Source organism: Aythya ferina (genome assembly GCF_964211825.1).
Source record: "Aythya ferina genome assembly, chromosome: Z".
Classification (NCBI taxonomy): Eukaryota; Metazoa; Chordata; class Aves; order Anseriformes; family Anatidae; genus Aythya; species Aythya ferina.
This window is the reverse complement of record NC_140299.1, coordinates 14599072-14742297: the sequence shown is the minus strand read 5'-3', so window position 1 is coordinate 14742297 and position 143226 is coordinate 14599072. Positions and strand designations below refer to the sequence as shown.

Below are 143226 nucleotides of genomic sequence, written 5' to 3'. Positions count from 1 at the left end.
ATGCATATGCACACAACTTTGGAAAGCAAAACATTTTGTTTGTGCAAACCAATAGATGCTTTACAAGGAAAATTCTCTTTGAAATGTTGCTTTATAGGATAAGACTAATGTCAAGTTTCCATTGATAATACTAGAACTTTCCACTGAGTAAGAAGAGAGAATGGCTTCATGGGGTCTTTTGTTATTTTCTGTCAGATGGTAAGGGCTGCAATGTACCATCAGATTTTTTTATTTTTTTTAAATGGTCTCATCAAACAGGTGGGTTATGGGGTGTTTGTTGGTTGGTTATGTTTATGTTTATGTTTTTATTTTTATTTTTGGTTTTGTTTTAATTTATTTTTAAAAAGTGGAATAAAATGAACACTTGCTGCTATTTTGTACTGAGAGGGTGCCTTGGAAAAAGTGTGTGTGTGTGTATTGTAGAGAAACATTTAAGTGCATCTGTACTATAAAGACACGTTTTAAATGTATGTATATGATACAAAGACATCCATGCACACTTGCACAGTGGTGATCTGGCTTCTGGACAGGAGTGTTACAAATTTGCCTGAAGAAATCTGCAGGTGTTACGAAGTTATGATGCCTCCTTCTGTAGCAGATTTTTCTGTATGGATTATGACTGTAAAACTCATCCTTAGTAAAATCTGTGATCTAAGCCAGTTAGTACTTCTATAGCATTAAAATTTAACCCAAACTGATCCAAAAATCTACCAAGAGCCACAGCCCGTCTTTGCATTGAACAAGGAAGGGGTAGGACTTGGTGCTTTCACCCATGACTAAGCATGATGTGGGGGTGGGTAGATGCACTTTGTTTTCAATCTTCACAGGCTTGCCAAACAAAATTAATGTAATGGACACATAAAATGAAACAAGTGCATGTGTTCTTGAACCCTGTGCAATCTTAAATCTTGTGGATTTTGCACAGTTTATGAAGCAGTACATTTTCTTCTATGTGGGATGAAAATGTTAGCTAATTTATTGGAGATGTGATGTGAAACGCTCTTTTCATTCTTCTGTTTCACTGGATTATTTGCTTCCAGATTCTTTCTGTTATTCTTTAGCTACTTAAAGTATAGTTGAAGCATTTAAACTATCCTTTTAATATGTTAAAATAATCTGAATCTTTAGGTGGAACAAAAAATAATAGGTTTCATCTTCTGGATACTGACTCAAATTCTATTAGATTGAGAGCACCAACACTGAGTTCCTCCTGGGACCCCTGGCTCAAACATGCCAGACACACCAGGCTTTTTGCTGACACAAAGGTGTACTCAAAGCAAATGTTCTGCTTATTGAAGAAAAAGTGTGTGTATGTGTGTGTGCGTGCCTGTATATAAGAATAAATATAGAGCTGTATCACATCTTGAGCTTACTAGCATTGTTATGAGATATTTGCGTAGCATCAGTTGTATTCTAATTGTCATTTGGGTGCTGGAAAATAAAAGCAAAGCAAAAAAAAAAAAAAAAAAAACAATCCTCTGACAAGAAGGATAATAGACAAATCACATAGTTTCTCCATTAATGGGGGAAAATGTTAAATTTTGGTCAAAAATTGTTTTCATTTAGCTGTCCATCTCCTTTATATTGGAGAAGCACAGCACTTTACGAAAGGGGACAGGTAAACAAGCTTGCCTTAATTACTAAAATAAAATAAAAAAGGGGAGCATGCTATCCACACTTTTCTGGTGATTTCATATGTGAGGCACCAAAACTTTATTTGGACTGTCCTGATGGGGATACACTCCCAGTTGATAACAATTTGGGAGATTTCACCAGAAAAGAACAAGCCAGAAAGGACTATGCAACACAACTGGACCACTGTAGAGCCCCGTGTTGCCATTCATATGCAGCTAGAACTTTTTGATTTCAACCACAAAATGCTTGCAGAAGGACTGCAGGGTTGGTTCAGACTAATTGTCTGACCTGATTCATTTGGGAGGCTTCTACCCAAACCCGTGCATTCTGGGCACTCCTGCATGGGAAGTCAGATGACTGTAATCAGCCAATCAGAAGAAAAATACCTGTCTACACTATTGATCTTCATGAACATCTGTTTATTCAAACTGTAATGTCATTCTCTGTCAAAACACGTTTCTCTTCCTGTGTACCTTTTTCCTCTCACTACGTTCATGTTGCACACATGAAGCAGTATTGCTTTTCGGCCTTTTCATGGGATTACTCACCCTCTTGTTCAGTTTTGCTTAAAAAATTACTCCTGCCTTGCACAACACGAGCTGAAAGGAGCCGTTTCTTAGCTGGTGTAAATCTAGGCAGCTCCTTCTTTCAGTTTGTGGAAGCTGAGGATCTCTTTGTCCAGTGCTGACCCAGCTCATGTTGATGTGAACCTGTATAGCAGCTGGTTCATGAGCCTGAGTCCTGCCTTGTGCAAAGAGATGTAAGGTCAGAACCAGACCAAAGGAGCCTAGTTTTAAAATCAGTGGGCTATCCACATTTATTTGCTGTTGGTTAACATCAAATGTTACAACAGGTTATGTTACTAGTTTTGTAAGTTCTGCCATTTCAAGCCATTCTTTTAAACATATATATGTGTGTATATATATATGCATATGTGTGTGAGAGAATGTACAATTCTGTATGCTGGGCTAAGTCCTTCTGTCATACTGATACAAACCCAGACCATTTCTAGTAACTTCAAAGCATTTACTAGCATTTTGCCCTGGGATGAGAGGGAACAGATAGTCAGTGTGTAGTAAGTATATGCTGTGTTGCAAAGGAAATTAAAAATGTGGAGGTCAATTCCACAATATCAAAAAAGTGGAGCGCCCTGAAAACATAGCTCCAGTGCTGTTTATGCTGAATATAGTATATGGAGCACTAGGTATTAGCAGCTGAGTAGACTATTTGGTGATTTCAAGAGTTCAGTTAACACCATTTTAAACTTCTAAACTCCTTTTCAGTGAAGTAAAAGCTAATAGTGTATATGATGTATTTGCCATATCTCAGTGGTAGCTTCTGTGTTACATACAGTCAACATTGTTCTGAATCGTATATGTTTACCCAATGATGAGGTTAAAATATGCTGTATAGTATGTGCAATGTATTGATTACAAGTATGTTGGAGTTCAGTGATCTATTTAGTTCTTACTGTGCTGCTGTTTTGTAGGTATGTGTGTATATGGGAGTATGGATTGTCTACAGTGTACAAGGAAATAATTAATCCTAAAGGAAAAGGGCAGTTATGTAACCTGCCTTAATGCATTCACATAATCTTGTTTAAGTCCCATAATTACAAGTCCTGATTTCAGATGTTAGTGAGGATTGTCTGTAGGGCTGACTCCCTCACTTCTCTGCATTAAGGAGTTAAACTTGAAGTTACCTGGAGCTCACTTACATATTGAGAAATAAAAGAATAGCATGCTTGCATGACCTTGATTGTACATGCTGTCAACGATCTGGTTTCCTATGTGATACGGAGCAAATCACTTCTGTGCACACACAGCTCCTGTTGATGCCAGCAGGAATTGTGTTTAAGCAACTGAAGGGCCTAAAATTCCTCTTCTGGTATACAGTCATGATGCTGAGGTCGTGGTACCCTGGCTCTGTGGAATTGCCTGAATGCTATGCAATACTGCTCATGTCCCGTGTTGGAACGTAGCTCTGAGTTTGCAGTAAGAGTTCTGAACTCTGCTCCAACCCAGGTTGGATTGTATAAGTCCTTACATAAAAAGGATGAATGTCTGAGGCTGAGCAGCCTGGCCTGGCATGCCCACATACAGCATTCTGCTTTCAGGAGCCTTGGCAGCTTAAATTAAGAAGGTTCTAATAATTTCCTGGAGACTGGCAGGACCTACTACTCTTCTTGGGAAGGGGAATATAAATCTGTCCATTGCCCACAGGTACGACTCCCTTACCATTCCCACAGCTAGATCTAGCTCTCCTTTCATGTTTTCTTATGATGGATGCATCTGCTTGATGTTAAGGGTGGTGCTGAAAGACATGCAGAACAGAGAGAGAGTCTGCCTTGTGCTCAGCTGGTTGGTCAGGAGAAGGCAGAGCGCTTTTGTTTGGTGTGAAGTCAGCTTCAGAAAGACCCACATACATGGTGACTGAGGGAAGGCAGAAGTCTGGCTGGAGACCCTCTTCTGTTATCTCTGTCTAGCTATAATGCAACATCTTCCCACTTCTCTTTGTCTCAGCTCAGCACTCTTTATGCACTTACGCATCCTCATCCCTGTAACCACCAGCTGTCAGCAGCGCTGTGCACTGAGTGTTACAGGTTTGTCATGCTCACGATGCCATCACAATTCACACGTTCTTACAAGGTGTTGAGTGTGGGGCTAAGAGGTGGCAGCATCCCACATCTTGTGGTCTATCTCCACACTCCAGGTGATGCACACATCTCCACTTAGATGGACCTCACTTTGGCTGATAAGTCAGTTGTAAGCTTTCTCTCTCCAAAATAAAAACAGACTAGAAGATAAGCCAATGAGTACCTCCTAAGATGGGGATGCAGTTAGGCTTTTTTTCTGCAGTGGAATGACCAAGACTAGTCTCTTCCCTTGGTTTTTGGTCCTGCAAAAGATCAGAAGAGATTCCTATAACAGGTGAAATGCTTGGCACTGGCAAAGTGCACATCACTTTTGATGTGAAGCTGGGATCCTTAAAGCAGAATCCTGGGCTTTATGTGTAATTATCATTACTAAAAATAAGAATACACACTTAAAAATACAACTTTAAAAGAAATAGCTGGGCGTGTCAGGACAGGTTAAGTTTTTTCCTTACTCAGTCATGAGTATCTTTACGATCATGCAAGGTGATGATTAGGATGTTATTGCCACACTGCCTCCTGACGATGTTCAGGGTCTCTGTACAGAAGCCTTATTATTCCAAATGAGCATTAATGCATTTGAGAGACTTTCTCCATTTCTGTGGGAAGGATGAATGTGTAACACTGAGGACATGGAGCTCCCTGTGTGTTGTGCCCACAAAGGTTCACAGAGCTGCACCTTCTCTTTTTAGGATCTATTTAATGGTACTTTAATAAATGTTGTGTAAAAAATGCCTACAGTTCTGAATAGCAAATGTGAATTTTTATGAGACGAATGTGTATTTAATGTAAAAAATAAAAATAATAAAAAAAATACTACTATAAAATCCAGTTTCTTTGTATCCAGTGAAACATCTAATAAAGCTCTGGTACCTGTATTATTGGTTTATGGGTTCTTTGCTCCCTTCGAGATGTTACAAGTTGGAGGCTTCTTAAATGCTGTTTCTAAGGCAGGCTGAAGTCAGACACTGAGCTTGGACTGTGCGACCATGGCAGAGGTGTGCATGGATGGACTGTCCCGTGAGGGCACCAAAGTGGGAGGACTGATTCCACCCCGTTCAGGGGTCCCAAACGGGGTCTGGGATGGGTTTGTGCCGTGGGGACATGGCAGGCTCTCCAGCATCTCTCCCACCCAGCAGGGCTCTCCAGCTCAGGTTTGCCTCAACCACCAAACCTGCAAATGTTCCTCCCACAGCCCCCCTGGGGAGGGTGCCAGCCACCAAGGCAAGCCTGGACATCCTGGAGGTGCAGGTGGAGCAGGCACTGCCTCATGCCTGGCTGCAGGTCGTGCCTGCCAGCAGGTGAGCTGCCTCCACTTTTCCTCGGTGACCTCTGTGGGGTTTGGGAACCTGCTCCATGGAGGGGGACTCAGGTGGCCCTACACCAAGAGCTCCCTGTGCCCAGGAACACAGAGAACGTGGCTGGGCTTTGTGATGTCCTGCTGTGGTGGCACTGTTTTTGTCCACTGTATCCTGCTGTTGCAATAGCTACTTTACCCCCAAAACAGGGTGTCTCTGTCCTGGCTTGTGCAGTGGTATGATGATACACAGAACACAGCCAGCTGAGATGCTGGTGCCTTTAAGGAGCCGTTTGCAATGCTAAGTGAAGCAGGTATTTACTAAATGATTCCAATTCCAAAATGTAATTGTGCGTTGTGCCACTGGATCTGGGAAAAAAAAAATATAGAAAAGAAAAAGAAAAGAAAAATGGGCTACCTGTAGATGTTTTTAACATGATAAGCGAGTTCAATTAAAATGCAACTATTCTCTTGGAAGATCAATTTTAAATAGATTTTATGGAAATAAGCAGTATGTGGGCACAGTGCACAGTGTATGTGAAAAATAGGACCTCCAAATTTTTGGCCTATCTTCTTGCTTCTTAGTGACCTAGCTGCAGTTTCTCACGTTTTTTATTTATTTCTGTTTTTCTCGCAGCAACTGGGAGATTTCTGGGGAAAAAATAATTACAACGTAAGTGTATTGATTGAAATAAAAGTAACTTAAATAACTGGTCTTAACCAAGTGTAAATTTTCAAGTACAAGACACTGATTTGAACAGTGAATTTTAGTCTTTTTTTGCCTTTTTGGTCAATTTTTGATGACTGGTTAATCCTTATGTATAGCCAATAAGACCTGATTTAACAAGTGCAATAACACATTAGACTCAGTATGTCTTTGCTAAACGGGAAGCTAAGCTATGCATGAGCATAGTTAAGCTATGCATGAACAAGTTTCTCTTATACATGAATTTATTCATTTTTGAGGTGTTTTTTTCATGCTGCCTCCTAATGATGACTACAATGAGTTATCATTTATGAAGTCTGTATACCACCAATAAAACAAATAAAACAGAGCTAAATATTCTGGATACCAAGGAAATCTGTATCAATACTGATATCTATGAAAAGTAATTAAAAAAAAAAAAAAAAAAAAAAAAAGGATAAAGAAGTTTTGTCTATACTTAATGATTGAAATGTTATTTTTTAATAATTACCAGATTATTATTTATTTATTTATTTATTTTTTAGGGCTAAAAAGCCCTCCAAACTTGCATGTACATTTTGTTCATAGATTAGCAGAAAAGGGAAACTTTCTGGCTTTTAAGTCAGTTTAAGAAAGCTAATTATTGAATTAAAGTGAAGAGAAGAATGCTTACTGATTTGTGCTGCAGAGATCCCACAAGACAAAAAGAATTTGTCACTCCAGGAGGCTTTATTCCCGGGCACATAGCTGGGGGGCTCATTCATCTATGTTTCAGTGTTAGCAAAGTGCCAGTAATTTTACATTTATTAACTAGTAAATGTAAGCTTTAACTTGGATCAACATAGATCAGCACTTCTGTAGATTTTTGTTTTTTAAAACTCTTTTTAAGGCTATCCTTTTTATTTTTAGAAGTCATTTGTGTTAGTGAAACTGGGGTACAACACTCTGTACAAGGCAGATGCATTTTCTTAGATGGGGTGGAATCTTAATGCTGCACAAAGCTTCCATTTCTCCTATAAAATGGTGGAAAGGGAAACCCATTTTTCATATAACCACTAGTAGCTAGCAAACTTGCCCAGGGCACCTGGACTAAAACCTGGAGCTCTTGGGAGACAGGGAGAATTTGGCTTCTGGGGCTGGCAAACCTGCAGAAGAATTCAATCAGCTTGAAGGGACCCCAACACAGGAATGAAGGGTATAGGGTGGTTCCCCATGGGACATCCCAGGGGGCTGTGCTTATAATGAAATGGGTTTTGGGGAAATATATTTGGGGGACAGTCAGTGAGAAGGTGGGAAAAACTAAGAGCAGGGGGAAGAGCATCTGTAGGCTTTGCATGGGAAGGGACTTGGTTTGCCTCTTGGTAAAACGCAACAGTAAATGCTGCAGGTGGTTGGTCTAGCTGGGAAACGCAGATATAAATGTGGTATCTATACATACATATCCTATTTTCTTGTTCCTTTGCAGTTTGAGATGTCACGAAATTGTCTTCCTTATTATCTAAACTATTGTCTGACCAAACCGCTTCCCATTGCTGAGCTGAACTGTCACATTTCTGAAACTTCTAAACAGCTGATAATGAAATCTGTGTAATTTGCAAAGAAGAACTGGAAATCACAAGCCAATGTGCATTTCAGATATGTCCAGCACAAGGAGGCTGAGACAGACAGAATAGGTCTCACCTTGAAGTACTAAAGCCTGTGATGAGCCAGTTATGTGTCCTCTGGCTGTGCTCTTCTTGTAACTTAGGGAAAAATAAAAATTAAAAAAAAAATGAAGACCATCTCTCTGCTCACGTTGAAATCCAGGAGAAAGGTGTGTTTTGTTATATCATCCCAGTGTGGGCTTAGCTGTGGCAAGCTGGGACAGGGGCTGATGGCTCTGGAGGCGCTGAGGTGGGGTCCTGGGCTCATGGGAGGTGTCACTGGGACATGAGCAGGTCTGTCCATGTTGTTGGTATATAGAAATAATTGAATAAATAATCTTCACAGTAAAGTGAAGGATGCCCCTGTTATTTAAACACTTCACATAACACAAAATCTAAGCAGACTCCTTTTCCCTTGTCTGTTGATACCTCACATATCTACTACCCCATAAAATTCACCTCTGCTCTTCCTCCAGTTACAGCACTCAAATGCACAAAGTGCAAGAAGTCAGAAAGAAAACAGTGTGATGGTTTCACTCTGCTGGGCAGCTGAGCAACACCACAACTGCTCTCACACCCCCCCACCTTGAAGGGAAAGGGGGAGAAAATATGGAAATCATATTTTGGGTAGAGGAAAGGACAGGGAAATCACTCAACAACTATTGTCATGGACAAAACAGACTGCACAGGGAGATTAATGTAATTTATTGCCTATTACTAAAAAGATAGAGCAGTAAGAACTAAAAGTAAACCAAAACCACCTTCCTCCCACTCTCTTCCACCCTCCCCTACCTCCTTCCCCCAGGTGGCACAGGGAAACAGGCAATGGGGGCTGTAGTCAGTCTCTGACACTTCGTCTCCGCCGCTCCTTCACAGTCACCCTCTGCCCCTGCTCCCCGTGGGGTCCCTCCCACAGGATGCTGTCCTTCCCAAACTGAGCCTGCGGGGGCTGCCCACAGGCAGCAGCTCTTCAAGACCTGCCCCACATGGCTCCGTACCACGGGGTCCATCCATCCCCCAGGAGCAAACTGCTCCAGCACGGGTCCCCCACGGGTGGGTGGCAGCTCCACCCAGACCCCCTGCTCCTGCGTGGGCTCCTCTCCACGGGCTGCAGCTCCAGCCCGGGGCCTGCTCCTGTGGGGGCTCTCCATGGGTCGCAGCCTCCTCCAGGCCACATCCACCTGCTCCACCAGGGCTCCTCCATGGGCTGCAGCGTGGAGATCTGCTCCATGTGGGACCCATGGGCTGCAGGGAGACAGCCTGCTCCACCAGGGGCCTCTCCCTGCACAGGGCACAGGAGAACTGCTGCTGCCTGCCTGGAGCACCTCCTGCCCTCCTGCTGCACTCACTTGGGGGTTTCTACCAAGCTGGTTCTCACTCCTCACTCTCCCAGCTGCTGTTGCACAGCATTTTTTTTTTTTTTCCCCTCTCTTTGATCTGTTATCCCTGAGGCCCAACCAGTATCACTTGCTAGCTCAAATCTGGCCAGCAGCGGGTCACGTAGTGGAGCTGGCTCTGACCTGACATGGGGCAGCTGCTGGGCTCTGCTCACAGAGGCCACCCCTGCAACTCCCCTCCTACTGAAACCTTGCCATGTAAACCCAATGCAAGCATACTGGGTATACTTCTGCATGCTCAAGTCTTGTAATCATAGAATGGCTTGGGTTGGAAGGGACCTTAAAGATCACCCGCTTCTAACCTCCATGCCATAGGCAGAGATGCCACCCACTAGATCAGGTTGGCCAAGGCCCCATACAGCCTGGCCCTGAACACCTCTAGGGGTGGGGCAGACACAGCTTCTCTGGGCAGCCTGTGCCAATGCCTTACCAGCCTCCTAACATCTAAACTAAATCTACACTCTTTCAGTGTAAGACCATTCTCCCTCATCTTATCATTATCTACTTGAGTAAAGTCCCTCTCCATCCTTTTTATAAGCCCCATTTAAGTACTGAAAGGCTGCGATGAGGTATCCCTGGAGCCTTCTCTTCTCCAGACTGAAAATCCCCAGCTCTCTCAGCCTGTCTTCACAGGAGAGGTGCTCCAGCCCACTGATCACTTTTGTCGCCCTCCTCTGGGCTCACTCTGACAACCCCACATCCTTCTTGTGCTGGGGGCCCCAGCCCAGGACGCAGCACTCCACGTGGGGCCTCACCAGGGCAGAGCAGAGGGGCACAATCCCCTCCCTCCACCTGCTGCCCACCCCTCTGTTGCTGCAGCCCAGGACGCAGTTGGCCTTCTGGGCTGCAGGCACACACTGCTGGCTCGTGTCGAGCTTTTTGTCCACCAGAGCCCCCAAGTCCTTCTCTGCAGGGCTGCTCTCAATGGGTTCTTCTGCCAGTCTGTGCTCATGTCTGGGGTTGCCCTGACCCAGGTGCAGCACCTTGCACCTGGATTTGTTGAACCTCGTTAGGTTCACATGGGCCCACTTCTCCAACCTGTCCAGGTCCCTCTGGATTGCATCCCTTCATTCTGTTGTATCAACTGCACCACTCAGCTTGGTGTCATCTGCAAACTTGCTGAGGGTGCACTGTATCCCACTGTCTGTGTCATTGATGAAGATACCGAAAAGCACTGGTCCCAAGACATAGTACAGAGTGACAGGAGTGACGGCAAGCTCCAAACTAGCCAATGAATTTTAATTAGTCCATTGCCATTGGCATGTTTGCCAGAATAAGTGTCTGGCTTTATATTTGAACTGAAATATTTGCTATAATGCAACTAGCATTGAGGGCAGTGAATGGCTGTAGTTTATTCTCCAGGCTGTTGAGAAACATGTGTTTGTTATCTGTCTACCTTTCAGCCTTCTAATGACTGTTAGCATCAGCACTGAAACAAACTGGAAATAATGGAGCAATAAAATTAATTTACTTAGGTGGTTGAAAAAGAAAATCACAGTAGGGATCATGAGGATACAAATAGGAACAAACCGGAACACATCATTGTGCACTGTATTCATGAAAATCTCTCAAGTACTGAGTGCTGTTTGGTTACCCCAACTTAAGGAGGATGTGGTAGTTCTTCAGAAGACTTGGAGAAAGACAACAAGGATGAACAAAGTTGTGGCTAGCTTCCACATTAGGAAAGACTAAATCAGAACACTTCAGACTAGAAAAGAAGCTGATATGAGGACAGCAGAGACCTCTGAATATGGTTTAGTGAAGGGACTCAGTAGGTCAGGGTGACAGTTGGACTTGGTAATCTTGAAGGTCTTTTCCAGCCTGGATGATTCTAAGATTCTATTATTCTATGAAACCATGAATGGCATGGAAAGTGCAGATTGCAGCTGGTGACCCAGAAGAAGCAGGAGACATCACTTGAATCTTGCCAAAGTCATGTTCAGAGCAAACAAAAAGAGGTGGGCTCTCACCTGCTGTGTAGTTACACTGTGGAGCTCCTTGCCCAATGCAGCTGGGGTGCTGGGGTGCTTCTGTTTTCAGAAGCCCAAAAGGAGACTAGACAGGTTCATGAAAAATATATTGAAAGTTACTAAATACACAGAAACTGGATTCACCTCAGGAAGCCCCTAATCTGTAAATGGCTAGGAGCAGGGAGAGTGCTTAGGAGCTGTTGTTTCATAACAGAAAGGAAAGTTATTATTTTTGACTGGTAAAATCAGTGTAATCTTTCACACAAATCAAAATCTAATAGCACCTGAAGTTTGATAAACAGGAAAAAGTTAATTTATGTTATACTAATGTGCAGGTAAACTCTTGCCTGGATAGCTCACCCTTGAGAACCACACTGATTTGTTATCACAAAATGATTCAGGTTCCCCTATTTCCATGTTTAATCCTTCCTAATACCCTTGGCTAGACAGGATGATCAGATGCTAAAAACATTATCTCAGGGGAAAAGATCCTGTTATGCCTTCATACATCTATTTGATGTACTGATTTTCATAAAGCTGTCTCTGGCTATTCACCCAACATGCATTTGGGTAATAGTATTCTGTGGGCTAAAAATTTCTGCATATGATTTACAGCAGACTGGAGCACCAGGAGTAGTTTATTAGCTGTAGTCACGGTTTGTCACAGGGTCTGGTATCCAACTGGCTTGCATGTCTCATCTCCGTAGTCCAATCTAACAAGCTATAGTGTCTTCATGGTGTGTGTTCAATGAAATAAAGACCACAGCAGCCTTTTCCAGATGAAAAGCAAGCTAGCACATTGAATGCTTTGGGATGATTAACTACACAGTTACACAAATAGGTAATCATACCCACAATTCATGGACTAGCACAGAATAGCAGTGCCCCGATTAATCAAACCTTTTAGAGAGGAGTTTGTCATCTGCTTGAATTACTGCATTACTGACGCCCTAATATGGTCAAATCAGGTGCTTTTTTGTAATATGAGGATTATTACTCAGTACATCTGTTTGTGCAGACAACGTACTCTGCAAGAAAATCAGGTAATCTGTATTCTCCTTACTGGAGCAGTAAAATGTGCAAGCTAAACTTGGCTGAACCTTGTTGTCTGTGTGCATAATCAGCCTGTGGGAAAGGGGGCAGGAGGTGGAACGTCTTCAGCAGTCGCTTGCAAAAGCTGGCAGCACCACCACAAGCACAGACTACACAGCCTGAGGGCTGGGATCTTTGCCTGGGTCTGGCAAACTCAAAGTTGAGAGTGTGAGTGAAGGGTTGGGGTATTTAGCAGCCTTCTCCTTGAAATACAGCAAGGCAAACCTGGTGTGGCTCAAGGCTGGTGAGAATAGGGTGTGTGTGGGGGGAAGGTGGCATGTTCATATCACACATCTGAACCTGATCTCCTTCTATGACAGAGTGACGCGCTGGGTGGATGAGGGAAAGGCTGTGGATGTGGTCTACCTTGACTTCAGCAAGGCTTTTGACACCGTCTCCCACAGCATTCTCCTCAAGAAACTGGCTGCTCTTGGCTTGGACTGGCGCACGCTTCGTTGGGTTAGAAACTGGCTGGATAGCCGGGCCCAAAGAGTCGTGGTGAATGGAGCCAAGTCCAGTTGGAGGCCAGTCACTAGTGGCGTCCCCCAGGGCTCGGTGCTGGGGCCGGTCCTCTTTAATATCTTCATCGATGATCTGGACGAGGGCATCGAGTGCACCCTCAGTAAGTTCGCAGATGACACCAAGTTAGGTGCGTGTGTCGATCTGCTTGAGGGTAGGAAAGCTCTGCAGGAGGATCTGGATAGGCTGCACCGATGGGCTGAGGTCAACTGCATGAAGTTCAACAAGGCCAAGTGCCGGGTCCTGCACCTGGGGCGCAATAACCCCAAGCAGAGCTACAGGCTGGGAGAGGAATGGTTGGAAAGCTGCCAGGCAGAGAAGGACCTGGGAGTGATGGTGGACAGTCGGCTGAATATGAGCCAGCAGTGTGCTCAGGTGGCCAAGAAGGCCAATGGCATCCTGGCTTGTATCAGGAATAGTGTGACCAGCAGGGCTAGGGAGGTGATCGTCCCCCTGTACTCAGCTCTGGTGAGGCCGCACCTCGAGTACTGTGTTCAGTTTTGGGCCCCTCGCTACAAGAAGGACATCGAGGTGCTTGAGCGGGTGCAGAGAAGGGCGACGAAGCTGGTGAGGGGCCTGGAGAACAAGTCCTACGAGGAGCGGCTGAGGGAGCTGGGCTTGTTCAGCCTGGAGAAGAGGAGGCTCAGGGGCGACCTTATCGCTCTCTATAGGTACCTCAAGGGAGGCTGTAGCGAGGTGGGGGTTGGCCTGTTCTCCCACGTGCCTGGTGACAGGACGAGGGGGAATGGGTTTAAGTTGAGCCAGGGGAGTTTTAGGCTAGATGTTAGGAAGAACTTCTTCACTGAAAGGGTTGTGAGGCACTGGAACAGGCTGCCCAGGGAAGTGGTGGAGTCACCATCCTTGGATGTCTTCAAAAGACGTTTAGATGTAGAGCTTAGGGATATGGTTTAGTGGAGGGCTGTTAGCGTTAGGTTGGAGGTTGGACTCGATGACCTTGAGGTCTCTTCCAACCTAGAAATTCTGTGATTCTGTGATTCTGTGATCTCCATCCACTGCTGCAAGTGCTTCTGCTTTCTTAGCGACAGCAAAGCCTCAGAATCACAGATGGAAGTCCTGCTGTGCTTCCACAGATTAAGGTAGAATAGAGAGCTATAAGGACAACCCTGAGCCTTCTCTTCGCCAGACTAAACAACCCCAGTTCCCTCAGCCGCTCCTCACAGGACTTGTGTTCCAGGCCCTTCATCAGCTTCATAGCCCTTCTCTGGACTCTCTTGAGCACCTCCATGTCCTTCTTGTAGCGAGGGGCCCAAAACTTAACACAGTACTCGAGGTGCGGCCTCACCAAAGCAGAGTACATGGGGACGATCACCTCCCTGGTCCTGCTGGCTGCACTATTCCTGATACAAGTCAGGATGACATTGGCTTTTTTGGCCACCTGGGCACACTGCCAGCTCATGTTCAGGTGAGCATCGACCAACACCCCCAGATCATTTTCCTCTGCACAGCTTTCCAGCCACTGTGCCCCAAGTCTGTAGAGCTGCATGGGGTTGTTGTGACCAAAGTGCAGTACCCATCACTTAGCCATGTGAGCCTCATCCCAATGGCCTCTGGCCATCAATCCAACCTGTCCAAGTCCCTCTGCAGGGCTTTCCTACCCTCCAGCAAGTCAACACTTCCCCAAAACTTGGTGTCCTCTGCAGATTTACTGAGGGTGCACTCAATTCCCTCACCCAAATCATCAGTAAAGATATTAAAGAGGATGGGCCCCAACACTGACCCCTGGGGAACACCACTGGTGACCAGTTGCTAGCTGGATTTCACTCCATTCACCACCACTCTCTGGGTCCAGCCACCCAGCCAATTTTTAAGCCAGCCAAGAGTGTACCTGTTCAAGCTGTGGGCTGCCAGCTTCTCCAGGAGAATTCTGGGGGAGGCCGTGTCACAGGCCTTGCTGAAGTCTAGGTGACTACATCAACAGCCTCTCCCTCATCCGCCAGGCGGGTCCCCCGGTCATAGAAGGAGATGAGGTTGGTCAGGCAGGACTTGCATTTCATGAACCCATGGTGACTGGGCCTGATCCCCCGGCTGTCCCACATATGTTGTGTGTTTGCACTCAAAATGATTTTTTCCATCACCTTCCCCGTCACCAAGGTCAGGCTGAGAGGCTTGCATTTACTGCAGGAAGAGAGCACAGACCACCTACACAACCATTACGGAGTACTTAAGATATGGGAAATTCATGTATTTATTTGTAATAAGTCATTAAGAGCTGGTGCCCTGGGCACCCTGCTGCTCTGTCCAGGAGCAAGCATGTCAAGTAGGACCTCAGCTTCCTAAGAGCTCAAATAAATACTTTTACCTATGTAAAATTTGGCCATAATTTATCCTGATGTTGACAAATTGTCACTTAAAAACAGGAAAAGAAACAGTTGAAAACAAATGCAGCCCCAGTTTTCCTGGAGCTACACAAGAGGGGTAAGTTTGCTGGTGAAAGGAGCTGTTCCTGCTCTCAAATGTTTGTCATCTTCCCTTGTCGTTCTTTTTAATAAAGCTTGAGTCCTAAATTAGAGATTACTAAAATGACTTGACAAAGAGAAATGTAAATTAATAATTTATGATGAAGCTGTTTTTCCATCTTTCAGAGCTGCTTTTTCTGAATGCTGAAAGTGTCAGTTGTGCAAAGGCTGCAGTTAACAAATACGTGTAAAGTGTGTTAATTTGCCTGTAATCATAATGTTGAACACAATAGAGCTCCGAGGAGCTTTTCCCCTGATGTTCTCTCTCCTCTACTTTCTTTGTGCAGCTATGATTAGATTTTGGATTAAATAAATACAACTTTTAAAGTAAAAAAAAAAAAAAAAAAAAAAACATAACTCAGTTTAAATGACCAAGTTGCCGATGTGAGAATTTTAGTATGTTATTAAATTAAGTGCTCACTGAACCCCTTGAAATTTTAAGAAAGTAAAAGGAACTTCTGGAAAAAAAAAAAAATTAAATAACTTGGAGAACTGTTGTGCTGTAACTCTTAGTCACCTGGTGTTGTGCAGATGCTAGAGACTTGGATAGGAAAGACTCGTGTCTCACCTCAAACCTAAGGTGGTCAATGTTTTTTTTGGAGGGAAGAAGGAAGGGGGTGCTTGGGTGGTGTCTGAGGGTGGTTGGCTGAGTTTTGCCTGTGAACTGAAACTGGTGTTATCTAAATGCGGTGTTATCCAAAGCCTGTAGTCTGTGGAAACTGGGACCAGAGTTTAACGCCTGCTCCTACCAGACCATCTCTTCCAGAGACCTGCTGCTGGCATAAGGTGCTCTTTTTTATTTTTTGTAAATATTTTTATTTTTTTTTCCTTAGGCATAGTAGAAGGTATTGGGATGGGGACGGGGATGGGAACAGGACATAAAGCTGTTAACTACTACTCTTACCCAGTGTTGTTTAATGCCAATGTCCTGCTGCTCCTCTTAAAACCTTCGCTGCATCAATCGGATCAGCAAAGCTGAACCTTTACGGGAGCAGAACATTCATGTAACTTCTGGTCTTGTGCATCTTGTGGGACCCAGTGCATGCACAGAAATAATTTGTTAATAAATATAAATGGGATCTGTTTACAGGTCTGCACAGGCTCTCTTTTACTTCAAAGCAAGTGGATTCAAGTGTTGTATGTGGTAAATATTGCAGCATTGATGCTGAGTACTATCCTGATGCGTTGAGAATTTGTAATACTGAGTGCAAAACTCTTGCCAGTCTTTCTCAAAGGCCATTTAATTGACTTGGGCCAAACTACATTTGCAAATAGTTGCCAGTAAATCTGAATCTTTTTCTCCTCAAAGAAAAAAAGAAAGAGTGATTGCACCTATTGCACCTTGTAAAATCACGTGTGTGTGCATGTGTGAGCACTTGCATGTGAGCATGCATTTATGTGGGACAAAGGATGACTTTCAAAGAATTGTCCAATGCTTTCATATCTTACAAGCTTGCCTACTGGTTTTGTTTGTTTGTTTATTTGTTTCCTTTTTGAATAGTTTGCTTCCTGCAAAGTGCTGTTTTGCAGCACATAACTGTTAGTCTCTGCTTTGTTAGCCAAATATTTTGGGCAGGATTTGTAAATCAGCTACGCGTGGTGATGCACAGAGAGCTGGTGTGCAGCTCTTCTGTTCTCTTCTCTTGGAGCCCTTTTACATTGCATTGAGTACTTCAGTACCAATGGATGTGCAAAACAGAGTATCTGATTCGAGTCCGTATCCATACCCACCAAAAAAATAGCCAAGATGGAAGGGAATAAAAGGGCTTGGGGGCCTTTCTGACTTTATTTTTGTGACTATAAGGAGGATGGTTAGATTTGAAAGAGTAAAGAAGACAAAAAGTGTACATCCTGCTGTTCCTCATGTATCTTTTTTCTCAAATTACTGCACAAACCCTGTGTGGGGGGCAGTTCAGAGCACTTTGGCCTTACAAATAGAAAGCACTTTTCCTTTCTGAGGAAAAAGTGATGCTAGTTCTCCCTGTCTGTTACATGCATTTCAATCAGTGCAGCTGTTTGTTTGAGGGTCAGGTGCCATCTTTTCACATGGGATTGGCTCGTGCTTTGCCTCTCACAGCACCTCTGGTGTGAGGACGTGTCCAGGTTTTGCTCTGTTGTGCCTGCTCTGAGTTTAATTGCTGCCCTCAGGGCTGGCCTGACATTCATACCTCTGCAAAGAGAGGGTAAAAAAAATATTGGTGCTCTAATCCGCTAGCTTTCACTTGGCAAAAATGTAAAGCTTTGGGGAAGGGAAATTTCTCTGGATTTTGCAGCAGTGGGGGACAGCAGTGGTGGGAGGCTTAGAGTCCAGCACAGACCTGGCTGCCCACAGTAAGGAGATACAGGGGTCCCACATGCTGGGCAAAATAACCTCTGCTACACCAAAATGAGGTGCAAAAGGATTATTTTTTAACTGCATTGTGACTGCCAGTTTCTATACCTTCAAGCTATTCTTAAACAGCAGCATTTTCTTTGGCTGGCTGGCACTGGGGATTTTGCTTTTGCATCTAAGCTTTGTCATTCAAAATCACATTAATTGCTTTTTTTTTTTTTCCTGAGAAAGAGAAAGGTGGAAATGGCTCTTACATTTCCTTGCTATATATTAAAATTTTCCTTTCTGAGGTGCAGCAGGCTCTGCCATATGGGTAACACCTCCCTTATGATCCCAGGCACAGCAGGATGCAGCCAGGGCTCCCCGAGATGTCCCAGTGCCTCTGTGCTGCAGCTGTGTCTAGACAGCAGGCAGAGCTCTTTTCTGCAAAAACCCGTCTGCAAGCTCCACTCATCCTGCTGCTTTCAAGGTGATGAACTGTGTGATGCTGAGCGTGTTTGTGTATTGCTGAAAGAAATTAAGAATTGTCAGGAAACTCAGGAGAGAGATCTGGCTCTGAAATGAGTTCCTTCAGCCTGAACCTGGGGTTTGGGTCAGTCTCAGCCATCAAAGACCCATTTCTTGGCTGCTGTAAACCTGTATGGTCCCATTGCAGTCGCTAAAGCAGCATGTGTACCTGCTTAATGCATGGCTCTCCTCTCTGTTATTGCCTCAGCTGTGTTTAATCACACTGAATCCATCCCTCTGGGAACCAACAGGGGTTCAAAATACTCAAGCTGACCTGCAAGTCAGATACAAAGAGTGTCTCACTGGTGCTGGGGATTTTACAGCAACCTTGCGATGGCTAATTACCAGCTAGGCTGTCCCAAGCACTTGTCAGTACTGGTCTGTCTGTTTTCAAACCCGAAAGCCTAGTATGGACTTCCCCAACACCACCACCTTGTTGGGAGGCTGAAAGAAAACATGACTTTCACAACAATGTATTTTTCCTCTCCTCTCCCCCCTTACATATACATAGGGTGATGAAGCAGCTGCAATTCCCTCATCTGGATACAGATAGAGAGGTTCTGCTGTGACTTAATTAATAAAGATTCAGTTTTCTTGGTTATCCCTGAGGACTGGAAAAAGATCAGTTATTGCTGACATTTGTAAATTCCCAAGTGAATAGTACAATTAGGCTTCAAATAATATTTGAAATATTAGAGCAATGTTTCAGTAGTACCTCTTCAGCATTCCTGCCTTGTGTCAGGCAGAAAACAGCAAGCCCAGCTACAATGAACACACGTGTACATATGTACATGCACATATGCACCAAGCAGTGCTTTTATTTGATCTGTTGTGATGTCTCTTGGGGGAACACTCATAACAAGCTCCCTGTTGTACTGCACTGCTTTTCTCCTGCTTCACCTGTAGCTGAATATGCCCCAGTAACCCATAGGGTATAATTTCAGTGCTATTTTGATTTATTTAATATCATAGCCCTAAAAATTGCCTCTGGATCGCATCATCTTTCATTTCAGTCAGACTGTGAGGATTCTAGAAATTAGAAGTGTTTATGCACAGCAGCTGTAAGATATCAGCTGGGTTAAGTGTAATTAGATGGCTCACACTCTGGATAACACTATGGATAATTGTTTTTATTTATTTATTTATTTATTTTGGTAATTGATCCTTCTTTTTCTTCGTTGCTCTAATTCTTCCGGGAGACTTTTACAGTAAAACAATAAAACCAAATTCCTCAAAATAAAGCTGAAACTCACCTCACTTACTTGTAAGAAAAATAAAACTGAGTTAATGTGTTGTCTTCAAAATTATTATTTTTTTAATTCATGTATCTTGTTCAAAATCGAAATTCCTTCATTGGTTTGTTCATACAGATCATGATCCACCTTGCTATCATCTTCTCCAAACTTCCAGCTCTAATCACTGTACTCATCCCTCCCGTGCAAGTTCACCTTCTGTTGAACTTGCTGAGACTCCCTGACATTTATTCTGAGAGAAGCTTCTTACCTGACTTGCCCTTAATGATTTTTTTATTAAAAAAAGCTCCGGCCACTATCATCACAAATATCAAAAGAATTTCAAAATGAAGAGTCCTTTGCTGTTCTTCCTAGCGCTCTGTTTGTGACCTTGCTTTTAAGTTTGACCTTTTCTTAATTTTTGTCTGAAGGAATGGCCTGATTATGCCTAGAGATGGAGCTAGCTGTGGCTGCAGCAGCATAATTGCACTGTGTTGTTTCTACGCAGATTAGAAAATTCGTGTCACTGGCCATTTTCTCACCTCTGCAGAGCAGAATTAACACCACAGTGTCAGCCGGACATTAATGACTTAAATTGCCTTTAATGAAATGAAAGGTGTTTTGTGTGACCTTCTTGTCTGGGGTGAATAGAAGAAAAAAAGAAGGCAAATCTCTGATATATGTTGCTTAATTTGTTTCTACAGATTCCTTTGGGCTAAATTACTGCAGCAGTACACTCAGCTTTCTTCTCAATGCCCACCATCATCAGCAGTGCTGAAAGACTTCTTTAGGACTTCTTCACATGGTGAAGCTGGTGTTAGGCAAATGTTACAAGTAGGGTACAGTGGGTTTGTCAATTGCAATATGCACTCTTAAACTCCTTCCAGGTTCTTCCAACAGGTCTGACTCAAAACATCCAGGTGGGAAATTATATAGCCAAAAAGATGAGCCTGGGATATCTCTTTCTTGGACACTAACCATGCTTGTGCAGCTTGTGCTGCCTGACGGCAGAGTGATGCTCTTGTATGCTGTAGCATCCTCTGGAGGAGAAACCATGACCAGGGCATCCTGAAGTGCTGCCAGGCTTAGAGGAAGAGAGGGTAGGTGGATGGGAGGAATGGGACCCATGGTGAACAGCAGCAACACCAGGTCATAGCTACACTGCAAATGGGACAAGCAAAAATGCGAGTCACAGCTGGGCTGGTTACGCACTGTAAATGTACACAGAAGCTGTGAGCCAAGTGCTGGGAATAGGAGGGCTTAGTGGGGAAAGTGTGGGCAGGAAAGCAAGCCTGCCAAGAACAGTTGTGACATGCCAGAGGCCCATGTGTGGTGAGTTAGTCATGAGACCTCCATCCTGTGGAGTTAAGTCCTGGAGGGCAGTGTGAGCTTGCATCTTCACCAGCTTCCTCCATCAGCTTCCTCCATCAGCATTCTGCCTCCTTGCTCACAGGTGCAGAACAAAACCCACCTTGCTTAGCTCCTCCCTCCTGTTTAGAGCTGAAAAACTCTTTTTTTTTTTTTTCCCAAAATAGGTGAAACCACTGAGTACAGAAATAGATGATGAAAAAAGCCAGAAAAGTAAGCAACTTGGCAAAATCCACAGAAGAGAAGTCATGGGACTGGGTGTTGTAATTTCTAGTTCCCAACCTTCTGTTTGGTTGTCTGGGTTACACCTCCCTCTGGTGCCCTATCTTGAATTTCATTAATTTAATTACTTCAATGGGAGAAGGAGCAAGACCTTAGGCTAGGATTTTCAAGGACAATTGAGGGAGTCAGAGACTCACTGCTGTGTTCTAGAGGGATTTTGTTGTCTTTGAAACCTATTCAAAACCCAAGATCTTTTAAATTGTGGCCTAGGGAATGTGGAGTTTTCCCCTCCTTCTTTCTGCAGATCAGGAGTTCAGAAGAATTATGTGGACCCTGGCAGAGCTAACAGTTAATTGCTGTATTTGTTGGCTATTGCATGTAGCCATTGGCTTTCCTGACAGGTAGGTATACAGACATGCTTTGTACTGCAAGTGTTTAGGAAAATTCCAAGGAAATGTAAAACTAAGGGTGGTGTGACAGATGGTCTTGCAACAACAAAATTATAGCATGATGCTCTGGACCCACCTCTCGGATGCCTCCATGATGTATTAATACACATGTTTTGGTGGAAAGGCTGAAGATCATAAACTCCTCCAAAAAGGGTGTTTTTCTCTGTCTAAATCATTGAATTTTACGGCTCTCACTGTCAAAGTGTCTCTGTCTCTGAAATACCAGTGACCCTGCTCTTGGCAGCACTGCTGGCTGTGGGGAGGGACGTGATGGGATGTTATTTCACAGAGCAGCTTCGACTTACTGAGGGCCTGGAGCAGGGGCTGGGACTGCCTGGGACTGCATGGACATCCACGGTGGAGAGCATGGGAGCAGTGGGTTCCCCTCATCAACAGTGTCTGTGTGGGTTTCCAGCCACCTCTGCTGCAGAGGATCGAGCAGCGTGAGTAGGTCGTGCAGCCATCACAGAGATCCCCCTGCACTTCCCTGGGTCTGCCAGGATTTACCATGCAGCTCAGGAGATGCAGCCACACTGGAAGCGGGGTCAGTTGGAGCAGCCCCAAATCTGTAGGAAGGGTGAGGAGGAGGGTGTATAGCAGCATGACTGCCTGAGCCGTATTGCACATCTCACCTTCATGCAGATGCTCCAGGAGTCACGCACACACCATTATCCTTGGATGCAGAGGCACACACATTACATTTGCACAGCCAGCAGTGCTCTGCATGCAGATCACATGCTGGTAAATGCACATGCAGCGTGTCTGGCATGCGACTTTCCTTCACATGCACAAATGTCAAGGTAAGGTGTGAGAAATAAGGACCCACAGCCAAACTCCCAGCTATTAGCATGCAGAGCAGCTTTGGTACCATCAGAGTCCCCTGTGCTCTGCCTTACCATAAATGGGTGATGAATAAAACACTCTGAGTCATGGAGAAGAGCACAGTTCTCATAATTGCAGGTGAGGGATGTAGAGATGGCATGGCAACACCATCAGCTCCATCCCACTGTGGGACACAGGGAGTGACAGAGAAATAGTCATCTCGGTTCCCTCAGCAGGACCATCTCTGGTGCCTGCCACAGGCATGCGTTCACCTGCAAAGCATCATTTTATATATATTTATATATATATATATATGTATATATACACTGCCACATCTCCTCTCAGTGTCTGTCCCAAGGCTTGGTGGAGAGCTGAGATCATGCCTTTCTGATGCAGCTCCTCCGTTGACTTTTGTCCAAACAATTTCACTAGTAAATGATGTCTAGCATCAGGACTGTATCATCACAAAAAGACATGAAGGTAAATGTTCGTTCCTGTTTGCAGAACTGTAGCTAAAAGGGGTTTACAGCTGCGTTTGAGAAAAAAAATCCTTTCAGGATGTGTGAAAAGCTGTGGTACTGCACCACCCATGACAAGGAAGTTACTGCCCAGCAGGAGCTGTGGTGCACCCTGATGTCTCTGAAGCTTTTCTGTGGGGTTAGGGGCACTAACAGCATAAGACAGAGGTGATGTTTAGTGACACAGGGAAAGGAAAGCAAAGCACTGTTTCCAGACTTGCCCTTTTTCTGGGAACACTTTGTGCAGGGTTCTCCATGTGAAGAAGGACCAGCTACTTGTTCCTCCACTGCTGTGGTGGTGACCTGTGAAACCAGCACACCGATGCGCACACACACGCCTGCCATTCCAGCTGCAGCTTTGATTACAAAGATCTAACCATGTACTTATTCAAGTTACTTTCTAAATCCATCGTGATGGGTGGCATGTCATGTTTCTTGGAAGCAGCCTGTTTCGGGTCACAGAGTGTAATTAAAGGCAATTAATGCAATTGCTCACAACTGCGCTGCTGATAATGCTCCAGATGCCATTGCGGCACCACGCTTCTGCCACTGGCCCTGCAGGCTGTGCCTTTATGTTCCCCTAATGCCGTCCTTGTGGTTGAACCAGGGGGCTGGAAATGGGAGAAAAGTATGTTTTATTGTTCTCAACTCCCCTTTGCCTGGCAGGCTTGAGATTTCCAGACTGACCCTAAATTCATTTTTCTATTCTTTTGTCTGTTTACTGACTGGCGGAGAATAAGGAGGAGACAGGGAGGAGACATCGGGTGACGAGTGCCCTGGAAAATGGGCATAGCTAGAATCCGATACAGCACTTATACATAAAAAAGTGTATTTTACAGTAGTCTGTTCTACAATTAAGTATGTAGTAAATGTGCCAATTTTCACTAATGAGTTTTATAATTATGGGCTAACTATTCAAAGGGACTATAACTTGAGGCAGTAAAATCTGAAAGACTTGAATTAGCTGTGAACTTCAAACTTTTCCTTTGGCATCCAGCCCTGTCTTTCCCTTCTTTGTCAGCCACTGCCAAGTAATTTACAGTTCAAGAAAGGCTAATGGAGCTATAAACAAAGCACAGATGCCTCTCACATTTCCCTTATTGGGCTGTGGTATGAAAATAGCCACTGTTTGCAGAGGAGGCAACAGGAGTAATTACAGAAGTTCCTCAAGTCTCCTGTTTATCTGCAGTTCAGGTAGACCATAAATCTTCTTTTGTCTTCAGTGGGCCGGCCTTAAGGGGCTAAAACCTACTTTGTTTCACTCTCTGTCCTCCAGATTTATTTTTGTAAAGGGAGCATTGGCCTACTGGGATGATTGTTAAACTCATTGAGTTTCTGAAGAAGGACTGACTACAGCAAGCTTGGTTTTAAGAGCTGTCTTAGGCAGATAGTGGGATATCTTCAGATCACCTTGCGAGCCTGTCAATCACTGCGCACACATTAAAGTTCAGCATTTCCCACTTGCATCAGCATTAATCAAAAATAACTCCGCTGAACTGAATGGTGTTAAAACCCTTCCATAGCGATGCAGTCGTGACTGAGTTCATTAGCACCAGGACAAGGCTGCCTCACGCCCTCTCTTGCCTTTCCAGAAATGCAGCTTCTGCAGTGCTGCAGCCCAGGCAGATGTCAGCATCCTGCTGCAGCTGATGTCCCCTTGTAGGGACATCTCTGAGCACTGTGTGCCACCAGGACCAACTCCTGCTCCTGCTCCGGCAGGGAGGGCTGAGCCCATCTCCCTGCTTCCCGTGGGAGTGGTTGCAGGAAAGGGGAGTCTGTGTCCTCAGAAAGATCAGGCTTGATTTTTGGGTCTGCACAGAAATACCACTGCTCAAAGCACAGCAGTGGCAGCATGGACCCCTGGGTCACTCACAGCTCAGCTCTTCCACTGACCACATGGCTTGCAGACTGTTTTGGAGAGCCAACGTTTAGAAGAGTGGTATGACTACAAGGGGAGGAGAGAAACAGGGTCTCTGAGCTATTGTATTTAGAATAGTTGTTCTGATACTAAAGGGAAAGCAGCTTCTACCTGTATAAAATATAAGGTATTATTTCTGTACTATATTGTACAGCCCATGCAATGCCCCTGAAAGCTTTTGCCCTCTGTATGACTTCTCTTATCCAGTGTTGTGGAGCACACCAAGCATATCTCAGGTATCTCCTGCTTGTCTGAGCTGCCCCACTTCTGCTTCCATCCCCGTTGGCCTCAAACACACAGTGCCAGGGTATGCCACAGAAGTTGTCCCTCTGCACGTGGTCAGGAATGTCATCTTCATTGCCAGGGCAATGCAAAGGTTAGCAGGAGCTTTCCTGCTGAATTCAGTTGCACCTTTTATTCATATTTATAGCACATTACTGCAGTAATATGATTACTGGCAAAAACAAGATGTGAGGTGACACACCATTGGTTGGGGAGGGCTTAATCCAACTGGAATCAGATCACCACGGTTTAATTTCCATACAATAACCAAAAGGCTATTCTTAAGACATTATGAAAGTCTTATGAAATATATACCACCATCCACTGAATCAGTCTGTAGAGCTTTGCGTCTTGTTTCTTCTGATGGCTAGTGCATGTGGATGTTTGCTTTGAGAACTTTCCTGCAGCAGCAGCTCCACCCATGGAGGAGCCCTGTGAGCCAGGGTCATAGACTGGTCTCCAGTTAAAACTCCTCTGCATTGTGAGGATCACCGTGAGGTATGCAAGGACTGCTTTATTGGAATGGGTTGCCTGGGGAAGTGGTGGAGTCACCATCCCTGAGGGTGTTTAAGGAAAGGTTGGACCTGGTGCTTAGGGACATGGTTTAGTGGGTGACATTGGTGGTAGGGGGATGGTTGGACCAGAAGATTTTAGAGGTCTTTTCCAAACTTAATGATTCTATGACTGCCTGTCATCATATGGCACTATAAAGCCATCATGAGTGCATGTCCTATTCATGGGGGAAAATGAAGAATGGGAAGAGCAGAGACTTGAGTTGCTTCCTGCTTCACTGGGTAATCAAGGCTAATCCCATTTTCTAGCGTTAGGAGCGGAAGATGAGATGTGAAATCTTACATTAATGATCAGTTTGTTATAAATGCTGCTCTGTACCCACAAAGCCATTTAGGAGCCGAGGCTGTATTGACTTGAGCCTTACATTCATTCCAAAGCCTTGAGGCGTCTGAACATCCACGTGGAGCCTGGCTGGTGACGTACAGCTAAAACCAGGACTACCAGAGAGTTTCACAGCACAGCCTGACACTGCCATTAACATCTCTGTGCACAGATGTGACAGCAATGCAGGTGTTTTTTCTCCACTTTGGGCAGAAGGAGGAAGAAGAACTGAAGGTGTATGGGGCAAAGGGTTAGCAGCCATGCCTGGTCAGACAGTCCTGCTGTATATTCCAACGTCTGAGCTGCAGCTCTGAATGTTACCTGTCTGCCTCTGAGTCACTGCCAAGTGCTGTCAGGAGCATCTGATCCTGATTTGCTAAAGAAAAACAAGCTGTTTGTTCTCCCAGCTCTGCAATGTACTTCAGATTTGACCTAGCAGTTTTGTAGCTGATGGAGAAAAACTCATTCAGCACCTGTCATTTGTCTCTTTTTGTCGTGATAAAGATACCAATCATACAGAAACTGGGGAAAAATAGCCACCAGTTGCAGAGATGAATCAGCAGGGAGCTTGATGGGTATCAACTTACCGACCTTGACCAGTGGTCAAATAAATTAAAATATCTTGCCCCATTACTCCTGATTTATCTATTTTCTTAATGGGCAGTTAAAAAAATAAAAGACTTTTAAAATGTTTAGTGTCAGTGTCAGTGTTAAATGCAATCTGTATTTTATGGTTGTAGTGAAAAGCTCTAAAATACTTTGTCTGCTGGTGCTCCCTGCTGGTGAGGTTTGCCTGCAGTAAAACTACAGAAATTTTGCTAATGATCATGCAATTCCATATCTTAATTGCTTTAAATAAAAGTCCTGCAAAAAGCCTGTTTGGGGTTGCAAGGTCATTCATGCATACAGTGCTTGAAGGACTGAGCATTTATGCAGCACAGTGCTGCATAAAAATTGGAAAAATGCTCACACCAGCTAGGAAAATCTTTTTTCCTTCTAAACCTTTGTTCCTTTCTATCCTTAGTAGTGACATGACCCAGAAAGCTTTCCCAATGAGATAAGAGACTCTTGTTTCTTTCCCCTTTCTGTATCAGACAAAAGCCAGGTGCTAACACAGCTGGGCAGACTCACAAGCACGGAGGCACAAGGAGTATTTCTGCTCTTAAAACACCCCCTGGGTCGGACCCCTGCAGCAAGTGGAGGAGTTGCCAATGGGGAGGTCACTCCTGCAGTGGGCTTGGTGACTCCTGGCCCATTAACGTTCCAGGCTGGGGACAGGCCATTGCTCAAAAGGACCTTGATGCCTTTCTCTTGGGGTGAACTATCCCAAAATGAGAAATGCCTGAGAGAGGAGAGACAACAGCCACAAGTCTACTCCTGCCTGCAAAATACCCATGTGCAGCCCAGCATTACAGGTCCTAAGTGCAGATACACACATGTACCTGGAGCCAAACATGACCACACTGCCCCTGAGCAAGAGATGTTAAGCCAAAAAAGAGTTTCTTCTGCCCTCATCCACTGCCAGCTGTGCTGCAGGAATTGTTCTGACCCTGAGCCCATGGACAAAGCCTGGCTGAACTGGTAAATCCAGACTATCTACATCTCCTCCAGCATGAAAACCCTAAAGCCTTTGGGTTTCCCCAGCACACGCTGGGATTTACACCCACACAAAGCAATGAACGAATGAAAGAGGAAGTTGGTACAATCTGTAAATCAAGATTTCGTACCTTTTAAATAGATGTACATTATATATATATATATAAAGACATACATACCTTTTAAATTACACCAAATAGCACTACTCTCAAACACTAAAGCACAGTGCAATGGTATTGGTGATGGTCCATTAGTCTCCCTTTTTGCAAAAGGCTGATAGCACCCCTGTTATCCTAGAAACTGATGCACCACAAGAAGCCTTCCTGTCCCAGACTGACTTCTGGGTTTGTGGGCGATGCTGCCCTGTCAGCACGGCCTCATGCCTGAGCACAAGTAGGCACATAGGTCTGATAGTGCAGTATTACTTAAGCCAAACTGCATTTCTGAGCCTCTTTGGAAGGATCCTGTTTTCTGCTGTGACTCCTTCATCTATCCACAGATGCAGACCAAGTTTCCCAGGAATGCCTCAGCTCTATTCTGGAACACACAGCAATCTAGCAAATTAGCTCTCAGCCTGCAGGACAGACACTAGGGCAGATGTACTTCTGTTGCAAAGCTGATGTGACTGTTTAGATTGTAGTTTTCTTGTTGTTCAGACAGGGCTGGAATGGAAAGCTACCTCTTAGAAGTTCAGTATTGCTGCTGCTCAGCTGTGGGTAACACTACAACAGTTTCCATTTCATGCTGCCTTCCAGAGACATTTCCTGGTCTTAAAACTGCAGTGACACCTGTCCCATTGCTCCCAACTAATGCAGCTGCACCAGTTCTGAAGCAGCCTAAGAAAAGAAAGGTTGCATTAAACATGATAGCAGATAAAAGTTCTGCTTGGGAATGCTTGGCAAAAGTAATGAAGATTTATCAAAGGGAGATTCATAAGAATCACTTTTAATTAACTGTACTGTAACTAATTTATTTATAATATAATTTAAAGTAATCTCAGCCATATTCTCTCTCTGCTCTCCTGCCTTTCCAGGCAGGATGGCTTTCTCTCCTGCAGCACTCCATATTTCCTGTCCAAATGGATGGAATAATAGGCCAGCAGTTGAGTTCCTTCTTTTGCCTCATTTCAAGTGAAACTCAATTTATGATACGGTAAGCACAAAAACATATTTCTATCCCATCAATTGCTGCAAAAGCCCACAGACATCTCTCCGCCCATGTAATCACATTGCATTTAGACTTCTTGATAGTGCAGCTCTGTACTGACTTGTCTTGCAGAGCTCAAGCTAGAAAATTTTATTACTGGATCTTAACTATATAGGAGCTCAGCTGAAATCAAATCAAAACTCAGCACACAAATGATCTGCCTGCATCTCAAATGCATAGCACATGTGTAGGGCGCTTTCAAGTGAAGCACATGCACACGTCATGCCGTCAGCATTATAAGCTGTGAAATGCTCACCAGCCCCTGGTGCTCCCACTGCAGTGCACCATGTCTGCGGGAAAGTGCCACTCTCTTTCACACATACTGCTGAGTTTTCCTCTAAAGAAATAAAATTCACCTTCTTTTCATTACTGTGAAGTGATGGTATCAGGGGATAGAGGCAGCACCAGAGATGAAAGACAGGCTTGTACTGTGGGAGCACCCTGCCAGTCACTGTGACTGCCAGGCTGAAAGGAGCTTTGTGGTGCGGGTTGTTCACAGACATCTTCTGTGGAAACACTGCTGGAGGAAAGGCACTGAACGGGTGGGGGATGTTCCGCAGCCTCCACATCACCACCAGGGCCAGGGGGCTGGCCCTCCTGTCTCTCAGGAAGGAAGAAAGGTGGCGGTTCAAACATCACTCCCACCACAACAGCAGCTTGTGAGACAGAGGCCCTGCCACTGACCCTGTGAGCAGCTGAACTGTTCCTAGAGCAGCTGAACTGTTCCTAGTGCTGACCATATTTTAATCTTTTCTTGCCGTATTCTCTGGTGGAATCAGTGCCAGGCCCCCCACATCCTCCACCTTATTCTGTGTTTCAGAGGTGATGGATGACTCCATGTTAAAATTTCTAAAAAGAAAAAAAAAAAGAAAAAAAAAAAAAAAAAGAAAAGAGAAAAAAAAAAAAAAAACAGCAAGACATCTGGAAGGACAAGTTTAATTTTGCAGCTCTGACTCTCAACATCTAAATCTGCCCAGAGTTTCTGGTCATGCAGGGAGGCCCTACTGGGGTTCGCTTCCTACAACTACCTCAAAGGAGGTTGTTGTAGCGGGTTGGGGGTCATCTCTTCCAAGTGACAAGTGATAGGACAGGAGGCAATGGCCTCAAGTTGCACCAGGGGAGGTTTAGGTTGGATATTAGGAAAAATGTCTTCAGTGAAAGGGTTGTGAGACATTGAAACAGGCTGGCCAGGGAAGTGCTTGAGTCACCATCCCTGGAGGTACTCAAAAGACATATAGGGGCATAGGTGCTTAGGAACATGGTTTAGTGGTAGACTTGGCAGTGCCAGGTTAATGGTTGGACTTGATCTTAGAGGTCTTTTCCAACCTAAATGATGTCGTGATTCTATTATGAGCTTTTGTCTGAGGGTAAACATCTGTGTCTCCCCTGATCTTGGGGCTCCAGAGAAGAGAGAAATGTGGTGCTTCACTTCATGGCAGATGAGCTAGAAGCACAAGGAAACCATGGAAAAGACTTCTGGTTTATTTGGAAAGCAAGTCAATGAAGAAGTTAGAATTTACTGGTGACAGATCTGGAAAGTTTCTGGCCACCTCTATTTAGACTAGAAATAATGCAAAGGGAAGAGTGGAGGATGGGCATGAGAGTGAACCAGCTTAGCTTGTGCAAAACAGAGGGAGCTGTGCCATTTCTTCTCAATTTGAAGTACTTGGTTAAAAAAAAAAAAAAAAAAAAAAAAAAAAAAAAAAAGTTTAATTTTGGCATAGAAACACATGGAACCAAGGAAACCAAGACTCATGGAGATGCAGGGAGCTACCTTCTGTGTGCTTAACCACACTTGGCAGAACTTCTCTGGTTAAATAAGGGTGTACCATGGCAAAGCTGTGGGGCTGTCATTCCAGTGGCTATGTTGGAGTGGATTCGTGGTGAAGGAGAGCACAAGTGACGGGTGCCCATCCACTGGCAATGCCGCATGCCGCACCATGCCGCAGGGAATGCCACACTTGTCATCGGGAGGCCGGCGACGGACAGAATAAATGAGATATTTTACAGTTCACTTTCCTTATTGCCAGAGGATCTGTCAAAACAGCTCAGTATTGAAGCTGTTCAGATGGCCTTTTCTGCTTAAAGGTACCTTCATTTTTCTGTTTGTTTCTTTCAGTGTCCCTTCTCATGGGGGACATACAGGGTGATAAAAGTTTAAAGAGGAGGAAAAATACCTACCTGAATTATTGAATGAACTACTAGGTGTGTTTTTGTCCAAGTCCAGACGGATATAAATCTTTAATTTGCCACATAGGGATGAGAGATTTCTTTTGTTTTTCATTTTCAGGAAGATTTTGATTTTTGTCCAGTGAAGTGCCAGTTTATTCTCTTAAAACTCCAGGCTTTGTCAACAGTGAAGGTGAGGGTAGAGAGCTGCAAACACATCTACAATGTCTGTGTGAGATGATGTGTGCTGCTCAGTAAACTGTGGTTCATCACCCAAGGAGCTGGAGGTATGTGGTAACCACCTGCAGTTGTGAATTTTATGGGACAAAATAGTTTTTCCTGTCTCTGCATCTGAGATATCTGGAGAACACAAGGAGATGACATTTAAATTTGTGAGGTTTTGACTTCTGCTTTGCTTACCTCCCAGAAGCTCCTGTGGTGCTTTCTTCCTTCCTTCTGCTTTTTCCCCTTTACAGTTTCAGGTTTTCTCCCTTCAGCAGATCTTTAGGGTAAGCCTGTAAGCTGCTCTTGCTCAAGTTAGAGGTTAACTTGGGTGGATAATGTTTTATTTTTTGGAGCAGGAGGAATTAGATAGAGGAAGAAATAGATGAGGTGTGACCCTGTGAAACCCAGCTAGAAACACGACAACCTCAGGCAGAATATTCACTGGCTTTCTCAGCTCCATTTAGGAAACATTTCCCCTTTCTTTGAAAAATGATCTTTTGTAAACACACTGGCAGAGATGAAGGAGTGCTATCTTTGTTTTGCATGAGAAGTATTTCTTGTAGGAATAATGAAATTGAGGTCATTGATAAGTGCATAGGCTACTGTACACTCCCAAAGTCTGTATGCTGTAAAATGTCATGGATCTATACACTGACCTCTCTGGGTACTCCCTGCTTTCTTCCAGTTACAGTACTTTGGTCTTCAGGGACTGCTACATCAGCACTCAAGACCAGAGACTTGGTAAGGAGCAGCATCAGATGGATGTGAAAATTGTGAGACTGCAGTCCAGGGGGAAAGTACCTTTGGTGGTGATATATTTCCCCATGAAACTCAGCTCCAGAAGCTGAGTTTCAGCTCACAGTTAGCTTTTTTTCTGTAAGGCTGGAGAAGCCAGACAGCTCCTGTTGGGGGAGCCCACCAGTGCTGCAGGAGCTGCCCTCAGAAAGCTGGAGGTGCTGGGTGTTAGAGGATGCTTTCTGGGAGGCAGAAGCCAGTATTTTTCACACAGCTTTACAAATTCCACCCTGTAGCATCCATGGAGCCAGTGACTATTATTTATTTTGATTTCTTATGACAAGTTTACTTGATGTAATAAGGATCTGGCTGAACATAAGTTCACTAGTTGTCCTCAAGTTGTGCAACAACACTTTCTTGGCCAGAATCAAAAAATGCAACGGCATCTGGAAGCCATCGTGCAGCAGGCAGGCTACGACTTGGTTGCCATCACGGAGACGTGATGGGACCAGTCTCATGACTGGAGTACTGCAATGCCTGGCTATAAGCTCTTTAGAAGGGACAGGCAGCACAGAAGGGGTGGTGGTGTGGCTCTCTATATTAGAGAGTCTTTCAAGGTTGTAGAACTCGAGGCTGGGAATAACAAGGTCGAGTTCCTTTGGGTTAGGATCGGTAGGGACAACAAGGCTAGTGTCCTGGTCGGGGTCTGCTATAGACCGCCGAACCAGGATGAGGAGACGGATGAGGAATTCTACAGGCAGCTGACAGAAGTTGCAAAATCATCAGCTCTTGTACTCGTGGGGGACTTCAACTTCCCTGACATATCCTGGAAGCACAACACAGCCCTGAGAAAGCAGTCTAGGAGGTTTCTGGAGAGTGTGGAAGATAGCTTCCTGATGCAGCTGGTTAGTGAACCTACCAGGGGTGGTGCCCCGCTAGACCTTCTCTTCACAAACAGAGAAGGACTGGTGGAGGATGTGATTGTCGGGAGCTGTCTTGGGCAGAGTGACCACAAAATGGTGGAGTTCACTATTCTTGGCGAGGCCAGGAAGGGGACCAGTAAAACCGCTGTATTGGACTTTCGGAGGGCTGACTTTGTGCTGCTGAGGACACTGGTTGGTGGAGTCCCTTGGGAGGCGGTTCTGAAGGGCAGAGGGGTCCAGGAAGGCTGGGCGCTCTTCAAGAGGGAAATCTTAATGGCGCAGGAACGGTCTGTCCCCACGTGCCCAAAGACGAGCTGGCGGGGAAGAAGACCAGCCTGGCTCAACAGAGAATTGTGGCTTGATCTTAGGAGAAAAAAGAGGGTTTATAATCTTTGGAAAAGTGGGCAGGCCACTAGGGAGGACTTTAAGGATGTAGCGAGGCTGTGCAGGGACAAAATTAGGAAGGCCAAAGCTCATCTGGAGCTCAATCTGGCTACTGCCGTTAAAGATAACAAAAAACGTTTCTATAAATACATCTACACAAAAAGGAGGACTAAGGAGAATCTCCATCCTTTACTGGATGCGGGGGGAAACTTAGTTACAAGAGATGAGGAAAAGGCGGAGGTGCTCAATGCCTTCTTTGCCTCAGTCTTTAGCGGCAATACTGGTTGTGCTCTGGATACCCAGTACCCTGAGCTGGTGGAAGGGGATGGGGAGCAGGATGTGGCCCTCACTATCCACGAAGAACTGGTTGGTGACCTGCTATGGCACTTGGATGTGCACAAGTCGATGGGGCCGGATGGGATCCACCCAAGGGTACTGAGAGAACTGGCAGAGGAGCTGGCCAAGCCACTGTCCATCATTTATCAGCAGTCCTGGCGATCGGGGGAGGTCCCAGTTGACTGGCAGCTAGCAAATGTGACGCCCATCTACAAGAAGGGCCGGAGGGCAGACCCGGGAAACTACAGGCCTGTCAGTTTGACTTCAGTACCAGGGAAGCTCATGGAGCAGATCCTCCTGAGAGTCATCATGCAGCACTTGCAGGGCAAGCAGGTGATCAGGCCCAGTCAGCATGGGTTTATGAAAGGCAGGTCCTGCTTGATGAACCTGATCTCCTTCTATGACAAAGTGACGTGCTGGGTGGACGAGGGAAAGGCTGTGGATGTGGTCTACCTTGACTTCAGCAAGGCTTTTGACACCGTCTCCCACAGCATTCTCCTCAAGAAACTGGCTGCTCTTGGCTTGGACTGGCGCACGCTTCGTTGGGTTAGAAACTGGCTGGATAGCCGGGCCCAAAGAGTCGTGGTGAATGGAGCCAAGTCCAGTTGGAGGCCAGTCACTAGTGGTGTCCCCCAGGGCTCGGTGCTGGGGCCGGTCCTCTTTAATATCTTCATCGATGATCTGGACGAGGGCATCGAGTGCACCCTCAGTAAGTTCGCAGATGACACCAAGTTAGGTGCGTGTGTCGATCTGCTTGAGGGTAGGAAAGCTCTGCAGGAGGATCTGGATAGGCTGCACCGATGGGCTGAGGTCAACTGCATGAAGTTCAACAAGGCCAAGTGCTGGGTCCTGCACCTGGGGTGCAATAACCCCAAGCAGAGCTACAGGCTGGGAGATGAGTGGTTGGAGAGCTGCCAGGCAGAGAAGGACCTGGGAGTGATGGTGGATAGTCGGCTGAATATGAGCCAGCAGTGTGCTCAGGTGGCCAAGAAGGCCAATGGCATCCTGGCTTGTATCAGAAACAGTGTGACCAGCAGGGCGTGGGAGGTGATCGTCCCCCTGTACTCAGCTCTGGTGAGGCTGCACCTCGAGTACTGTGTTCAGTTTTGGGTCCCTCGCTACAAGAAGGACATCGAGGTGCTTGAGCGGGTGCAGAGAAGGGCGACGAAGCTGGTGAGGGGCCTGGAGAACAAGTCCTACGAGGAGCGGCTGAGGGAGCTGGGCTTGTTCAGCCTGGAGAAGAGGAGGCTCAGGGGCGACCTTATCGCTCTCTATAGGTACCTCAAGGGAGGCTGTAGCGAGGTGGGGGTTGGTCTGTTCTCCCACGTGCCTGGTGACAGGACGAGGGGGAATGGGCTTAAGTTGAGCCAGGGGAGTTTTAGGTTAGATGTTAGGAAGAACTTCTTTACTGAAAGGGTTGTGAGGCATTGGAACAGGCTGCCCAGGGAAGTGGTGGAGTCACCATCCCTGGAAGTCTTCAAAAGACGTTTAGATGTAGAGCTTAGGGAAATGGTTTAGTGGGGACTGCTAGCGTTAGGTCAGAGGTTGGACTCGATGATCTTGAGGTCTCTTCCAACCTAGACAATTCTGTGATTCTGTGATTCTGTGATCTGGAAAAACAGCTTGACTGTTTCTCCTTTTCAAGGATATATATGATGTTGGGTCCCAGAAAATGAACATTGGGTTCCATCCCACGAAGATGATCAGAGAGCTGGAGCTCCTCTCATGTTAAGGAAGGCTGAGAGAGGTGGGGGTATTCAGCTGCAGAAGAGAAGGCTCCTGGGAGATCTCTCTGCAGTCTTTCAATACTTAAAGGGGGTCTTATAAAAAAGATGGAGAGCATCTTTTTTCTTGGGCAGATAATGATAGGACAAGGGGGAATAATTTTAAACAAAAAGAGGGGAGATTTAGATTAGACATTAAGAAGAAATTCTTCACTCAAAGGGAGGTGAGGCACTGGCACAGTCTGTCCAGAGAAGCTGTGGATGCCCCATCCCTGGGGGTGCTCAAGGCCAGGCTGGATGGGGCTTTAGGCAACCTGGTCTGGTGGGAGGTGTCCCTGCCCATGGCAGGGGGGTTGGAACCAGTTATCTTTAAGGCCCCTTCCAACCCAAGCTATTTTGTGATTCTGTGAAACAGCAGAATGTGTTTTGAGGACTCTGACTTCTTGACACGTTTCTGCCAGCCTGCTGAGATGAAGCAGGATTCAGTACACTGCTCCCCAGGTGGGTCACATGTCAGTTATCTGGGAGCCTTTGGGTTCTGTTCCAGGCTTTACTTGTTTCTTCAAGGCACACGGCATCCTCTGTGCTGGTCACGGCTGTGTCTGCTCTCTATGGGTCTCAGGCTGGTGCCCATGTGGCCAAGCAGAAGCACTCAACACAGAGCTAACTGTGGGTGGCAAAAGACAAGGAGGCATAAATGACCACAAATGTATTTGGATTTTTGCTTTCTCTCAGAAACCAGCTTTCTCCCCCTAAGAGAGGGTGCAGCGTCAGACAGGTATTTTTACCCTGGCCTATTCAGGCTCTCGTTTCCTAGTGAAAGCAATAATGAATTACCAGCATGTGCCAGCTTAACAGATTCTCACTCTTTTGCCTTCAAACTAAGAGCAGAGAGGTGGTACACCTCTATCAGGCTCTGCAAGGAGACTGCAGTGCACTGAGCCATTGTGGCCTAATGCAAACATTTGTATTTCTTCTCATGTTGGGTAGCTAGGAGTGTGGAGAGATGTTCCTGAAATTCTCCAGAAAACACCTGCTGCTGAGGGTCTCGCTGATGGAGAGGCTACTTTGTGCCAACCATTCTCATCACCAGGCTGGATCCGCCCTCAACACCTGCTGCTGAGGGTCTCGCTGATGGAGAGGCTGCTTTGTGCCAACCATTCCCATCACCAGGGTGGATCTGCCCTCATTAACGAGTAACCAAATCAAACAAAACCTCCAACCTTTCATTTTAGAGCCTGCAGCAAACCACACCAAAGTTGTGCCAGTCTGCAAAGTTGTCTGGCTTTGCAGCCAGCAGTCTTACAGTAAGTTGATAAGGAAACTTTTAAATAGCTTCAATGCATGCAATTTAAAGTATGGAGAAGCTTCTGAGGTTTTGATTTGTTTTGTTTATTTGTTTGTTTTCATTAAAAAGTTGAATTTATCTCTACATGCACTTACTTTTATATAGTTGCTGACAGATTTCTCATGTACTGTTTGGCTGGAGCTTTGCTAACAGATGTGAATAAACAGTTTTTTTTTTTTTTTTTTTTTTTTTTTTTTTTTTTTATGTAAAGCACAGTGAAGGAATGAACACAGTACTGGAGAGAGTGTTGTAGGGCTTCTTCATCTCTCTTCTAAGTTGGCACTGTTGGTGTGAGGAGCCAGGAACCCAGGTAAGGAAAAAGATCTTCTACCTGCTCTCCTCTTGGTTCATTGGAAAGATTGTTGATTTCTCTGTATTCAGTTCTATTATACTCTGCTGATTATACTTAAATCTCTGAGAAGCTTTTTAATTGAATGACTGCATAAAAAGTGCAGAGTTCTCACTGCTACAGCTGCGTGGAGTTTTACTGTCTTTCTTTACTAAAGGAGGAAGCTATGTCTTTACTTCACAAAATTTATTTTTCTTAGCAAGATATAAAAGCCATAAGAGCATGTATTACACAGTTAAAAAAAAAAAAAAAAGAAAAGAAACACTAAAGTAGAAAATGACTGCATGTTTCTTTTCAACATTTTCAAAATGCAATCTTTTAGAATATTGCTTTAAAATAAATAATTTTGTTTTTATATTTCTATTTTTGTTTGTTTGTTTTGAGACAAAACAATGTTATTATGTTCTGCTGTAACATCCTATAAAATATGGTATTGATTCAGTAACAGGATGAGGGGAAAAAGCTTTTGCATTTTTCAGCAAATAAACGGTTTGACTGGAAAACTATTTTCCAAGTCTACTAAATGTTATTCCTTCCCAGAGACTGTCTATAACCTTCTGTCTCTTCAAATAAATTTTGATTGACCACTGGAGTGAGAAATAGGCTAGCTGGTCTCTCTTCAGCTGTTGGTGAAGAATCTGGATGAGGTTTGAAAAGTGATGGTTTGCAGTTTCGACAGGCTATTCTAAACTAAGAACAATAAAAAAGATGAAGGAAGGATTCACTGCAGCAAAGCAGTTAGGCAAAGGGGGATCATAGACACATGAAAACAAATTGTTTATTGGCAATAGGTTGGGGCTAGTTAGTTTTAAGTTTCTGTTGTTTTACATGCTCTGTAGGAAAAATGGTCTCATGCTTTTATTTGAATTCCTAGAAAATATTTTTGAGAACACTCAAAAAAAAAAAAAAAAAAGAGCAGTAGCAGATCTTTGTCACATTCAATATGATTGATAAACAACTTCTTAAATAGAATTACCATGCAGTCGTGATTTGTATTCAATAAGTGAAAAACCCTTGATGAATAGCCTTTGACATCTTGTCTCTTCACGTACCACTAATTTATTTCATACCTTCTCATGTGTTATCACCAAATTCCTCGTACACTGCTTAGTAACTTTTTACTGTGAAAATGATTTATAGACCCTGCAAGTCAGAAGAGGCATGTCACTAAGATACACGCATAGCTGTGAGTGCTACAGCTTACTGAGCTCTTGTTACCTGTCCGTGTGCTGTAGATGAACACCTCCACTATGGACAAGACTTTGCTATTGCATCTGATCCTCCTGAGCCTGGTGGTTGGCAGCAGCCAAGGGTGCTACTGTGAACATTACCCATGGGGGCCATGGTCCAGCTGTTCAAAAACCTGCAATTATGGCACACAGACAAGGCACAGGTAGGGCCAAATTGTCTTACTAGTTTTATGGTTCTACTTCTTGTCTTAAAAAAAATAAAATAAAATAAATCACTTTGGGGGAGAATGGACTGTGCCTGAAGCTCCAGCTTCTGTAATATGTTGGGAAAGAAAAGTTGTTTTATCTAAATGTTTAGCAGATTAGTGGATTTTAACTGCAAGGCTTAAAAATTACAAAACTGCCTGTAGAATCCTACAGGGCCTCCAAATGTACCTACTTCTGCCAAGATGCATAGTGAGGAAAGATCAGCCAGGTCCTACGATGGCCTTGCCAGCAATGGGCATTGAGCAACCAGACCCTGTGAACAAACAGGGCAGGTGTCCAGTGCACTGCAATGCTGTGGGAGGAGAGAGCTCCAGCATGGCGAGCCTACAGAAAGCTGCTCCTTGTACAAACAATTTTGCAATGACCACTAAATGTTCAGCAGCACCAAACTAGATGCAGTACAGGGGTATACTCTACACTTGCTGGAAATCCCTTCTTCAATCCTGGCTTTTTCTGTTGCCATTCTCTTGATGGGATGAAGTGAAATTTTCTGCTCTGTATATTCAAGGCATTGTTGAATTTTTTATTTCAATCAGCATTCCACAACTACCTATTGTCATTCAAGTTTTTATTGGGTTCAAAGCATTATCAGCCTTCATCCACAGTTTGAGAACATCTACATTCTGTTTCCTTCCTCTTTCAATTACATTTTTTAGGCAAATAAGAATGGATGAATATTATAACCAAAACTTCTGTGACCGGTTGTGCACAAAGATGGAATCTCGTGCTTGTAACCAGCAAACATGTCCTATCAACTGTCAACTTGGAGACTTTGGACCTTGGTCAGAATGTGACCCATGCATTAAAAAACAAGTAGGTAGAAAATGCGTTATGTGGACTAATTACAATAAATTATACCTAAGAACCTTCTTTCTTTCAGATATTCAACTTCAAGAAAATTTGATCTGCAAAATGACAGTTTAAGTTAATATGGGCAACTGGTTATAAATTATAATAGTAGGAGCTGGAAGGAACAAGTTAAAATAAGTAAATCAAAACAGAAAGGAGCAATTCAGTAGTGTAAATCCATTCATGAGAAATTCCTTCAAAAGTGCCATTGTCATTATTAAAGATGAGTGAGTTTCCTACATAAAGGATAAATTAAGATAAAGGTTACGTGTCTGTTTAAGCAGGACCAAATCATGTGATCTTTAAAATAGCATAGCATTTTATATGTTCTGAAGATGAAAAATAACTGGATCAAATTATGCATTGAAAAGAGTTAATTGGCAAATCCTAACCAGTACTGGCTAGAAATGCTATATCTTACACTGATGGTCAGGACCTGTCTGAGATTGCTGTCAAGAAATCCAGAGTACCATTTCTCCAAGCCTTTAGCCTACACAAAACTGGTGTGCTTAATATCTATAGAACAAAATGCTCCAGTGACCAAGTCCCTGGGCCTGCATTTATTCCCTGATGGTAGAGTTAGGAATTAAGTGTATCTTCCCTGGCAGAGAGGGAAAGGGTGAAAGGGCAGGTTCAAGTAGGTTTCACCTAAAGAAACCAAGCCCTGTCAAATATAAGATTATAGGGAGTGGAGCACATTTTGTTTGGGGTAGTTATGTGGCTGGTGGATCTGAGCTTGAGGTTTACCATAAGAGTAGCTTTGAGTGTTCGCGCAGACATAGCCTACAGCTCTTCTGAAGCTTCGGAAATCCACACCTGAAGAGCAATAACAAAATGCCTGTTAGGTATCATAAGTATATCTTTACACATATACATGTATATACGTACCTTGATGCCAGTGCAGGACAAGAAAGACATGGTGTTGGGTGCTCATGAAGAAGCAGTTCTAGATTTGAGATGTGGATCACCCTGTGGGGTTCCCATCCTGCAGTCAGGATGGGGAGTGAGGACAGAATGGGTAGAAATGGTGGGAAACAGCAATTAAACTGCAAGCGTTGAAAATGCATATTGCTCTCATTCAAACTGATTTTTGTGATCAGTATCCTCTTGTTAAATTGTAGAGTTTCTTACCTACACATATGAGAAAGAATTGTTCATTTTTATTAACTTTAAATATTGACGCAAAGTATTAGTTGCTTTTTTTTTTTCTAAAAAAAAAAAAAAAGTGCTTTTATGAGCTAATCTGTTTTTTTCATCCAAATTATAAAGATCACTGCTTCTGACCTTTATAAATATAAACAGCCATCAGAATAGAGAATGTGACCTCAAGATGAGTATGAAGACTAGTGTAAGCAGGCTCCCAGTGAATGGGAGGGGTAAAGAGGTTAAAGCGCACACAAAGAATATAATGAGTGCTATAGATCCCAAATGGAGTGCATGGAGTGGTTATCTTGTTTTTAGATGGTCTGGTGCTGCTCCATGCACCCTCCATTCATAGTCACTGAGTTACTGCTATTTCTTGAAGGTCATTCTGCATTGATTAGTTCAGGGTCCTTCCACAGAAACAGTAATTAAGTCTGGTTATCAAATGGGAAAAAAAGGAACTGGTTATCAAATGGGGAATAAATCCTACCTTTTTTTAGGGAAACAACAGTTCAGTCAGATGCAGATCAGTTTCACTAGCAGGCCACTGAAGTGGAATGAAAATCTGGCATTATTTTTCTAGCAGCCTTCAGCATCATTATTCTGCAAGTGGGGTTCTAATTTGGGGACAGAAAACCAAATGAGCTTGAGATTTTGCTCCCATATAAAAACTATAGAAACTCAAGAACAGTTTCTGTCCTGTCCAGTTCTCCCCAGAAAAGAGGTCCCATGAGTGGGGACCAAACCAGCTAGTTTTGGGATAAGGATACATGCTGTTGTCATGGTATTTCTATTTCAACAGAGGTGATAAAAACATGAAAAAAAACTCCACTAGCCTGTTCATACACAACTTCCTACCATACCTCCTTGACTGAATGTGCTGGAATTGTACTTTTCATTCCTGCTGTGATGTAGCTCATGTTGTCAAATGTTTCATTATTTGTGCTCTGCCATTGAGGCTCTCAATGTATTGGATTTCAGGTGCCTACGTGCCTTACCTGGGATGAGGATGTGGTAGGATGTAAGGGAAAAATCAACCAATGAATTTCGCCAGGTCTCTGATTTCAACGAAGTTTTAGCATCACAGAGACATGTGGCTCTGCCTGAGGGGCAAATCAGCTACAAAAGAGCTCAAACATTTAAAAAAAAAAAAAAAAAAAAAAGTTTAATTTCTTCTGCCTTCCAAAAACGTTTTATTTTCTTCTGCCATCCAGTTTCGTGTTCGAACACTCTTGCGACCATCTCAGTTTGGGGGTCAGGCCTGCTCTGAGCAACTGGTGGATTCCCGCCCCTGCTTTCCAGCGAAAATCTGCAACATAGTGGAGGTCAACTGCAAGAATAAATTCCAGTGTGAAAGTGGTAATGATGGCTTCACAGATTAACTGCTGCATTATTCAATAGTAAATAAACTCTACTTGAGGGGAAAAAGAAAAAAGAAAAAAAATAATAATAAAATGATTTTCCTGCACAAATTCCAGGGAAAGAGGAAGGGAGAAATCTTTATTTGAGGATTTACATTTGTTAGTAGGAGCTTATGTTTGCAGTTTCTCCTGTAGCTAAAGGGAATGATTCACGGTAGTGCAATCTTTAGCTTGGGTTGTCAGCACAATCATGGCAGCTAGAAAGTATCACTGTTCCAATGACATATTTTTTTTGCACATTTTTTTTCCAACACAAACATATCCATACAGTTTGTCTGAACCCAAAATTGCACTATTTTTATTGAAACTGCAAAACGTTGATATTTCTTACTTGCTTTGGTTTAAGTATACCTGACTAGGTTCTATAACTTTATCCTCATAACCTTTTGCTAAAACTTAACCTAAGCCTTGTGGCTTCAAGCAAGTCAAACTGGTAGAATAGAAACAACTACATTTATTGTAGTAATCTAGACTTTATACTGCTTTACTGTTAATTTCTGCTGCAAGCTTACACCTTTACTAGGGAAAGAAACTGCCTTTCTTTGAAATTCTTTGCATTCAGATGCAATGAATTTTCGCATAAGGATTATTGCTGCTGTTTGTTCTCTGATGCAGGTCGCTGCATTGCAAAAAAACTGGAATGCAATGGAGAAAATGACTGTGGGGACAACTCTGATGAAAGAAATTGTGGGAGGAAAAAGACAGTGTGTGGCAGAAGGTTTGAAAGCATCCCCAGCGTGCAATTAATAGGCAATGGGTAAGCCAGCTTTGCTTTTCATAAACATGAAATTGTTGCTGAGTAATTTACATAAACTAGATAATACCCAAATTCTCATGTGAGAGTATCTCCAAACACATAATGTCTCAGATTAAAACTAGCAAGAGATTACAAGAATGCAACCAAACTGTCAGGCTAGAATTTGTCTGCTGCATTTGTCAGTCCTATTCTGCACTGCTGCTGAGGAGCCATCAGAGAACGTTGCTGTCTGAGGGACCTTGCCTGCCCTCACAGCAACGGCAACATCACATGTTGGCAAATTCCAGCTCAGTTATGTTAAAGGACTTCAGAAATGTGAATGTTCCTCTGCAGATGTGTGACTGTGTGTGACACACCTCTCACAACACTAACCGTAATATCTTCCAGCCTACTAACAAAAGCAGTTGGACACTTAAACAAAGAATCACAGAATGGCTTGGGTTGGAAGAGACCTTAAAGATCATCTATTTCCAACCCCCTGCCATGGGCAGGGATGCCATGGACCATGTCCTAGGTCTTCTGGTTTTGAATGAACTTAGTGCACTCTGGAAATATCACTTGTGCTAGAAATGGAGAACTGCTTATTCATTTTTCTAGGCCATTTTTGACCTCTTTATTTGAGTAAAAGCAATTGTCTAGGGAAGTCTTACACTGACATTGCCTAACCTTCCAGATAACACCAATACTGGAAATTATAAAACAGAATTGCTACTATAGCCTGGATGTGTGTTTTTTCAGGTGAAATCAATGTGAATTAGAAATTCTTTTAGATAAATTTCTTTCAAAACAGTAACATTATCTTTATACTCATATTCTCTCATTCAAGCATACAGTATCTTCAACACAGCTGTATTCCAATGAACAATCCAAGTTTATGTCTTCCTGACATTGTTTAATTGTTGTTTTTGTTTGTTTGTTTTTGTTTTTAAGATTTCACATTCTGTCAGGAGAGAGCCGAGGGGAAGTCCTTGGCAATTCATTCTATGGAGGAGAATGCAGAACTGTGAAGCGTAACGAGACAAGGATATTATATCGTATTCCTGCAAACCTGAAGGGTGTCAGCTTTCAGGTACTTTCTAGCAACAAATACTAGCTGAAAAACCCTTGTCACAATTGTAGTCCAAGTTAAGTGCTGAAGTCTTAAGAAGTACTGCATGTTTTAAGGCAAGATTTCTCAATGTGGTAGGGCCTGAACATGCTTCTGGTGATGTGTAAAAATGGGATGAATTGAATGGTGTTGGGTGGCTTACTTGTGCCTTTCTGGTCTGCTTTTACCTACTGTGCCAGATATTTGACTCAATGTGATGGATTTAGGCTTTTCTCCTGCTTCTCATGACAAGCCTCTGTTGTGACTTGATACCAAGGGTCTTGATCCCAACCTGGACATAATCTAGCCAGAGGTTTGATCAAGTCCAAAACTCATTTCAGCATCACTGCTGTGTCCTTCTTGTACCAACAGCTCTCCGAGCTGCAGCTTCCCTTTCAGTCATCTGCAGCCTTGGGACAAGCTCCTCCTTGAGCAATTTCAGCCCCTCCATCCTGCTTGTTCCCCTTTCAGCCCTTCCAACAAGCAGTGAGAAGAGGAGGCAGATACTAAATTTGGCAGGCAGAAAGACAAGAAACACATGGTCTGGGAAGGGGTTTTGCAGGAAAAGCCAAGGACAAAGAGGTGCTGGCTTATATTTTTTCCAAAATCCCTGAATCTGATTTTTAAATAATATATTTTAGATTTTTAGACACTGTTATTTAGAAAATAGTATGAATAATGTGGTTAGTGCACAACATCTGGCTGCATACATATGACAGGCTCTCTGAAGCAAGTAGCTACTGCGCTGAGAAGTAAGATATGCAGGACACAAAAAAAGGCTCAAGTAATGTGTGAAATCTGAACTGCTAATGTTTGTCACAACTGCTGTCAGATTTTATTATTAGTTTAAAAGAAGCAATTTAACAAAGGAGATCCGTTTCATTCTTTTTCTTCATCAGAAACTTTAATGGGTTTGGCTATTCTTCTGTTTTGCTCAGTGATGAAAAATTACTACATGTAGAAATATTCAGTTGAGAAAACAAGTCTTCTTTTGCTGTGGTGGTTTCACACAGATGTTCAATTAAACTTTACCACATGGCTCTCTTACTCCTCCTCCTCAAAAGACGGTGGAAAATATGATGGAAAAAAAAAAAATAAATCATGGGTTGAGATAAGGATAATTTAAATAAAGTGAAAAGAAAGAGGGAAAAAGAGAGAAGAAAAAAAAAAGAAGAAAAAAAAAAGAAGGAAGAAGAAGAAAAGTCCATGTGGAAGCAAAGAGAGTGAAAACAATTATTTGATGTTCAACTATGTCCCAGGAAGCAGGGTTTCAATACACGTAGTGGTTGTTCATGAGGACAGATGTTTTCTTAACGAGAGTCCACTCTTCTCCTTTCCCAGCTTTTATTGATTTTTCTACAGCTTTTAGTGCTGAATGTGTCATCACACACTATGAAATATCCCTTGGTCCGTTCAGGTCATCTGTCCTGGTGATGTCCCCTCCCCACCTCTTGCCCACCCCCAGCCTGCTGGCTCTGGGGTTTTGAGGAGAGTCTTCTCAGCAATAGACACAACACTGGTGTGATACCAGTGCTGTTCTAGCTACAGGTGCAGAGCACAGCGCTGTATGGGCTGCTGTAGGCAAACTGAAGTCCACTGCAGCCAGATCTGCCCACACCTCCTTAAAGTTGTGTGGTTAATGTTGTTATTAATGTCCATCAGCAAAAATGTTCAGTGTTTGTGACTCTCACTAGGTTTGCACCTCTATTTTTGAACATTTAGAACTGCCTTTGGTATAGAAAGGTCACGGGATCAGGCTTTCAACTCAGATGCATTTTCATGCAAAAGCATGTGACTTGTTGGAGAACAGAACTGGATCAGGGGGATGAACATCAGTGCTCAGGGTCCTTTGCAGCCCTGTTGGGTGAGCCTAAAAGGAAAAACTTGAATCCTTCTAACACCTGGAGATCCTGGGAGGGGTTTGCCCAAGTTTTGGGAAATTAGTTACTTCTGAACTGATGCTGAAGTCATCTTTGTGATACTGCTTTGCACAACATTACCACTGAGACTTACCAAGCTTATCTGGCAGGTTCATCCCCTGCTCCCCTTCCGCTATCCCTAGTTCATCGTGCAATATGGGTGCTCACACTGCAGGTGTGCTCTAAGACTCCCCCCTGGATTAAATGTTTTCATTCTTCTAGCAGACAATGAAGAAGAAACAAAAAAAAAAAGGCACCAAGTTCTTTGTGATGTACATCATAAAAGCCATGGGAATGGGACTTACTCCTAGTATCGAAGTAATATGTAGCTCTGAAAGTCTTTGAAAAGTGTGATGAAATATTTGTTGAAAATTATTCCTAAACTTCAGATAACTTCAGATCAGGGGAGCTAGGGAATTTTGTGAAAAATTTTTTGAAAGAAAGTGATACATGCTTTTTTTTTTTTTTTTTTTTTTTTTTTTTCTTGTAATGTACATAATTCTACTTATCCTTTATGTATCTCACCTATTAACTCAATTTATTATTATTAGTAGTAGTAGTAGTAGTAGTATTTTCCTTTAAGGACAGCTTTTAGCTTATTGGCAAGTCTAAAAAACATCAGGCTTGTTTCTTCCAGAAAATGTCAAGAATTCATTGTTTAATAGGTTGGCTTGTTTCAAGTTATTTGGGCAAATCCAGTTTGCTTTACTGAATCTCCAGGTAACAAATGAAGAGGATGATGTAAAATCACATTTCTACAAAGATTTAACTCAGCTGAGTGACAATGATCAGCAAAGTAGTTCATCCGCTCATGATTCTCGAAAAGGATTTAGCATCCCAATACTATTCTCAAGAAAGAAACGGGTTCAAGTCACATCATCCTCTTCCTTCAAGAAAGCCATAAAAGCCTCACAAGAAAAGGTAATTGAATGTTGCCTTCAATTTCTTCCTTTCCTTGAGTTTCCACCTGCGTGTTTTGGAGAACTGAGCTATCAAAGGTCACTGTCCATTATCAAGGCACTGGCATTACATTTTACAAAACCGCTAGAATAACACATAAGGAAGGTCAGAAAACAAAATAGGTCAAAAAATAATATCTGAAATAATATACCAAGATAAAAGTTTCTGGGAATAGACAACCCTCTCCCATAAAATTCTACCCCTTTAGTGCAGAGGAATACTGTGGCATATTAGATGCACGTACTTCTAGAATTTAATGTCAGTAAAGGATCAAGTATTGCTTTGTTTACAATTCTGCCTGGCAGAGGCCATAGAACAGACTACAATTAAGGCTTGTTGAAACCCAAGAGTTGTAATAAAATTAGAATGCGTCTTTTACAAAAATACGAGTCTAAATTTTCTTCCTATGACAGAAACTTTATTGTGAACCTTGCTAACTTGTCCTAATTAGTAAGTAACCTGACTGCTTAAAAAGTTCAATATTTCTAGTCTGAATTAATCTGTACTAAAGTTCTGGCTACTGGAAACCTGTTTGCTTTCATTCCCATGTAGATACGTATATACAGATCAGGCTGCTCTTTTATAGAATTGGTAAGTTTATTTTGGTAGAGTAGTGTCTTCTTATTGAAGAACCCATCAGAACTAGATTAATTCAGAAATTATCAGATGTTCCTTTGAATAAAACTGTCATGAGGAAGGTTTCTTGGACTTACATTGGTTTTGACCATTGCAATTTCAGAAACCCACATATCTGATATCTTAGAGCTGTTGGCTCTAGATGTAACAGGTTAAAATCCCACCTTAGTATGTCCATGGCAAGAGTTCAGACCTTGCCATGAATTTAGACCTATATTTTAAACTGTGTGCACATGGGCTTCATATAACCATCCCAGGATCTCAAGCTCAAGTGACTTGAAAGGTCTTGAACTTTTCCCTGTTAGAATAGATGAAATATGAAAACAATGCTTTAAAGTTTATATTTGTTTGCCATAATTCTTTTGCTAACCTGACCTTTAGGTCCTCCAGTATGCCACTTTGTCATGATCTCTCTGAGGTCTTCTGCTTATGTTAAGGTAACCATCTAGGGTGGTTCATCTTGCATATCTGTAGACAACAGCAGTTCTACAGAGATCTGCCTCTCAGATAGTTTCCTGCCTTTTGTATCAATGAAGAGAAACTGTGTGGATTTCTACATGAATGTGTGTTCACTGAATAGTGTCTTAATGGAGCTGTGGAGGGAGCCCAGGTGAACAGCTCCCACTCTTCTCTACTTCCTACCATACAGAAAGACCCTTACGGTGAGGCTGGAACATTATATTACATGCTTCACTATGAACTACTTTATTAATCTTGCCCTTCCTGCTGCATGCTGTTATTTTTATACATTGTTTTCTTCACTTTTTTTGTTACCAAATTCCTATGCTGTCTAATTTGTTGAACTCCATGTTGCTTCAAGATTGGGAAGAGAGTTCAGAAACTGGAACATCAGCACCTGCCTGATAGCATGTGCTCTGCAGTCAGTCAAAGTCACATGGGCCTTGAACCAGGCTTTGTGCCCATCCCCTTAGCTCAAGTTCCTAGTATTCTTGGCTGCAGTTAATTGAGTTTGATGGCTTGAACCACAATTCAAAAACTGAGGGCTGAAAGGTGCGAAGTCTTCCCTATCCTTGGAGATGTCAGGCATCATGGATGGGCATAATTCCATGGCAGCTGTGCTTAAAATGCTTGGAATTAAACATCACTTAATTAGCCAGTATATTCTGGTGAAACTCTACTTTGTTAGAAATTGTCCAATTAATTAAAACTACCAGTTTCAACATCAGCCCATCTCAGCTTGTGTTTGGCTGCTTTTTTTTTTTTTTTTTAATTGGAGTAGTTTTTATAGAATAAATTAACTATCTGAGTGTTTACACTTGATTTTGATCATTTCTTTTGGCTGAACATCTCTGGGAATTATACAGCACTATAGTTTGTATTAATAGCTGGTATTAATGGGTCAAGATAGCCACAGACACCAGGGGGTACCAGTATGTTTAGATGTGTGCCCAGAAATAACTGAAGACTTTGAAATCCAGTTTCCTGAATTTCTTCTATAATAGCTTCCAAGTTTGTTCAAGTCTCAGCGATTTAATACAGAAATCATGGAATAAGGTGAATTGCTAGTAAGAAAAGCACTTAAGATACTTTTAGTAGCAGAAAATGTAAATGTGAGATGTACACTAAGCAAAAATTCTCATTTGGTATGTGGAAGCATCTTATCCAACTGAGCATTTAGACTCAGTATTTGCCAAAATGGCCTGTAATTTTGTGCATAACTGAAATGTTAGCCACCACGGCTGAAAATTCAGGACCAGAACCCAAAGGAAGTCCTTTTCCTATAAATGGCATTACCACAAGGTATTTTAGGAGCTGAGTACAGTCTGGAAACTGTTACATACCCTATTTCTTCCATTCATGCAGCAGAAAGCTGAGCACCCTTAGCTTATCTTCCAGTGTGCAAATGAGATCACTGAAACGAATAGTGTAGAGGTGTGCATAGCTGAGAGCTGAGCTCCAGTTCATGTGTTTTGTTGATGAGTCCTGGCTGGATAAACTCGCTGTTTAGATGCAGCCTTGTGTCTTCTAAGCCAAGTGAGCTTGAAGACTGAAAGGGAGCAGAAAAAATGTACCAGAAGCAAAATTCAGCAGAAGAACCCATGTATCATTTTTTTATAATGATTTTTTCTATCTGTGTTACTCATTTGCTCCAGTTTCCCATCACTCCTTTTGCTCTTGATCTCTTTGCTCCAGCTTTTTATTATTATTATTATTATTATTATTATTGGTTCTCTTTGCCACTTTATAAATTTCTTCATTCAGTATTCTATTTCTCTCCTCTCTTTTTAGTTAAACTCCCACATTAACAACTTCTAGCATTGGGAAAAAAAAAAAAAAAAAAAAGGAATTAGCTGTCTCTAAACATGAGATTGCTCAATGTAAGAGGTGACATTTCCAGTTTCTGAACTTTTGCTTTTGCTTTTTTTTCTCCTCATATCATTCTCCAGCCCTTGCCTATTAACAGCCTGACACTTAAACTGAACGAGATCTTTATTCCTGTGGTTGTAGTTTTATCAGACTGATAAATAGTGTCTGAGATTTCATGGCAGTGAGGCACTACACAAAATACCCACTCAGGATTAGTTTCAAACAGCCCACAGATGTTTATAAACTGCAGCCTTTCCTCCTAGCTTTATGGGTGTCTTACCAATTTCAGGTTTATTTGTTACAGCAGGAATCATTTTACTGTTTTTCTAGTGCTTAGGAATTCTTATGTTGGAAAGTTATGTTTTCTAGTGCTTAAGAATTCTTATGTATACTCCCACACTGTAAAGCAGTAACGAGCATTGTCTTCAAGAACTTCACAGGGCTCTTGGGAACTCTATGGCTAGCTTGTGTTCATTTACTCATGGTTAAAGCAGCACAACAGACAGGATGAAATAATTCTTTCAGTGCAGTTCAGGACATACTCTTGGCCACTCTACTTTCTGCAGTTAACTGCCTATTAAGACTCTCCTTTTTTGTTTGTTTGTTTGTTTTTATTTCTAGAATTCCAACTTTGTTAGAGTCCATAAAGTCATCTCTGTTGCAAGCTTCACAATGAAAGAGTCAGATCTGCAGCTTTCAGATGTCTTTCTAAAAGCACTTAACCACCTGCCCCTGGAGTACAACTATGCTTTATACAGCAGAATATTTGATGACTTTGGCACTCATTACTACACAGCTGGGAAGATGGGTGGTTCCTATGACATTCTTTACCAGTACAGTTCAGATGAATTGAAGAACTCAGGTATGTAATCCTCAACAAGAAAATACAGTGATATATGTTTGCCAGCTTTTCTTATCACTGTTTGGTTTTAGGACTTACACCACATAGCAAACTCAACAAAAATCCTTTAGGCTTTCACAGACACAGGAATTATCCACTCTGCCCAAATATAAGGCAAGAAAATTTTTTCCATGTTTTATTTTGAAAAGTCCAAGATTTTCCTTCCTCGGTAAACATCACTGTGTTCAGGGACGCCTCTTAAGACCTTCAGATCAAGGTCCTGTGACACTAGGAAGAGAGATTCCAACATACCCCAGTGTGGGACAGAGGTCCAAGAGACATAAGTACTATTTTCTGAGCTGCAGTCATTAAAGCTATAGATATTGATTAAAAATGAGTCTGAAACTGTTCCCATGTCAAAATGAAAAAACAACACTATAGAAGTGGAAATCTAAGGTTAAAAGCTGTGAAACCTAACACCATCACTGTAACTTGTATAGATACAGGAGGATACCTGAATGATGTGGTATAACTCAGTGCAATGTTGTTTGCACCTAGGAAGTGGGCACCTGCAGCAGTGATGACCGATTAGTGCCCTATGCCCAAAGTGCTGCAGGAACAGGGACAGCCTTTTGCCACGACCTCAGAGAAAGGTTTGTTGTTCCCACCACCTCTAACTTCTGCAAAGCAGCACCTTGGGAGAGTGTGGTTGGGCTGTGAACAACAAAGGATTGTTCTGCAGTGTACCAGTAGCAAGAAGGAGTGTCAGATACCACAAAAGAGGTGACATGGGAGAAATACCCAGACAGGAATGGGAGAAGGACTTTGGAAGAGGGTGAACATGGCCTGATGGGACTAGGGAGATGAGGAGCAGAAGAGCCACTGGCAGTGGGGTCAGTGGTGCATGAGGAGCTTGAGTGAAGAACAGAAGTCAGAAAGAAACTAGTGAGCAGGGAGACCTGTGGTGACTCAACTTGATGGTGAGACTTAGGGCATGATGTGGTCATGTAACACAGTTAGGGTCATACAGCTGCTGCTCTGGTATTTCTAGGTCTGTCAGAGGATGAATCAATGGACTGTATCCGAACAGAAACATCGTGGCGTGTGCTCTTCATAAAGAAGAAGAAAGTCAGTAACAGATGCATCACAAACAAGATGACTGTGAAACATGAAGGTGACTGTGCTGATAACAGGGCTGTTATCCTGTTAGTTACTTTGAGAGATACCACCCCCCTCAACAAGGCACCCCAGGTGACCTCCCAGCTTTGAATTAGCAATGCTCTTCTACAACTGTCAGAGAAACCAGTGTTTCACTGTTTTCCTGAAGCAAGCATCAGAAACATCTTGCTAGCAAAAGAAATTATGATGTAGGAGTGCTCATCCTCTGCTCTGGAGCACTGTCACTTGAGATCCAGTGTCACTGGCTCTTCCCAGCAGTCATGGATCTGACAAACATCTCCCATGAGAGGGATCTGACAAACATTCCCCATGGCCCCAGAGCCAGGTGTGCCAAAGTGGGAAGTGGGCACAACTAGAAACATGATCGCAGCCAAGTCCCTGATCTTCTCTAGGGGTTGTTCAGGGTTGCGGAGATAGTTGGGCAATAATAATGTTCCTTGCCCTTCCCCTCCCACCTTCCTCATGCAAGGCAGACACCTAGATGTGGGAATGTGTCTCAAACTGCAGACAGCTGGTGCAATTTCTGCAAGAATGGAAAGAGTCACATTCTGCATCACTAAAAAGGATTTCCTAACCTCCACAGTTTTTGCACTCTTTCTATGATCAATCCAGTTACCCAGACATTTACTTCTGGGACTAAAGAGCCTGCCTAGAGAAGCCTGCTGTATCCCATGCAATTTACACAAGTCTTCTGTATGGTTATATCTCTGTGGTGAGAGTCTTGCACATCCTTCTCTGGCAAAATATGACACACCACTGAACAGAACAAGGATTTTTATGAGTTTAGACTCCTTTCTTCCAAGGATAACTTTGTAAAATTAAAGACAATATATTCCTTTCTATCCTTTCTAACACTTTTTGTTGTAATGTTGATGTTACATCCACTTTCTCTGAAAGCCTTTTTCTGACAGTTCTGTGCTGAAATCTCCTTTCAGGTTCCATTCTGCAGTCAGCTGAACAGTCGATCTCTCTGGTCAAAGGTGGCAGGTCAGAATTTGCTGCAGCTCTGGCCTGGGAGAAAAAGGGATCTTTTCCAGGGCACCCAGTCTTCACAACATGGCTGGAATCAACAAAGGACAATCCCATAGTGATTGACTTTGAGGTAAGAAAAACACTGATTTTTCAAAGAGCTATGCAGATGTTTCCTGCCTTTTAAATCAGGATGATGCTGTGTGTGATATGAATTATATGTTCACACACTTCTGGGCATGATATAAAAAATAGTGTGTGCTTTCCTTTGTCATGTATGACAAAGGAAATGTATGACAAGGTATGGCACATAGCTAAACTGAAGGTAAATGCTAACTGGCTAGCTGTTTTACAGGTGTCATCCATTGTGGACCTGGTGAAGAACGTGCCGTGTGCCGTGACCAGGCGCCACAACCTCAGGAGAGCCCTGAGGGACTATGCAGCCAGGTTTGACCCGTGCCAGTGTGCCCCATGCCCCAACAACGGCAAGCCCGTGCTTTCTGGGACGGAGTGCCTCTGTGTGTGCCAGGCTGGCACCTACGGCAAGAACTGTGAGATCCGTGCTCCGGGTTATGATTCAGGTGTGTGGAGAGATACTGTCATTGATACATGTCTGGCCAGGCCCAGAGAGAGGTGGTGAATGAAGTGAAATCCAGCTGGCTGGCTGGATCCAGCTGGTCACCGGTGGTGTTCCCCAGGGACCAGTGTTGGGGCCCATCCTCTTTAATACCTTTATTGATGATTTGGGCGAGGGAATCGAGTGCACTCTCAGTAAGTTTGCAGACAACTCCAAACTGGGGGGTAGTGTTGATCTGCCAGGGGGCAGGAAGGCCCTGCAGAGGAACCTGGACAGGTTGGATCAATGGGCAGAGGCCAGTGGGATGAGGTTCACATGGCTAAGTGCTGGGTTATGCACTTTGGTCACAACAACCCCGTGCAACGTTACAGGCTTGGGGCAGAGTGGCTGGAAAGCTGTGCAGAGGAAAAGGCTCTGGGGGTATTGGTTGATGTTCACCTGAACATGAGCCAGCAGTGTGCCCAGGTGGCCAAAAAGGCCCATGGCATCCTGACTTGTATCAGGAATAGTGCAGCCAGCAGGACCAGGGAGGTGATCAAAACCTGAATGATTTTAGAAATGTGTTTATAAATTTATACATGCAATTATTTGCAAAATAATAAATGCATCTATTGATGCACAACTCAAATGTAGCATATAAGTGTTTCATGCAATTGCCATCTAATACCTGAACCTTTCTGTCCCATGTTATTTCAAAATCATGTTTCCAATGCCTATCAAAAATTATTTTTCTTAATACAATGTTATGTAGGCCTGAATTTAGAATAACTGAGAAGCTCTTGCCACCAGAGCTGAGACCATTGCAGAAATGTTGAAGGATTCACCCTAAAACAGCCTGTCCTGCTTCTCTCTGGGCTGCTCTTTTCATGGTTCTCAGACTCTGTAGGCAGGACATGACAACCTAAAACCTCAGTGATGTTATCTGTTGGATAGCACACACAGAAGACAGCTGGAGTTTAGCAAGATATTAGGATAAGCATTGGTTTGTTCATTTTCCCTCTAAAACTCCAGGAAGTCTTTGGCCAGGGAAGCATCAGCCAGGTGGGGGAAGAACTGGTCACAGCTGCACTCTGTGACAGGTCTTTGATGTTGTTAACTTTTTTTATCCTTATCATATTTTTCCAAAACACACATGATATCATGAATTCCCATCATACCTTTTACCTGAAAATCCCTTGGCTATTTTGTCAAAGATAAATCTGATATAACCTTCCCTTACTAAATCCATGGCACTTCTTATCCTATGGTGATGGTCAGAAAGTATAAAAATATAGGGAGGATTAAAAATAGAAGAAAAAAAAATCATAATGAATAGGCAGAGCTCATCGAAGAAATTGCAAGACATGTTAAAATATTCCTTAGCTACATTAATAAGATAATAGGAAATTAGTTGTTTAGCAATAAGACTGAAAATGAGATCAAAGATAATTGATGGACACATTAATAAACTCATTCGTTAGTTTTCCTATAGCCTATTATGCTTAAGACAAAATAGCTGATGGATATAAGATTTTTTTTATTACAGTGTGGGAGGAAAAATCAGTTTAAAATGTCTTAAGGATAGGGATCATAATCATTATTCTCAAAAATAATAAAGAACAATTTCACACAAAAGCAGTTTTTGAATGATTTTGACACTAATGGCATACATATAGAAAAAAGAAGAGACTTTCAGTATATTATTATTACTATTGTTACTGTTATTATTATTATTGTAATACAGAACCAAAAGAGGACAGAAGGAAAAGAAAGTGATACAGGCAACTATAGACCTCAGAAAGAAAAGAACAATTTAAGGTATGCAGTTATAGATATGAATGTAGATAATATATATTATGCAGAAAAGATATAATGTGTAAATAAAAATCCTTATATAATCCTTCATGATGGCACAGACAAAATACCCTGGTGGGTAAAAAAAGACAGTAGTGTTTTAATTTAGCTTGTGTGGGAGGTAGACTTGGGGTTTAGACTTGGTGTTAGAACTCATATCTAATTTGATAGCTCATCATTTCATGGGTTATCTGAAATGGTAGTTGGTACCATGAAAACTCAAATATCTCTGTGTGCAATAGAAGTAGAAAATAAGCTGCTTCTGGGTTTAAATGTGATTTGCAAACAAAACTGAAAGGGAAGGTGTGTTTTAGGCTCTTATGAAACACCTGGAATTTAGCTGAGTCCCCTGGAAATGGCTATCATGAATTTATCCTCATATGTGAACTAAGTATGATACAGATTTATCAAAAGACGGGATTTTCTTTTATTTCTTGCAGATGCTGTAGATGGCCGCTGGAGTTGCTGGTCTGAATGGAGCCCATGTGACACTTCCTTCAAGAGAAGAAGGACCCGGGAGTGTAATAACCCATCCCCGATGAATGGTGGAAAGCCCTGCAAGGGTGAACAGGAAGAAGAGGAGGACTGTCATGTCTCTGTGTTCATGGACAAGTAAGGAGATGGTAGATCAAAAGACCTCTGTAGTCGTAAGGCAGAGTTACAGAGCCCTCCAGGGCAATTTTGTGACTACTAGGGAGAAAAGAGACAGGCAGATCTCCTGTGTGAACATCTGTGGGAGGAGCTGAGAGAAGGAAATATTTGAAAATCGTTACAGTTTGCTTCAGGTTTGGATTTATTCATTGTTTATTCATAGAAAATGGCTGATCGGTTACATACTAAAGTATGACTGTAGCTCTCTTAAGCTGTTTTGTATGACTTCCTGTCCAAAGTCATTGAGAATTCATCTACTTCCACTCATGGGAGTTTGCAGTTTTTTTGTTTTTTGTTTTTGTTTTTTTAAATACCACATTCTCTTCTCTTAGAAGTTTAGGTCTGAGCTCAATGCCTCAGAGAATTCCACTGAAACTACCAAATTTTTCATATTCCTGCTTTGATTGTGCCCGATATACCAGTTTTGCAAGTTCTCTATTTGAAATCATAACTCTAGCCTCAAAAGTTGCTGTATTTCTTACCTCTTCAAGAACAAGACTTTGTACGGGTTCATTTTCTCTCTTGGAAAAAAATTTAAAAAAAAAGGCAGAATGAGAAAATGAGTCAGGTTTTTCATCATCCTTGCTGTAATGACTACAGAGGAGATTCTGGAGCAGACAGGAGAGGATGAAAAGCAATGGACTGTGTGATTCTTTTTTACTCATCTCAGACACCAAGCTTTACAGCTCTACACTGATAGAAACCAGCCTCCTTTAACCATTGTCTGATAGCACCAGTTGGGTTATGACCATGCTATCTGCTCTGTAGTTGCTGTTGTTTTTACAGGGAAAATACTCTGAGCATTCCTGTCCAAAGCTTCTGACATTCTGCCATTTTTTCTAGGTGACTGCTTAAAATGTATCCTTAACAGCATTTTTTTACTTTTTAGAGGGGCTCCCTGTATTAATGATGATGAGGCAAGAAGAGAAGAGGATATCATAACTGGTGAACCTGAGTCTGGATGCTCCAGGCCAGACCCACCAGAAAATGGATTTATAAGGGTGAGAATAAAAGATGGAAGGAAAATGCAGTAGTTGCAGAGCTGTCAAATTTTACAGTTTTAATTTAATTTAATTTATTATAGTTTTACTTAGTTAGTTAGTTGTTTGTTTTTTGTTTGTTTGTTTTGTTTTGTTTTTGTTTTGTTTTTTTTTTACATAGTGTGCTAGTGAGCATGTTGTATACATACTGTGTTGTGGGACTGCAGTTCACCAGGGTCCACTATCAACTGAACCAAAGGCAACGTGAAATCCATTTCAAACAGTGGTCTAAGAATACTTCTTTTGTAACCATGGCATTAATTAGTGTAGCCAGACAAACATTCTTTAGGTGAATGGATGACTCCTGTTTCAGAGAAGGAAAAGCAAGCACATATTGTCATTGTTTCTTTTGGCAATGTCTATTTTTATTACTGCAGATTATATATTTTTTTTAAAATTTTTAAATACTGTGGGCTTTTTACTTTGTTTGTTTGTTCTGGTAGAATGAAAAGAACCTGTATGATGTTGGGGAAGAAGCTGAAATTGCCTGTGTGAGTGGTCATGTTCTCAGTGGCTATCAGTTCCTTCGGTGTCTGCCTGATCAAACCTGGACACAACAAGTAGTTGAATGCCAACGTAAGAAATAGAAAAGTAACTTGTCCCTGCAACAAAACAGGTGGAAGAAATATATACAACATTTGTTTTAACAAGAGAATCTGTAATGATATCTGAAGAGGTAGCATTTTAAGAAGGTATTTTAATCATTCACACTAGACTTGGCAAAAACCTGCTGAGTCACTACATCATTCCTCTTCAATTCAAAAGTGTTGCTGTTATGTGCGTTGTAAGAATATTGCAACGTTAACTGCTTCAGAAAACACTCAGATGTTGCAAGGTCCTTCTCTCATCTAGATTTAAGTATCTTTGAGAGGACTCATCTCCTGTTTCCAGACTTTCATAGATAATCTTTAAATTTGACAGTTATGCTGAAGAAAGTGTTCTTGAAGGAACCTTACTATCACTTTTTATATTACATGGATGATGTTTCTAAATCACCTTTACACTGCCTTTAAAATCCCCACAATAAATCAAGGCCTTGAAGTATTTACAGTCCAGTCAACAGTTATGGGTCAGAACTGAGCTGATCTTGTTAAATGGAGAGGTTCCAACAGCTTGCTGGAACTCAGTGTAATTTGATTATTTAGTGTTCATTTTATCAAAATAATTTCCCTGAATATACTTATGAGTTTTCTAATGCCATTCATTTTAATTATTTTGTTTATAACTTCATTTATTAAAAAAAAAGAAAAAAAAATGCTGTAAATGTCAGCCTTATTTTTAACAAACTTTAAAATTAAATTACTCTTACTGGCATATATTAGAAATTCATTGTAATTATTCAGTTATTGATTGAAAAGTATTTTTACAAAATACACTGACATGACAGTGCACTGAAAATTTCTAGACTTAATTATGATAAATATTAGTTTGGAATGTCAGTCAGCTGTTAAGTGTTATTGTGAGTGCCTTCATGGCTCTTCAACTGAGGCATTATGACTTGCTGTAAATATCCCTACACCATGAAAACAACAAGATTTTTTTTTCTTGTTTATTACAGCCGCATTATGCCTCAGGCCACCAATATCTGACAGTGTCACAATTTCCCCATTTAAGCAACACTATGACATTGGTGAAACCATGAGGCTAAGCTGCCAAGCTGGGTTTATAGTCACTGGTCAACAACAGTACACTTGTGGAAAAGACCTGTCGTGGATCCCACCTGTTTTGAGACATATTACATGTGAAAAAGGTTAGTATCTCTGCAAATGCATTATCCACAGCATGGTTTATTATAACTAGCTAGAACTAGGAAGTAACTGGCTGTTTTTTTTTAAAGTATAGCAACTCTTCGTTAATTTTGCTTTTACTTTTTTTCAAAATAACACTAAATTATTACAACACTGAATTGTTATTTGCAGTGTACTGTACACTTTAATCATGAAGCTGAGATGTTGACACTATTATTGGAAAAAAAAAAAAAAAACAGTTGTATTAACATGGCTTTGTGAAAGTAAAGTAGGAGAATTCATTCTGTTGAAACATCTTGTTCAAGTTTTTGCAGCGATTCTTGCAAAGAGCTTTGTTTCACTTTGCTGCTAGTTACAAGAATTCTCCCTTGTTTCAGACGAACAAACTAAGATTAGAGGGTTTTGCGATCCAGGTCAAAAACAGGTTGGATCTGAGTGTGTTTGTATGTCTCCAGAAGAGGACTGTGGGTAAGTTAAGTGCTTTCATTAGAAATATAAAAGTCACCGTTTCCCCAGTGACAGACAGAGTCCATTGTGAGCACAAAACAAAAAGTAGCAAAAGGCAACAGCAAACTCAAGGTTACTGGTCTCTGTTCAGATACTAGCCAGTTATGCCTCTATATTCAAATTACAGCCCTCTTTATAGGTCTGTGAAATAAATGCACAGTGACATTAACCTAATGTCACACCATGGTGTGTCCTTTTACTCTGTTGCCACTGTCACCTGCTACTGGAAATTCCCACTCTTTCTTTTCTTCCTTTTTTTTCCTTCAACTTCCTAGGCACTGTCATCACCTCCCTGTAATGGGTCTTACTCCTTGTGCTTTAAATTCACACTTTTCAGATGAACATGCTGCAAAATACATTGCATATTTCAGACTTCAAAATCATATAAAACACGTAAAACTTGGATTTACTGTCTCTCACAGAACACAATCTGCACAGACCTTTGAGCCTTTAAGTTAATAGAGGGTTATCCTGGAGGATTTTTAGTAAATGACTGGCCAGAGTGGAGGTCATGTGGGGCTGGAGATGGAAAGAAGAACATGTATTGAATATGAGCTGGGCTACTATCAGGCTGAGAACACAGGGTCTGTGGAAGTATCCCGTGCCTTGAGGAGGCAACAGCAACTCCTGTTTTCTTGTGCAGGAATGTCTTTCACTTCCTATCTCTTGGATGGGATCAAAACTTCCCCACCTCACAGCACTATGCTGTATCAGGGGCTTCCCAAGGTCCACATACTGCAGTAGCTGGGATAGCCTTAAGTCTTTAGACAGATACCCAGCTTGGCCATGTTTTTTCTGTGTTTCATCATATGCTGGTGGAGTGTTTAGAAGCATGGACTTGTTCTACAGCCTGCTAAAATAATTTTTCTTTTTTCTTGGGGTAGCCACTACTCAGAAGACATCTGTGTACTACATGCTGTTTCTGAACAGAACGTGACAAAGTCCAGCTGTCAATATTCAGCTGAAATGTGCCTCGGAGAGCAGTCATTTCATTTCTTGCATGCTGGCCCTTGCCTTGGTAATACCAACATACGCTGGGCTATTGAAAGGGCAAAGCTCTCCACAAACAGCATGAAGAAAGTGCCCTGCGGCTATGACACCTGCTATGACTGGGAGTACTGTCCAGGTATGGCTTCTGAATGATGGCATTTATCCCAGCCCTTAGGCACTGAAAATAAAACATGCTGGCTCCTTCACTGCTCTAAGGAGAGAATTTACAGGCATTGCAGTCTATTTCACCAGTTTATGGTGAGAAGAGTATGGAAGTGTGGTCAGTCCCATGTCCCTGCTAATGTGTTACAATTGGGTATGTGCCTTTTCCCTTAGGCACAAGTGGTGTAGTGTTGCCACTTTCCATTAGTAAGGGACAAAAGGAACTTGAAGATTAAGGGAACTTAATCTGTAATCACAGAGATGTAATCAGCAATTTTATCACCTATTCCCTGTGAGGCTACTAAAATCATCGTTTTGTGCTTCAGGAGTAAACCTGAGCCACACCCTCTATACCATATAATTAGATTATAAAATTAAATAATAAAACTACTTAGCAAGACAGGGGCCATCAGTCTTAATGGGTTTTTAATGGTAAAAATTGCAAATACCCATACATGAAAGCTGTGTTTATTAGGAGTTTTAATGAACTAGCTAAGCTGTTTGGTGAAACTCCTAAAAGGATTATTTTATAAACACTGTTGTGCAACTTGGCTATTTACTTTGTAACTGGGTGATAAGAGCAGTGGGTTTTCCTGTAAATGTCTGAGGTGCTGGCTGGCTCCACGCATATCACATGCCTGCCAGGAAAAGTCTGAGTGGCAGCCACGCTCATTCCTCCACTTGCTTCCAGAGACAAACACGATCTCTATCACACCTTGACTGCTCACAAAAAAACAAACAAACAAACAAAAAAAAACAACAACAAAAAAATCAGCAGTGAGAAGCAATCTTAAAACCCCATTTTGCAAAATTATTTATGCAGCACAGGATTTGAAGTAGGTGGCTTAAAAGTACTGCACAAAATATTGCTCCTTGTGGGGCTGAAGCTGTGGTCAGGACCAGGTGTGCCCCTCAAGGGGCACAGTGTTGTGGAGCCTCCAGGCACTTCAGGCTCCTGGGTAGGTGGCTATAATTTAAAAAAGCATTGGTTTTATTTCTTCCAGAACCTGTAAGAAGTCTAGATCTGTTCCCACTGTGAAATTGGCTTAAGGCTGGATCCTGTAGCATTACCTCAGTGGTTTTGTTGTTTGTTTTGTTGTTTGTTTTTTTCAAAGACTCACATAGAAGTGCTGTTCAGCAAGCAAAAATGATGGTGAGCAAGAGTACCAGGAGAAAAAATACATTTAGTATTTTATATAAGCTTTCATTGGGGTACTCATGAGGTTGGAACTGGACTCTCCTCCTCACTGTCTTCACGAAAGTCTTCTTTCCCATGAATATGCACAAACATTTAGGAAAAAGAAGTTTTGATGTTCCTGAGAATGAGTAGTTGGTATCAACACAGAGGCAGAAAATACTTCAGTATCATATGAAAGCAGCTAAACTGAGGAAAATGCATGTTTTTCATGTTTTAAAGTAGGAAAGGCAGAAACTTGGTTTCCTGCCTAGGGAATTTCTGGGAAAGAATATAAAGAGTCAGAATCTGATTAGATCAGAAATGGGTAATGAAATAACCGGCAGGACTGAGTTTACCACAGGCCAGCAGCAGGTAGCTTAACATTCATAAAGGGAGCTGTAATGAAATAGGAGCTGACACAATACGGACCTTAAGACTCCATTTCACAGCAACATTGTGTGCAAAGATAATTGGGAACAGAAAGTAAACTTAATATCTTTTTGTTTAGAATAAAGGTCAGGGAAAACCAGTGGATAAAAATAGTTAGATAGTTCATTTCTGCTCCTGTATAGGCCACTGCTGCAAAACCTGGTATTTAAAACTTCTTTTTACTCTACTCCTGATACCCTATCACCTAGTGCATGCACTATAGGCCCTTCAGCTAAGGTATCAATCTGCAATAGCATTGTTCCCTGTTGGTTTCTGAAATGTTGTCACAGTATAAAATGTTTTCAGTTATGACGTTTGCAGCTAAATCTCCAACACATTCATTCCTAGAGACGCAGATCCAGTGCTCCTGCCTGATGCCTTACCAGTGTCCCAAAGAAGACAGACGGCTTCACTGCATCCAGATGGAGTCAACAGGGAGAAGGAGGACAGTTGGTTATTGCATGCTGGCAGCCATGAAGTGTTCTGGCATCAAACTGGAGGTGCTGGAGGAGGGGAGCTGCCGGGGGTAAACTGACAGTTCTCCTGGTGGCCACCACCACCATCCCACTATGCATGGGCTAAACCACATTGGGGAAAACTTGACTAGTTATGAAAGGACAAATAGATCTAAAAGGATGCAAAAAAAGATAGAGCTCATTTAGTGGGAAAATGGTGGCAGTGGGTTTTTTATTTCATGAAGATGATGTGGGGTTTGAGATATGGGGATACTGCTCTCACTGTCATTAACTCTGCATGGGCAGAGGGAGGCAAGTGAGAGATGGGCACAGAAGAAGGGGAATGCTGCCTCTCATTTCCCTGGTGCTGGATTAGACTTCCTTTCCGCAGCCATTTGTTGCTCCCTCTCTGCACTGGTGACTGCTCTGCACCCTGGTCATCTTGCTGGCTGAGTGCCCGCTGGGCAAATCAAGCACTTCAGCATCATTGCACATTCCCTCTGACACCTAACAGGTCCATGACAGAGGCTACACGTATGGGCACTCACCATGCAAATTCAGGGAGCAGTACAAAATACTGAAAACCACAAATACACAGTGATTGAGCGAAGTCTTCTTCAAAAGTATGAGATTATTTTTTTTTAATTGGTGTAACTGAAGGGAGGAAGGGTTTGCTTTCTGGGTTTGTTTGTTGGTTTTGAGCCCTAGGCTCAGGATTTTACAAAACAGAGGATTAGAAACCTGCCTTCCAAGCAGGGGAAAGCTGGCTGACAGTTTTTTTCCACCAGCAGTCAGCAAAACAATGAAAATCGGAGTGGGGGGAGGGAAGGGGGGAGCATCCAAACAGCGTCCATCCATGAATAATGTGCCTTATGCATAACTGTCACACCTATCCAGAATCTGGGCAGAGTCACCTGCAAGCAGGGAGTGGGCTGAATGTGAAACGATTATTTCCCCTTCAAGAAGGTATTATACCTCTGCATCTGGGATGCTGCCAATCTCTCTCAATTTACAGTAGCTAATTTCAACTGGATGGAGCTCAAGGAAGAGAAGCAATGAATCCTTCAGCTAAAAACAATGAAGCATTATATTTTCTTGCTTAAAATGTACTAAAAATGACTTTAATAAAAAGATAGGTTTGCTCTTGTAGTTCTGTATTTTCTATTTATTTTTTTTTTATTTTATTTTTTTCCAATGGAAGATTTATACTAATATGATGGCAATGGTCTGGGGGAGGGTTGCAAATTTGATTGTCCCTGGCTTCTGCTTTTTGTACCCTTATTTCATATTGCTGTTCACATCTTGTAGGGGAATAAACATTCAGAATGACTTCCTCACCCTCAATAAGCACTGAAGATTTCTTGCTCATGGCCTTCTAACCTCAGTACTGGCTTTTCATTACAGGACTCTGACTTCAGTGTAACTGTCTAGCAGTGTTTGCTGCAATGGGGGGGGGGGGGGGGGGGGGGGGGAGTGTTCCCTGATGCTCCCTGACTGCCCCTGTTTCTTTGACACCTCTAAGTCTCAGAGAAGTTCTGTGCTTCACATTAAGACTTGCATTGTTATCTCTTGCTGATGGGGATAACTCCCACAGTTTCTGTTTTACAGCTGAGCATTATTGCACAGAGTGGAGACATCATCTGCTGATCACTAATAAGGTGGTGATTCAGCCATAACCTGAATCCAAAGGAAATTTTCAGCTTGCTGAAATTAGTGGGAGTTTTGCTGTTGGTTTCAGTGGGGTCAGGATGGCACTTGCAATGACTTGAGACTCATTGCTACGTTCTGTGACAGGGGTCCCCAACCTTCACATCAGAGACTGCAGCTTTTGAATGTTTCCTGTAACATCCATCTTTTTTATTGGAAAAAGCCTTCTGCTGCTGCTGCTGTGGTAATGTGTTCAGTAATGATAGAGCTTTCCTGTTCACTGGTGGTAGGAAATGCCTACCCTCTTCTGCCATTTTAAGCTCCAAGTAACATTATCTGGTTTGATGGATCGTTGCCTTGGGTCATAAATTATAATTGGGGAAGATGAAGCAACACCTGAACTGAATCTGTCAGGGTAACCAGGGTCACATGGACCTTACCAATTCTCAAAGGACAGCTGTTTCAGTAATACAGCTTCTCCACTGCACAGAAAAATCTTGTCTGTTTGTTCTTAATGTCAGAGAGGGAGGCATTATCCAAAATGAATATAATGAGCCTTTTCACTGACGCAAGAAGTTCCATACAACGTCCCAGCATATCTAATTTTTCTCTAGCACAACAGTATGTGAAGTGTACATAGAATACACTTATCACAGCCCAACAGCTGAGGCATGATTCAATGGCTGGACAATTAGCAGCTGCTGTTCTGGGCTTTTGTATAAATAGTCATTGCAATTGTAATGTAGAATGCAAAATTTGACCAAATATAGAATAGAACTGAATATATATATATATACATATATATATATATAGAGAGAGAGAGAGAGAGAGTTTGTTCAAGTTTGTCCTTATGCATCTTCAGAAAGGGATAATCCAGAGTTTGCTTCCATGGAGTTGAAGGTGGGGTAGGTGCAGGTTTCAGTTGGAAAATACCTGGATAACTTTTAAGAGTGGAACTTTGCATAGTTATTGCAGTTCCTGTTTCCTATTACAGCTACAAGAGAAAAATAAATAAATAAATAAATAAAGTACTAAATGTTTGTGTCTTGCTGTCTTTATTTCAGCTGTTATATGAGAGGTAAGTATCTCTTAAGAATTTGGTATAAAACAAATGATGACTATTAAACACATATGCAAGATACATGTGCATGGAAAGTTAAGTGCATTAAGCCAGCACAGTAGATTGAGTAACAATGCTTTTCCTAGTGCCATTTCCTAGTGCATCTCTGAGTGATAAACAGGAGGTGACATTAGGTGCTTTTTCCTGCTGGGTTCCTGCAGACCTCGCTGCCATCCAACATGCTCCTCAGCTGACACTCAGGGATGCACCTCCTACGGCAGCATAAGGTATGGTGTTCATGATAGCTACAGTTCAACATATTTGGGAGAAAAGGTCCATCATATATTCTGCTCAGAGAGCCCTGAGTAGTAGGCTTTTGGTAGCTGTTTCAGAAAACAGCCTCTTTGGGTGCATCTGTGACAGAACTGATTCAGCTCTGATGACATTTTATGGGATAAAGATGCTACTAATAACATTGTTTGTCACTTAAAACTTAACTGTATTTAACAAACTCTCTGCTCAGAGGGGTGAGTTTGAATGTAAAGGGTCTTTCAGACAGCTCTAATGGCTCTGAGGGTTTGTGTGTGGGTAGGTCTGAAGACTTCTGTTGTTGAGGGGTTTGGGTAAGCTGATCTTCCTTGATTTCTGGGAGTGAGGTGCCTCTTAAGGTGTATGTCAGATTCTATGGTAGTCATCTTTGGCCATCCTTTTAATCAGGGAGATTGAGAAACCAATCCTTAGAAGGCATGATTTCTGTTGTCTTAAGCAGACTCCTAAAAACAGACCAGGTAAGTCATGCCCTAAAGGTGCCTGTCTTCCTGAGTTGACTGTAAAGAAGTGGGAATTGACTGGGCCAGATACAATTTTTTTTGGTTGTTGCTGCTATACTTGTCTAAAAGCAGGTTAAATTAAACCTACCTCTTCTATTTTTAAAATTCTGCATGTGTGTATATTTAATATATATATATAAATAAAATCCTAATATTTAATTTCTAGCACTGCACTGTTTGATTTTGTAGATCCGAACCATCCATATTGACACTTTTCAGGAATAATGGAAAATGCTTTGGGTTCGATCCAAAAAGAACATTACTTTTGACATAAAGCTTGACTGCCTTTACTTTTTTCTTCCTAGAGGCCAGTTACTAAGTTGAGGGTGAAGAAGTCTTTAATGGGACACAAATGCGCTCATAGGAAACCAAGAAAATATTGTACAGAGTTAGTGTAACATTCCCATTTTGATTTTAGAAATTGTTGCTTCCATAACTTCCAGGCTTTCATCTAGAATAATATTCAGGTGACAAATTAAATCCTCAAAGTGGGCTTAAAGGACATCTCAGGTGTCAGGGCCTGAGAGCACCAACAACACTTACATCCCAGGCCAGCCCCACACAGGCCTCCCCCACCCTGCACTTGTCCCAGGAGCCCATTTTGGCCTTCACGGGGCTACCATCAGTGCCTGCTCTGCCTGGCCACATCCCTTGCTGACTGGGACCCTCACCCTTGGGCTGACAACTTGTTCTTGGCCATCCCTGTCCCCATGGAGGTGCCCAGGGCCTGGGCGGTGGGAGGCCATGCCCGGCTATGCCACGGAGCCTCAGCAGGCCCCAGGGAGCCCCTGGCCCACTCTGCACCCTGGCACCAAGGTGTATAAGGACACATTTAGCTCAAAGTCATAAACATGTTAGCAAGTGCAAAATTCTGGTGCTGTTTTCTGTGTGGGGGATCAAAACCTAGTTTCTGGGGACTTTCTCCCTTTACTGCTCTGTGCTGTCAAGAGCTTGCCAAAAAATAATAAAAATTCTTACGCTTTTAGTAGATCCTTTTGTAAGCATGGTGTAAATAGTGCAGCTGATATGAGAGATTTGTTTTCTGTTGTGATATGTTACTCTTCACAAATCGAAAACAAAAGCTATCACACACACGTGATTGCTGGTAATGGGGCATCAATCAGGAATTTCAGACCTTTAATAAACAAGTGGGTCTGTCAAATGCCTTCTTGGAGACCTCAGGCCCTGGTCAACATGTCCCTTTCTTAAAAAAACACTGAGGGAAAAAATAAAACCGATTATCTGTTGTTTTCTCAGCCCACCCACTGTTTACTAGTATCTCAGAAAGGCTTTTTGAAACAGCACTGCAAAGCAGCCAAGCTGTAGCTTCAGGTCGTTGGTCTATAGTGACAGAGCTGCAAATAACAGCAGAAATTACAAGATCTGTTCCTGGAAATCAGTTCATCTGGAGAGAAATTCAATGTATAGTGGAACAAGCTATGGTTTTTTTTATGTAAATATAAGCTGGTTAAAACCATTTGATATTTCCCCCCAGTTTCCATGTTTAACACTGATGTTGCAATATAATCAGGTTATAAGTATAGGTAAGTACATAGGTGCCATTGTCACGGTCTCTCCAGAAATTAGTCCCTGAATGTGCCACTAGACACTGTGGGGATTGCAAGACTGGCCTCACTGGATCCTATCGATGATCCACACCCATGAGAGCAGCAGATACTATGTTTGTTGCCTCCCACATCCTTATGCCTTGCAGGTATGCTCAAGGGATATGTGTAAATTTGGAAAAGGAGGTTGGATCTCAATGTATCTGCATGACTACAGCTGAAGACCGGTGGTAGGAACACAAGGGGAAATTAAAGTTTTTCCATTCACTTAGATTATTACTGCATGAGATAAATAAAATAAAAATAATAATATAAAATAAATTAATTAAAATTAAATAAATAATAAAATTAAACAAAATAAAATAATCAGAATCCCTGCTGGTGATGATGCAAAATAAAAATTACATTAAAAGTGAACCATTTTTGCAGGGGGGTGACATGATTTCAGACGCGAACGTGTGCTGGGTAGTGCTAATTGCATTACAGAAAATTATACAGAATGATGAAGTTGGTTCACCAGGGCCATGCACCAGAAAAAAAAAAAAAAATCTTTGCTAAAAAATACATCCAAGGACTGAAACAGGAACAGGGACAAGAACCATGACACACAGTAGATGGGCTGCTGATTTTGATGAGCATGCTTTAGATTTCAGGAGGGAGATGAGAACTCACCTTTTATGATTGATTGTGGAGTGAGGATTTTTCCTCTTCATTTTAGGTTTTTCTCTTTTCACTGTTACAGCTCTGGAGATATTTGCATTACTTGCATCAAAGTCCCATAATGGAAGAGAATGAAGCCACTTTGCCAGCATTTAGCTGAAAACAGCTAGATCACTGGTAACTCTGCTTTCCGTGTGCTGATGCCTGTAATTGAGACATTGACACGAATTGGGCTATGACAAAAAGATAAAATCTTCATTGAGGTTTGGAAGGAAACAACCCTGCAGGTATGACACCTGCTACAACTGGGAAATATGTTAGATATAACTTTCAAATGTCTTGATTTAGTTCTGATATTTTCAAAGCTAAATTTGATGGCCCATCTTTGTATTTACCAAAGTTGTCATTAACTGTGGACATCCAAGAAATAAAAATGACCTAGCAAATGGCACTCCAGATTTGGACCTTAGCAACAAGCTATTTTTCTGGAACTATTTCAGAACTGTTGCTTTATAAAGCAGTTAAGATTTTATTACTCATGTAATGTTTGTTAACTTTAATTGCTCAGGATGTTTTGCAGGTGGAGGATTTTTAATCCTAGGCCCTTAGAAGCAGCAGTGTAGGGTCACTGTAATATGCTGCATCTGACTGAGCATGCTTCTGTCCTCTGTCAAACAGCTTAGTTGTGTCTCTGCTGCTAAACTAAAGACCACCAGGTCATGGGATTCAGGAAAGGGCACATCATTATCCTTCTTGTTGAATTATTTAATGTGTTTTTGGCCTGTGCTAGCTATCTCTCCCTCAAACTGCACTTGGGCTCAGTGCAATAACTCAGATGGACCAAGGGCTCGTTCCAGCAGGACAACTGTTTTTGTGGCAGAAGGTTAGCTGACTGGATGTGAACTGACCCATACCCCTTTGCCTCTGGGGCTATAAAATGAAACCTGATCTGTTTTATTTACTGGTATAAACACTGGTTATTTGCTCTTTCCCAGGAATTCCTAGACTTGATTTACTTTATTTGCACGCCTGTATCTGTTTTGAAACTCTCTATCGTGCACCAGGGATAGACAACAGTCCAAAGGGTCAGTGTTCAGGGCCAGAGAAATATTCCAGGTTTTGAAATATAAATGAAACCTAACAGTAGTGTTTCAGTCATCTGGGATCTCTCAATGAGGTTGGGAAATTTTGAGAAACTGAGATCTCTTTCAAGTATTGGCTGAAACCTCAAGCAATGTTTTATGTGTTCCTTCAGCCTTTCTTAACTTAAATCTGCAAAGGGCAATGTGGGGTGGTATACATGTAAGACGATTTATGATAATTATCTCATATACTTGGTTTATTTTGTTAGGCCAAAATTTCTGCATAAATACATGTGAAATCCCAGTTTATTTTGTTATCATCTCTGAATACAGGGTTGTTTTGTCTGTGAAATTCCTTTGCAAGTTGCTGTGTCAACATTCATTGTGCAACACTGCTATTTACTCTGTAACGGGGTGAGAACAGCAGTGGGTTTTCCTGTAAATGTGAAGTTTTTCTTGGCTGACATGATGTGCAGAGCTCTGCCAAGAAATAGCTGGGTAGCAGCTTCATTTCTTCTTGGCTTAATGGTTGTGCTTGGTGTGTACAGGCATGTATCTTCACACATGCATAAAAACATAAGCTTTTAGGAGAGACTAGAAGTGCTTTAGCAGTGGCCAACACCACCATGTGCTCCCACCACTGTTCTAGCCATGAAAATTGCAGTCCCGTTTTAGGTTGTAGTTAGTCTCTGTTTGTGGGCAGGCACAACAGAGCAATTCTATCAAAGTACTCATAGAATCGCAGAACAGCTCGGGTTGGAAGGGACCTTAAAGATCATCCAGTTCCAACTCCCCTGCCGTGGGCACGGACACCACCCACTAGATCAGGTTGGCCAAGGCTCCATCCAGCCTGGCCTTGAGCACCTCCAGGGAAGAGGCATCTACAACCTCTCTGGGCAACCTGTGCCAGTGCCTCACCACCCTCTGAGTGACAAATCCATTGTTCTTGCCCCTGTGTGTAAGAATTCAGGGTAGGATTTTGGCTTGTTTTTTAGCATTACGATACATGTTCTCAATTTCTAAAATTATCAAGACTTGTAAATAGTGAGCAATGTCTTGAGTGCAGGAGCAATTTTGTACAATTTTGTACAAGCAATCAGTCCTTGCTTGATACAGTACTGGCTGTTACTCTGGCTTTTTTTTTTTTTTTTTTTTTTTGAGCTACCTCTTTCCTCCTGAATGCTGGCTTAAGTCTCAAAACACTGCCCTGTGCTCAGGTTAATCCATCCTGATCTCCCCAGCACTTATTTGGTCAGCCACTGTATTACCCTAGCAAAGCTACATGGTCCCCAGATCAGGCTATCTTCTGTCTAGACAGCTTAAAGAGCAGGGAGAGTAGGTATGCACAGCCTGAAGCCATCTTTGTGACTTCTGGGGATTTGGGCTTCTTGGAAAAGGCTTTTATTGATGAGCCGCCATAAAATCTAGTAAAAAAAAATAAAAAATAAAAAGGAGGAAAAAGAAAGAATAATAAAACTCCAGCTACTCTGTAGATTATGTCCCCAAAGTTTTCCATTGAGAGTCACAATGCCTATTCCTCATGCTCAGCCAGTATCTGAAGGATTAGAAGCAGCATTATTGCATCTTGGTGGGAGCTTCATGCTGAAACACAATATCCAGCATTTGTGTGCTAGGAGCATTGGCATGTACTGAAATAAAGGTAGCAAACCTGTTTTGGGGGAGAAGTCAACTTCTACATGTCCTGGGAGATGATCCAAATTAATTCATTGTCGGTCAAGAAATCACAGCATTTGGTGTCTTTTTCTGTTAGTGGAAGGTTTGCAGAAGCCTTTCCTGCTACATGTGCCTAGACTAATTGCACAAGTAGAGTGCTTGTGTGTTGGTTACCTGCATACCAATAAAGGCAGTTTTATGAGTAAGGTCAGCTGGTGTCACACATTGGGTGCATATTCAGGGAGTGAATACTGCAATCACTTTAAGAGTATCAGTGTAATTACTGTCAACAGTAAGATAGAAAAGTAGGATTTTGCTTTACCAGAAGCTAGTGATCCAGTCAGTTTAAATTATCACCCTGCTCAAAAGCAGTAGTTGCAGACCGGCAGGGTGAGCCCAGAGCAGCTAACACATCCCCCGAGTTTAGCTGGAAGAGCGGTGGTGCCAGCACCACTTCTGCTGGTGAGAGACATCTCCTCTGTGTTTTGCAGTACAGAGAGAAAGAAATCAATTGCAGTTTATATTTCTGAATATTCCGCTGTATACATTAATGCCTCTGCTGTTACAGTGGTGGCTTGTCATGGTGAGTAATGCAGTAGAGCCACAGTGCAATGGAAACAGATCTGATCTGCAATAACATCATGAATATGACAATGCGATGGGTTTAGGTGGTAACAAGACCAGCGCAGGAGGTTAATGATTAAGCTTCTGTTGGGGCTGGAGAAACAAAGAAGAAATGCAACAGCTCCCAGGTTGGAGATCGATGGGTAAAATCATCGGGTTTAGAGATCTGTCCACAAAGAAATTGCAAATGTTTCTCCTCAACTTATGAACTTATAAGAGTTAATTTGCAAGTTAAGCCCTTTGGAAAAAGGAGTAGAATAGTGGAAGTGCACTTGACCAAAGCTGTCTAGGGAAGACATAAATGGAACAGGAGAGAAGAGGGGCTTTTTAGAGGCAATCTGAAAAGTTTCTCAGTGGTGGGAAATAGTATAACTCACACAAGCTATTAACAACAGCTTTTTAATGCTTTCACGTTATGTTTTTCTTCAAAATGTTTCTTTGTTTTATTTTGTTTTGTTTTAATTAGTGATGTTTTGCTTTATTCAGGCATTAAACTGCTTATCCATTGTCACGCAGGCAGTTCCTGGCCAGGCTGCAGTGCAGGGAAGTGCTCTGGAAACAGCAGCTTCCTGCTCCATTCACCTCACCCTGAGAGCTAGAGGAGACCTATAGCTGCAAGGGGCGAGCTCTGGGAGCTGTAAGAGCACTCTGGGGATATACAGTCTCCAGTGAAAAAGGGTTTTGCAAGTGGTAGCACTTACATTTAGTGCCACCATTATTATTTCAGCAACAGCAGGTTGTTGGACATAACTTGCTTTCCTTTGGTTCATCTCCAGGTGCACATTCATCCCATTCATGCAGACAGGCTGGAATATGAGGGAGAATGTGGAAGCACCCCCAGTGTCACTATATAGGAAGGCAAAGTATTTGTCACTCTTCAGACATTAATTTTCTACTCCTAGATTAAAAACAGAAAAGCATATCAGAAGAGCTTTATTACAGAATCACAGAATCACAGAATTTCTAGGTTGGAAGAGACCTCAAGATCATCGAGTCCAACCTCTGACCTAATGCTAACAGTCCCCACTAAACCATATCCCTAAGCTCTACATCTAAACGTCTTTTAAAGACTTCCAGGGATGGTGACTCCACCACTTCCCTGGGCAGCCTGTTCCAATGCCTCACAACCCTTTCGGTAAAGAAGTTCTTCCTAACATCCAACCTAAAACTCCCCTGGTGCAACTTAAGCCCATTCCCCCTCGTCCTGTCACCAGGCACATGGGAGAAAAGAACAACCCCCTGGAGCTCAATCTGGCTACTGCCGTTAAAGATAACAAAAAACGTTTCTATAAATACATCTACACAAAAAGGAGGACTAAGGAGAATCTCCATCCTTTACTGGATGCGGGGGGAAACTTAGTTACAAGAGATTAGGAAAAGGCGGAGGTGCTCAATGCCTTCTTTGCCTCAGTCTTTAGCAGCAATACCGGTTGTTCTCTGGATACCCAGTACCCTGAGCTGGTGGAAGGGGATGGGGAGCAGGATGTGGCCCTCACTATCCATGAAGAACTGGTTGGTGACCTGCTATGGCACTTGGATGTGCACAAGTCGATGGGGCCGGATGGGATCCACCCAAGGGTACTGAGAGAACTGGCAGAGGAGCTGGCCAAGCCACTATCCATCATTTATCAGCAGTCCTGGCTATTGGGGGAGGTCCCAGTTGACTGGCGGCTAGCAAATGTGACGCCCATCTACAAGAAGGGCCGGAGGGCAGACCCGGGAAACTACAGGCCTGTCAGTTTGACTTCAGTACCAGGGAAGCTCATGGAGCAGATCCTCTTGAGAGTCATCACGCAGCACTTGCAGGGCAAGCAGGCGATCAGGCCTAGTCAGCATGGGTGTATGAAAGGCAGGTCATGCCTGACGAACCTGATCTCCTTCTATGACAAAGTGACGTGCTGGGTGGATGAGGGAAAGGCTGTGGATGTGGTCTACCTTGACTTCAGCAAGGCTTTTGACACTGTTTCCCACAGCATTCTCCTCAAGAAACTGGCTGCTCTTGGCTTGGACTGGCACACGCTTCGTTGGGTTAGAAACTGGCTGGATAGCCGGGCCCAAAGAGTTGTGGTAAATGGAGTCAAGTCCAGTTGGAGGCCAGTCACTAGTGGCGTCCCCCAGGGCTCGGTGCTGGGGCCAGTCCTCTTTAATATCTTCATCGATGATCTGGACAAGGACATTCTTTTCTAAAGGAATGCTAAATACTTCTCTGTCCTGAAGGAAATACTCAATTTCCTGCTTGGAAATACACCTGCATGATGTTACACCAGCTGAGGTTAAAAAACAAACGGAGTTTTCCCACTGAATTCCCTCCTCACCTTAAAACATCAACTCCTCTTATGCTTAACCTATCTCAAGGGCCACTACTGCTCTGTGCAGTCCCACTGTAGCCTTCCCACCTCTGCTTCTGGGGCATTTTATTCCTCCTTTTCCAGCTTCTCATTTCTCAGAAAGGGAGCCTGTCACAAGGCCATTTGGGCAGTGGTCTGCCTACCAGTGTTATCCTTTCAACAGTGCTTGAATCCCTTGTCTACCTTTTAGCAATGTGTAACTGAAGGCTAGAGGTCTCAGAGGTTTTGGCTCTTTAATAACTTTAATGAAAATGGACAGCTGGACAGAGCAAGAATTCTCCTGTGTATTTCCCAAGGGAAAGGATGCACTGCAGAATAGTTTTTATTTATCTGTGAACCTAAGCAAAGAAACAAATTCCTAGAAAACTCGGATTTGGTATCATTGCTGCTCAGGGGACTGGTTCTTTGCAATGAGGCTACCAAAGCTGATTTTCACTCTGCATGCTGGTCCTGTTTTTCAAATATCATCAGCTAGGAGGAAATTTTCAGTGTTACTGTTTAGTAAAAGTCCCTCTACTGCAGCTCTGCATCAGGCAAACATTTTTACTGAGCACCTTCTAACAATATCTTCCAAATCACTGGCCTCAGACAGACCTGTGTGTATGACTCATCAGTATGGGTAAGTTCACCTCACCTAAATCTCAGTTACATCTGCCACAGCACTGATGAGTCTCCCCATAGATTTCTGTCTCTCAACAGCTTGTTATAGGTGTTCTTTTCTTTGTTGAATAATATCTGCAAAAATTTGCCAGCTTGCTGTGAATTTTTTCCATCAGAACCTTCACACAATGTATGAAACTGTTGGTCCCTCTATGCATCCCTGGAGGAGCTCATGTCATTGACAACAGGGGCAGATATTTACTCTGCTGCATGAACACTGACATCAAGATGTTCCCCCTTGGGATATCTGTGCAATGTAGCTCTCACCGAATCTGGCCTCATAGACTGGGAAATGTGAGAGTGAGATAGAACGATGCTGCCAGCAGATAAAAGAGCCCAGGTCCCATAAAGGCCTGTTGACAGCCACTGAAGTACCCTGCAGCTCTCTATTTCTGCTCACAGCCCAGCTACCCAAAGCTTGGGTGTTCTACACCAGATTCCTATACCAATTCCAAAGGCTTGCCCCAGAGAAGCATGTGGCCATTTAGCCTAGGTGTTAGCAATCTCTCTCGGGTAATTTTACAAAGCTGGCTGTCTCACTGTCCCCTCTTTACTTATTCTTCTTGCCTGACACTAATTCATGTGACTCTGCTCTCTCAGCCAGAGAAAACATCCTGCAGCTGCTTGTTAGTTTAATGCAGCATCACGATGATGAAGAGGGGAACATTGACTGGGGATGCTTCTGTACTGACAGGGCCAAAGTGTTGCCAGCAGATGTGCGTGCACACCATGGGGATGAACAAACAAACAATTAGATAGATAGTCCTCCCAGACACTGGTCCGACATGAAATCAGTTTTCCTCTTTAAATAGTCATGTTTCTTTGAGGAAAACTTCTACCTACTTACCTTACTTCTTCTTCCCTTTCAAGCAGTATTAGGCAGTCAGCTGAATTTTGTTGTTGTTTTGTTCTGTTTTTTTAAAAGGACATTTTAATTGTCCTTTTAAATGTCCTTTATGTCTGTTCTAAAATGCTGTAAGGCATTCTCAGATTTTCAGGAGGGATGAAGTATTTTCTGACCTGGGCAAATACAAGACTTAGAGCAGGATGTGATGGAAGCCCAGGGGAAGAGGACTGTGGGGTCATGGCACAAAGGGGGGCAGAGCTGTGCTGGACACCTGTGGACATGAGGCTCAGAGGGAAAGGGTCTACAAGGTGGCTACAGTGAAGGAGCTGGGTGTGAGGAGCAGGAGGGGAAGAGGCAGAGTGAGTAATTATCTTAGGGATATGGTTTAGTGGGGCTGCTAGCGTTAGGTCAGAGGTTGGACTCGATGATCTTGAGGTCTCTTCCAACCTAGAAATTCTGTGATTCTGTGATTCTGTGATTCTGTGATTAGAAAAAGAGAGGAGGTGCAAAAGAGCCCTGTAAAGATTTGGATGTGTCAGGTAAACAGTGAGATGTAAAGGACTAGATGAAGCTTTTGAAATGCAGTTGTCATCAATATTTTGTCTATCTTGTCTTGGACTACATCATTTCATGGATGTGAAGAATTGTTCCTGCTGGTTGTGTCAAGATGAATATCAGGTAACCTTACTTTTTTTTTTTTTTAACTGTTTCTTAATCAGGAATTCTGAGGCACTGGCACAGGCTGCCCAGAAAAGCTGTGGATACCCCTTCTGGGGGTGTTCAAGGCCAGGCTGGATGGGGCCTTGGGAAACCTGATCTGATGGGAGGTGTCCCTGCCCATGGCAGGGGGTTGGAACTAGATGAGCCTTAAGGTCCCTTCCAACCCAAACCATTCTGTGATTCTCAAAATTCCTTGATGCTCTATACCTTGACAGGCTTTCTACATTTTCCTCTTTGAAGAAATGAATCACCAAGTCACTTTTCTTTCAGTGCTCTCTGTCCAGAATTTTCCAGATGATTTTCTCTTGCCTGCAGCAGATATGTAGGCCATTGCCACCTAGTGGGCTCGTTGTCAAATCATGTGCTGTGCCTGCTGCCCAAGGAAAAAGGCTAGAAACTGTGAAGAAAGTTGGGAGTAAACAGGGGGGCAAATATTCAGCAGCTCCCCCAAAATCCTTCTCCTTCATATTCAACAAGTAATTCGGAGAAAATAACTGATTAACTTGGCTTTTATTCTACTTATTTTCATCTATAAGCTGTCTGCAAAATGTATAGTTTTCTAAAAAAATAAAAAGAAAAGAAAAGAAAAAAAAAAAGAAAAAAGAAAAAAAAGAGCCATTAAGTTCCAGAGAGCATAAAATACAGCAGGTCCTCTTGATCACTGCTGTGAAAGCCTTGTCCTCCACCAAAACTGCCCTTGGAAGCAGAAGTCTCCACAGAAAAGCAGACCATTTTTGCTCTGGCTTAATTCTCATTACCACAGAAAGCAAGCTTTTATGATTCAGCATAGGGTTTATGTGAGAAAGCTCATAAAAAAGCTCATAAAGGGCCGGAGGGCAGACCCGGGAAACTACAGGCCTGTCAGTTTGACCTCAGTGCCAGGAAAGCTCATGGAGCAGATCCTCCTGAGAGTCATCACGCAGCACTTGCAGGGCAAGCAGGCGATCAGGCCCAGTCAGCATGGCTTTATGAAAGGCAGGTCATGCCTGACGAACCTGATCTCCTTCTATGACAGAGTGACGCGCTGGGTGGATGAGGGAAAGGCTGTGGATGTGGTCTACCTTGACTTCAGCAAGGCTTTTGACACTGTTTCCCACAGCATTCTCCTCAAGAAACTGGCTGCTCTTGGCTTGGACTGGCGCACGCTTCGTTGGGTTAGAAACTGGCTGGATAGCCGGGCCCAAAGAGTCGTGGTGAATGGAGCCAAGTCCAGTTGGAGGCCGGTCACTAGTGGCGTCCCCCAGGGCTCGGTGCTGGGGCCGGTCCTCTTTAATATCTTCATCGATGATCTGGATGAGGGCATCGAGTGCACCCTCAGTAAGTTCGCAGATGACACCAAGTTAGGTGCGTGTGTCGATCTGCTCCAGGGTAGGAAGGCTCTGCAGGAGGATCTGGATAGGCTGCACCGATGGGCTGAGGTCAACTGCATGAAGTTCAACAAGGCCAAGTGCCGGGTCCTGCACCTGGGGCACAATAACCCCAAGCAGAGCTACAGGCTGGGAGAGGAATGGTTGGAAAGCTGCCAGGCAGAGAAGGACCTGGGAGTGATGGTTGATAGTCGGCTGAATATGAGCCAGCAGTGTGCTCAGGTGGCCAAGAAGGCCAACGGCATTCTGGCTTGTATCAGAAACAGCGTGACCAGCAGGGCTAGGGAGGTGATCGTCCCCCTGTACTCAGCTCTGGTGAGGCCGCACCTCGAGTACTGTGTTCAGTTTTGGGTCCCTCGCTACAAGAAGGACATGGAGGTGCTTGAGCGGGTGCAGAGAAGGGCGACGAAGCTGGTGAGGGGCCTGGAGAACAAGTCCTACGAGGAGTGGCTGAGGGAGCTGGGCTTGTTCAGCCTGGAGAAGAGGAGGCTCAGGGGCGACCTTATCGCTCTTTTTAGGTACCTCAAGGGAGGCTGTAGCGAGGTGGGGGTTGGCCTGTTCTCCCACGTGCCTGGTGACAGGACGAGGGGGAATGGGTTTAAGTTGAGCCAGGGGAGTTTTAGGTTAGATGTTAGGAAGAACTTCTTCACTGAAAGGGTTGTGAGGCACTGGAACAGGCTGCCCAGGGAAGTGGTGGAGTCACCATCCCTGGAAGTCTTCAAAAGACGTTTAGATGTAGAGCTTAGGGATATGGTTTAGTGGAGGGCTGTTAGCGTTAGGTTGGAGGTTGGACTCGATGACCTTGAGGTCTCTTACACCCTAGGAAATTCTGTGATTCTGTGATTCTGTGAGCTACAGGTACAAACATAAAAACTGAGAGAGATGTTTCATCTGGTAGGCATTTATTAACAGTAAGAAGTAAAATCTGTTAATTACAAAGCATAAAATCTTCTTGGTGGTAGTACTGCACTGGCTTGATCACTTGCTATCCAGCCCTTGTCATTATTTGCATCTGAGAATAGTCAGGAGGAGATCATACTGCCAGGATGGGCACCTCAGCTTGCAAGATACATCCTATGTGAGCCAAGAAGTTGTTGCCTCATTATACTAGACAGTGTGCTTAGGTGTATAAGGAAAGAGTGTCAAAGACTCCTTTTGCTTAGGAACAATCTTAGGAGATTGCCAAAGGTTATCTCCAGGGGAACTATATCCAAAGTCTCTCCATTATTGTGAGGATGCGTTTCCCTATGAGAAAGTTGTGGAAAGCTGTGGTGGAAGACTTTGATGTGCAATGGTCTGTGAGCAAACGAGTTTGGGCACAAACGTAAATGTATGTGACATGCAATGCAGTTATCTGCGCTTACAAGTGTAGCTCACAATAATAGCTATGACAGTGTAAAATGGTGATTTTTCATGAAGTGTTTCTGTGTACAAGAAGCTGAAAGCATAGGAATTCTCATTACTTTAAGCCAACTTTACTGTTAATGCACATTGTTTTGACCTTTAAAAGCTTCAGGCTCAATGACAGGTTCAATGCTGTGCATGCTTTTTGCTCAGCTGAATAAGGCACATTAAGAAAAAGTTACTTTATTAAGAGTGAGGAATCATACATCTTGTTTTGTAAAGCCTATTCTTTTCCTGAGAATCTAAATATAATCAGTACATGCATATGTTTGTGTGGCTTTCAGAAAAATGTATTTACAATGTTAGACACTGTAATCCATCACTACTTTGGTAACTGTAGTTCAGGAACATTTTTTAATTGTGACAGAAATGCAAAGAAAACCCAACAGTGCTAAATCAGGGGCCTAAGCCAAAAGCCCTTGGGTCAGCAGTAGCGGTGAGAGCAGCTCTGCCTGATGAAGAGCCTCAGGCCAGAGCCAACTGGAGCCAATGCACACGGTCTTGTTGGCTGCAGTGAACTTCATGGCAGAGCTTACATTTGATAGAGCAAGGTTTGAAGTATGTCCTGCCCAAGAGCTGACACATTTTGACATATCCCACGGCAACACACAAAACGAACCACAACACATCTTATTCGCTGTGCACATTGCAGGGCCTTATGCTGACAAGGGTGACGGTCTCCCCGCGGCACCTGAGCCGCCCAGCCTCGCACTCGGTCATGGTCCGATGGGCAGCAGAGCCGCTCGCTTCAGCACAGATCTGGATGCCTCCCTCTTCACATGACGCGTCTTCATCGCAAACACAGCTGTTGGACTCTGCTGAGTAAAGAAAGAGAGGGAAAAGCATTTGGGATGGCATCCTACTCAACAGAAAACAGACCAAAACATTTCTAGCAAAACTGCAGAAGTAATAGAGATGTGTGGAGGGTGATTCTTCTAATGAGAACTAACATCAGCTAACATTCAGGTTCAGTGGAAAAAGTAGAAGCACGCACAAGTGGTGCTGTCTGTCCTAGGATCCCAGTGCACCTACTGGGCTTCCTCTACTCAGAGAGTGTGGTTGTGCCTGTCGGAAAAGCTTCACCAAGGTGCCTGAGATCCTGCTCTCAAAGGTATCTCTGATGTTTCTGCTTGAAACCTGCTAGCACCTTTTCATGTATCTACTGCTCCACAGTCCAGGTGACATGTAAGATGAGAGGTCTGTCCTTGGAAAGTAACAAACTAATCATGAACATACTTACCACTTCTATTTTTATTTGCATATAGGTAGTTCACTATGATCAAAGGATCTGCTCGTAGAAATAAGTGTTTAGCTGTATTGGTAACAACAGCCAAACAACCAGATAAGAAAGTCTGAGATTATTTTTCATAGTTATGTCTTTGTTTTGGTGTTGTATGTTTAACTTTTTTTCTGTTTGTGTCTGCTGAGGCTTCTACCAATTTTGATAATTTATTATTATCTATTATCTATTATTATTATTATCTATTATCATTATTACTACTATTATTGTCCATTCAATGTTGGTAGACAAAATAGACAAACTCCTATCAAGTGATCTTTTTATTGTCAAAATATGACAATAACTGTGCCTTCTATCTGAGGCACTTCTGAAAACCTAATTTAGTCCTTTATCTTCCCATTTCTGCCAACCCTCCATTAAATGCAGTGTAATGGAGGACACTCAGGGAAATTAGATCAGGGAATTTGAGAACTTCCACTAAAGACAGATTGCAAAAGTCTGGGCCTGTTTTCTCTGAGGGAATATGCCTTCACCTTTGTTCACAATATGAGAAACTGGAGATATACAGTGAAGTACAAACAAAAGCAAGTGGCTTTTCTAGACAGTACAGAATGAGACTGTATTCTTAAGCTGAAGAAAACAGGGAAACCTTGAAGGAAACAGTGAGACTGGTAGCCTTGAGCTAGCAGAAGCAAAGGGGTTAGGGGATGAACACTAAAAAACAAAACAAGGAGGAAAACAGCTGAAGGAAGATTCCAGACTGACCTATGAAAACATTCTTTGCTCATTAAGGGTTGATAACATATTAAAAAATACACCCATTGAAATGGAAATGTGGGACTTGGTGTTGTGTTGTTCTCCTCCTCCTTTCCCCCCACCACCATGCTACAGAATTTAAAATGGATGGAGTCAGTGAAAAAAGTATGGCAAGGGTTTCACCCCAAGCTTATAGAAGCACATCACATGGAGTAACCCACTCACCAGGCAGCAGGAATAAGCTTTTCCCAAAGATAGCTCATTCCATTACAGTCTCCTGCAGGGTTTTCCTTGTCTTTCTGCCATATTTAGCCACCAAACACTGGGCTGATGGTTTGAACCAGCTCAGCAGTTTGTGCATGCCTGGTGCTGCTGGGAGGGTTGGAAATGCCATACCAGCACAGAGCTGCTGTAGTGTGTAACTGGGGTAAAGATTTCATTTTGTTCGTATAAACAATTTCACTTACAATCATGAAGAATCTTACCATCACATCTTTCCCATGAATGGCATGATCCACATGATTTCTCAGTGGCCTGAGGAGTTTTGCAGTTGTCTGAGCTAGTAAGAGAATATTTTCTGCCTGTGCACTCCAAGGCATACATCTTGCAAACCGTTAAAGGTATGTTTCTCTTGGTTCTTTGATCTGTGGCACAGACGTCCAGGGAAGGACTGAAAACAAAAAGCACAGACAAAAACACATTTAAACGTGTTTTATCTTTGTATGTCTTAAAAAAAGCTGAGAAGATGGAAAACAGTCAGTGTCTGGTTCTGTTTTCCCTGTTCACTGAGGTACATCCTAAGTACCAGTGATGAACTGGAGACTTAGATGCTTGAATAATTCTTGACTTTTTTCTTTTCCACAGGTTGCTGCTCCTCAGCAGATACAGCACCTGTCCAAGGACAGGAACATCACTGGGTATTTTACCATTAATCTCAGTGGCACTGAGGGAGAGACTTATTTAAAAGAGTTCAGATCTTGGTTGTTCTATAATATACATGCATACACACAAGTCCATACAAACAAAATATTTCATATACATATAATGATATATACTCACACACATATATTAAATTACTTTATATTTTTTTCTAAATTGTAAGAGATAAGAATGTATTTAAAGACCTTTTCTCTACTGTCCTTTAAAACCCGAGCTTTTACCAAATAAAATGTTGTGTTCCAACATCAGAGAACAGAGTTATTTCTGGAAAAATGGATACATATACACAGAAATTTTATGAGAAATCCACTCTATTTATCTAGGGAGTTTACATGTTTGTTTCTTGAACGTCAGATATTATGGTAACACCCACTAAAATTAGCTTGTAAAAGTGGTAATAATGATTCTTAGACAACCTTAGATAGTATTTGCTTCAGGGACAATTCCAGGAAATTGTTATTGTTTGTGTTTCATGCTGTAAGCGTAGGAGGAGGGAAAAAAGCCTGTGTTTTTTTTTGTTTGTTTGTTTGTTTGCTTGCTTTTTGTTTTGTTTTTAATTGTAATCTCAAAACCCAGGCTTCTCCACTTGCTCTTAATTCACTCCATGGCATCTGTGGGGGGTGAATAAAGCCCTGCCTTCTCAGAAGTGGTCTTCCCATGCTGTCCTGGCTGTGTGGTACAGCCAGAGGTAAGGCACTGCACAGGGCACCAGAGAGCAGAGATGCTCCTAGGAGATGGAGAGCTTTGGATGCAGAACCAAAGACCCCTCCTCTCATTCAGCACAGCTCCACTGTCTGAGCTCACAAGCACTCCCACAGAAAATTTATGTACTTAACAGATCAGTTCTGACAGTGAACCTCAGCAAAACAGGTGGTTTGATGGGGATGAGAGGCTGATAATGAATGGGCAAATAGCCCTAACAAGCTCCACAAGGCTTCATGAAGGGAAGGGTAACAGGTCATGTGCAAGTGGCTCGTCAGACAGGGGAAGAAGAATTTGGGAGAGGAAAGCTCTGGTAGTAAAGTCCTCAATATGACTTTGTTCAGTTGATGGTCAAGTATATTGAGGTATCTTTTTCTTTCTTTTTCTTCCTTTTCTTCTTCCTCATCTTTTTTTTTTGTTTGTTTGTTTGTTTCCTTTCTTCTTCTTCTTCTTCTTTTTTCTTTCTTTTTTCCTTTATCAGCTGATCCTGAGAACTTTGACTGTTGCATTTACCTGCAACTGAATATGTCTTCAAATATTACAACTGTATTATATTCCTTAAGATGTTAGTGTCATCACTTGCAGTGGGTCTCTTAACTGTGGTGCTTAGTCAAAATACGAGCTGCTGAATCCCTAATAAATGTTTATTGCCTACATTTTCCTTACTGCTCTTCTGTTAACATAAGGAATGGAATAAGGTTAACTCTTTTTCTAAGGCACAGCAAGAGGACAGACCAATGTATCTGCAGCACCAAGCAGCTAATAAAGGAGCCAATACATCTGTCTCCATTACATCATTTGCTTGTCTAGTAGCACAGCCCATGAGATAGTGGTGCACTGATTTATAATGTGAAAGTTATCTTTGCAGACAGAGGTATAGGATACTCTTGATTTTGAAATATCTGTTTAGATTTGGAAGAACATAGTGTGATTCAGGGGAAGCATCTGATCTGTAAAGTTGTCTATCACATTTAAAATTGCTCAGAGCCCTTCTTTATTTGCCTTACAATGATAAATCTCAATATCTGAGCTTTAAGGACAAAAGCTTTTTTATGAGGCAAGTTAATTTAGCTGAAAAGATAGGAGTGTGTTAATGTCTCTGGTTTGCCCCACTTTAGTGACATTCAGCAGAGGGGAGGAAGGCCAACTTAACCAGCTGGTTGAACCCAGGAAGGTCTAATTGCTCGGGAAGTAATGCAGGGAGTGTGTTTTCTATTTTGTCTAGCTCTAGCTGTCTTGTGACTGGTGTACCTTTTGCTATGGCTGGGCCACCTGGGCAAAAGTCAGTGGAAATCGACATGTTCAGATGCCTAGGAAAAAGCATAGAGAATCTGTACTCATAAGAGTATTTAATATTTTGCACTGCTTGTTGAGAAATGATATTACAGGGGAACAAGAATAGCACAATGAAAATTATTAGAGACAAGGAAGAGTTCTTGTGCAAAGTGAGTCTGAAAAATTCAATACCTTTTACCTGAGGAAAAAAAAAAAAAAAGGAAAAAGAAAAAGACTTGAGTAAGAACAAGCCTTTAATAAAGTACATATCATGGGAAATAAAATAGTTGTAAGTCAGAAAATAATGTCTCTCCTTTTCACCTGCTCTGAGAGGCATGCAAATTTCAGTGAAACAAAAAAGTGAGAAATTGAACTGGAAATTATTTTAATTTCTAAAAATTGTTTTCAAGACCATAATTTTTAATCTAACACAGGCTGAGAACCCCAAAGAGAGATGTGTGTGCTACACAAATAAGTGTGTGTAAAAAAGATTATTGAAAAAGAGTATTGAAAAATTACTAAATCTCATGCTTCAGTATGGAGATGGTCTTTGGACTCCGTGTCTTCATCTATACTGACAGGCTAACTGTGCTCTGACCCTTTCCTGGCCATAGGGCCAATTCATACAGAGTAGAACAGCTAGTGTCCATACTGTTAACTCTCTGTCCACAAAAGGAGGAGACCACATTAGATTGCACATTAGGAATGGTCTCTATCCCTCATAACTCCTGAGCTGTGCCTGTGAATTACCTGGGAGTTTACACTTGCCAAAGCAAGTGCTTTAGTAATTCAGCAGCTCCATTGCTCAGGATCATTCCCTGGCTATAATTGGGGAAGACAGATGTCATCACATGAGGGATGACAGAGCCCTCACCAGCTCCTTGTGGGGTTTTTGTACCTAGAAGTCTCTGTTGCTGGGCTGGTCTCTTGAAAACTGGAAGGATGTAGGATGGTTCTGAAGCCATGGTGCTTCTGCCTTACTCCGTGACCTGTTCCCACCTCCTGAGCAGAGGCTGCTGCTGAGATTCACCACCACAGCAGAGCAAAACATGTTACCTGTGTGTTCTGAGGACGGGCCAAGATCTACTTACATGCCTTAGTCCTACACCATTAATAGGCTGGCAGATTGGTCTGCTTTGACAGACAATGATTTATCCTTCTATTATTAGACGTGTTATTTCAAGACAGTGAAAGACTACATTGGGTAACAAAACTGACTGCTATCTATCTTCCTGCCATTTGGAATGTAATTAAAAAAATAGAAACAGGAGGTAGTAGAATAATTTTAACTGAAGCCTAAATGCATAACTGAATGTAATTAATTTAATTTTAAGGTAATTGTGACTCTACTCAAGGCCTTCCCCAGCACTGTGGACTCCCCTCAATTCCTATGCAACTAACTTAACTGCACCCATGAACTTGGAAGGGGGTTGTTGCCTCACTTTAGTCAGTACTGAGACAAAAAGAGTAGGATCTTGTTAATTAAATACCTAAATATTTTAAATATAGAAATAGGCTCTTGACAGATTTATTACAAACCTGGCAATTGTGCAAGACAACGGCCTCAAATTCTAGAGTAGTGCCCAGTGTGTATATGAAACCTGAACAAAGCTGACCAGTGTTAATTTTGAGATGTTCAAATTGTGGCTTAGAATTAGAATCTATTTTGAATCTAGAATCAACTCAGAATCTAAACCCATTTTGGCTTAGAACCTGAGTAACCATGCAGGGCACCCTTGAACTATGTGGCTGGTGGAAAGTGAGCGTACTCCAATGAGAAGTTCTGTAACCTTGAAATCAGGAAAGGACTTCAAAATTTCTTTTACCTGCTACATGAGAATGCTATCCTGAATTTTCCAAACTGCTTAGCTCCTGCTGTGACAAAAACTGGCCTCATGTCATGTCCAGAACTCAGTGGTGACTTCATAGGAAACTTTATTTGGTCTGTGAAAAACAGCCCAAATACTGGAGTGCTGAGCTCTTTGGCACATCTGGCCATCAGCACCAGGTGCTCTTAGGCCTCTTCTTGTTACTCTTCTGTTTTGGTTCTGTTCCCTTAACACTTAGCGAAGAACTGAGAGAGTGACTCATTTCCATACCTTTTTCCTGCATTGTTTATTACTGAATATAGGCTTTGATCAAATAGGAAACAATGAAGTCTGGTCTGCAAGTTATGAGGTCAGGAAAGGTAACATGACTGGTCTGTGCAAACTGCTGTGTAAATGGGAGATTAGATTATTGTGCCTTTCATAACACTCCAGTCTCTCAGCAGGGAAAAGAAATCTGCTGTATTTCACCAGCTTACTGCTTTGATGGTTTATGTCCCAAGGGTCTCTGTTCTAAGTTTTCCTCCATCTTCTAAATCTTCAAAATATCATCTTATCCTTTTCCATCTATTTCACAGATCAAGTGGAGCTGAAATTATCCCTTCACCTTCTGTCATCTAACCAAATTCCATCATCACTAAACCCAATGACAGCTCTGACAAGGCAGGTAAGTTATGAGCAGGACGTTGATTGAGCTGTAAAGCAAACAAAGTATAAATGCCTACTTCTCATGAGTAAAGCTTTCCAATCTGTCATAGACTGAAACTTTAAGAAATTTAATTGGTCTTGAATAAAGTGAGAAAGCCATTGTCAAATTCAGCCTGAACTTACCCACATTCATAGGGCATTTTGCACACACATTGCGACTGCTGCGCTTTCTCCCATGGCTGACATTTAGGCTCTGTCACTTCTGTTTTCACACTGGATTCTGAAGTAGAAGAGCACAGACAATGCTATTAAGGGTCAGGAAAAACAAGGGCTGTTAAAGCCCTCTGAAATTGTCCTATCAGTTGAGCATAAAAGACACTGGATACAGCCGTGACATAAAGCCACATCCTGCATGTTCATTAGAAGTATCTACTGCACAGAAGGAATTATAACTATTAAAAAGATACAATACGCTTTACAAACTTACCAAATGGTAATTTATCCAAGGGTCAAGAGTCAGACAGAAGGAGACATGTACAATGTTCAAGCTTTAACTTTCATCTCATTTCTGTGCAGCTGTCTGTTTCTGCTAAACTTAGCAGTGCTGCAAACAGCTTTATCATTAGGTTTCAGAGTTACTGGCTTTGCTACTGTCACCAGAAAAGCTATGGCTCCAAAGCCCCATGTAGAAATAGCTAGCCTTAAAATTGTTATGCACTGTTGGTAATGAAAACAGCAAGTTCCACTATGTAGTTCTTAATTTGCAGTAACTTAAAAAACAAAAGCAATAATGATTGGGGGGGGATGGAGGTGGTGAGGGAGAAGGGAGGAGCACTGTACACATGTACTGTTCTGTGACTGTTGAGCTTTATTCCAAGCTTTAAGATGAAATAGGCCTTTGCTGCATATTTCTCTAGAGGCTTCTATAGCGAGTAATGGCACAACTCTGTTAAATCCATACAGACACACTTTCAGAGAAAGGTTTATCCTGATTTGTGTTTTAGATTAGGTGACTCTAGTTTTCTACTTTAACATTAAACTTTAATATCCCTGAACATTGTTGCTTTTATTTTTTTTAATAAATCTCTTGTACGGATTAAGACTTACCAAGCAAAATAGACAAGCAGAAATTGCCAGAGAACTAAAAATAAAGCTGTAGTGCTTTGCAGTAAAGATAGCAGACATAACCCTGCTTGCCTGCAGAGGGAAAATTTCCACCAGAAATTACTTCCCTGTCTCCAGATCTGGGGCTCTTTGTTGTATAGTTGACTGTTACCAACACAATTACTAACTAAATACTCCCACCCACCTTATTTCAGTATTGCCAAATGTATGTGTGCCACCATGTCTGCATATACACAGATTGTCTTAATTTTTGCCCTTTTTAACTCATCTTCCTTCTTATTTTAAATGGTTAATTTGTTATTCTAATTGTTTTAGATTCTAATTTCCTTATTCTTTTTTTTTTTTTTTTAATTTTATAATGTACAAAGGTAATGCTCCCCTTTTTTTATTTCAGCAATAGTGAGCCGTATTATGTACAGGCTTATTATTCCTTCTGAAATCCTTACTCTTGGTGTGCATGTGGATGTGATGCGGCAAAAGACGACTAGGACTGAGAATCAGCAACAGATGGGAATCAGCAGATCACTGAGACTGGGCTGCTGAAACTTTGTGGTCTACACTTGATTGTCACCTGCCTTTTGCCTCAGATCAGGCAACTTTGGGCAGCAATTGGCTGATAAGGAGAGGACAGACATGAAACGTAGGAGTTATGCCTAATCAGAATGGCCAGGGTTAGAAGGGACCTCTGAAGATGATCTCATCCAACCCCCCTGCCAAGAATGATCACCAAGAGCACATTGTGCAGGATGGCATCCAGGTGGGTTTATAGTATCTCCAGAGAAGGAGACTCCACAACCTCTCTGGGCAACTTGTGCCAGTGCTCTGTCACCCTCACAGTAAGAAAGTGCCTTCTCATATTCAGCTGAAACTTTCTTTGCTTCATTTTGTGCCTGTTGCCTCTTGTCTCGTTGCTGGGCACAAATGAAAAGAGACTGGCTCCACCCTCTCAGCACCCTCCCCTCAGATATTTATACACGTTAATGAGGTCTCCCCTCAGTGTCCTCTTCTCCAGGCTAAACAGGCCCAGCCCTCTCAGCCTGTCCTCGTACATTGCGTGCTTCAGTCCCCTCATCATCTTCGTAGCCCTTTTCTGGACTCTCTCCAGTAGTTCTATGTCCCTCTGGTACTGGAGAGCCCAGAACTGGGCACACAACTCAAGGTGGGGCCTCACCAGGGCTGAGTAGAGGGGCAGAATCACCTCCCTTGACTAATCTACCTGGTAACAGCAGTGGCTGTTAGTTGACTCCAAACAAGGGTCTCAGCAGGGATGTGACAGCATCTGAAACCTGGGGAGGGGATGTGCTTGGCTTGAAGCAGCATGCTGCTTGGATGCCTCTGCATCACTGACCAGCATCACAGGACTGCAAAAGAGAAAGTCTTGTCTGCCCTCCACAGCTGGAAAAGATGAACTGAGACAAAGCTGCTTTATGCTATACACTGTTTCCCTCTCTGCCAGACTGACTGCCAGTGACTGTTGACAGATTCAACATCCGCTATCATGAACCTGAAGAGCCATTTCCTCCTTGCTTCCAGTTCCTGGAGATTTACTCCATATCAGCTGTGTGACTGTCAAGCAGGAAAAAGAAGCCATCAGGCCCCCTCCCTTCTCTTAAGGCATCTTGTTTGAAGAGCCCACAGAAAGCATGCACTCATGTTTTCTGTACATCCTGTGGGTGATAAAAATGCAATTTTTCTATCATTATATCAGGTATAGTGCTATGTCACTACTGTATTACCAGTAGTCTGTCCAGGAAAGTAAAATCCCAAGCTGCATTTGGAAGATCACAGTGGCTTACCTGTTTTTATGCACTGAATAGTTTTCATATCAGGAGACCACTTGAGGCTGGGCTCACAGAGAATGGAGTGTGCTCCTTCTAAGTGCATGCCTTGTATACAGGACAGACTTATTTTCTCACCAATCTCATATGAAGGTTTCCATGGGTCTCCTTGCAAGCCATCCTCCAGGACAGGTAGGAGACAAGAAGTTTCTAAGGAATGAAGAATTTGAGACAGTCACAGCGAACCAGTGGGTTGCAGAAAGTGCTCATGTCTTATCTTCTTAATTTCTTAACAAATTGAACAGTAAGATTAGCTGATGTTCCTGTAGAACTATATTGGTCGTGTTAACTCAGGCTATCAACTCATTATGCCAAGGATGGAGTGATAATATCTCCTTCTACTGCCTGCAGGCCTGGCCCTAGCTCATACAGAGATTCTGTGTTGTTAGGATCCATGTTCCTACTAATGGTTCATACAATTGCTTAACAACCTAGTAGGGATAGGCTACAAGGTTATTTGAGATCTTTGTGGTTGCCCAGTACTGCCCACTGGACATTTTACTCGGTTTGCTTTAGAAATAGACAATACCAATTGTTCTTAGATATAGCCGCAGGATTGAATGAAGCAACAAAGGCTATTCCCACAGAAAGTAAATCCTGGGCTGGAATTTAGTCTCCTTGTTCCACTTCTTGTCTTTTCACTTCCTTAAAACTTGACTGTATGGACATTTCTATTTCAGTATAAAAAAATGTGGTTTCAAAATAAAAGTCAACATAGACCCAGTCCTGCCTAAGGATCTGGGAAATACAGGTGAAAGCAGATATTCTGAGACATTTCACTGGAATTAAGCTGTATTTCAAAATGGGAATCCAACATACCCTGGCAGTATCTTTCTCCAATTTGCCACTGTAAATTACTGCCACACTTAGCAACAGGATCACCGACAAGAGAATATCCATGTCTGCAAGCGTAAACAATGCTTTTCCCAACAGGGTATGAGTTTTCAGCATTCTGGAATAAAATAAATAGATTAAATATTAAATATATAATCTAAGAATCACCAGCAGTATTGAACTCCCTTTGATACTGGGATGCTGAGGACAGCGAGAAGGATTAATGTCACTTCACAGTGTACTGCTGAGAGTGTCTGGAATATTGTGGGCAGTGCTGGTTATTGATAGTCAGAAAATGTGATCAAAATGGAGGTGTTATCAAAAGATTAGCAGAATACAGAATATTGTGATTACCTTAACTTAGCAAAGGGAGGGCTAGGGTCAAGGGTACCTGTGTCAGAGGTCTAGCAGTGATGGAATGGTGCTCTCTTGACAGTCCATAAGTTGACTGCAAATATAGCTGTTATCAAACATTAAGGGAGGAACATATGCTTTAGAACAGCCATGCAAGAGGGATCAGTAGAGAGTATATGGCTTTGCTGATTCTTAGGATGGCATGTTATCTGCTCCCTAAAGGCTAATATGATATGGTCAGTCAGAAGAACTGAACTTAAAGACAAAAGTCTTTTGTCATTTTATATGACCTTCTGTTCTAAGGAGAACTCTTGTGAAAAATTGAGACTACACCTAAAAGTGCAGGGTTTTATCTTTAGTTTTTAAACCAGAAGTATTCATATGGGAGGCAACTATCAATTACAGAAAAAAAATACTAGCAAAAGAGAGAATACAAAATTTAGGACCTTGCCTCAGTTTGCAGTTGTGCAGTGACAACTGATGGATTTGTAACTAATCCTTCTATCTATTTATTGAGGAAAAATAGAGAAGACATAATTTATACCCTGAAGAATTTTGTTTCTCTTGTTAAGTAGGCCCAATTTAGTCAGTCCAAATACCCTGCCAGATCATAATTTCAACAAAGAATAAGAAAATTCATTGGTGATTCACAGGATACAAACTAAAGTTTGCTAAAATCTGTTTATAATTTTGCTAGGGATTTGCTGGACAGTTTACTCTCTGTGCTGCTTTTTCTCCAGTTTTGTGTACTTTAAAATGTAATTTATGTAGCTTTTTTTTTTTTTTTTTTTTTTTTTTTTTTTTTTTTTTTTTTGTGTGTGTGTGTGTGTGTGTGTGTGTGTGTGTGTAGGACAAGTAGATTTATTTTCCATAGGCAAACAGAAAAGGAATCCAGAAAAGGATCCAGATCCAGAAAAGTGAAGATTTTGTTCTGACTTTTTGTTTGTTTTTTTTTTATTCTTAATACAAAGTCTTGTAAAAGTCAGCCAGGGAACAATGCTGAGAAGGCTGCTATACAGTAGCTCTATAAAGTTTATAGATAAAAAGTTTAACAAGATAAATACAGGTCTACAAGCAAATCTCTATATTAACTGCAGTTGAGGCACTGCTCATAGGAATAGAACAAAAAACAGAGTAAGAGAAATAGCTTACTTGAATAAATCCATTTTCCAAGAGAGGAGGAGGTGAACAGAACTCTGTTGGAGTTATGGATGTATCAAAACAGTGTGGTTCAATAAAGCTATAAATAAAACAAAAATACAGTTAAGTTTAATTATTCTCTCTTCCTCCCAAAATATTACACTTCCCAAAGAAGTCCATTTTCAAGACCATTATATGTCCCATTTACATCACGATTATATTTAAATCAGGCTCTGCCAAGCTATCTGAGAGAGTACTAAACAGAAAGGAGCCCAGTTTACTGGTTTTTTATCCTATTTTATACTCTTACTTTGTATCAGAATCAGAGCTTCTAAATTTCATTTTGATTCAACTTAAATGTGAAAGCTCAACAAGTGCCGTGGAATTCAAATCCCTGAATTCAACAGCTTATGTGCTCTTTTGGATTACTTTAAAAATTCTTCCTGTATTCATTATTCGACTGTTCCTTTTCTGCCTACCGCAAATGCTGCAACTCTTCATCTTCACAGGGTCTGCTTTCATGGTGCTCTCCTATGCAGGCCTTTCCTCCACCACTTGGGGAGGGGTTGTTGCAAGTTCGACTCCTTGATTTCCTTTCCCCTGAACAAGAGCTCCAGGAAGACCAGCAGCTCCAGTGTCCATCAACAACACCTGTGTTACATTTGAGAATATTTGAATATTCCACATTAGCCACTCTGTAGGATTGTTGTCCTTAAAACAAAACAAGACAAAACAAACAAACAAACGAAAAAGAAAAAGAAAAAAAGAAAAACAAACAAACAAACAAAAAACACCTGCCATCTACTTTTCAAAGCTAATGATGAGCTAAAATGTGATCATACAGAGAGGTCCAAATAGCAACTAATTTCTCCCAAATTCACCTTTTACTTAAGAATAATTCCACGGAGTCTATATGACTTACCTATCCAAGAAAGCACAGAAATAACTACCAACTACAGCTAAGTAAAAATCAAAGAACAAAAATTTCTAAAGTTATTGATACCCAGTCATTTAGTCTGTATATATTTACATATATATTTATTGAAAGTTGCCTTATGAGTTAATATTGTCCACTGTATTTAACAATAATAACACAAAGGATTGTTTATGAAGTACTGCTTGGACGTAATAAACAGAACTCAGACTCAACAAGACCATCCCCATGGTGTGTGTTGGGCAGCAGCCACTGCCCAGCATCAGCCACTTGTTTGTTTTTTGCAGCTGGATAAACAGACTCTAGAAGCAGAAGAGCATACACGTGCCACTTCTGAACTCACACAAGGTTAATGAGCGCTGACCTGGCTGATCTTGCACAAGAGTTCCCATCTCACAAGCTGCTCCAAAGGTGTAAGGTTTGCAGTAACACACACACTGGGTTCCATCCACAGCTGCCTCACCCCCATTCTGGCATGGTTGGCATTTGCAGGGATCATTTTCAGCCATATATTCTTCAATGGCTTGTTTTAGGTAATGCTTTTTGACTGAAGAGCAGGGCACTTCCTTTACCAGCTCATATAATGGTGTTAGCTACATACAGTAGAGAGACATTTATATTAAGTAGTTATACCAGGGATATAAGTGTTTATAAACATGCTTTTCATATGAGATAATTTGTGATGTATGTTCCTGTGGATGGGCTTTAAAGACACTCTAATTTCCCAACTAACTGGCTAAACTCTTATGTTAATATTTAATATTAGCTTTTTTTTTTCTTTCTTTTTTTTTTTTTTTTTTTTTCTGGAAAGTCAGATTTGCTTAGCAGAATCCCTTTTAAAGCTAATGCTTTGACATGCTTAAAAATATTTGAGATATGAGACTACAGCTGAGATAAATGTGTGTCTTAACACAGACCACCAATTTACAATAACACTAATCCTCAATGAAGCTATTTTCAGTATAAAAAGCTAGAGATTGTAATTTCATTAACCAGTGATTAGAAGCAGCAATAACCAAAAACATTTTTGCATTTCTATTGCATGTTTTATGATATTCTGTTCCTACATTTCATTGAAAACTACTTGACAATTCTTTTGGTTTTATTACATTCTTCATTTTTTGAGCAACTCGCAAAAGAGACTTAAACAAGGTAGCAGTGAATATTATCATGCTCAACTTTGAAATGTCTGGCTCACAGAATACCCAGAATGCCAAACTTCTGCATGCAGAGAAAAGGAAGAGAGATAAAAAGCATAGAGAAAAGTTGGCAAGCTCAGTGGAAGCCACAAAGACCTGCCGATATACATTTCAGAAAAGGGACTTTCTCCAGTGTTAGGGTAAACTAACACAGAACTCTTAAGCAGAATTCTTAAGCAGAACTCCGCTAAAGTCATTTAAGGTTTGTAAAATTGCAGGTATTTGCTTGCCAAAGGCTAGATTTATGATTCAGCTGATCACTTTATATTAGCTTCATGAATTTTTGTCCTGAGATTTTTTCTTTACTATATAAAGTGTTCTGAATACAAAATGATTGCAGACTACAGCCTGACTAATCACCAGCTAGAGCTTAATCATTTCTCCCCTTGAGGTAATCCCATCTGCTCATCTCTGCTCCAGCAAAATATCCTTACCTTTTGTTTAATTACTTTGGGGTAGTCTGTCACTGATCTGGCCCAAAAGGAGTATTTCTTACTGTTCCCAGCAGGATTATCCAGTTCTAGATAACTAAGGCCAGCAACAGCACTTGGGCTTCCTCCTTCTACGTAGGGGTCTCCTTTAATTTTATTGCTGCTGCTTCCTGGAGATTGGGGTGAGAAACACAGAAAATACCAGCATTGCTATATTCACAAATGGAAATAGAAACAATACCCACAAAATATGTATTAATGAGTAGTGAAAGGACGCATCATTAAAGATGAATGTGTCTGGATCAAGTGTCTGTGCCTGGATCAAGTGCTCCTACATGGATAATATATTCAAGGGGTGCCTGTTTTTCCATGTGTCCAGAAAGTAATCACTATTGGGAAAGTATTAGCTACATTTGATGGGAGCTGGGGAGCCTTTCAATCTTGGCATTTGGTGTCTGGGTTTAACTTGTTAAAATCATAAATACATAGAATGATAATATCACAGAATGGTTTGGGTTGAAAAAGACTTTAAAAGATCATCGAGTTCCAACCCCCTGCCATGTGCAGGGACACATCCCAGCAGCCCAGGTTGCCCAAAGCCCTATCTAGCCTGGCCTTGAACATTTCCAGGGATGGGCTATCCACAACTTCTTTGGGTGACTTGGTCTAGTGCCTCACCACCCTCACAGTAAAGAATTTATTCCTAATATTTAATCTAAATCTACTCTAAGATACAGTTCAACAAAGCTATCAACACCTGCTCCTCATTTTGACGTCTGTTTTGAAGGATAGAGAAGCTCTAGATATGACAACTACGTAAGTCACTATGGAGCACTTACCTGAAGAAGTCCGTAACAGTTCATCTAGCTTGGAGCACTCTATTTTCTTCTTTTTCACAATGAATACATTCCAACCCGATGAGGTGCACTGGTACATGTCTGTTGTGCTCAGATCTGCAGATCATAGAATCATAGAATCCTTAAGGTTGGAAATACCTTCAAGATCATCTGGTCCAACTGTCCCCTTGTTACCAATGTCACCCACTAAACCATGTCCCCAAGCACCACGTCCAACCTCTCATTGAATACCCCCAGGAACGGTGACTCTACCACCTCCCTGGGCAACCCATCCCAACACCTGACTGCTCTTTCTGAGAAGAAATGTCTCCTCATTTCCAACCTGAACCTCTCCTGGCACAACTTGAGGCCATTTCCTCTAGTCCTATCACTAGTTATCTGTGAGAAGAGGCTGACCCCCAGCTCCCTACACCTTCCTTTCAGGTAGTTGTAGAGAGCAATAAGGTCTCCCCTGAGCCTCCTCTTCTCCAGACTAAACAACCTCAGTTCCCTCAGCTGCTCCTCACAGGATTTGTGTTCCAGGCCCTTCACCAGCTTCGTAGCCCTTCTCTGAAAATGTTAATCCATCTATTTAATAATCCATCCATTAATCCAGATAGATAATCCATCCATTAACAATATTGCACATGGAAAGTATGTTGGGTTCATTTCTGAGTTTCATGTTGACTACAGATGTGGTTTAGAAAAAAGTTGGAAGGCAGCTAAAAAGCAGGTCCTGTGAGAAGGTCCATGTGTTGCTAAAGCCTATATGAATGGAAGCTGACAGATGGAAGGTGTTCTTGGGAAAAGTTCATCGCTTCCTTCATTCTTCTTCTCAGCAATCCCTAATCCTACAGCACTGCTCCCCAGTGAGTACAATCATACGTGTCACTCTGTTGTTTGCTCTGTGAGGTCCTGAACCAGCTAGCAAATCTTTACTACCCAGAGCACTGCAGGTCACAGATGCAAATCTGTAATCTGTAACTAAACATTGTAGTTTGACCACTTTTAGCAATCTTTTTTTTTTTTATTATTATTATTATTTTTTTTTATTTTGCCTGTGAGGAGAATGTAGTGAGAAGTATAAATTTCTTACTAGAGTTTAGATATTAGCTGGAAGAAAACACAAAGAAATTTTTATTCTTGTTTGTTCAGTTTGTTTCTGATAACAAATACTCTACCTTCTGCTTTCATTTTGTCAGTATCCATATAAAATATAAGTTTGTAATGTCCTCCTAGAGATCCAGACTGCAAGAAATGAGTCCCAAAATACTCAATAAATCTTCGGTAGGCATTGTAATCATAGACAACTGGAAGGTTGGCAAGTTCCTTCCAGAATGGCTCCGCAAGAGTGAGAAAGTCTGGGCGGTTGTTAATAAACTGAGCAACTTCCACACTGTTCTCAATAACCATCAGTTGCCTACTCTGGGGGAAGAAAAAGAAATCAGTCATGCTCAATTCCACTAGCAGGATGGTTTCTAGCAGCCAGATGATGTGCACGTGATATTGGCTGCTAACCAAAGCTACTCAGCTTGACAGAGTTATTGAAAGCAAATTGGAGGCTCCAGAGAAGTGTTCTTTGCACCCTGATTTTATCTAGAGGAGCCCTCCTCATAAGGGTCTGTAGCCATTCTGAGGATGCTGCTGAATTATAAAATCCTATATGCCTACACTCAGACTCTCACAATTGCTTTTGAATTTTGTTACACTACTAAGAAGGTAAAATGAAGAAATAAAAAACAGCAGCCAACCCATCTTAATTGGTAACCAAACTAGTGATTTCTTTGTAAAGTTTATACGGGATTTTTTTCCTGTCATGCACTTTGTGCCAAAAATATCTGGATAGAATAAATATGTGCATCTCACAAGAAAAGTGCCTGAGAAAAGTGATGAAAACTTCTATGCAAAATACTAAGCTATTGTGAGAACTTTTACATACCTTTTGACTATGCTCCTTAGTTTCACTTTGTTTATGATAGTGTCCACTGTTTGATGTTTCATGCCTCGCTACGTGCTTCATATAAGACCAACTACTGTTGAAAAACTCATAACTGAAATCATTCTGAATTTTAACCTAGAAGATTGAAGATAGAATTCTGTATAAAAGGCTTCATGAAAAAGCTTCATGTTAAAAATGGTAACTTACAGAATAGAGTGAGTCCTTCCTGATGCAAAAATAAATAAATATATAAATATATTTTTCAAGCTGAATCCAATTTAGATTTTACAGGAAGTAGTGAAATCTATTGGAAAGAACATTACAGGTATATATACATATATATATATATATATATACATGTATAAAAATCATGCTTCAAAATAAAGTACTTTAAGGATTGCTTGGCATGCTTTTGATAAGGGGGAGACAAACTAAATCTCTGAGACAATGACTTGATGGAGATCAATGGAAGATCTCCATGAAGCATTTCAAAGCCAGGTGCCCATCACGTTTCTTAGGTTGATTCAGACCAATACTTATTCTAAGAATATGGCTTTACATTCAGTCTAACTGTGAAAGAATTAGAAATCACATCCAATAAATTATCCAATAAATTATTTTTTTTTCCTTCCATTTTAGCCAGATATAAATCAGTCTCTTTCAAAATAATAAACTTACATAAACACCTTCAAAATAATTATACATTCTAATTTATTTATTTTAGCTTTTAATATACCAGATTCTCTCAACATGAGCTGACACAACTTTCACAGAGCATCTGGTGACATATGGCCCTAAACACTATGGTGGCACTGACGTTTTTTGCTATTGGCAGTGGTGTTTGTTTGATACAACTCCAGCCAGATGACAGCTGTGTACAGTGCCACAGGATCCTTCTCTTTGCCTTTAATTTTGTGAGAGATGAAGAACAGCCACAGTTATGAGAGTCTCTACAGACAGGGAATAGGCATCATTCAGCTTTGTTTAGGGAAGCCGACCTGCCAAAACAGCCTACAAGCTTTGCATCATTCTCTGACTTATAATCATTACTTTAGATACAAACATATGCCTAATGGAAACATACCTGGAAAGTATATGCAAGAACACTTTCACTCAGCCTGTAATATTCTCTCCTGTCATTGCTGAAGACCTTTCTGCATTGTCCTCCAAAGTTTTTTGTATGAATGACTCTTCCCCTAGTCTGTCCAGTAATGGCATCAAAGCTATGAGAGGAAAAACATGAAAGATCATTAAGAGAGAGAGGTAGCAAATCATTGTACAGGAGGTAGAAATTACCATGCCATTGTAATTGAATGCTGTATCTGCAGTTAAGATTGAAAGCTTATTTATCTACAAAAAGGGGATATCAGCAGGATGACCCTTTTATCTGAAGAACTGCAATGTGCATAACACGTTAGAATACGGAAAACAAAATGTTCTTGGTTCGTCAACACAAACACATGTCAGTATCTGTTAACATTAAGACATTCACACCTAACACAAGTGATTTTATTACATTTTTTCCAGCAATTAATGCAAAACTGAAAAAACAGGACATGCATTCCAAATTCTTTTTGTAGTGTATCCGAATTATATCACTTTCCAAGTGATATGACTATGATAAAGAAACTTGAGATAATTATTTTGCTAGGCTGCAGATGGGATGAGTGAATAGAAATCCATATGGATCCACAGTACCAAATGAAAACGCAATAAATAGAAAGAACGAGTATTGGCTTATTTTTTTTTCCATGGTGATGGTTATGTGCCATTGGTTTCTGCTTCATTTCACATCTTAGAAGATGTGTGTTCAAACAGCAGGATAGAAAGCTTTATTCCATGCTTCAAAACAAAGGACAGGTACAAAAAGTACATCCCAGCCACACCGAGCCACTGGTATGGTAGAATTAGCTCTACTGCACACTTTTGCTTATTGGATGCTTTACCATAGGCCCAGGGCACAGCTAGAACTTGTAAATACAACCAAAACTTGAGGGCATTTGGCACGAGTAATACTGAGCTCTGCACAGAACATTACCCTGTTCCCGTAAGCTCTGCATTTGGAGGTGTTTTATCAATATCACATATAGTCGTCTTCTCTTCACATCGATCTTCATCAGTGCCATCTTCTTCACAATCCTGATCTCCATTGCACACAAGAGATCTGCTAATGCACTGACCTAAATGAAAACAAAAATACATGGGGAAAGGAGAAACGTTTGTTCATTTAAAATAAAAACAAAAATCCCAGTTATCTATGATGCTAGCTTGTCCACTCACACAGTGAACAGTCTATGCCAAGAAGGACTTCTGAAACATCAGTAAATGTAGACATAAAGAAATAGTGCATACTACCCTTGAGGGAGCACGTATAATTAACTTTGATTATCTCTCTTATAGCACCAAAACATCATATTCCTCTGTGAGAAATGTCTATCTACTGACATTATTTATTTACTTATTTGGGGGGGGGGGGGTGCAAGTGACCTAAGTTTTTTAGATTCTAGCATTGTTTTAGTGTCCCTCGATTTCCATGATCCAGGTAGTTTCCAAGATGTTTGGATATAACCTAGAACAGCTTTAAACAATCTTATCTAAGATTGCATTCCTTAATTACCTTATAATACTAATACTAATACTACTACTAATAATAATAAACTGTGCTCTGGGGCGGAGCAGTAAATTAAAAATTAAAAACATGCACATGTACGGCTGAAAAAAAAAAAAAAGAAAAGTTCTTCCTGAATCAAATTTATCTGTAGGTCAAGGGTTTTCAAATGGTATTGCCCATATATAAATGTAAAAGACAACAAGGTTATCTTCTTAAATTTAAGGACCAAAAAATCATGAAAAAGATCTTATTACCTGAAAAGCACCTGAACCGATCACCACAGCCATCCTCTGTTGGGCATCCCCTTGTGGGAATACAGGATCTTATTTCAAAAGCATCACCAGAGCAAGGGTTTCCCCCATACTGCCCATAAACTGCTACCGTCCGTCTCCGAATCTGAATGCAAATCAAAGGAGATCTTAGAAAATCTAAATGTGAAGAAGAAATAATTTAATAGTGTCAAGACAATGCTGCTGCTCTACTGCTGAAAGGTAATGAGGCATTCACTATTTTTTTCTAAGAATAACCACAGTTTGTATTACCACAATGTGGTAATTAACTCACAGGTCAGTGGTCCAAAATAACAACTGTAAGGTCTTTAGACATAAACTTGGCTGGTTTGTTCAACAGTCTAATATGTAACTGAAACAAAGAGGAAGCTGCTGACAAACTTCAGTTTTATTTTACATTTTTAATAGGACGAGTCATGACTGATATAAATTTTCTTACGTTCTTCAAAGTGATCATATCATTAAGAAAGATGATAAAATATAATATCAACTGGGCTACTAAAAAGAATAAGTACAGTATCATGGCACATTTTTAATTTTGACCAATCCCTCCCTTACTGATGCAACATCAAAGTAAATAAGAAAGAAAATCAAAGGCAAAAATGTCTTGCACATCAGTAGAGTTGCACTGTAAAAATCATCAATTTGTTTTTCATTGAGGACAATATTTTGTAACAAAGTTTTCTTCCTTTGAGGTATGACTCCTCTGATGAAAAATGAGTGGAAGTGGTACAAACCAACATCAGCTGAGGAAAATCTCAGTTTACTGAGACAATTCAGCTGAGCTTTTTGGAGCTATCACCAAAATAAAAACAGTGCAAGTTATTTTACAACATGGATATCATAGCCCTGAAGAGAGGGAACAGACTGGAGGATTTTCCTACTCTAGGGTCCAGCAACTTTTTTGTTCTTCTGGGAAGAGACACTTCAGGTGCTTTTGTTTGACAGTTGATTTGGGTTTAAAGACACAGCAGTTTCTTAATTTCTTGGGGGGGGGGGGGAGAGAAGAGGTGAGCATATGCTTGTGAAATCATGCATACATAAAGGTTCGGCCATCTATACCTGTTTGTGAGTACAGCCATCACACTCGGACCAAGGGCCAAAAGAATTCCAGCGGCAATGGACTGGATAGGAAGGTCTGCTCCAATAGGTTGTTTTGTTTTTGTTTTTCAGTATAAAAGCAAAAGAGGGAGTTTGTCAGTGATTTCCATTCATAAGCATTAGTGCAAAACTTTCCAAAACAGCAAAGCAGACCTTCAACATAAATTACAGGCATCAGGCTCCCTCTAAAAACCACTGGGATTTGCTTTTAATGTGCAAGAACAAAATCACTTTCCACCTGGACTTTCTGGTCAGTGAACAACAGAAAAGACCAGGCATATTTACCTGGCCTGACAATCAGTAGGGACTCTGTGAATCCATATGGGCACCTTCAGCTATGAGCTCCACATTGCAAAGCAGAAAGGGGCCAGACCACATCTGGAGATGGCCCAGCAGTGGTCAGGGGCTATGCATACCATGGGGTGCAGACGAATTTCCCAGACAGCTCTCAAAAAGTTGGGGTGCAACCTGGAATGAGGGCTGGCTTGGGGCAACCTGCACTGTGTTTTGCAGCCTCAAGCCACTGCTGTTCATGCTATTCCTTCACCAGACAGTGGCAAGTGACAACATAATTCTGCACTCTTGTCATTACTGATAGCAGGGGCAGTGCTGACACCAAACAGTGTCTTCGCTCCCATTAAATACATCTGAAAATCCCTTTAAGCCCCGTCCCACGACATGCACCAGACCTGTCAAATTATCCATGCCTAGTGTCAGTAATTTTCTAAAGAAATATTCACCTGGAAAAAATGGGAAAGAAGCCTGTAACTTCCAGCAACACAAAAATCCCCAGCACCTGAAAAAAGAGGAGCAAAAGCAAACTAAACACTGTGTGTTGTTGTTGTTGTTGTTTTTCTGCTTTTTATAGCTCATGAAGCTATTCAAACTTTCTGCAATCTTTACACTACTCAGGTTAAAGGAAAAAAAGGAGATTGGTGCACTGACTTTCCTCATCTCTGTCATGCAAGGTATTGTTTTTCAGTTTTCTTCTTTCTTGCAATTCTGCCCAATTACATTTTCAGCCAAGTATTTCTCCATATAAATTAATATTTCATTGCATTTGCCATATTCACTTCATCAGTACAAATTAAGTAAGCAATTGTCTTACCTTCATGTTAGATGAAATACTCAGACATCCAGCAATTACCAGGGAAAATGCACTTCCACTCAATTCAGCAGCTGAAGGAGTCAGTCAGTCTGCCTGCTACTGTATGTCTCTTCTCACTCTGCCTTGCTATTCTGTTTTTCTTTTCTCCAAAAGGCTAAACACTGCTGAGGAATTTTTATCTTGACCCAGCTGGTCCTCTCCAGGGACACAGCCAGCTTTTGGAGCTGCTCAGTGTTTTTAAAACATATAAATCAAGGCTTGGCAAGGCTGAATGGGCCTGGCACAAAGTTGTGAGGAGCACTTACTGGAAGAACATCTTTTCCTTGTCTTCTCTGTCACTGCTTCTTTCCTCTGAACAAGACTTTTCAGAAATCCCAGGCCAATGCTGGTGTCACATACTCTGGACCACCATTGTGTCCGTGTCTTTGACAGGCAGAGCTGTTCTATACTTAAGCTGATGTTTCCAAGGGTTAAATATGACCGCAAATCTGTCTCGATTTGTGCAGTTGGGTTGATTTCTTTACATCAATGCTCACACTGAAAATCAACTTATGGATCTGAAGGCAAGTTTTACCCTGTTTTTGATGTGTTTCTGCTGTGAAAAGGATCCTAAGACCATACACAGACACTGGTTTCAACTCCACGTCAACAGCTGGCTTTTTGGGGGGATGCTCTTACGAAAGTAAAAGCACTTCACTTTCTCTTTTCCCACCCTGCCATGCCCTCTTATTTTTTTTCTTTTGAATTTTTTTGACTTTCCAGAGATGATCCAGTAAGAGCAAGAAATCACTACAGTTAGGGAAATTTCCATGAAAACATCCTGTCAAAGAATGGATGACGTGGAAAAGCAGCTCCAAGTTCTGAAATCTCTCCAGATATTACATCTTAGGCACTGAATCTATTTTGAACAGTTTAAAACAGTCCTCAGAAAAACAAGTGCTTCATGTCACAGCATTACTATATGGTGAATTTTAAATCCTGTACTCTTCTGGCACAGTCTGCTTAAGAAAGTGCCTAGATCTTGGGTCATGCTACTCCATCCAGGTCAGGTATGCCTGTGCCTATTCCTCAGAAGTTAGCAACCACAGAGCCCATTTAGCTAAGACAGAGATTGTCCTTGTGTCCTGGTTTCAGCTAGGGCAGAGTTAGTTATCCTCCTAGTAGCTGCTAGGGTGCTATATTTTGGATTAGGACGAGAAGAGTGTTGATAACATGCTGATATTTTAATTGTTGCAGAGCAGTGCTTACACTAAACCAAAGACTTTTCAGCTTCTCACTCTGTCCTGCCCGCGGACAGGCTGGGGGTGCAGCAAGAGCTGTGAGGGGACAGGCCTAGGACAGCTGACTCAAGCTAGCCAAAGGGGTGTTCCATACCATCTGGGGTCATGCTGAACAATATATAGGGGTGGCTAGCCAGGGTGGAGGGGCTGGCTGCTCAGGGTTAGGCTGGGCATCGGTCAGCGGGTGGCGAGCAATTGCATTGTGCATCACTTCTTTCACACGCATTATTAGTAGTAGTACTATTATTATTATTATTACTATTTTCTTGTCCTAATAAACTGCCTCTATCTCAACCCAAAGGCTTAATTTTCCCATTTCTCTGCCCCATTCCAGAGAGGGAGGGGGAGGGGGAGCAAACGGCTGTGTGGTGCTTAGCTGTCAGCCAGGTTAAACCAAAACAGTCCTTTTTGACGCTCAACATGGGGCCCAAAGGGTTGAGATAACAACAGATCTTACCAGAGTGTGTTAAACTAAAATTGGTATAAGTATTAGACCTGCTTAATAGTTGCTAGTCACAACATTGATTGCTTTAATCTCAGCTCTGCTGTACCTGTTTTCCAAATGGAGTTATATAGCACGTTACTTTCATGCTATTTATCCTTTCCAGGCCCTGGTTTAAGATCTTTATGGTACTGTGCGGTGTAACGAGGTATCACTGGCTTATGATATGATGAAATTGCTGGTCATGAGACTAACCTCATATGTGTACTCAGCACTGTCATTGACTCTATGCTTTGGAAACCATATCTCGGAAACTATTACCAATTACACCGGTTGCCTTTTTTCTTCAGAGATCCAATCTGTGGAGGGGACAGGGGAAGATATTTTTTCATATTTGTTCACTCTCCCTTTCTCCTTCGCTCCCCTCTTATCCTCTGAGCTAGTTACAACAGTTCTTCAAGATGTTGAATATCCCTGGGATACTCAGACCAGCATGTTGTTATAGTTATGTCTCCTGAATGCACTTCAGATTTTTTTTAAGGTTAAACTACTTAGGAATGCCATCCAGAGATCTGTCCTGAGGCGGGATGGCTATGAGTGGCAGGGAGTGTGGGAGGATATGGGCAGGTATCTAGAGCAGTGGGCACCTCCACTGTACTGTTCATATATAGTAACTATGAACATCTTTCATAATTTGATTCATATGCTTTTATCACTTCTAGAAATTTCAGTTTCTGTAAATGCATCATTAGTTATAACAACCTTCAAGATAAAGATATTTTGTAATTATCTCACAGACAACACATGCAAATAAACACATAGAGGCCAAATACAACTAGCAAAGAATGCGTGTGTGGTGGGGGTCTGATCTTAATTAGTGGGTAGTAAAGCTATTAAGAATTAATATCTTTTTCAAATGAGTTAATACTGATGGAATGTCCTGCAAGAATCATTTAGGACTGACAAAAAGGTTGCTTTGCAGATGCTGTATTCTACTATACAATGTAGTCCTGTTATCATACATTTTAAGGTACATCAACCCAAAGGTGTTACCTTCCTACGTTTGGAAACAGGATCCTACCTTTTTACTGACTGTGGCTTCAGTAGTAATAAAATCAAAGAGACTGAGCTGGCAAGGTGCAGAGGAGTATGAGGCAGAAAAAAACTTGTGTCCCTCCTAGGACTGCAAGCCCACAGCTCCTGTGGCTGTTTTGCAGTGGACTGCTATTCAATCTCCTCTACTGTGGGACTGTGTATGGTTGATTCTTCTTCCATTTCACAGGGTATTTACAGCAACCTTTTTCTACTCAGCACTTAGGCTCTGAACCTTTTAAATAGCTTCCTACTTGTGCATCGTATTGCAGTACAAGCCTCTGTGCAGTTGTGGGATAATCTTGCACTATCACTTTGTAATGGGGGACTGTTCCCAGGCTATGACTGGTAGGTATGTCTACAATAACAGAAAATATTACTCAAAGGTCTGACTGGAGGATGTCACCAATCACTCCCCCAGCATGCACACTAGTGAGGGACTGCATAACTTTCAGAGTAGATAAGGATGATTCTTCTGTACTGTTGGTGAAAACAGCAATGTTTTACTCCTCTGTTAACATTTTTTCAGTAAAAGTATGTTTATCATAGCAGCTTTCAGTTCTTGCTAAACATTTCTACTGTCTATTCAGAAAAGAACTGGCTTCAGGCTTAAAAATGAAGTTTGGGAGGAGTAAAGGAGGAGTAGTTTGAGAGGCACAAAGGGTTAGCCATAAGGCAAAGCATTTCTTGTCTTGCACCACATGATGATCCTAGCACAAGAATGATTAATGCAATGCTTCACTTGCTGGGCTAATGATATCCTGCCTGGTCTGGAGACAGCATGAAATGCTATTGTCTGTATTTTACTTCACACTAAGGTCAGCCAGAATATAATTATATCAGCGATATTTCCCTGTAGGCTTCCATCCTTTTATAGGATTGATGCTAAGGTTACTCAATAGTTTACCAAGCTTTAAATAGTCTCGTGTCTTCATTGTCCAAGTTCATTATGCATTACAGCCCTAAAGACAGTCTGTGCTCTGTGATTGCTGCAAATGCCAAGGATCCAGTGACAACCGAGTGGAGAAAGAACATCTAGTCATTATGGTTTTAAATGGTGAAATTGACTCGAAGAGTTTTTGGATTTCTTTCTGTTTGCTAATGCCATCTAACTTTTTTCTTTCTTTCTTTTTCTTTTTTTTTTTCTTTTTTTTTAAGTGTTTTAATTGTCTAGTTTGCTTTTAAAGTATTTATCATATTTCAAGGATTAATGACAATGCCTGGGGATGTGTCTCTATAAAATATGTCAAATAGCACTAACACTGTGCTAACTGTAATACAAATGATCCTCTCTCAAGGGACCTTGTAGAAGGATATTGCCTTAGATACCGGAATGCATTTGCTGCAGATCCTACGCCACACAAACAAGGGCTGTAAGACTTTTGGTTTGAACAAACTGGGTCAGAAAAGAAGAGCTCGTCATTATAATTCAAAATTCAGAAGGCTTTAGTAGTAGTTAAGTAATAAATCAAACTTATCTAGAGCACAGACATTTCAGCCTGCAGTACACAGAGGTCTTTACTGGGCAAACGAATCATTACTATTCTCTAGAGTTATGTTCTGATGTTAGAATACAAGACATGGTGAATAAATTTAACGGCTTGAAACTGCCCCAAATGGTGAGTTACTATATCACATTTCCATCTTTTTTCCTGCTGTCATTTTCAGTCCTCACCACATGTTTCTTCTGCACATCTGGTGTTAGGTTTGGCACAGTTTTGTCCTGTCTGTGGAGGACCAAAGTTTAATTTATTACAGATAAATCCAGCAAATAATGTGAATGGTTTTCCACTATTTTAATGCGTGAGATCATCTGCCATGAAGGCCCTGTGGGCAACAGAGCCAGAAAGAGGATGACAATGTACAGCCAGGAAGGAGAGAGAGAGGAGAAAAGAAGTGGAAAGTGTAAGAGAGAAGGGAGGACAGAAGGAGACCCTTCTGCGTGCAGATCCAGCCAAACACTGCATCTGCTCAAGTGCTTGCAAACCACCACCTCACACAAATTATTCTGGTTGCTGCTAATCCTAGGCTACTGTTTATAGACCACCCTGCAGCTCATTGCTTCATGGGACTCCGCTGGACATGAGGGTGGAATCCACCTTATCTGATTTAGTTGTTGACTGAGGTTGAATATGTATTTCTCTTTCCTACAGTTATGGATACTTGCCTCCCTAAGACGTCCCTCTTTCGTGCTAAAAAAAATGCTAAGGTTTCAGGCATCAGCCTTCAGAGATGACTGTGACTGAAGTGTTAGTATCAAATATGAGTGAAATTTTCAATGACTTCCATCACTGAAGGTTGGAAGCAGTATTATCACAGAATGGTTTGGGTTGGAAGGCACCTTAAGTATCACCCAGTTCCAGTCCCACCTGCCATGGGCAGGGACACCTCCCACCAGACCAGGTTGCCCAAAGCCCCATCCAGCCTGGCCTTGAACACCTCCAGGGATGGGGCATCCACAGCTTCTCTGGGCAGCCTGCGTCATGTCCTCACCACCCTCAGAGTGAAGAATTTTCTCCTAGTACATACTCTACATCTACCCTCTTTTAGTTTAAATCCACTCCCCCTAGTCCTATCACTACATTCCTGACAGAGCTGAACAACCCCAACTCCCTCAGCGTGTCTTCATAGGAGAGGTGCTCCAGCCTCTGATCATCCTTGTGGCTCTCATCTGGACTTGTTCTAATACTTCTCTTTCCGTCTTGTTCTGGGGGCCCCAGAGCTGGTTCCAGGACTCCAAGTGGAGTCTAATGAGAGCAGAGAAGAGCAGAGGTACAGAATCACCTTCCTCACCCTACTGGCCATGTTGCTTTTAACACAGCCCAGGACACAGTTGGCTTTCTGGGCTGCAAGTGCACATAACTAGCTCATGTTGAGCTTCTCATCAATCAGCATCACCAATTCCTTCTCAGAGCTTCTCTTAATCCACTCCCCACTCAGTCTGTATTTGTGCTTGGGATTGCCACAGCCCAGGTGCAGGATCTTGCTCTCAGACTTGTTAAACTCCATGAGGTTTGCCCAGGCCCACCTCTCAAGCCTACCCAGGTCCCTCTGGATGGCGTCCCTTCCCTCCAGCACGTCGACTGCACCACACAGCTTGGTGTCATCAGGAAACTTGCAGAGGGTGCACTTGATCCTACTGCCATTGTTACAACAAAGAATTTAAACAGCATCGGTCCCAATACTGACTCCTGAGGAACACCACTCATCTCTGGTCTCCACCTGGACATTGAGCCATTGACTGCAACTCTTTAAGTGCAACCATCCGGCCAATTCCTTACCCAATGAGTGGTCCATCTATCAAACCTGTGTGTCTCCAATTTAGACAACTGAAGCCCACCATGAGTCCTTCTCAACCTGAAAACCATGCCCACTGAGCTCACAGCGGTCCTGGCTTCTGCACAAACTCTTCTGAGAACTCACCTCTCAGCTGTATTCAGAAGTACTATGACTGCAACAGATCCATAAACTCTCATAAACCTGCCCAGAAACAGAGGCTCACACATATATAGGATAGGTGTATTTCATGAATCACAGAGGTCTCATGATTTTAGTGCTTTAAATAAGCTAATGCAGAAAAAGTCACATGAAACAGGCTAAAGTGGAAGTACTATTGCATTTGTGATAGTAGTGACAAAGAAGAGCAGAAAAAAAAAAAAAAGGTGTGTCTCAGAGATTAAATCACCCAGATGACTGTAGAGTCAGTTCCAAGCAATTTATCCTCAGTAGCTGACAAGTTCAATTTTTCACAAATATCCAATGATTTAAGCTTTTTTTTTTCTTGTATTCTTCTACATTAATTGTGAATTTAATCCATAGTTTAATAAATTTGTAATTTTTCCATCATTTTATATGACTGCCTGAGACAGCAGTATTTAGCGCTGCTGATCCAGAAAGTCTCTTTTAGTTTGATGTCTTAGTGCTTTTCAAAACACTGTCTGATTGTTCTTCGTAGGGCAAGTGGAATGTCAAACATCAGCTACTAGCAACCTTGCCCAGGCTTTTATATTTCTGGTTCTTTCTAATTCAGTGACACATGTGTATTAAATAGTTTAGAATTATTACTGTAACTAGTTGGAAATGTAAAATGCTTCAAGCAGGAAACTTTGAACAGAAATCTTTCATCAAAATCCATCAGTATCCCTCTGAAAATTTCTGAGCATCTTGAAATTAAAACCTAAAGAAATATTTTTCAATAAGCAGAACAAAGATTCCTCTTATTAAAGAGAGTTAGGGAAGAAAATTAAGGCAGGACTTCAAAGAAATAGATCTTATTAAGATGTCTTTTTGAACTACAGTGTTTTTTGGATCATCTGAAATTCATTATAATCCTGTCAGCTTACTCCACAAATCAGTAGCTAACCCTAATTGCTACTGTGAAACTTCCTGGAATGAGTTTTTATAGACACCTTCTAGCTGAAAGGAAAGTTTGACAGTCAATGCAAGCTTTTGCAAACTTTCAGTGAGGCAACGGGGATGTAGAGCATTACGCTAGCAGCACCAAAACAACATGTGGGTGACTTCTGCCTTCCCTGACTCTGGGGTGGGAAAATATACAACAACCATCAGACTGCAATAAATGAAAACACATAGCAGTGATAACAAAGGACTAATATAGTCGCAGAGATTCACCTGAGCTCCACTGACATTCAGCTGTGCTCAATAACATTTGTTATCTCTTCCACAACCAATGTATAAATCCTTAAAATGAATACTACATCCTTTTGCAAATTATTCTTTCTTCTCTCTGTACTCACAGCTGTGTTCAAAGGAGCAGCACTGAAGCACAGGGTCAATGTGCTGCTGTGATTTTTATTTTTCCTTTTTTTTGGTAGGTGGATACGTATTTTCTTCCGTGCTACTGTTAATGATGTACTTTGTTATTCCCAGATATAAAATTCTCAGAAAACTTCTGCTTATCAAGCCATGCATTTTTGACTGGTATATAACAAGTTGATTTAGACCTGTCTCTGCATCAAATGTAATTCGGAAATTTTTCATCTGGCAGTGAAGACCATATAACTAAATATTTTTGGAAGAATCTGAATTCCTGGAGATAGTATTTGCTCTTAATTAACCTGTAAACCCACTCTTTTTTTGGTTATTTGTTTAAAAAGCCATTATGAGCATGATTAAACTTATGGCATTTCTAATGTGAACAGAGGCAATTAATAGCTAGGAAAAAGTATTCAGCAAACAGCAATGTGCAGACTTTTTAGAGCTATCGAGTGGCTTGGAGGAAAAGAAGAAAAAAAAAAAAAAAAAAAAGAAGAAGAAAAAAAAGAGAGAGAGAGAGACTGATGATTCCAAGGAGATAATGTAAAATGCAAGGCTTGTGATAACTACAGCATACAAAAACCTCAATGGACAATGAAACCTCATGTTTCTTCCTTTCTTCCTAAGCAGGCTCATAGCAAAAGAGGCACACACCTCTGCCTGCTTATTGGTGACTGTATACCATACCTTCAGAGGTAGTAATGAAGCTTGCTCAGGAATATACTGCCCCACACAAAGTGCATCAGCCTTTTCAAAAAGGCTGCTCAGGAAAGGTACCTTGGGAAAAGTTTGTGCTTGGCTTTGACTTAAGTCAATAACTTGTAATTTAGTTGAAATACTCAGCAGAAAAAGTCAATTACCAACTTTGTTGTTTCAAGGTTTATCACATTTTATTCTGCTTTTAGAATACAGTGAAAAGTATTCAGCAAACAGCAATGTCCAGACTTTTTAGAGCTAGTTTTGTGACCCTTAGTGTCATGGTTTTGTGACCTTTTATACAGTGCAAATTCCTTCACGCATTTCCTCTCTTCTCTAGTAGCCACTTCTTAGGCAACATCTCCACCATATGTTCAAGCACAACTGAAAAACATTTATAACTTACAGCAATTAGTTATCAACTACTAATTAACATGATAAACCAGACATAAAATTGTGGTAGAAAGGTGCTAAGGTGCAGTTCCAATCTAAACAGTGGCAGCTACTTAGCTGGACACTTAAGAAAATCTGATCTGATCCATGCACCTGATGACCAGAACAGCGTCTCCATTTCCATCAGCCTGCCAGTGTAAAACGCAGACCTCAGGCCACATCTGCATCCCGTCCCCTCCAAAATCTGCTCTGAAGAGCCTGGCTGTGCTGCATATACTAGTCTACTCTAGTTCTGTGGCCACAGGATTCTAAGTACTATGTTGTGATCAGGTAGGAAAATGTTCTTTTTATGTCCTCTTTGCACACGCTAAGAAGGGTAGGCAATGTTTTCCCCTCTGCTTTTATTAAAGTGAAACGGTATACCATTGAAATTGTCCATGGATATTAGGAGAATTTCCTGATGGAACCAGTATGTCTCAGTTCCAGTAAACAGAAGTCTGAAAGTGCCTGATACAGGAAAAACCTATTCCAGAATAAACATAAGATAGCATTTCTAACTGCAGGCTTAAGCTGACCTTTGTTAGCAAAGCATTTGACTTAGAGAAGGTTCTGAGCTGGTGAACATAATAAAATGCAACAGTGATTTTGATGAAGAAAGGCTAACTTACTTCACCTGTGGAAATAGGCTTTATCTTCAACAAATTTAAACTTGCAATCATCCATTTCATTTCACTGAAAAGACTTTTTTCTTACACCGTGCATCTTGCATCCTGATATTAAAGGCATAACACGCAATTCCATGCAGAGCAAAGTGAGCTGTGCAAGTGTACAGGGTTTTCTGCTTTTTAATGAAGTTATGTTTCTCTTTCTAGTCAAGAGGCAGAGTGATTAGGGTAAGCAGTCATTTGTGGTAGCTCTAATCAGCCAGATAAATGAAGTTCTTTAGGATTCCTGAGGTGAAACTAGAGATAAATAAATTATATATTTGGCTTGTTTTTACTGATTTTCAGATCAAATATGAGTGCCCTACTCTTCTCCAATGTTTTCTCATCTGACTTCCATCTGACTGGAAACATGCATTTTTATTTTAACACTGAATATTAGGTCTAAACCAAAATTTAGTCTGTATGAATACAAATGTTCATGAGAAGAAAATATGTATTTCTGAAAATAAATAAAACATTTTATATTTTTTTCATGTGCACTTTAGTCACAGCTTACTGGTGCTTTCAACATCATCAGGTGTCAAATCTGGATGGGTGCTGTAAGACTGAATTACCTGTGTACCTTTGGAGAGAGAAGGTACTGTAAGGTTTTCTTTTCCCTACCAGTTTAATTTTTATTTTGTTTCTAAAGAGTCAGTACATCCACATATTGTCCATACTGGGAAATCTGAAAATATAAAAGAATTGCTGTTATAAATTATATTTAGATGTTCAACTCTGGGCTTCCAAGTTAGCAAATTTCAGCTATAATGTTTCAGCTTAGATCTACTCTGTATCCAGCTATGAACCAGACAAGCTTCTGAAATATATGCATACAGTTATGTAAGAAAAAAAAGAAAAACAAAAAGGAAAAGAAAACTTTTCAAGTACTGCTAAGTGTGTACCATTCATGTGTATGTGTCTGCATAGAGATATACATGACTGAATGACATTTGCTTTTCTTTTGTTCAATACTGAATTTTTCACTGTAATATGCTTTAGAATACACCTGCAAATGCAAGCCAGAGACCTGCATTACCTTGGTAAAGGACAGATGTTTAAAATGCATGACTGTCTGTGCAAGGCAAGTTTGTAAGGCAGAGTCCATAGAGTTCATTTTACACTTACATGTATGGTGTTTATTTTTATAATTATATCTATAGCATTTATTTATATTTTTTTATAGAAGGCATATATCAAACACAACATTGATAACCAGTCAAGGGAAGGGACTGACCTACTCTGCTCTGTGCTGGTGCGGCCTCACCTTCAGTACTGCATGAAGTTTTGAATTCTACAGTATAAAAAGGACATAAAACTATGATAGCGTGTCCAAAGGACGACTACAAAGATGGTGAAGAGGTAAGGATGTTTTAATTAAAGGGAAAAGGAAGAGGAAAAAAAAAAAATGAAAGCAGCTCAAAGGAGATGATCCTGCCCCTCTACTCAGCCCTGGTGAGGCCCCACCTCGAGTATTGTGTCCAGTTCTGGGCTACCCAGTGCAAGAGGGACATGGAGCTACTGGAGAGAGTCCAGAGGAGGGCTACAAAGATGATTAAGGGACATGAGCATCTCTGAGGAAAGGCTGAAAGAGCTGAGCCTGTTTAGCCTGGAGAAAAGAAGGCTGAGAGGGGATCTTTTCAATGTATATTTAAAATCTTGAGGGTGTCAAGACGATGGGCCCAGGCTCTTTTCAGTGGTGCCCAGTGATAGGACAAGAAGCAACAGGCAGAAACTGAAACACTGGAACTTCCATCTGAATATGAGGAAAATGTTCTTTATTGTGAGGGTAACAGAGCATTGGCACAGGTTGTATAGAGCAGTTATGGCATCTCCTTCACTGGAGATATTCAAAACCCATGTGGATTCAATCTTGTGCTGTGTGCTCCAGCTATCCCTCCTTGGGCAGGGGGGGTTGGACTAGATGATCTCCAGAGGTCTCTTACAACCTCAACAGTTCTGTGATTCTCTGAGCAGCCTTTCTCATAAACATTGCTGTGTGCTCATATTTTCTGTTATTATCACAGAGATATAAGAACAGTATAAGTAACATTGCTTTCAATTTATTAACTTAATTTCCTGTTTAGAGAGTTTCGACTGAGTGGTTTGGAAGAAAAGTTTTAGTTGAACTATACTGTCACCTTGTGGTGACCAGTGTTTCTCATTCAAATTCAAACATGAAAGTTTTATTTTCAAACTGAAGAATCTGGACACCGTACAAACACAGGTGTATTTTCAAACTAGATACCCTTCTTGTATCTGCTTTTTAAAAGATATCCAGGGTAGCTTTGTCACCACTATTTGCAACGAGGTGTCTACCTTTGAAGATCAAGATGACATACAGAAACAAAGGCATCCAAACTGATTGTCATGAAAATCTTGTCCTTCAATTATTCACTTTTCCTGCAGCCCAACAGAAACACTGTTACCTAGGCCAGAGCGTCCAGTTCCCAACAGGACCTAAAAACATTTGTTTGATCTCAGAGATCACATTTAGAAATAAATACTTCAGCTGGCCTGCATTTTTGAAGATAATTGATATCAAGCACCTACTAGCTTCTAGCATATGTCAGGCTTGAATCTTCATTATTGCTATCCCTTGCAGTCATCCCCATTTGTGTAAAGGACACACAACATGTGCACAATTAAGAGATGACACATGATGACATCTGACAGAAGTTGTTTGAGTATCAGTCTCACATTTGCCACACAGAATTCCTTTCAGCAGTGTTCAGGTTTTGAAGAATGTCCTGGTTTCAGTTAGAACAGAGTTAATTTTCTTCCTAGTAGCTGGTGGAATGCTGTGTTTTGGCTTAGGATGGGAAGAGTGCAGATAACACCCCGATGTTTTAATTGTTGCAGAGCAGTGCTTATGCTAAGCCAAGCACATCTCAGCTTCTTGCTCTGTCCTGCCAACGGGCAGGCTGGGGGTGCAGTAAGAGCTGGGAGGGGACAGACCCAGGACAGGTGACCCAAACTAGCCAAAGGGGTATTCCATACCATCTGGGGTCATGCTAAACAATATATAGGGGTGGCTAGCCGGGGGAGGGGGGCCGGACTGCTCGGGGTTAGGCTGGGCATCGGTCAGCGGGTGGTGAGCAATTGCATTGTGCATCACTTGTTTGTACACATTATTATTAGTAGTAGTATTATCATCATTGTATTATTATTATTATTGTTGTTGTTGCTATTATTATTGTTATTGTTATTATTATTTTCCTGTCTTATTAAACTGTCTTTATCTCAACTCATGGGCTTCACTTTCCATTTCTCTCCCCCGTCCCAGAGAGGGAGGGGGGAGGGTGAGCAAACGGCTGTGTGGTGTTTAGCTGCCGGCCGGGTTAAACCACGACAAAGAACCAGAAAAACTACTCTGCTTTGGAGCAATTCCCACTGTGGTCACTTCAGGGTACTATAGCTGTACAACGGCGATGCTTGTACCCTGGCAATGTTGCTAATTAGCAGTATAACACCAAATCCATGAGAAGCAAATGCCCCTGAGGCTATTAGGTGCTTATATCTACCTCACTCTTTACTGCCTAGGTAGCTGTTTCAGCCTCCCTTGCCCCCCAGCAGGACTTGCATGTAAGGCTACACTGTGTTAGTGCAGGCAGGGACTGGAAGTAGGCAATTCTTCTCTTCTTCCTCAGCAAAGTGCCAGGGCAGAGCAAGGGGGTCAGGAAGGCCTATGGATGGGATCAGGTTGAGGCAGAGAGGCTTGTACACCTGAGGTGAGGGATTGAAGGAAAAATGGGTGGTTGTGTCCATTGTAACTTTTGGCTTCAGTTTTTCATCCCCAACTATACCAGACAGGCTGCAAAATACTGTATAAGGGGATACAGAGAAAGGCACCCACCTCCACAGTATTCGATAAACCTTTAACTAGATGCATGCTATGATCATCTAGGATCATATTATCTGCTGGCATTGCAATGACAGTTTCCCCCATCACTGGCTGGATGCCAGGTGCTGTGTGGGAGCTGCAGTGGAACATAGGTTGTAGTGACAGACTGGTGTTTCCTGCATCAGAAAGACAGTCCTGAAATACAGACCTTCCATATCACTTGGGATACTTCCTATTACATCAAAAAAGAGTGAGTTGGTCAGTGAATTTAGGCCGGTGCCATTCAATATGTTATATATGGAGTGGTAATTCGTGTCAAAAAATTGGTTGATATTAATAAAGAAGGGGAAGATGTGGGAGTGTGGCCATGGGGGTCGGCAAACCCCTTGGTTGATGATAACATCAGACTCAAAGATAAGGACATCAGGAATGTAAAAGAGCTTAGAGGGAAAAAAGAAGGGTGATTCAGGAGAACACTGAAGATCCAGTTCTGCAAGAAGCTGATGCAAAAGCTACACGGCACTGGGCAGTCTGGGGGAGGAAGAAAGAGACTGGCATTCTCACGGTGCATGGTTTAACCGAGTTTAGTCCTGTGGGCTGTGTCAACAGAACTGGCTTTGGTTTGTACCCTTTCAGGACACTGAGGACCCAATTTCATGTCTGTGGGCAGCACGGCTAAGCGGGCAGTGTACTCTGTGTCACTGGGGACAGACGAGGGATTGACTGATTGGCAATGTCAGTGTGCCCTGCACAATGCTGCCGCCACCTTGCTGGAGCAGTTTGCGTGCTCCAAGCACCAAAACGTGCCTCTTGGAGGGCCGGGGGCAAGGCGAGGCAGAGCTGGAGGTGGTGTCAGGAAAGCCTCACGGCTCCTGCCAGGCACTGCGCCAGGCCTCAGCCCTGGGAAGCCAGACCCGCCCTGCGGCCTCCTGGCGCCCATCGGGTGCCACAGCTCCATGCTGCCTAGCAACAAGCGCCAGTGGCCTCGCTATTGGCTGAGCCCAGAGGCGCCAAGGCAGGCGGCCAATGGGGCGGCGCCTGGCCATGACGGAGCAGAGATGTCACAGGGCAGGGTGGGTGACATGGTGCTGGGTGTGCTGGGGCTGCGGCACTCCGGCGATGGTGGCGCACAGGCGAGGCGTGGCCTTTGGGCTGCTTGTGGCCCCTGAGGAGTTCTGCACCATCCAACCTTTGGGGTTCTTCGCCATGCTTTCCCTGAGGAGAGCTTCATCATGCCACTTTTCGTGTTGTTTTCACCGTCCAGCCCCTGAGAAGTGCTTCATCTTCTAACATTTGTTGTTTTTTCTTCTCATTCTAGTCCCTGAGGAGTGCTTCTGCGTGCAGCTTCTGGCGTATTCTTCATTGCGACCCATGAGGAGTTCTTCATCGTCCAGCTTTTCGGGATCTCTTCACCACGTTTCCACTTTAGGAGAGCTTCATCGTCCAGCTTTTGGTGTTTCTCCACTGCAGCCTCTGAGGAGTGCCTTCTTGAGCGGTTTTTGGTGTGTTCTTCACTACATCGCTAAGCAGCATTTCATCGTGCAGCATTTGGGGGTTTTCCCCACACCACGTTTCCCCTGAGGAGGGCTTCACTATTCAGCTCGTCGTGTTTTCTTCACTACGGCGCTTGAGGAGAAATTCTTCGTGGAGCTTTTTGGGGTTTCTTCTCCCTGTGGCCCCTGAAGTGTGCTTCTGCGTGTGGCTTTTGTTGTGTTCTTCACTACGGCCCTGAGGAGTTCTTCAGCGTGCAGCTTTTCTGGTTTTCTTCACTTTGGCCCCTGAGGAGAGCTTCGTGGTGCAGCTTGTGGTGTTTTCTTCACCGCGGCCCTTGAGGAGTTCTGCATCGTCCAGCTTTTGGTGTTCCCTTCATTACGTTTACCCGGAGGAGTTCTTCAGTGTTATAAGTTGCCCCCTTAATTAATTTTCAGAGAGCATTGCATTAATAATAGAAAGGAATTTATTGAGTAAGCAACAGCAAGCAAAACAGCGCTGGGCGGCCGGGGAGTCTCGGCTCCACCAACGGCGCGCACCTCACCCCCGCCAGGGTCCCTTTTTATATCTTGGTAATTCTGGGATTACGCAGCACATCCTGGTATATTCTGCGACTGCGCGCACTGTTGCTAGGGGGTCGTCTCTGTCCCTCTGGTGGTCGTGAAGATGAAGGCCGTAGTCTTCCTCCGCGTTGTGGTTCAACTTCTTTTTTTTTATTTGGTCATGTTGGCCCAGCGTGAGACAGGAATGCAGGATGTTGATACACTAGTTTAGCAACTTATCAGGAGATGGTTACATGAACTTTGCAGCAGTGTCTTTGAACAAAAGAGGCAACTGAGATGCAGAAGGAGAGAAGGGGAGGGGGTTCTCTTTTTTGTTACATTAAGCAAAAGAATTTTCATAGTGTCTAGCCAAGTATTATACATCTTACTTCAGCAGGGAGCTTTTGCAACTCCTGCTCCTCAAACGGAACTCCTTGTTTTATAATACAAAAGACAATGAACAAACATTTATTGTGTATTACAATCCCTCCTTTTTCTTTTAGTTACTCATTTTGTTCATTGAAGCTCTGCAATGCCTGGCTATTAAGAACTAATGTTTCCTCGATTCCTTCGTTGGTACTTATTGGCTCGTATTTGGCATGTATGAGCATTAGATGTGCCGCTTCTAAATATCCCTTTACAATCGCAATCAATTTATTAAAAATACATGGTCCAAAAGTTAGTGCTATTATTAATAACAACAAAGGTCCTGCTATTGTTGATAATAAAGTAGTAAGCCAAGGTGAATAATTAAACCAAGATTCGTACCAGCTCTGTTGGGCTTCATTCTCCTGTTTCCTTTTTTCCAACCCTTCCCTGGGTCTTGCCATTGTATCTCTTACCACTCCAGTGTGATCAGCATACACAGCATTCCTCTTTCAGGGCTGCAAACAGCCCATCCTGTTGAAAAATACCAAATCTAATCCCCTACGATTTTGTAACACTACCTCTGAAGTGACCTGATAGATTTTCCAGGGCCGAGATGGATTGTTCAGTTTGGGTCAGGTCCTCGTCCACAGCAATGCGTAAGGAAGTAAATTCTTGATTTTGTTTAACCAATGAGGCTACCCTGGTCCCCACTCTAGCTCCTCCCAGGATTATTAGGGTGGCCAAAGTTAGAGCCGTGAATGGTTCCCGTCTTTCCAGATGATAACTTGCCACTGTGTGCTGGGTATACATACAATCCTCAGGGTGGTATAGAATCCTTGGTATAATTATCACCTGTATACAAAAATCACGAGACGCATTAAAGAGTTTTAGTGATAGACAAAGAGTTACGCCCACTCATGAACAAACCCACCTAGCGTTGTTGGCTGGGATTAGCCACTCGGTTGATTGTTTTCCATTCTCCATGGTATTACATAGATGACACTTCCCACTAGGAACCGTGCCCACACACCTACCACCTCCAGTGACTTGTGTTAGTGTTACCCTTATGTCTTTTCCCCAACTGCAATGTAGAGGGCTGTTCTTGTTTGTGCGGGTGGGCTCCCCAGGATCCCCAATAGCATCATAATATGAAGGCCTTATACTAAAGCATAATCAACAGTGTTTTGTTACATTTGGGCTTGTTTTGTTTAATAATTGGTAGCTGGCATTCATGACCCCCCCCCATATGTTATTCTCAACTATGTTATCATTCTCAGCTTTACCTGAGCTTGTAGGGCTGCCGAGGGTTGGCACTGTAGTATTTTCCACAGGCTGGATTCCCTGGACATTTTCTGACAATACCTCATTTGTTCCTACTGCCTGGGGCCTATCAGCATCCTCCTTTTTATTAGTATGAGTCCTCCCCTATCTGTTCTGTGTTCGTAAAATCTGACATTTTCCTAGTACCCAGCTAGTATCGTCCAAGTTTGTTATATTTATATATAGAACCTTGCAAATTTCTTTATTTCCATGGAAGGTTCCTGTATACCCTATACCATGCCCTTGCCACCTGTAACGGGTATCCACTTGTCAGTTACAACCTTGCGGCCCATATCCCACTTGTAAGAATTTATTCCGACCAGCCCCGAGTGTCCAGTCCGTAGCAATGGTTTCACACCCCCAGTATGCACAATAATATGCGTTTGGATAATTACAGTACCCCTTTCCTGGGTTAGAACTTGGGCAGAAATAAAATCCTGATAGGTTAAAGCATGGCTGCACTGACACCAGGTCACATAATGTGATGCGGAAACTGGGAGCACCCGCTGTCGTTGTTTGCTGGATGATGAATTGATCCTCCCATCTGATTAAGCTCCATTTAAAAGGCTGGTGGGGATGCGCAGACCCATAGCTGACCAAAACGATGATACTGACTCCCATGTATCGTAGGAGGTGGTCGGAGCCCATCTAAATTGTCGGCCCCTCAGTCCCCCACCGTTTTCACTTCTCTGCCTCGCTTGTCAGTTCGGTTGTAGCGAACTACAAGGTATCGGTTCTTCTTGGCAGCAGCAGTGTTCTTCAGGGGAACCTACTAGGGAGCCTTCGAAACAGGGCCTCCTCCCCTTCCCACAATACACAGATAATACACAATACTTATCGAGTCCGTCTTAGTGTCAGCTTCAAGTCGTCAGGGCCTGGAGCTGCCTCCCATTTACGTTCCCGGATTGGTCCTTTCACTCGGCCGGCATGCGTCCATCCTTTCTCCGCAGTTCGAATAGCCGTTTCTGTGGTAAGCAAAACAACATAGGGGCCTTCCCCATCGTGGTGTTAAAGAAGTCTCTTTCCAAGTCTTAATTAGAATTGAGGGTGATCAAGTGGCAATTCCGAGTCATAGAGCATACCATATAGCATTTCAAAAGGAGAAATTCCTATACCAGTTCTGGGCTGTGTCCATATGTTTAACAGTGCAAGAGGTAAGCATTTTACCCAAGAAGCCTTAGTTTCCAGCACAAGTTTTGTTAGTTGTTTCTTAATTTCACCATTCATTTGCTCTACCTTTCCAGAAGAGGAGGGGTGCCAGGGGCTGTGAAAATCCCACTCAATCTCTAAGGCCTGCTTTAATCCTTGCAGTAAAGCTTTACACCCATTCAGTCACGTGGTCGATTAGGACAAACAAGTAACTCAGTAAAATCTACCTGTATACTTTGGAAAGGTCAAAGCCCTGGCTCCCGTCCCCCTCTAGATAGGTTACAGAAGACCTTTTTATTTATCCTTTGACATATAGTACATCCTCTGCATGTGTGCTTCCCTAAAGTATATATTCCTACACAGACATGCTTTCTTAGAACAACATCACACATTGCTTGCACCTCCCAATGATTCTTCTGATGTAAAACAGTTATTTGCCTCATTATCACTTTATTCAGCATTTCTCTCCCATCAGGGAGTATCGATTTTCCTTAAAATGATCCACATATTTATAACATTAATACCTCCTTGGGAGGTTGTAATTGCTCCAAAATCTTTTTTAGAATTTATCCAAATAGATAGGTGTCCCTGTAAACCCCTAAAGTAAAATTGTCCACCTATATTGTTGCTTCCGCCCCCATTTCAGGGTCTTTCCAGTCAGAGGTGAATATACGTTTGCTCTCAGGGCCAGAGAGCACTCCATTAATAACACTGTTATTCCAGTCTAACAATTTACTAGTTGAATGCCCAATTTAATCATCAAATCCCTTCCCAACAAGTTAGTTTCCGCCTTGGATACATACAATAATTGCCCAGTGATCATTTTATCCCCTGGTCTCAGCTTGGTATCCCCCAAAAGTGGCACTGTTATCCCAGTCCCTTCTACCCCCATCACATTTAGGGTTTCATTAGTTAATTTAATCCCTGATACTTTACAAGTCAGTAATGACTTAGCTGCTCCAGTGTATTGGGTTTGATGGCAAGGTTTGAGGGTGTGTGAGGGGTGTGGGGGTGGGAAACTGCAGTGGCAGCCCCCGTGAAAAACAAAACAAAACAAAAACAGAAACCTCCCCGTGGTAGATAAGGGACAATTTCATCTGGCCCTAAAGGGGCCCACTGCTGCCCAGAGCCAAGCCATAGCAACATAGTCCGTGCCTCTGTGAGAGCACATCCACGAAAACAAACAAACAAACAAACAAACAAACAAAAACCTGCTGCTCAACAGCAGCTGGGAGAGCGAGAAACCCCCCCGAAGACACCAAAGTCAGTGCAGAAGGAGGGGGAGGAGGCGCTCCAGGCGCTGGAGCCGAAGCCCCCCTGCGGCCGCTGGAGAGGCCCCTGGTGGAGCAGGCTGTTCCCCCCTCCCTGATGCTTGGGAAACTGAACAAACACCACAACAAATATGCAAATATACCAAAACTTCTAGACTGTTACTTAGATAATACCTACATCACCTTTCCCTGCTCATTCAACCTCGAATACCTTTAACACTTTCCACAAACCTTTTAACACTTCCTTTATCTTTCTCTAGCCTTTACTTTTCTAATGCCGACATCAAAGGCTCAGTCAGGGGCCAACTTAATTCCATACCTTTTCCCTCCAAGATGCTGAAACAACATCAATATACAACATTTCATCCTGTTTTCCTTCTCTCCACAAAAACATTGACTGTAATATGGTGTTATAATTAGTAGTTCCATTTAGGGGCCACTCCGCTCCATCCTCTAGTTTATAAAGTGGCCACCACTGATTACAATATTTGATAAGAGTTCTTTTACTTTCTGTACCCTCTCACCCCACTATATCCCTCCAATGTGTTAGTATACATCCTAGGAGGCTTTTCCTCGGGATTTCTTTGCTTTGAACTTTTCCTATTGTAATCTACAGTGGTTAATATTCCACCGTTTTCCTAGAAGCTCTTTACTAGTCAATCCCAATCCCTCCAAAATCCACAATATACAGATACACAAGTAAAAACAGACCACTGTAAATTAACTGCCTGTAGACAATTACACTGGGGACATTTAAACCTCATGAGCCGATAATATGCCTGGGCAAATTTTGTTCCCTTAGACATACACCTCAATGGCAGTTCTTATATTTACATATTAACATATTAACATATGTATAAAAGAACACTTTAACAAAAATGCCCGGGCTTTTATATATACAATATACAATGTACAGTTATTATTCCAGTTAGAATTATTCCTCAGCAGCTGCAAACATTATGCCAGTTGCCATTAAAGATCACTTACCCTCCTCCTGTCTCTTTCTTAAAATCTCAGACGTCCCCGGAGTTAATGGGGACTGCCACATATTCCTAGTCACTGGTCCCTGAGTGCTAGAATCAGAGTTGCTATCAGAGTCTCCCCGGGGTTGCAGATTAGGAAGCCCGGGAGTTGGAGGGGCTGCAGGTGGGGATGGTGGAATATAGGGAGGCAGTGGGGCTGGAATCTCTAATTCTCGGTTTATCTTGTGCCTCCCATCCCCTCCTTTTTCTTTTAGAGGATATAAATTGGCTCGAGTTTCCGAGCTGATCCACAAATGTGCATATTCACTTTCTTCCAAACTAAAAGGTTCTTTTGAGTTTACATAAATATTTAGGGCCTGGCAAACCCAATCTTCAAAGGACCCAAATACAGGCCAGTAAAGGTGGTCTCCTCAAATCTGTTTACCACCCCAAACTTCAACACAATAATGTATCATTTTTACTTTATTCCTTCCCCGCCTAAAAGGGGAATCCTCCCAATTTTTAATCATTAATCCCGGGGTAACCTAACATCAGACGTTACCCCGCCCATGGGACCAGAAGGCTTACTCTTCTTCTGTCCCATCTTCTGGAGCGCCTTCACACACACACACAAATCGCTTCCCCCTTTTCGTGGCCCAGTCCCTCGCGGGATGTGGGAACTGCACTACCGAGGGGTCCGCACTCGCTTCGTCCGCAATTGGACGTCTCACAGCGACACGCTCCAGGATACCCAACCCCAACCGAACGGATCACCGGCCTATGCTTACTCACTCCTGAGTCTTCGTTCGGTCTTCGTGCACAAAGATTACTAGGGGTTGCCGGCTTTATTTGCTTGCTGCCGAATTTAGGGTTCGTCGGTGAAGGATTTGAATGAAAGCAGTCCTAGCGAAGGCCGCTGAAATCAGCGGGGCGCCCCCTCCGAAGGTCTTTCAATCAGATTGCCTTCATCCGAGTCACGGCACCAAATTTGTTATAAGTTGCCCCCTTAATTAATTTTCAGAGAGCATTGCATTAATAATAGAAAGGAATTTATTGAGTAAGCAACAGCAAGCAAAACAGCGCTGGGCGGCCGGGGAGTCTCGGCTCCACCAACGGCGCGCACCTCACCCCCGCCAGGGTCCCTTTTTATATCTTGGTAATTCTGGGATTACGCAGCACATCCTGGTATATTCTGCGACTGCGCGCACTGTTGCTAGGGGGTCGTCTCTGTCCCTCTGGTGGTCGTGAAGATGAAGGCCGTAGTCTTCCTCCGCGTTGTGGTTCAACTTCTTTTTTTTTATTTGGTCATGTTGGCCCAGCGTGAGACAGGAATGCAGGATGTTGATACACTAGTTTAGCAACTTATCAGGAGATGGTTACATGAACTTTGCAGCAGTGTCTTTGAACAAAAGAGGCAACTGAGATGCAGAAGGAGAGAAGGGGAGGGGGTTCTCTTTTTTGTTACATTAAGCAAAAGAATTTTCATAGTGTCTAGCCAAGTATTATACATCTTACTTCAGCAGGGAGCTTTTGCAACTCCTGCTCCTCAAACGGAACTCCTTGTTTTATAATACAAAAGACAATGAACAAACATTTATTGTGTATTACAATCCCTCCTTTTTCTTTTAGTTACTCATTTTGTTCATTGAAGCTCTGCAATGCCTGGCTATTAAGAACTAATGTTTCCTCGATTCCTTCGTTGGTACTTATTGGCTCGTATTTGGCATGTATGAGCATTAGATGTGCCGCTTCTAAATATCCCTTTACAATCGCAATCAATTTATTAAAAATACATGGTCCAAAAGTTAGTGCTATTATTAATAACAACAAAGGTCCTGCTATTGTTGATAATAAAGTAGTAAGCCAAGGTGAATAATTAAACCAAGATTCGTACCAGCTCTGTTGGGCTTCATTCTCCTGTTTCCTTTTTTCCAACCCTTCCCTGGGTCTTGCCATTGTATCTCTTACCACTCCAGTGTGATCAGCATACACAGCATTCCTCTTTCAGGGCTGCAAACAGCCCATCCTGTTGAAAAATACCAAATCTAATCCCCTACGATTTTGTAACACTACCTCTGAAGTGACCTGATAGATTTTCCAGGGCCGAGATGGATTGTTCAGTTTGGGTCAGGTCCTCGTCCACAGCAATGCGTAAGGAAGTAAATTCTTGATTTTGTTTAACCAATGAGGCTACCCTGGTCCCCACTCTAGCTCCTCCCAGGATTATTAGGGTGGCCAAAGTTAGAGCCGTGAATGGTTCCCGTCTTTCCAGATGATAACTTGCCACTGTGTGCTGGGTATACATACAATCCTCAGGGTGGTATAGAATCCTTGGTATAATTATCACCTGTATACAAAAATCACGAGACGCATTAAAGAGTTTTAGTGATAGACAAAGAGTTACGCCCACTCATGAACAAACCCACCTAGCGTTGTTGGCTGGGATTAGCCACTCGGTTGATTGTTTTCCATTCTCCATGGTATTACATAGATGACACTTCCCACTAGGAACCGTGCCCACACACCTACCACCTCCAGTGACTTGTGTTAGTGTTACCCTTATGTCTTTTCCCCAACTGCAATGTAGAGGGCTGTTCTTGTTTGTGCGGGTGGGCTCCCCAGGATCCCCAATAGCATCATAATATGAAGGCCTTATACTAAAGCATAATCAACAGTGTTTTGTTACATTTGGGCTTGTTTTGTTTAATAATTGGTAGCTGGCATTCATGACCCCCCCCCATATGTTATTCTCAACTATGTTATCATTCTCAGCTTTACCTGAGCTTGTAGGGCTGCCGAGGGTTGGCACTGTAGTATTTTCCACAGGCTGGATTCCCTGGACATTTTCTGACAATACCTCATTTGTTCCTACTGCCTGGGGCCTATCAGCATCCTCCTTTTTATTAGTATGAGTCCTCCCCTATCTGTTCTGTGTTCGTAAAATCTGACATTTTCCTAGTACCCAGCTAGTATCGTCCAAGTTTGTTATATTTATATATAGAACCTTGCAAATTTCTTTATTTCCATGGAAGGTTCCTGTATACCCTATACCATGCCCTTGCCACCTGTAACGGGTATCCACTTGTCAGTTACAACCTTGCGGCCCATATCCCACTTGTAAGAATTTATTCCGACCAGCCCCGAGTGTCCAGTCCGTAGCAATGGTTTCACACCCCCAGTATGCACAATAATATGCGTTTGGATAATTACAGTACCCCTTTCCTGGGTTAGAACTTGGGCAGAAATAAAATCCTGATAGGTTAAAGCATGGCTGCACTGACACCAGGTCACATAATGTGATGCGGAAACTGGGAGCACCCGCTGTCGTTGTTTGCTGGATGATGAATTGATCCTCCCATCTGATTAAGCTCCATTTAAAAGGCTGGTGGGGATGCGCAGACCCATAGCTGACCAAAACGATGATACTGACTCCCATGTATCGTAGGAGGTGGTCGGAGCCCATCTAAATTGTCGGCCCCTCAGTCCCCCACCGTTTTCACTTCTCTGCCTCGCTTGTCAGTTCGGTTGTAGCGAACTACAAGGTATCGGTTCTTCTTGGCAGCAGCAGTGTTCTTCAGGGGAACCTACTAGGGAGCCTTCGAAACAGGGCCTCCTCCCCTTCCCACAATACACAGATAATACACAATACTTATCGAGTCCGTCTTAGTGTCAGCTTCAAGTCGTCAGGGCCTGGAGCTGCCTCCCATTTACGTTCCCGGATTGGTCCTTTCACTCGGCCGGCATGCGTCCATCCTTTCTCCGCAGTTCGAATAGCCGTTTCTGTGGTAAGCAAAACAACATAGGGGCCTTCCCCATCGTGGTGTTAAAGAAGTCTCTTTCCAAGTCTTAATTAGAATTGAGGGTGATCAAGTGGCAATTCCGAGTCATAGAGCATACCATATAGCATTTCAAAAGGAGAAATTCCTATACCAGTTCTGGGCTGTGTCCATATGTTTAACAGTGCAAGAGGTAAGCATTTTACCCAAGAAGCCTTAGTTTCCAGCACAAGTTTTGTTAGTTGTTTCTTAATTTCACCATTCATTTGCTCTACCTTTCCAGAAGAGGAGGGGTGCCAGGGGCTGTGAAAATCCCACTCAATCTCTAAGGCCTGCTTTAATCCTTGCAGTAAAGCTTTACACCCATTCAGTCACGTGGTCGATTAGGACAAACAAGTAACTCAGTAAAATCTACCTGTATACTTTGGAAAGGTCAAAGCCCTGGCTCCCGTCCCCCTCTAGATAGGTTACAGAAGACCTTTTTATTTATCCTTTGACATATAGTACATCCTCTGCATGTGTGCTTCCCTAAAGTATATATTCCTACACAGACATGCTTTCTTAGAACAACATCACACATTGCTTGCACCTCCCAATGATTCTTCTGATGTAAAACAGTTATTTGCCTCATTATCACTTTATTCAGCATTTCTCTCCCATCAGGGAGTATCGATTTTCCTTAAAATGATCCACATATTTATAACATTAATACCTCCTTGGGAGGTTGTAATTGCTCCAAAATCTTTTTTAGAATTTATCCAAATAGATAGGTGTCCCTGTAAACCCCTAAAGTAAAATTGTCCACCTATATTGTTGCTTCCGCCCCCATTTCAGGGTCTTTCCAGTCAGAGGTGAATATACGTTTGCTCTCAGGGCCAGAGAGCACTCCATTAATAACACTGTTATTCCAGTCTAACAATTTACTAGTTGAATGCCCAATTTAATCATCAAATCCCTTCCCAACAAGTTAGTTTCCGCCTTGGATACATACAATAATTGCCCAGTGATCATTTTATCCCCTGGTCTCAGCTTGGTATCCCCCAAAAGTGGCACTGTTATCCCAGTCCCTTCTACCCCCATCACATTTAGGGTTTCATTAGTTAATTTAATCCCTGATACTTTACAAGTCAGTAATGACTTAGCTGCTCCAGTGTATTGGGTTTGATGGCAAGGTTTGAGGGTGTGTGAGGGGTGTGGGGGTGGGAAACTGCAGTGGCAGCCCCCGTGAAAAACAAAACAAAACAAAAACAGAAACCTCCCCGTGGTAGATAAGGGACAATTTCATCTGGCCCTAAAGGGGCCCACTGCTGCCCAGAGCCAAGCCATAGCAACATAGTCCGTGCCTCTGTGAGAGCACATCCACGAAAACAAACAAACAAACAAACAAACAAACAAAAACCTGCTGCTCAACAGCAGCTGGGAGAGCGAGAAACCCCCCCGAAGACACCAAAGTCAGTGCAGAAGGAGGGGGAGGAGGCGCTCCAGGCGCTGGAGCCGAAGCCCCCCTGCGGCCGCTGGAGAGGCCCCTGGTGGAGCAGGCTGTTCCCCCCTCCCTGATGCTTGGGAAACTGAACAAACACCACAACAAATATGCAAATATACCAAAACTTCTAGACTGTTACTTAGATAATACCTACATCACCTTTCCCTGCTCATTCAACCTCGAATACCTTTAACACTTTCCACAAACCTTTTAACACTTCCTTTATCTTTCTCTAGCCTTTACTTTTCTAATGCCGACATCAAAGGCTCAGTCAGGGGCCAACTTAATTCCATACCTTTTCCCTCCAAGATGCTGAAACAACATCAATATACAACATTTCATCCTGTTTTCCTTCTCTCCACAAAAACATTGACTGTAATATGGTGTTATAATTAGTAGTTCCATTTAGGGGCCACTCCGCTCCATCCTCTAGTTTATAAAGTGGCCACCACTGATTACAATATTTGATAAGAGTTCTTTTACTTTCTGTACCCTCTCACCCCACTATATCCCTCCAATGTGTTAGTATACATCCTAGGAGGCTTTTCCTCGGGATTTCTTTGCTTTGAACTTTTCCTATTGTAATCTACAGTGGTTAATATTCCACCGTTTTCCTAGAAGCTCTTTACTAGTCAATCCCAATCCCTCCAAAATCCACAATATACAGATACACAAGTAAAAACAGACCACTGTAAATTAACTGCCTGTAGACAATTACACTGGGGACATTTAAACCTGATGAGCCGATAATATGCCTGGGCAAATTTTGTTCCCTTAGACATACACCTCAATGGCAGTTCTTATATTTACATATTAACATATTAACATATGTATAAAAGAACACTTTAACAAAAATGCCCGGGCTTTTATATATACAATATACAATGTACAGTTATTATTCCAGTTAGAATTATTCCTCAGCAGCTGCAAACATTATGCCAGTTGCCATTAAAGATCACTTACCCTCCTCCTGTCTCTTTCTTAAAATCTCAGACGTCCCCGGAGTTAATGGGGACTGCCACATATTCCTAGTCACTGGTCCCTGAGTGCTAGAATCAGAGTTGCTATCAGAGTCTCCCCGGGGTTGCAGATTAGGAAGCCCGGGAGTTGGAGGGGCTGCAGGTGGGGATGGTGGAATATAGGGAGGCAGTGGGGCTGGAATCTCTAATTCTCGGTTTATCTTGTGCCTCCCATCCCCTCCTTTTTCTTTTAGAGGATATAAATTGGCTCGAGTTTCCGAGCTGATCCACAAATGTGCATATTCACTTTCTTCCAAACTAAAAGGTTCTTTTGAGTTTACATAAATATTTAGGGCCTGGCAAACCCAATCTTCAAAGGACCCAAATACAGGCCAGTAAAGGTGGTCTCCTCAAATCTGTTTACCACCCCAAACTTCAACACAATAATGTATCATTTTTACTTTATTCCTTCCCCGCCTAAAAGGGGAATCCTCCCAATTTTTAATCATTAATCCCGGGGTAACCTAACATCAGACGTTACCCCGCCCATGGGACCAGAAGGCTTACTCTTCTTCTGTCCCATCTTCTGGAGCGCCTTCACACACACACACAAATCGCTTCCCCCTTTTCGTGGCCCAGTCCCTCGCGGGATGTGGGAACTGCACTACCGAGGGGTCCGCACTCGCTTCGTCCGCAATTGGACGTCTCACAGCGACACGCTCCAGGATACCCAACCCCAACCGAACGGATCACCGGCCTATGCTTACTCACTCCTGAGTCTTCGTTCGGTCTTCGTGCACAAAGATTACTAGGGGTTGCCGGCTTTATTTGCTTGCTGCCGAATTTAGGGTTCGTCGGTGAAGGATTTGAATGAAAGCAGTCCTAGCGAAGGCCGCTGAAATCAGCGGGGCGCCCCCTCCGAAGGTCTTTCAATCAGATTGCCTTCATCCGAGTCACGGCACCAAATTTGTTATAAGTTGCCCCCTTAATTAATTTTCAGAGAGCATTGCATTAATAATAGAAAGGAATTTATTGAGTAAGCAACAGCAAGCAAAACAGCGCTGGGCGGCCGGGGAGTCTCGGCTCCACCAACGGCGCGCACCTCACCCCCGCCAGGGTCCCTTTTTATATCTTGGTAATTCTGGGATTACGCAGCACATCCTGGTATATTCTGCGACTGCGCGCACTGTTGCTAGGGGGTCGTCTCTGTCCCTCTGGTGGTCGTGAAGATGAAGGCCGTAGTCTTCCTCCGCGTTGTGGTTCAACTTCTTTTTTTTTATTTGGTCATGTTGGCCCAGCGTGAGACAGGAATGCAGGATGTTGATACACTAGTTTAGCAACTTATCAGGAGATGGTTACATGAACTTTGCAGCAGTGTCTTTGAACAAAAGAGGCAACTGAGATGCAGAAGGAGAGAAGGGGAGGGGGTTCTCTTTTTTGTTACATTAAGCAAAAGAATTTTCATAGTGTCTAGCCAAGTATTATACATCTTACTTCAGCAGGGAGCTTTTGCAACTCCTGCTCCTCAAACGGAACTCCTTGTTTTATAATACAAAAGACAATGAACAAACATTTATTGTGTATTACATTCAGCGTGCAGCTTTTCTGGTTCTCTTCACTTCGGCCCCTGAGGAGAGCTTCGTGGTGCAGCTTGTGGTGTTTTCTTCACTGCGGCCCTGAGGAGTTCTGCACCATCCAGCCTTTGGGGTTCTTCGCCATGCTTTCCCTGAGGAGAGCTTCATCATGCCGCTTTTCGTGTTGTTTTCACCGTCCAGCCCCTGAGAAGTGCTTCATCTTTTAACATTTGGTGTTTTTTCTTCTCATTCTAGGCCCTGAGGAGTGCTTCTGCGTGCAGCTTCTGGCGTATTCTTCATTGCGACCCATGAGGAGTTCTTCATCGTCCAGCTTTTCGGGATCTCTTCACCACGTTTCCACTTTAGGAGAGCTTCATCGTCCAGCTTTTGGTGTTTCTCCACTGCAGCCTCTGAGGAGTGCCTTCTTGAGCGGTTTTTGGTGTGTTCTTCACTACATCGCTAAGCAGCATTTCATCGTGCAGCATTTGGGGGTTTTCCCCACACCACGTTTCCCCTGAGGAGGGCTTCACTATTCAGCTCGTCGTGTTTTCTTCACTACGGCGCTTGAGGAGAAATTCTTCGTGGAGCTTTTTGGGGTTTCTTCTCCCTGTGGCCCCTGAAGTGTGCTTCTGCGTGTGGCTTTTGTTGTGTTCTTCACTACGGCCCTGAGGAGTTCTTCAGCGTGCAGCTTTTCTGGTTTTCTTCACTTTGGCCCCTGAGGAGAGCTTCGTGGTGCAGCTTGTGGTGTTTTCTTCACCGCGGCCCTTGAGGAGTTCTGCATCGTCCAGCTTTTGGTGTTCCCTTCATTACGTTTACCCGGAGGAGTTCTTCAGCGTGCAGCTTTTCTGGTTCTCTTCACTTCGGCCCCTGAGGAGAGCTTCGTGGTGCAGCTTGTGGTGTTTTCTTCACTGCGGCCCTGAGGAGTTCTGCATCGTGCAGCTTTTGGAGTTTTCTACAATGAGGCGCTTTTTGGCATCTCCCACGTCTGCAGCCAGACCGACAGCTCCGTGCCTGACGTGTGAAGAAGCACGTTCTTCTGTTTGTTTTCAATCTGCCAACACATCATTTCATGTAGAGCTGTCTTTTTTGTACTAGGAGGTGCCATGTTCTGTCATGCTGCAATAAATCTCTTTCAAACCGTTTCCGAGTTCTCTTGCCTCATGTACTGGGTTTATGTGGCAAGGTTTTGGTAGCGGGGGGGCCATCAGGGTGGGTTCTGCGAGTAGAATCCAGAAACTGCGCCATGTTAGAGAAGGGCCCGCTGCTGGCCACAGCCAGGCCAAGAAGCGCTGTCGTTTGTGCCTCTGTGAGCTCCATATTTAAGAAAGGTTAAAAAAAAAAAAAAAAAAATTGCTGCGGAAGAGCAGCTGGGAGAGAGGGAGGAATGAGAAACAGCCTTGCAGACGCCAAGGTCGGTGAAGAGGGAGGGGGAGAGGTGCTCCAGGCACCAGAGCCTGCAGCCTGTGGTGAGGACCACGGTGAAGCAGGCTGTCCCCCTGCAGCCCATGGTGTACCACGATGGAGCAGGGTTCCACGCTGCAGCCTGCGGAGGAGACCCCGGTGGAGCAGGGGCAGAGAGCGACCGAGAAGGAGCGGCGGAGACAAAGCGCTACAGACTGACCTCAGCCCCATTGCCCCGCTCCCCTGAGCCGCTCGGGGGGAGGAGGTGCACTGGGGGGGGGAAATCTTACTGTCTCCCTACTCGGAGTCTGCTTTGCCCGTCACAATACCTGCTGAGTGATCTCCCCGTCCTTATCTCAGCCCTTGAGCCCTTGGCATCGTATTTTCTCTCCCTTTCCCTTTCAGGAGGGGGAGTGAGAGAGCGGCCGTGGTGGCACTCGGCTGCCCACCCAAGTAAAAGCACCACACAGTAACACCTAAACTAAAGTCCCTTTGCTGCATCTGAAGTCCTTTCTTCCTTGTCCTAAATCTCTGGCCTGGGGAGAAGTTTGCTCGCTTTTTATTTGCAGCATCCTTCTCCACATCTCGGTTCTGCCTGCTCCTGACATTAAAGCCTTAGTCCATTAATCCAATGTTCAATCTTTCCTTAGAGACCATGTTTCCTAAAAGTCTGATCCTAAGAAGGGTCATTCTTAGCATCACTTCCTGGGTTCCTTGGATGCTTTCTGCTTGGTGTGTGTGTTCCTTGAAATACAATCCTCAGAAATGGACAAGATTTCAGTGGAAAATTTCACAGTAGACCCCACACTCTGGATAGAGCAGTCTTCCGCTCCCTCTCACCTTCTGCAACCTGCTGATGGGAGCATGAGGTGGAGGGTGCCGAAGGCTTTCTGAAGGCGACACATGGGGGTCTTCCCTGAGCAAGGTGTTCTGCTGTCAGAGAAGGAAACGGCTTTGTTGTTTGTTTCTCACCATCGGCACTTTGTTGCAGTTTCAGTTGTGATTGCCTAACTACACATAACCTATTGGATTATTTCTTTGGGTATTTTTGCAGGAGTGGACATTTAACTCATTAGTTCAAACAGTGAGATCACGTTCATGTCATTCACTTACTTTTCAGCCGAATGCAACTTTTCATAGAATTTGCTAGCGTTGCAAGGGCCCAGCCATGACTGCTCTCCTCTTAAGGCACCTCCAGTGCTAAGGAGACGGGGAAAGACTTTGGGAGTGCATTTTGTGTCTTCCCAGTGGGATGCTGATGCGCTAAACTTTTCTATCATGGAGCGTGATGTGAATCTCCAAACCAAGCAACAACAAGACAACAAAAACAAAACGCTCTTGCTACTGTCTCCCATGATATCCTGCTAACAAAGCTGACAAAGCGTGGGGCAGAAGAGCGGACAGTAAGGTGGGTTGCGAACTGGCTGACTGGCCGAGCTCAGAGGGTGGTGATCAGCGGAGCAGAGTCCGGTTGGAGACCTGTGATAAGCTCAGGGGTCGGTGCTGGGGCCCATCTTGTTCGACAGCTTCATCGACGACTCTGATGAGGGAACAGTGTCCACCCTCAGCAAGTACGCTGGCGATACAAAGCTGGGAGGAGTGGCTGGCACGCCAGAAGGCTGTGCTGCCATTCAGCGAGACCTGGACAGGCTGGAGAGCTGGGCAGGAAGAAACCAGAGGAGGTTTCACAAAAGCAAGTTGCACCTGGGAAGTGTTATATATGGAGTGGTAATTTGTGTTGAGACAATGGTTGATATTAATAAAGAAGGGGGAGATGTGGGAGTGTGGCCATGGGGGTGGGCAAACCCTGTGGTTAATGACAACAGTAGACTCTTAATGATGAGGCCATCAGGAATGTACAAGAGCTTAGAGGGAACAAAAAAGGGTGACTCAGGAGACTCCATGCCGTCTGGGGTTGCTTGTTCTCCGGCCATGAAGGCATGGAAGTTGCTGCGTGTTTGCTGTTGCTGGGCAAAGTTGTTTGACCAAGGAAAAGTTGTTTTTGAAAAGGATTGCTGTGGGGAGAAGGGTATAAGAGGGGAGCCTGCCCTCAAGGTAAAAAAAAAAAAAAAAAAAAAAAAAAGGCAACACGATGAAGTTATGTCATCAATAAAGAAGCAGAAAGAAGGAATGAAAAGGAACAGGCTAGCAGAACAGGGACCAGGACGGGAACAGCAGGCACATTGATTGCCTCATGAAGATAGGTTCGGCCAGACTCAGCAAACCTCTCAGAGAAGCTCGTACAGAAAGTCGCTGGAAATGGGCGCACCGGAGCTGCAAAGAAGCTCACGCTGAGAGAAGCGGAGCCGCGCACACAGCTGCCCCTCGCTGGTAAGCAGTTGCGCATTATGGGGAATCATACGTTCTTAGAAACAAAGACTGTCCTGGTAACCTTACGGATTATTCTCCTTCTTAACAATCAGACAGTTTATGATCCTGAAATATGGGACCAAACTGAGGTCAAGGTGTGGGACTCTGCAACTAAAAACGACAAGGTTGCAGCGGGATTGCTCAGCACCTGGCGAGCAGTCTCTGAGGCCTTGAAGAGCCGTGTGGGACCACAGTCAGACACGTCTGGTTTGCCAGACACTGAGGGAGCTGCGGGCTCCTTTACTGATCCGACTGCTACGCCATCGGCCCCTCTGCTGCTACAGCCATCGAAGGCCTTTGCTGTTCCGCCCCCTGGTGACCTGGACGTGCCTTTTGACCCAGGCCCTATGGGCCTTGCAAAGGAGATGGATATGCTTTTCTTCGATGCGGGAAGTACGGGATACATAAGGCCCAAAGACTGAGTTGCTTAACAACTTAAAGCGAGACATACTGCTCCCACGACTAGCCCTGGAATTCTCCGGTGTTTGTAATGAAGAAAAGGAATGGAAAATGGAGACTGTTGTGTGTAATCAAGAAAAGGAATGGAAAACGGAGACTGTTAAGTCATGGAACTTAAAGGACTGTTTGTTACCTTTCCTGATTGTACCTATGTATAGGCATACTCGGGTTTCATATGTAAAAGCAATGTTCTGTATATTTAGAATGTTTGCTGTTCGTGTGTGCGTGTTGGTGGAGCGTAGACTCCCCGCACACCCAGCGCTGTTTACTTGCCTTTTATACCTTTTATACCTTTTATAAATATTCTTTTATAAATATTACTAAATTCAGAGTGAGATTAGACCTCATTTATAACAAGTAGCTGTTAGTATGCAAGCCTGTGGTTTTAAGGAGGCTGGAGTTCGCAAGTGGCAGTGAATGCCATCTTCATACATGACCTGCATGGGGGCTAGGAGCTGCTGAGATGATACGGGGTCAGCCACGGCTCTGCCCATTCCGTACCCTTTAAATTTCCAGCCGTCCTGAATACTGAAGAAGGCTGCGTGATGATACCAAGAGTCCTTTCCTAACAGGTTAAAAATATTTAAATGAACAAGATTATTTTTACCCCACAAAGGACAAGAATAATTCCTTTGGCAATGTATCCTTGCAGGCAGCCAAATCAACACACTGCTGTTGAAGGCTGTTGCTATGGTATCTGTCCAACATCTTCACAGCATCTTACAGATTTCTGAGACCTAACGTGAAAAAAAGAGAAGAAAAGAGGCACCAGATGAAAGATGCATACCCAGGTTGCTGGGAAAATATGACCTAGTCCATCCTGTAGGACGAATTCATACTTAAAGAGTGTTTTTTTTTGTTTGTTTGTTTTGGTTTGGTTTGGTTTGTTTTTTTCCAGTGAGAGTTGAGAGAGATTTGTTTCTCACCTTTCACTACAGATGGACCATGGATGGACTAGATGCAATATATTTTCATCTAAAGATGGAAATCTCCAAAGTGAAAGAAGTGAGGTGCCTGGGACACACCTTTGTGTGCCTGGAAACGATGCAGATAAAATCAAAATGGCTTTTTTTGCCCCATCTCTCAGTCCTAGCAGAAGTCAAAAGCCTTCCAGCACATAAATCTGTGCTGAAGGAATTCAGTGGCAGGCCACACTCAGGAAAAAAATGACAAATTAACATCAGAACAACTGCACAAGGCTGATTTGCACCAGAGCGAATATGCAACAGATGAGGCCTAATTGTTTTTGAGATGGTGCCATGGGCTGATCTCTTTTTCTGTACAAAGAGCTCTACATTACAGGGTTTCAATTGTCCACATGTTGTCAAAGAGCTCTACATTACAGGGTTTCAATTGTCCACATGTTCTTCATGGGAGGGCTCTTCACGGTTTGCAGGCTTATAATTCCACAATCAATGTTAAACAAAGTGGCTTTATCATCATTTTCTGATTTTCATTTAGGAGTATATGCATTGAGCTGGTGATAAAATAAACACAAATTTATGCAGCTTTCTCTTGTTATAAATGAAGATACAACTCAATCTGAGTTTAGTAATATTTATAAAAGGCTTTTTATTTACTTTTTTAATTTTTTATTTTTATTTATAAAACAGCGCTGGGTGTGCAGGGAGTCTACACTCTAGCAACATTCACACACTAACATCGAACTTTCCAAACATACAGAACATGGCTTTTACATATTCATAAGTATAGAGTATGCCTATACATATGTACAGTCAGAAAAGGTATCAATTGAAACATAAATATGGCAAAGTTTTCTGAATTCTGGCAAGGGTTTAACAAACAATCCTTTAAGTCTATTACTATTAATGTCCATGACTGGGGGAGCACTGTTGGGGTTGGTAATCCCAGTTGAAGTGCTCCCATATCTTCCGTGACTTCACTGGTTTCTCTCAGACCATATAATGGTCTTCATTTTCCATTCCTTTTCTTGATTACTAACACCAGAGAATTCCAGGGGTAGTTGTGGGAACAGTGAAGGCCTGCAGTGGCAGTAGCGGTTGGGGCGTGATGGTGCAGCAGGAGGATCGGTGGCCAAGACTGCGGCTCCCTCACTGCCTGGCAACCCACACATGTCTGACTGTGGCCCCACAGGGCTCTGTAAGGCCTCAGAGACTGCTCGCCAGGTGCTGAGCAATCCCACTGCAACCTTGTCGTTTTTAGTTGCAGAGTCCCACACCTTGACCTCAGTTTGGTCCCATATTTCAGGATCATAAACTGTCTGATTGTTAAGAAGGAGAATAATCCGTAAGGTTACCAGGACAGTCTTTGTTTCTAAGAACGTATGATTCCCCATAATGCGCAACTGCTTACCAGCGAGGGGCAGTTGTGTGCGCGGCTCCGCTTCTCTCAGCGTGAGCTTCTTTGCAGCTCCGGTGCGCCCATTTCCAGCGACTTTCTGTACGAGCTTCTCTGAGAGGTTTGCTGAGTTTGGCTGAACCTATCCTCATGAGGCGATCAGTGTGCCTGTTCCCGTCCTGGTCCCTGTTTTGCTAGCCTGTTCCTTTTCATTCCTTTTCTCTACTCCTTTATTGATGACATAACTTCATTACATCGTGTTGCCTTTTCATCTCAAGGACAGGCTCCCTTCTTATACCCTTCTCCCCACAGCAGTCCTTTTCCAACAACTGGTCAAACAACCTTGCATATTTCCAACAGTTGGTCAAACAAGCTTGCATATAACAGCAACAGCAAACCCCCAGCAACTTCCATGCCTTAAGGGCTGCAGAACAAGCAACCCCGGATGGCATGGCTCCTGAATCACCCTTCTTTGTGCCCTCTAAGCTCTTTTACATTCCTGATGGCCTCATCGTTGAGTCTGATGTTATCACCAACCATGGGGCTTGTCGACCCCCATGGCCACACTCCCACATCTCCCCCTTCTTTATTAGCATCAACCATCTTCTTGACACGAATTATTACTCCATAGATCACATTCTGTGCGTGTAATTTTGCCCAGTACTAACTCTGATGTAATTCCCCATAGTCTCTAGGTCTATTGGAGATGTATGGTAGGAGAATACATGTGGCAGAGACGAATTAAAATCGATTTTTCACTGCTTATATCTGGTTTAATGCTTTAGACGGTATCACGGGAGCTGCATGCCACAGACAAGCAGACTCTCCACTGCTCACTTCCCCTTTATCACAGCCAAAAATGCCCCGCTCCTGGACGTTTAAAGTACCAGGAGCTCTCCCCAAGCCCCGCAGCCTAGGCATGCGCTTCTGGGGCGGCCGTAGCGAACACAGCACAGCGGGGAAGGGGGCAGAGAGCGCCTGAGGGGCCGGGCCGGAGGGGGCCGGGCCGGGCTGCGCGGCCGCTCCCCCGGAAGCCGTTTCGGGGCTATAGCGGAAGGGAGGCGGGGCCCGGCCTCTTTGGTGCTGGCGGCGGGGGAAGATGGTGAGCGCCGGGACGGGGGCGCGGGGCATCGGCCGCCATCCGCCGCCACGCCGCGCCCGGCGGCACCGCGGGCCACAGAGGGGGCTCGAGGAAGCCCCGGCGCCACGATGCGGGCCCGAGCGGCGGCGTTGGGGCGGCCGATGGAGGGCAGCGGCCTCGGAGCCTCGGGGCCTTGGGGCCTGGGCCTGGGCTGGCGGCGGGGGAGGGGGGGGGGTTAGGGTCGTGCTGGCGGCGGGGCGGGGAGGCTGAAGGGACGGGGCTCGGTTGACCTGGCCGCCCGCGGTGAGCGTGGGGCAGGCGTGCGGGGAGTAAACGCGTTTTTGGAAAAATAAGTTTAATATTTGTTGGTGAGGAGGCTGAAGGAAAAGAGAAGGGCCTTGGGGGTAAACGCCGGGTGGTTTCACGTGGATCAGTGCAGAGCGGGGGGGGGATGGGGGCAGGGTGGTGGAGGGAAGGCCAAGGAGCCCATTTCTGAAAATGGAGGAGGCCTGCAAGTAAAACTGGGGGGGTGGTTTAGAGTTCAGCGTGGCGCTGACACACTGTGGCAGAGTCCTACCCAGCAGGTAATTCCTAATTAATACCTCAGAGGAGTTAGGGAACTTTTGCTGGTATTTTAGACAAAGTTATCCTTTGAGGTATGGATGTATCTATCAAGTGGTCGTGATATTTACACATGCAATGTCTTGAAATCTTTGTCAGACGAAGGGCACGTCATCATTTGGTAAGCGAAGAAACAAGACACACACTTTGTGTCGCCGATGTGGGTCCAAGGCATACCACCTGCAGAAGTCTACCTGTGGGAAATGTGGATATCCCGCAAAGCGTAAGAGAAAGTGTAAGTATGGAGCTTTTAACTGACTTGAGCTTAAGTACTTGCATTTCTCTTCTTCAGTAGTTAGACTTTTTTTTTTTTTTTTTTTCAAACCAGGGAAAAATAGTCTGTCATCCTGGAATATTTGAAGCTTTTTTGAATTGAAATTAATACTGATTTAATTAATTTAGCTGATACTTCAGCTACCTTGCAGTATTACTACATAAAAATTGACTTGGTTTAAAACTTTTTTTCTTCCTGTTGCTGAATATTTGTGCCATTCAAATGTACTGTGCAGCAAATTATTTTGTGGACATCATGAGTAACAATAACTTCCATGTTCTAGATAACTGGAGCGCAAAGGCTAAGAGGCGCAACACCACTGGTACTGGTCGCATGAGGCACCTGAAGAAGGTCTATCGTCGATTCAGGTATGATGTTTCATTGCAAACTAGTATAACATGAAATCTTACGTGGGTTTCACTTTATTCTGAAATCCATCTTGATTCGTAGTTAACATGTTTAGTTAGCACACTTAATGTGGTATGGTCTTCCTTTTAAAATATATCATGAAATAAAGGATGCCTTATGTAATTGGTAGCATATTCCTTTGAGGTTATAAAGCTTACCATTAGTAATACGTGGGCTGTATAAAAAGCTCTGATGTTTCTTTTAAATGCAGGTAGTGCAAAACAGAGAGGGTATTGTAATAAAATGGCCAAACTTTAAAAGATACTGCAAGAATTTGTGAGTCAGTTAGGTTGCTGATTGCACTCAAGTGTGGGTTTTTATAAGGGAATTCTTGAAATATGTTCTAATCCCTTCACTTAAATCCACAAAAAAAAGTTGAGAATTGAAATACTTCTGTAGTCGCTCTGTTACCTGGGTGGACTCAGTTAACAGTAAGTAGTTATAATACCAGATTGTGTTCGAGGTTTCAAGATCTTACTATAAAGCAGAGAGTTGTACTTATGAAGTAATGTAGGGGAAGGTACTGTGCTGTTAAATTAAGAATTCTTCTTGTAATTAAATCCGTGTTCTAAAACAAAACTGTGTAACTTCTGGTCTAGTAAGTCCTGGAACTAGGTGTAGTAGAGGGATCAGTTTTGTAGGTGTTTTTAAATTATCACAGTCCATCCCAGCAGCAGCCAGAAAATAGCTCTTGTATAACTGCGACCTCTGTTCCACCAAGTGTGGCTGAAATGGAAGCGTCATTTCCTGACAGCAAGCTTGGGGCTGACTCTTCTGTCATGCCTGTGCTAATTTTTGGTTGGAAGCACGGAGAATTTCTGTAAGAAATTGACTTGATTTTTCAGTTCTAACAAACTGAAACGTATTGTTGAGTTGCTTAGTAGAACTTAAAATATGGGATGCCTTCAGCTGATGTTCTGGATCAGTCTCACTGTTTGCCCTCAGAAATCTTCCTATTTGAAGAAGTCAAAATTAACAGAAGAAAGAAAACCATACCACTAATTCCAAACAGCTTGTCAATGATGCTTCTTACTAAAAATGTCTGAACATATGAACTTCATAGTGATTTCAGTGCATTACTGAGATAAGCTGACAAAAAGATGATAAACTTGATCTGTAATATTAATTATTAGAACAAATGACCTTGAGCAAAAGTATACCTTTTAAAAAGCGGTAACTGTATTTCTAATTGCAGGAATGGATTCCGTGAGGGAACCACACCGAAGCCTAAGAGAGCAGCTGTTGCAGCCTCCAGTTCATCATAAAGATTCATCTATTTGCTAAAATAAATGGTCTTATCCAGATAATCTTGTACCTTTTATATGTTTTACTTTATTGAAATACGGGATTCCTGAAAATACATATACTTAGAAACAAAATTTCTTAAGAGGCTTTATGTGTTACTTGAGACGTGACTTGCAGGTGAAATGGAATGTTGGCACTTGAAACTTGCCTTTGAGTTTCACTGTGTCCATAGAGAACCCTGAACATGCGAGCATCTCTGATGAGTCTCTTAGCATGGAGAATTTATTTCTAAAACAGTAACTTCTATAACAGCTCTTCAGTGCTGTTCTAAGATGCAATAGGTTAAGAGGGATGCTCAGTCTTAGACATCGTTCACTGTTCTGTGGGCTCTGGAAGGCTACAAAGAATACTGCATATTCAGTGGGTTGTTGCTCCAGGGAGGGGGAGAAACTCCCAAATCTGGAGGGGCTTATTGCCAGATGCAAAGGGATGGGAGATAGGTCATCAAGGCAGAAGTTACCCAAATGGTCTTGAGAACGGCAGTGTGGAAAGTTGATGCAGACAAATTATGCTGGGTATAAACAAGTAATAGTAAGGTACATAAGTAAGTGGGTTATATTTGAATTATGGACTGATACCTGATAAACGTGCATCCTGCATGGTGTTGCTGGGTCACTTGGCTTGTTTCAAGCTATCAACCTTTCAAAAAGTTCCTCATAACACAAAGGATGGTAGTCATTGGATGGGTTTAGAGGATTTTGAGATGTCGAAGACAAAATATAGAGTGGCAGTGTGGGGGAAAACCTGATGTTTCCTTGAAGCGTTGGCCTGTTTTTTGTTCCTTTGCTTTCATCACTGATCTCAAAGAATTGCAGAATGGTTTGGGTTGGAAGGGACCTTAAAGATCTCCCAGTTCCAAACCCCTGCCATGGGCAGGGACACCTCCCACCACACCAGGTTACGCAAAGCCCCATCCAGCTTGGTCTTAAAAACTTCCAGGGATGGGGCATCCACAGCTTTTCAGGGCAACCTGTACCAGAAATTTCCAGAGATAGCACACAGCTTTGTCAAATGTGTCAGCTAATGTAAATCATTAAAGAAATTTTCAGCAAGGTTTGAAACTGGGGTGTATACAACTAGAGTGCCTTTAAAAGACACATAGTTTGTGTGCTGGATAATTTAATGTATCTACTTAGGCTGTTTATAAGCAAGAGAAAATTTGCTGTTTTTACCTTAGCCTGTAACAAGCACGCTGTACTCTGTTATCAACTGGTCATCTGAGAGATGTAAGTGTAAGTGTTGAGGTTTTAAAATAGATGTGTATTGCACATAAGTACCTGTGTATTCACAGGTCTAAGGAATTCCTCTGAAATGTGCTTCTTGATGAGCTACCTGAAAATGAGTAAATAGACAAAGTAAGTGTACATGCTTTTTTATTAGAACATCCCCTCAAAACATCTTAAAACAGGAGATCAGCAAGACAGCAGAGGCTTGGTGAACAATACTACTGCACGCATTCTGAGTGGAAATTAGAGCCTTTGTGTTGTAAACTGTTCATCCTGTAACCTGAGACTTGTTTCAGCACCCTGTTACACTGACACAACACGATACAACACTGCAAAGGCAAGTGCTCTGCCATTTGATGCTGCTACCAGTTAGTTGCTTAGCATTAATTATGTTACACTGTATTGTGCTCCTGAAAAACAAGCATTTGTAATAACATAGCATTTGTAATAACATACAATATGTAACAACATACAATAACATACAAAAAAACAGTGATTGAAACTTGAAATGACTCACAGTAACCTTTAAACCTACAAACTTTTTCCAGAGATATTTCTACCTGCAGTAAGAACAAGTTCTCTGTTGGAGCAGTTTGACAGCATTTTCAACTGCTCTTAAAATGCTTTGGGGTTATATTAAACCAAAGAGCTTGGTTAATCACCAACACATAAGTTATAGTTAGACTACAAGTCAGCTTTGTTGGACATAGATTCTGAAGCACTTCATTTGTAGTGTTTCCTTAAATGCTGAAAACTTAAGGTTTGTGCTTGTTCTTTTTAGCATTTAGGTAATCTTTTGTTGAGATCGTGTTCAAATAATCTTAACTTGAGGGTTATCCATTAGAATTGAACCCCTGCATAGTGCTCACTGTAGTTTACATCAGTCCCTTTCTGTACAGAACTATTACCATACAGTTTGTTTATTTTTGCACCCTTCAGACTGATACACATGCCACAGTTAACCTAAGAGACCATTACACAGTATTATCTAAATTGTTTCCAAAATTACAAAATGTCATATTCAGTGTTGCAAGTCTCACTTTTCAGACAACACTGTATCAGATGATTTAAATGAAGGTTTCTTACGGAGAGGTGTTTGAGCAACTGTGGTGGCAGAAGATTAATCACTTTTGGTATGTCTAGCTCCAGAAGTGTAATAGCATGCTAGAGTTTAAAAAGGGATCCTTGTCAGCTTGACCTGAGGGTCAGAATGTTTTTTCAGTCTCCAAATTGTAAACAGGAATTCTGCTTAGTGCCATGGAGCAGTATTTCATCTGTGTTGCTTCATAATGTAAATCGAAGGGATGGTGAGATCTGACACAGCAGCTGAATGCATAGTGAACCATACATACCGGACAGCTAACCAGGGAGCCTCTTTAAATCCAGAGCTCTAGTTTTATAGTAGGGTGATTTTGCTTTTCTTATTATGGTCTTTTGAGGGTAAGAAGGAACAAATGCATAGAACAGTACTAAATTTTATTAGTTGCAGATGATAAAATTAATGCAATCCCTTAAAGGGAATTTAGACATTTACTACTGTTGTACTGCCTGCAAGTACATGTAAATAGTAGTACCTATTTTAGATCGCATGTGTGCACTGGCAAACCCAATGTCACCTGTATCAACAAGAGGTTGTTGCCTCCACAACAGGAACAGCTGAAGATGTTTCTATGATCCAGTGTGCTGACATATAGTGGTGTTAATTTTGCTTTAGGTAGGAGTCGTGACTAACTCCTCTGCTGCTGTATTGATAGGTAGTATGGACACCAGTCCAGCTACTTTTTTTTTTTCACAATGACACAACAAGATTTACTAGATTTTAGTGGCTTCCTGGAAAAGGAAGGGGCAAAAGTGAGGAAACTGTTTGGGAAGAAGTATTAGTCACTTTTTCCTTATGAGTTTACACGAAAATGGTTTGTGCTTTGATTCATGACGATGATGTAAAGATCTCTCCTAAATTACTTTCTCACACACTGCCTAAATACTACACTGGATTCTTAAGC

The 143226-nt window shown here is 42.6% G+C and overlaps 3 protein-coding genes and 2 long non-coding RNA genes across 21 annotated transcripts; 3 read left to right on the top strand and 2 right to left on the bottom strand.

The window, feature by feature from the left end:
* The first annotated feature begins 36377 nt into the window (after nt 1-36377).
* C6 (complement C6) lies at nt 36378-63171 on the top strand. Of its 2 annotated transcripts, none has more exons than XM_084504693.1 (19): nt 36378-36517; nt 36770-36868; nt 38143-38300; nt 39021-39177; nt 41571-41715; nt 42393-42534; nt 43465-43603; nt 46261-46461; nt 50086-50326; nt 51357-51479; nt 52420-52586; nt 52809-53034; nt 55304-55475; nt 56404-56515; nt 56998-57130; nt 58113-58304; nt 58680-58770; nt 59694-59935; nt 61916-63171. In XM_084504693.1, the coding sequence occupies exons 3-19, from the start codon at nt 38143-38145 to the stop codon at nt 62095-62097; spliced, it is 2823 nt and encodes a 940-aa protein (XP_084360819.1). In that variant the 5' UTR covers nt 36378-36517; nt 36770-36868; the 3' UTR covers nt 62098-63171. The 2 variants fall into 2 exon arrangements, with proteins under 2 accessions (XP_084360819.1, XP_084360820.1); XM_084504694.1 differs by having other exon boundaries at nt 36458-36517; nt 36775-36868.
* A 14820-nt stretch (nt 63172-77991) lies between these two features.
* C7 (complement C7) lies at nt 77992-101857 on the bottom strand. Of its 4 annotated transcripts, none has more exons than XM_084503791.1 (18): nt 101637-101857; nt 101269-101324; nt 100490-100565; nt 99392-99533; nt 98565-98706; nt 97611-97749; nt 96527-96661; nt 95769-96012; nt 94591-94704; nt 93755-93921; nt 92486-92714; nt 91667-91898; nt 91200-91287; nt 89679-89811; nt 88818-89009; nt 86080-86176; nt 80992-81176; nt 77992-79328 (listed from the first exon to the last, which is right to left on the bottom strand). In XM_084503791.1, the coding sequence occupies exons 1-18, from the start codon at nt 101640-101642 to the stop codon at nt 79141-79143; spliced, it is 2565 nt and encodes an 854-aa protein (XP_084359917.1). In that variant the 5' UTR covers nt 101643-101857; the 3' UTR covers nt 77992-79140. The 4 variants fall into 4 exon arrangements, with proteins under 4 accessions (XP_084359917.1, XP_084359919.1, XP_084359920.1 ...); XM_084503793.1 differs by having other exon boundaries at nt 91667-91838; XM_084503794.1 differs by having other exon boundaries at nt 77992-79325; nt 91667-91838.
* Nucleotides 101858-115891: 14034 nt separating this feature from the next.
* On the top strand, nt 115892-130901 carry LOC311426942. 3 transcript variants are annotated; one of them, XR_014687131.1, is made up of 3 exons: nt 115892-115936; nt 116182-116758; nt 129779-130901. It is a non-coding gene; the product is annotated as an uncharacterized lncRNA (long non-coding RNA). The 3 variants fall into 3 exon arrangements; XR_014687132.1 differs by lacking the exon at nt 115892-115936 and adding an exon at nt 115974-116003; XR_014687133.1 differs by lacking the exon at nt 115892-115936 and having other exon boundaries at nt 115974-116758.
* LOC311426941 lies at nt 116803-129763 on the bottom strand. 11 transcript variants are annotated; one of them, XR_014687120.1, is made up of 3 exons: nt 128953-129763; nt 122756-125812; nt 116803-119615 (listed from the first exon to the last, which is right to left on the bottom strand). It is a non-coding gene; the product is annotated as an uncharacterized lncRNA (long non-coding RNA). The 11 variants fall into 11 exon arrangements; XR_014687121.1 differs by having other exon boundaries at nt 116803-119577; XR_014687122.1 differs by having other exon boundaries at nt 116803-119550.
* A 6404-nt stretch (nt 130902-137305) lies between the features above and the next one.
* On the top strand, nt 137306-139999 carry RPL37 (ribosomal protein L37). Its single transcript, XM_084503790.1, has 4 exons — nt 137306-137410; nt 138110-138245; nt 138568-138652; nt 139888-139999. The coding sequence occupies exons 1-4, from the start codon at nt 137408-137410 to the stop codon at nt 139955-139957; spliced, it is 294 nt and encodes a 97-aa protein (XP_084359916.1). The 5' UTR covers nt 137306-137407; the 3' UTR covers nt 139958-139999.
* The last annotated feature ends 3227 nt before the right edge of the window (nt 140000-143226 follow it).

Bases quoted from the DNA above. Each gene is read 5' to 3' on its own strand.
- C7 (XM_084503791.1), bottom strand. The intron at 100,566-101,268 runs GTGAATATTTCT...CTATTGGAGCAG, and splicing joins TTCTTTCCCATTTTTTCCAG to ACCTTCCTATCCAGTCCATT. The intron at 89,812-91,199 runs GTAAGCTATTTC...ATTTTATTCCAG, and splicing joins TGGAAAATGGATTTATTCAA to AATGCTGAAAACTCATACCC.
- C6 (XM_084504693.1), top strand. From the start codon at position 38,143: ATGAACACCTCCACTATGGACAAGACTTTGCTATTGCATCTGATCCTC. The intron at 39,178-41,570 runs GTAGGTAGAAAA...TCTGCCATCCAG, and splicing joins ACCCATGCATTAAAAAACAA to TTTCGTGTTCGAACACTCTT. The intron at 43,604-46,260 runs GTACTTTCTAGC...CTGAATCTCCAG, and splicing joins TGAAGGGTGTCAGCTTTCAG to GTAACAAATGAAGAGGATGA.
- RPL37 (XM_084503790.1), top strand. The intron at 138,246-138,567 runs GTAAGTATGGAG...TCCATGTTCTAG, and splicing joins CGCAAAGCGTAAGAGAAAGT to ATAACTGGAGCGCAAAGGCT. The intron at 138,653-139,887 runs GTATGATGTTTC...TTCTAATTGCAG, and splicing joins AAGGTCTATCGTCGATTCAG to GAATGGATTCCGTGAGGGAA.